General features: G+C 39.1%; 1 protein-coding gene across 1 annotated transcript; it reads left to right on the plus strand.

Annotated features, from left to right (window-relative positions):
• Positions 1-38,712: 38,712 nt before the first annotated feature.
• On the plus strand, positions 38,713-109,420 carry HTR2A (5-hydroxytryptamine receptor 2A). Its single transcript, XM_077155828.1, has 3 exons — positions 38,713-40,251; positions 43,225-43,425; positions 105,682-109,420. The coding sequence occupies exons 1-3, from the start codon at positions 39,858-39,860 to the stop codon at positions 106,479-106,481; spliced, it is 1,395 nt and encodes a 464-aa protein (XP_077011943.1). The 5' UTR covers positions 38,713-39,857; the 3' UTR covers positions 106,482-109,420.
• Positions 109,421-144,179: the final 34,759 nt, after the last annotated feature.

The following is a 144,179-nucleotide window of genomic DNA, read 5'->3' on the forward strand; positions in this document are numbered from 1 at the left end:
CCCAGCAGACATCATCCTGAAATGCTAAGCAAGCCAGAACCTGGAGGAAGCCAAGGGAAGCCAAGAAATGAAGACCAGTCCCAAAGAAGCAAAGTGAGGAACTCCCACAGGAGTTTCCTCCTTTAGAGGATTTCAGTAAATTAATCAAGACCCATTTGGGATGGGTGGAGCCACATTTCCATCTAATCAAAAGGTCACACCTACAGTTGGGCATGCCACATCTCCATGGAGATAATATAATCAAAAGTTTCTACCTACAGTGCTGAATTAGGATTTAAAAAACTGAAAGCAATGCAGCCCAGGAGCAAGGGACCAGCAAATGCCAGCCATGTGACTACCCAGCAGACAGGAGTATTCCTGACTCATTGGCCTTCATTGAATTAAGGTATCTTTCTCTGGTTGCCTTAGTTTGGACATTTTTATAGGCTTGGAATTATAAACTTGTAACTTATTAAATTCCTCTTTTTAAAAGCTGTTCCTGTTCTGGTATATTGCATTCCAGCAGCTTGCAAACTAACACCCATACCTGTGCAAGAATGTTTATAGCAGTTTTAGTTGTAATAGCCAAAAGGTGAAAAAGAAATCCAGCTGTCCTTCAGTAGGTGAATGTTAAGCAGACTGTGCTGCATCCATACCATTGAGTATTATTCAGCAATAAAAAAAGAATGAACTATTTTTGGTACATACAAATACCTGGATGAATATGTACAAAATATATGTCCAAAAGGTTGCATATTTTAAGATTCCATTTACATAACATTCTTGAGATCACAAAATTATAATAATGTAAAACAGATTAGTGGTTACCAAGGGTTAAAGAGGGAGAGAGTAAAAACAGAAGAAAATGGGTGTGGCTATAAAAGGACATGGGAAGTGTTCTTTGTGGTGATGGAAATGTTCTGTATTTTGACAGCATCACTGCCAATAGCTTGGTTGTGATATCGGACTATTGTTTTGCATGTTGATACCACTGGAATAAACTGGGTAAAGGGTATACCAGATCTCTATATTCTTCCTTATAACTTCATGGGAGTGTTCAATTCCCTCAAAATTGAAAAGTTTCATTTAAAAATTTAAAAAAAAAACCTACTTCTCTAATAATTTTTTAAAAATGTAAAAAACAAAACACCAAGTCTTTCTTGGGAGAGGGAGACAAATGATGATATAAGTTGGAGGCTGGGAGGTCACATTAAGCCAGGTAAAGCAGAAAAAGGCTTTTGCAGTGAGTGATTGGAGAATGAAGCAAATGTAGCCAGTGAGGTCAAAATGCACTAAGGAAAAAGAGCCAGCTGAGAAAGGAATTGCTTGATTCCAACACCATCAAGAAGTACAGCAGGACTAGATCTGTGATACACGTGCCTCTGTGTCTTTCCAGTTAATTTTCCTTTGGATTTATGCTAATTTAAATGGGTTCTCCTTCTTGCTACCTAACAATTTCTAGACAAGATGGCAAGGTTCACAATTATCTCAACCTTCAGAACAAAAAAGAATGTAAAAAAGAACCATGTCACATGCATCACAGGTAGATTTCCTTTGACTTTTTTGTTCCATCAGGGCACTAATATTTTAGTATGAGGTTGTACATTTATGGAAAAATTGTTATCACCAATATTTACTATAAATGTAAACAATGTATTTTGTCAAGATTGATTGACCTCTATATTGACCTTTCAGATTGAGATGTCCTATTTTCAGAAGGAAAATCTCTTGATTTAGTTTTCTGGTAGTTGAACCAACCTGTTTTGAGCTTCCCTCACTTTCTCTTTTTAAATTAGCTCATATTCAATCAACAGTTAGAAAACATAAGGCAAGTGGTTATGAGAATGTAGGTCATCTATTGTTCAAGCTGGATACCATGCGTGGAAATCCATTTCTATTACTGGGCTGCGTGGACCATGCGTGAAAACTAATGCCTACATTCTTATGCTTATGCTAATTCATAGGATGATTCTTGATGTCTTCTTAAAAATCAGAGCAATTTTAAAACAATTGGCTCAAACATAATAAAAAAGTAACAAAAAAAGCATTCTCAGGATTGTTTAAAATGACAATTATCCATCCGATGCATAAAATTCAACTTTCCAAAAATTAGACACAAGTGTTTCAGAACCCATTTACTATATACAATGAAGAAGAACACACTTCTACCCATTTATTAATTCATTCATGTATTCACCACAGCTATGGTTCTATTACACACTGGACTAGATCTCTGAGGTACAAAGATCTTTAAAAGAGAGCCATTGCCCTCATGACCCTCACAGACACTGAGGGGACCACATCTCAGAATGTCACACACCATGTGACACCTCCTGATTGTAAAAGAGTAGGCATGGTCTTAGATGTGCAAAGGAAATCAGCAGAAATTAGTGCCCTTGAAATAAACTAGTGAGGTTTTATTTATGCTATTGTGTGTAAATCTAGTCACACTAAGAACTTGAACAACATGGCTTGTGTGAGGACTCAAGATAAGTGGGGCCCTTTAGGAAAGTGTCTGGAACTAGTTCCATGGAGAACAAAAGCCCAAACTAAAAAACCTCACAGTACTTATAGGAATGAGGGACCATGTACCATGACAATAAGAGGTATTTTTGAATAGAGACATACAAAGTAAAATATATCATATCCACACAAGCAAGGAATATAAAGATGGAGTTTGGTTATAGCCATAACAGTGAGAGCTGTCAAGACTCCAGAAAATTTACCTTCAGGCAACTTGACATACACATAACTCAGAAAATGATGAAAACATTATCCCTGACATTTTTCTGTGAATGGGATAAACTTCCAACTTGCTCCTGCTTATGTGAAAATAGGATTAGAATGAAATAGGCATTTCAAAAAGGTGAGCAATTCTCCCTGATGGTATAACACAAGGCATCTTCTTTCTTACCCCATTAAAGTGATCTGTTTTAAATATAGGTTATGCATTGTTTTAGTTTGTTAAAGTTGCCAAAATGCAATATACTGGAAATGGGTTGGCTTTTACAATGGAGGTTTATTAATTTACAAGTTTAAAGCTCTAGGCCATGAAAATGTCCATATCAAGGTATCATCAAGATGACACCTGGATTCTGAAAACAGGCTTCTGGCATCTGGATGTCTCTGCCATATGGCCAGGCACAAGGCAGGTCTGCTGGCCTCTTCCTTCTCTCCCAGGTTTCATAATTTTCAGCCTTTGGCTCCTCTATCTGTGGCTTTGCTTCTGGGTGTCTAGATGTCCTCTCTCAGCTTCTGGCTGTTTCTCTCTTTCATCCTCTTATACAAGACTCCAGTAAGGGGATTAAGACCCACCTAGGGTACACCTCAACTGAAATGACCTATTCAAAAGGTCCTGCCCACAGTAGGTCTATACCCACAAGAATGGATTGGCTTTAAGAATGTGATCTTTCCTGGGGTACTTATAGCTTCAAACCATCACATGATCATAGCAACAGCATTAATTGCTCTATTTTTTTGAGTGCTCAGTACGGTTCTTTCCAGGTGATGTATTTAATCCTCACACCAATCCTATGATTCCCATATTCTAGAAGAGGAAACCAGGCTCAGAATGATTTGACCAGTCTGAGGTCAGACTAGAGTTACCATATTGCTAACAACTGGAGTCAAAACCTTGTGTGTGCTTAGAAAGTGGAAGAGGGTGATGGTGGTTGCCTTTGAGAAGTGAGCCTGAGAGACAATAGATGAATACAAACAACTTTCATTTTCATTATATAGATATAGACATAGATTATTTTTTACAAGGAGAATGGATTACTTTTATAATAAAAATGATTGAATTCCTTGATCTGATAAAACACCTGCTGTATGAAAACATCAAATCCCCTGACAGCTGAACACAGAGCAAGCACTGAGTAAATGCTAGACAAAACTGAATTGGGTTAAGTTACTGTTCTAGTTTGCTAGCTGCCAGAATGCAATATACCAAAAACGGAATGGCTTTTAAAAGGAGTAATTTAATGAGTTGCTAGTTTACAGTTCTAAGGCCAAGAAAATGTCCCAATTACAACAAGTCTATAGTAATGCCCAATCAAAGGCATCCAGGGAAAGATACCTTGGTTCAAGAAGGCCAATGAAGTTCAGAGTTTCTCTCTCAAGTGAGATGGCACATGGCAAACACAGTCAGGGCATCTCTCTCAGCTGGAAGGGCACATGGCAAATACGGCGTCATCTGCTAGCTTTCTCTCCTGGTTTCCTATTTCATGAAGCTCCCCGGGAGGCATTTTCCTTCTTCATCTCCAAAGGTCACTGGCTGGTGGACTCTGCTTCGTGGTGCTGCAGCATTCTCTGCCCTCTCTGAGTCTCTCTCTCCAAAATGTTTCCTCTTTTATAGGACTCCAATAAACCAATCCAGACCCACTCAAATGGGTGGAGACATGTCATCCCCTAATCCAGTTAAACAACCATCTTGACTAAATCACATCACCTAGGGAGATGATCTCATTACAGTTTCAAATATACAATATTGAATAGGGAGTATTCTACCTTTAAGAAATGGGATTTATATCAAAACATGGCTTTTCTTAGGGGGCATACTTCCTTTCAAACCAGCACAGTTACTATTGATTCTTGTTTTTACAATTAAAAGATGAAAACAGAACATAATTAGCAAAAATAAGTAGCAATTATGTATTTGTATCATATTTATAACCTATCATAAGATTTGATATATGAAGACACATGTATGTATGTATGTGCATGTTGGATAAAATGTAAAATTGACATTTAAACATTGTACTTAACATTGATTGGCCATAAAATATATATTTATGTATTGGTGATTCTTAACCTCTGTTGCACAACTGAATTGCCATGGAGAATTTAAAAAAAAAAAATAAAGAAAACTTCGCCCCACTCCAAATGACTTGAATCCAAAACTCTTAAGTAGAAAATAGACATATTAATTCTTTAAAATCTCCACAGATATTCCTTGAATGGTCCAATGAATGGGGATCCCTACTAAGTTGTTCTTTAAAAAAAGTGCAGCAATATCACTCTTAGGTGTATACCCCACAGAAATGAAGATTTATGTTCACCAAAAGACGTGAATTATCTGCAATAGCTTCAAGCTAGAAACTAGCCAAATGCTTATAATGGTAGAATGAATAAATAAGTTGCCGTACAGTCACACAATGTAGTGCTATGAAACAGTCTACAGTACATGCCTTAACTGATGAATCTCACACACACAAAAAAAATGTTGAGCAAAATTAACCAGCCACAGATGAGTAAACACTCTATGCTTCCATTAACATAAAAGTTAATAACTGACTGCGATGGTTAGGTTATGGTGTCAACTTGGTCAAGTGATAATGCCCAGTTGTCAGGCAAGCACTGGCCTGACTGTTGCTCTAAGAATATATTGTGGCCTCTTGATAAATCAGAAGGCTGGTGTATTAAATCATCAGTCAATCAATTGCATCTGTGGCTGATTACATCTGTGATCAACTAAGGCCTGTCTCCCACACATGAGATAATTTAATCAGTTGGGGACTTTCATGGGAGAAGAGAGACTTTTTCACTTCTTCAGCCAGCAAGCCTTTCCTGTGGAGTTCACCACGAAACTTCATCAGAGTCACCAGATTCACAGCCTGCACTACAGATTTTGGACTCTTTCATTCCCATGGTTGTGTGAGACACATTTATAAACACCATATTTACAGATATATCCTGTTGGTTCTATTTCTCTAGAGAACCCTAATACAGCTTGATGCTAGGACTGGTTCTTCAGGAAAAGAATCTTAAAAATGGGTTTTTACAATTGGTTTTCTGCTCTGATTAGACTCAAAGGCACTAATGACTCTGTTTCCAATAATCAAAATGACACTGGTAATCCACAGGGTGAGCTGGTAAGAAAGATACACAAAATATCACCACTAGATTCTTCTATTTATATGTTTTTATGAGGCAAGGCTCTGATGAGAGTGTTTTTGATACCTTTATGGAGTTTTGTGGAATTAAATGGTATAATGATGTTGCCTGATTGTTGGTAGATATGTTGGGTACTGTGATGAGGGAAAGGGATGAGCTGAAGGCTTCAAATTTGCACCTTAACCACTGTATGAATGATGGAAAAGTTTCCGTGTGTTCCCTGAAAGAAAATCTTATTTCCAGTGGTTGCAGACCTGAGATCTCTGAAAACCAGAGGCTCATTGTATGTGTAGTAGATTTACAAGGTAAACTAAAATCTCAACCTTGCAAGTGCCTGCTGTAAAAGTATGGGCTTTCACTGGAAAAGAATGGGATCCTGAAAAGTAGGATGGGGATATATGGTTTGATAATAATGGCAATGGGGAGATAAAATCCCTGGAATCTTCTGAGACTTTGCTAGACAGACCTGTAATAGACTGCCCTGAGGACAGAACTTCTAGCCTACCTTGAGGAAACAGCTTCCCAGCCTACAGTCCATCCAGAGGAATCTGACATCCAACCTCCACCTAAAGAGATTAACTCTGTAGCCACTTCCCTTGGGGAAACAGCCTTCACACTTCTGTTGGGAGCAACTAAGCCTGTTTCACCAGATGAAACTGCAATGGAATGCCCTGAGGTAATTGGCTTAAAAGATATTTCTAATGCTTTTTGTGACCCACTTCAACCACCCCTCTTTTCTTCAAGACTTATAACTAAATTAAAGTCCCAACAAACCCTGAAAGGTGAGGTACAAAGTGTGACCCATGAAGGGGTACACTATACTCCAAAAGAACCGCATGAGTTTTCTAATCTATATAGACAGAAGTCAGGGTAACATGTGTGAGAATGCGTATTAAGGGTGTGGGATGATGATGGAAGGAATACAAAGTTGAATCAAGCTGAATTTATTGATATAGGCCACTAAGCAGAGATTCTGCATTAAATGTTGTAGCTCAAGGTTTAGAAAGGGCATAAACAGTTTGTCTGGTTAGTTGATTGAAAGATGAATCAAAAGGTGGCTGACATTACCTGAGGTTGAAATGCCAGAACTACCCTGGTATGATGTAGATGAGGGGATCCAGAGGCTTATAAAGATCAGAATGCTAGAGTGGATTTATCATAAAGGACCTGCTCACACACCCAGGTATGTCCAGTGGACACATCTTTTACCAGAACCTTCAGAAATAAATGTATGAGACAAGCTCCATCATCCCTGAAGAGCTGTGTAGTCACCCTTCTCTGTAGGTCAGATATGATTGTGGAAACTGCTGTCACTGAGCAAGAATCCTTAAACACAATAGGGATGATCAGATTCCAAATTGGTAGATGTCATGTGGCAACAGTTACTCACCATAGACAAGATGAGTGTGTTCACTATAATGGACAGCAGACTCAAATCAGTGGTCAAAATAATGTGACTCACAGAGACCTGACTAGTAGATTATAGAGTATCTAGAAGTAAAATAAGTGGGCAGTTTACTAATTTCTTGTTTGAGCTGTTAAAGCAGAAGAATTCTAGGTCAAGTGAATGAAGTCTAAGTGGAATTACAAAAACAGAGAGTTAAGGTCCCTTAATCAATTTCCAGACTTGAGACAGGTTACAGATCCAGAGCCCCTTGAATGAGGGGAGGGCTGAGTACAATTGGAGAAGGACCCTTTTACACTGCCCAAAATTTATACTGCTAACTTTCCTTCCAGCCTTCCCCAAGGAGACATATGACCTTTTACCAGACTGACTGTGCATTGGGGAAAAGGAAATGATCAGAATTTGGGAGATTATTAGACACTGGCTCAGAAATGACAGTAATTCCAGCAGACCCAAAACATCACTCTGGTCTGCCAGTCAGAGTAGGGGCTTATGGAGATCAGGTGGTCAATAGAGTTTCAGCTCAGGTCTGTCTCACAGTGGGTCTAGTGGGTACCCAGACCCATTCTGTGGTCATTTCCCCAGTTCCAGAATGCGTAATTAGAATTGACATACTCAGCAACTGGCAGAATCCCCACGTTTGTCCTCTGACTCATGGAGTGAGGGCTATTATGGTAGGAAAGGCCAAGTGGAAGCCACTAGGACTACCTCTACATAGTAAAATATTGAATCAGAAGCAATACTGCATTCCTGGAGGGATTGCAGAGTTTAGTGCCACTCTAAAGGACTTGAGGGATACAGGAGTGGTAATTCCTACCACATTCCCATTCAACTCTCCAATTTAGCCTATGCAGAAAGCAGATGGGACTTGGAGGATGATAGTGTATTACCATAAACTTAACCAGGTGGGGACTCCAATTGCAGCTGTTGTCCCAGATGTGATATTGGTACTTGAGCAAATCAACACATCACCTGGTACCTGGTATGCAGCTATTGATCTGGCAGATGATTCTTTCTCAATAGCTGTCAGTGAGGACCACCAAAAACAATTTTCATTCAACTGGAAAGGCCAGCAGTATCCCTTCTCTGTCCTATTTCAGTCGTATATCAACTCTCCAGCCCTATGTCACAATCTTCTCCACAAGGATCTTGTTCATTTATCTTTCCCACAAGACATCATACTGGTCCATTATATTAATGATATCATATTGATTGGACATAGGGAGCATGAAGTAACAACTACTCTAGACTTATTAGTAAGACATTTGTGTGTCAGAGGATTGGAGAAAAATCCAACAAACCTACAGGGGCCTCCCACTTAGTGAAATTTCTAGGTGTCCATTGGTGTGGAGTATGTTGAGATAGCTCTTCTAAGATGAAGGATAAGCTGTTGAACCTGGTTGCTCCTATGAACAAAAAAAAAGGCACAATGCCTAATTGGCCTCTTTGAATTTTTGAGACTGCGTATTTCTCATCTGGGTGTGCTCCCCCAGCCCATTTACCAAGTGAACAGAAAAGCTGCTAGTTTTGATTGAGGACTAGAGCAAGAGGAGGCTCTGTGACAAGTCCAAGATGCTGTGCAATGTAGGAGCCAAGGGTTAAAACAAGACCTGCAGAATTTGTTGGAAGCAGCTGGCCTCAGGATGGCGGCAGTATACTGTGGAGATTGTTATGTAGAGCAGTCTGGGAGAAAGAGAATGTTTACCCCAAATGGTTATGTTAAGCATGAAGAACACTGAAAGATAAGAACTTTGCTCCCTCAGGAAATGCATGCATGCCTATTGACATCCTGTGGTATATAACCAGGATCTGGTTAAGAATAAAATTGTCTGAAGTCTGTCTGAAGTAAACTCAAGCTTCAGACCCCCTGAGCCCGTCTGTGTCTTTCTTTCTTTCTTTCTTCCTTTCTTTTTTTCTCATCATTCTTTAATATCCTTCGAGCTCCATTTCAATAGGAAGCAACAGTGCAAACTTCTTTGCCACTTGGGCCATATGGTCTCAGCAGATCCACTGGTGCTGGAAGTGTTGGTGGCAAATAGGGATACTGTCTGAAGTCTTTTAGACCCTTAGGATTTTGGAGCAAAGCCTTACCATCTGCTGCAGATAAGTACTCTCCTTTTGAGAACCAGCTTTTGGCCTGCTACTGGGTCTTAGTAGAGACTGAAAATGATAACCATGGGGCCACAAAGTTATCATGAGACCTGAGTTGCCTATAATGAGCTGGGTGCTGTCAGGCCCACCAAGCCACAAAGTTGGGCATGCACAGCAGCATTTCATCATAAAATGGAAATGGCATATTACAGATTGGTCTCTAGGAGGTCCTGAAGGCACAAGTAATTTACATGAGGAAATGGTTCAAATGCCCATGACCCCACTCCTGCCACATTCCCTTCTCTTTCTCAGACCAGAGCTATGGCCTCTTGGGAAATTTTTTAGAGTCAGTTGATTGAGGAAGAGAAAAGTTGGGCCTGGTATACAGATGTTTTTGCAAGATATGTAGGGACCACCTGGAAGTGGACATCTGCAGCACTACAGTCTTTGAGATGTCCTTAAAGGACAATGGTGAGGAGAAATCCTCCAGTCGATTGAACTGGTTGTTCATTTTGCTTGGAAGGAGAACTAGTCAGAGGTGCATCTGTATGCTGTCTCATGGGCTGTTGCTAATGGTTTGGCTGGATAGTCAGGGACTTGGAAGGGGCATGATTGGAAAACTGGTGACAAAGAGGTCTAGGGAAGAGGTATGTGGATAGAGCTTTCTGAGTGGACAAAGAATATGAAGATATTTGTGCCCCATGTGAATACTCACCAGAGGATGAATTCAGCAGAGGAAGGTTTTAATAATCAAGTGGATAAGATGACCCATTGTGCCAGTTTGAATCTGTGGTGAACCCCAGGAAAGCCATGTTCTTTAATCCTCATTCAATATTGCTGGCTGGGAGCATTTTGATTATTCCCGTGGAGATATGACTCACCCAACTGTGGTATTAACTTTTGATTAGGAGGAGATGTGACTCCACCCATTCCATGTGGGTCTTAACTGAAATCCTTTAAAAGAAGAAATATTTTGGAAAGACTCTCATTATGAAAATAATGAGAGCCAGAGCCCATGCCACCAGAGGCTTTTGGAGATGAAGAAGGAATAAGTCCCCAGGAGAGCTTCATGAAACAAGAAGGCTGGAGAGAAAGCTAGACATCACCATGTTCACCATGTGCTTTTCCAGTTGAGAGAGAACCTGAACTTCACCAGCTTTTCTTGAGTGAAAGCATACTCTTTTTGGTGCCATAATTTGGACATTTTTATAGACTTGTTTTAATTGTAACATTTTCTTGCCCTCAGAACTGTAAACCAGAAACTCTTTAAATCCCCTTTTTAAAAATCATTCCATTTCTGGTATATGGCACTCTGGCAGCTAGTAAACTAGAATACCCATCCTGTGGATGCAAGTCATTGTCTTTCCTCAGCCACTCTTGCCTTTGCTCAATGGGCTCATGAATAAAGTGGGCATAGTGTTAGGGATGGAGGTTGTGCATGGGCTCAGCAACATGGACTTCCACTCACCAAGGCTGACCTGGCTATGGCCACTGCTGAGTGCCCAATCAGCCACCAGCAGAGATCCACACTCAGTCCCCGATATGGCATCATTCTCCGAGGTGATCAGCTTGCTACCTAGTGGTAGGTTGATTACATTGGATGACTTCCATCATGGAAAGGGCAGCAATATGTTCTAACTAGAATAGGTACATACTCCAGATATGGATTTGCAGTCCCTGCATGCAATGCTTCTGCAAAAACTACCATCCATGGACTTGTAGAAATCTTATCCACAGTCATGGTACTCCACACATCATTGTTTCTGATAAAGAAACCCACTTCACAGCAAATGAAGTGTGGCAATGCACATGCTCATGGAATTCTGTTGTCTTGTCATCTTACCCATCATCCAGAGGTAGCTGGGTTTATAGAATGGTGGAATGGCCTTTTGAACACCCAATTATGGGCATCTCTTAGTACTACCATGCCCTGTGATTAAAGTCAGTGGAAAACTGTCACAACCCAATTCAGGCAGGACTACCAGTGACCTAGAAACTTCTGGAATGAAGGTTTGGGTTGCCTCACCTGGCAAAAAACCCAAAGCCATCTAAAGTGTTTGCTGAGAGTAAAGGGAACATGGAATGGGTAGTAGAAGAAAGTAGTGATATATATGAACTACGACCATGTAACCAGTTACAAAAATGAGGACTGTGGTTTTGCTAGAGTATGTTTGCATTTATACATAAGCAAGTGTCTTGTTTTACTGTTATCATATGACATAACTTGTATTGTTCATGTTATAGTATTTAAGTCATAGGATAGGAAGCTTAAGAATGAATGTTACCTAAGGACTTGCACCCTATTCTGGAGAAATGTAATATGTTTCTGGTTGTACTCAGGGCAGTTGAGTATTATTAGGTGAAATATATGTCTAGTACTGTATTCTGTTTGGAAATTAAGCATGTTTCAATGTGATGTGTATAGCTGCCAAGTTGATAAGGGGTGGACTGTGATGGCTAGAATCTGTTGTCAACTTGACCAAATGATTATGCCCAATTGTCTGGTCAGGCAAGCACTAGCTTGACTGTTGCTGCAAGCATATTTCATGGCTGGTTGATAAACTGGAAGGCTGGTGTATTAAGTCATCAGTCAACTGATTGCATCTGTGACTGATTACATCTGTGATCAACTAAGGCAATCCCACGAAACATAATGCAATCAGTTAATGACTTTCAAGGGAGAAGAGAGACTCTTTCATTTCTCCTTCAGCCATTGTGCCTCTCCTGTGAAGTTTGTCCAAATCATTCATCAGAGCTGCCAGCTTCACCACCTACCCTACAGATTTTGCATTCTTCCATTCCCATGGTTGCATGAGACACTTTATAAATTTCATATTTATAGACATCTCCTGTTAGTTCTGTTTCTCTAGAGAACCTTAGTTCCTACACTAACCAAACAACTTCAATCTTAGAAGTCAAGAGAGTGCCTACTCTTGGCAGTAATTAGCCTTAGAATAGGGGAAGAGTGACTGAAGGGAGAATAAAGTGGGTTTCTGGGGTGTTTTTCTGTGTCTCAGTCTGGGTGCTGGTCCATGTGGGTGCTCAGTTTAGGAAAATGAATTGAGTTGTGCAATTTGTTGGAATATAATTTACAGTAATATAATATAAAAGCTTAAAATAAATAAATCTAAAAAATGTTCATAACTAAACAAACAGCAATTATTAGGAAGTTTAAATTTTTACAATCAGGAAATAACAAAATTTTAAATATACAGTCGTAGGCTTACAGGTGGTTCGGTGGTAGAATGCCTGACTCTCATGCAAGAGACCTGGGTTCAAGTCCCAGCCCATGCACCAGAAAAATGAAATAAAACATATTGTCAAAGAAACCATGATGCAATTGAAAGAGGAAAGAATAGTGGATTTAAGGGACATAGTCCTGCACAAGCTCTGGACTGTTAGAAGAACTTTGGCACATCTCTTGACTTCTATGAGGCTCATCTTTGTTACAAATTCTTATTTTTCCTCTCTTGCAGAGTTGTTGCCAGGATTACATAAGGTGTGTATGTTAAATATATTACCTGGCACACAGTTACACAGGTATTTATTTGCCACTCTTCCTCCTTGGTGCCTAAAGCAACATATGAATATAAGTTTCATACAAATGCAATTTCTATGTTCCTAGATGTAATAGGTTATATAACCAGACATAAACTCAATATCAGTGCAGAAAGCCGTACTACAACACAATATTTATACCAGTTCAGAATTATTAAGACAATTCCAGAGGAATTATAGTTACTTTCCAATTTTACATGCTTTCTGGGGTGGGAAAGCTAATGTTGGGTGCTGACTAAGCTACCAGAAAGACAGACATCTTGCTCAGCCACCATCTCCACAGGGTGTGTAATGTGTGTCTAGAAGAGCACTGGTGAGTGACACACTGTTTTCAACAACCAAGAACTGTGATACTGACTCATGGGGCTGTCGCCAAAATAAGTGTCATTGAAATAAGAAGTGATGATCAAACTCCAATAGTCAAATTCAAATGCAACAAAAAACATACCTGGTTATGGAAGGGCTTCAAGCTAAATGTGAATCAGCCCTGGTGTGTTTCCATTTAAATGGAAATATTATCAGAGGTAGGGTGAGTACAGTGACTGAATGTCTACTGTGCATGGAATTTCTGCTCTCACAGCCCAGTTCTCACCTGGGCTCTAGAGTAGATGGAATTTGGGCAAGATTGTGAGTAGCAAAGGTTGAGAAAGAAGATAAATAAGCAAAGCTTAAAAACCAACATTATTCGCACAAAGAAGAGAAAAGTCAGGGTAAATTTAATAACAATCTTTAATTGTATATGAATAAAATTATCCAGGATTTGAGGGGAAAAATAACAAAAGTATATTACCAATGAAAGCAAACCTAGTACTCCACCTTACAACATGGCTTTGGTGTCCTGCTTATTGATTTCTTGACTGGTTTCCAAGTAAGAATGATGCCTCCTTCATTGGCTTTATTTTGTTTTTATAATAACACATACAGTCAGAATATAAACATGGTAACAGTCTTTCTTGGTTACAGCAGAGAAAAATACTCCTGGATGCAGAAGCAAAAATTAGAATGAAAGAGAAAGGATTGGTTGGATAACAGAGTTATTTTATATTCCATAATCTTCCATTGTAGTCCTTAGTTAACAGGGTCAGTTATAAATAGCTATAAAAGTCATGGATCATAGCCATGTCCAAAATAGATACTAATGAAATTGGGGGGAAGTTATACAGCCATGAAAGATCAATATATTAATATGACAGACTTCTGAAAATCAAAAAGATGACTAATGACTAATCAAAACTGTGCTCTTTACCTTTAAATCTTTAAAAATTAAATTTTCTACCATCTTCCCTGAAATAAATTGATTGCTTACAAAAATAGGGTCAGGTCAGTGGCTAAGAAACAATTAAACTTGTCTGATACATTCCAAACTTTCACATGCCATCAACTGGAAGGACAGAGATGGGAGACAGAGGTTTCCAATTTATTTGCACAGTGGCTGTAATGGGAAAAAAAAAAAGAAATAAGAGAACTGTGAGATGATAGAGAATTAGTTGTTCTAGAGCAAGGGGTCATCAGATGTTTTCTGTTAAAGGACCAGGCAATAATACTTGAAGCTTTGTAGGCTCTATGGTTTCTGTCACAACTACTCATCTCTGCCATTGTAACATGAAAATAACCATAAACAATATATAAATGAATAGAGGGTGGTTTTGCTCTAATAGAACTTTATTTCAAAAATAGGCAGGAAGCAGTATTTATCCCAGGGGCCATAGTTTGCTACTGTAGAGAGAATCACTAAAATTACCTTCTTATTAAGTGGAATGCATCAACCTTTTTACTAAACCTGGCCCTGAGAAGGCATCAGGGGAGACAAGGTTCTCATTCAGTCTTTGTACACTTAGAAAAAACAAAATACAATCCTCTTCATGGTATTTAAAGATACATCTCATTTATTTTCATACACCTAGTAAACATAATACCAATACCTTAAGTTGAATGAGAGGCAAAGTCTTGACACAAAATAAAACTGGAAGGGGATGAAAACTGAGTCTATATGACTGATTTAAACATGATTCACCTCAATGCAGAGATAAAAAAAGACAGGCTGTTCTAAAATATGGAGTTAAGACAAATTTTTCCTTTTTCCTTTCATTGGCACCAAAAAAAAATTAAGAATTGGAAAAAAATGTGGGATCCATCTTCAGCAAAACTAGGAGAATTAAACTAGCATACATAATAAATGGCTGCCAAATTCTGGTGAAGTCAAACAGTGATATAAGAAGATATCAACAGAGGATGCCTGTGGCTGCAGATCTCAGATAAAGTTGGCAGCATCCTTTCTTTTTTCAAAATATGAGAGGGAAGACCAACAATTGCTTTTTTGTAATAAAGATAAAAGAGTAGCATGCTGATGGTATAAGCTACCCTGATTGCATATGATTGCATACCCTGATTGCAGAAAGGAGGCAGGACTGAATGAGGAATCAAACATTTTGTCTTCAAGAAACATACTGTCAGTGAAGCAAGGTGACAATGAAGAATATGTGCATTAATCACTGTCCTACACTACCAATCTTTGCTGTCTAGGGAGAAACAAAGATTAAAATCACATGCATGAGCCCATACACACACACACACTTACTTGTTTTGTAATGAATTTGACTGAAACAGACAGGAATCCCACAAGATAGCACCATGCCATGGCACTAGAGGACCTATAGAAAAATTCCCTAAGAAAAAAAATGGAACAGAAAAACAACTTGCAGACCAAGAATATTTCCCTCTCCCCCAAAAAAAGTCATATGGAGATTAAAAATATGGGCAAACAAATTGTCTCAAATTTTAAGGTCTTAGTAAAGCAATCTTGTATGGACATGAATTAGAAGCAACGATTCCAGATCTTAAGTAAGATTTGCAGGGACAGAGGCAGGGCAAGATGCCAGCACAGTGAGGTGTGGAATTTAGTTCATCCTCCAGAGCAGCTGGTAAATAGCCAAGGACTGTATGGAACAATCACTGAGGGATATCAGCAATTGCACACACATTTTACACCAGTCTAGAATGGGTGGAATGGTTGAAATCCCATGCAGAATTGTAAGTCTCCCAGGACAGCACCTCTCATCCATAGGCATGGCAGGTTGATTCCCGAAGGGGAAAAGAAATAAGCTTCACCAGTAGCAAAGAAGATAGCTTAAACAATTACAGGATTAACAAGTCTGACTACTGAAAACAGGCCCTGAACACAGACAAATCTGGAGTAAGCACTAAAAGAACCAGGAGCTTTTGATGTGGGGTGGGGGAGTAGGGTTGAAACAAAAAATAAATATAGGCTTTTTGAGTTGGACAGCACAAATTACTGGAAAAGGGCTGGACCCAAGAAAAAGGAGCATATAAAGCCTGGGGACAGATAGAGCTACTTACCAACTCCAGCTCTTGATTGCAAACCCAGGGACTGAAGGTCTTGAACTGAAAAGGATTTTGTTTTAAGCTTTTTTTTAACTTCTTAACTGTGAGGACTTTTAGGCTCCAGCACTGTCTGAGATAAAGGAAGAATTAAGATATAACAGAAAGAAAAATAAACTAGTTAGGTGAATGGTCTAATCACTAAAGGGTGTATCTTCTCTCAAGAGAAAGGGTGGGCATGACCCAGCTCAACTGGAGGCCCTCCTTCAGGGAATTCAGGCCTCAGGGGCTGGAAAACAAAGGCAGCCAGAGTCCACCTACTACTTCAGTATCTGTCTCAACTACCCCACTGGCAGGGAGAGGTTGCTGAAAATAAAGGCACCACATCACTTTACACTGGTGGAAAGCTGCAGGCACACAAGTGCCATATGCTAGGCAGATAGGAAAAGCAAAGAGTCTAGACACTTCATAGGAAAGTTTGACAACCTGCTGGGTCTCACCCACTGGGAAACTTGATATACACTACTCTCTCCTCTTGAGATGTGGGCCTGTCTGATATGGGAAATCTGACTGGGTATGATCATATCTGAGGAGACCTGCCTCAAAAATAGGTTCCATATACACAGGGCAAGAAACAGAAAAACAAGAACTGAAAAATTCTGATCAGGTAAATGGGACCTATGCTAGAGGTCTAGAATAAGTTGAACTAAATGCCAAGGAACAGAGAACAAAACCAACCAACAAGGAAACCCTAGGTAAATGAGTGAAAATGACTTCCAGAATAAACTAATGAAGGAAATCAAATACCTATACACCAGCAAAAAAAATAATGAATCATAGTGAGAAAATCAAAGATATGGCCCAGTCAAAGGAACTAACCAATATTTCAAACAAGATACAAGAGTTGAAACAACAAATTCAGGATGTTTGAGTAAACATGAAAAATCAAATCAATGAGTTGAGAAAGAATATAAAGAAAACAATGGGCTGACACAAAGAAAAACTCAAAAGTGAAAAAACAAATTGCAGATCTTATGGAAATGAAAAGCACAATAGAAGAGATGAAGAAAACAATGGAGATCTACAACAATAGATTTGAAGAGACAGAAGAAAGGATTAGTAAATTAGAGGACAGGTCATCCAAAATCCAACACATAAAAGAAAACATAGGGGAAAGAATGGAAAAATATGAGCAGGGTCTCAGGGAATGACAAAATGAAGTGCATGAATATATGTGTTATGGGTGTCACAGAAGAAGAGAAGAGCAAGGGAACAGAAAAACTAATGGAGGAAATAATCACTGAAAATTTCCCATCTCTTATGAAAGACATAAAATTACAGATCTAAGATGGGCAGCATACTCCAAACAAAATAGATCAAAATAGACCTACTCCAAGACTCCATTACATTCATATTGTGAAATGTTAAAGACAAAGAGAGAATTTTGAAAGGAGCAAAAAAAAGCAATCCATTACATACAAGGGAAGCTCAATACAACTATGTGTGAATTTCTCAGCAGAAACCATGGAGGTGAGAAGGCAGTGGTATGATACATTTAAGATTATGAAAGAGAAAAAATGCCAACTAAGAATTCTATCTACAGGAAAACTGTCATTGAAAAATGAAGGAGAGATTAAAATTTTTTCAGACAGAATCACTGAGAGAAGATGTGACTAAGAGACAGGCTTTACAAGAAATGCTAAAAGGAGCACCACAGGAAGGTAGGAAAATATGGAAGAGACAGGCCTGGAGAAGAGTATAGAAATGAAGACTATCAGAAAAGGTAAAAAGAGAAAAAAATAGATATAACATATAAAATCCAAAAGGCAGAATGTTAGAAGAAAGTACTGCCTTTACAGTAATAACATTAAATGTTAATGGATTAAACTCCATTAATCAAAAGACATATACCAGCAAAAAAGGGTTTAAAAACAGGACTTATCTATAGCTTTCTAGAAGAGACTCACTGTTGACCCAAGGACAAAATAGATTCAAAATGAAAGGTTAGAAAAAGATATATCATGCAAAAACAACCAGAAAAGAGCAAGAGTAGTTATACTAATAGCTGATAAATTAGACTTCAAATGCAAAATAATTTTTAAAAGACAAAGAATGACACTATGTATTAATAAGAGGAACAATTCAACAAGAATACATAACAATCATAAATATTTATGTACCAAGCCAGAGTGCCTCAAAATACATGAGGTAAACACTAACAACACTGAAGGGAGTAGCAGATACTGCTACCATAATAGTTGAAGACATCAACTACCCACCCTTGTCAATAGATAGAACATGTAGAAAGAGGATCAATAAAGAAATAGATTTTGAATAATATGAATAATGAACTAGACTTAACATACATTTACAAAGCATTACACTCCACAACAGCAGAATACAGGCTTTTCTGAAAAGCGCATGCATCATTCTCAAGGACAGATAACACAAAGCAAGTCTCAATAAATTTAAAAACTGAAATTATACAAAACAATTTCTCATATCATAATGGAATGAAGGTGTAAAGCAATAACAGGCAGAGGGTCAGAAAATTCACAAATATATGGAGGCTAAACAACACACTCTTAAACAACCAGTGGAAAAAAAATCAGTAAATATCTCAAGACGAATGAAAATGAAAGCACAACATATCAAAATTTGTGGGATGCAGCAAAGGTGGTGCTGAGAGGGAAATTGATTGCCCTAAATGCCTATATTTTTTAAAAAATGAAGGAATTAATTATCACCTGGAAAAACTAGAGAAATAACAGCAAGCTAACCCCAAAGCTAACAAAAGCAAAGAAATAATGAAGATTAGAATAGAAATAAATGAAATTGAGAAAATGAAAGCAATAAAGAAAGTCAACAAAGCTAGAAGTTGATTCTTTGAGAAAAAAACAATAAAATCAATGGAACTTTAGCTAGGCAGACAAAAAAAGAGAGAGGATGCAAATAAATAAAATCAGAAATGTAAGAGGGGACATAACCACTGACCCTACAGAAATAAGAGAGATAATCAGAGGGTACTGAGGAAATATATGATAATAAACAGACAACATAGATGAAATGAACAACTTCCTAGAAAGACATGAACAACAAACATTGACTCGAGAAGAAATAGATGACCTCAAAAAGTAAATCACAAATAAAGAGATTGAATCAGTCATCAAGAAACTCCTCCAAAATAGAAGTCCAGGACCAGGTGGCTTCACATGTGAATTCAACCAAGAATTCAAAAAAATTAGTACCAAACCTGTTCAAACTCTTCAGAAAAATTGAAGAGAGGAGAGAGCTAACTAATTCAATGAAGCCAACATTACCTTAATACCAAAGCCAGACAAAGATACAAGAAAAGGAAATGACAGACCAATCTCTTCAATGAATATAGAAGCAAAAATCCTCAACAAAATACTTGCAAATCAAATCCAGCAGCACACTGAAAGAATTACACTCTGTAATCAAGTGGGACTTATTCTACTTGTGCAAGACTCATTTAATACAAGAAAATCAATTACTGTAATAAAACATGAATAAGTCAAAGCAGAAAAACCACATGATCATATCAATGGATGCAGAAAGGGCAATTCACAAAATTCAGCATCCTTTCTTGATGAAAACACATCAAAAAGATAAGAATAGAAAGGAACTTTCTGAACATGATCAAAGGAATATATGAAAAAAAAACAGCTAACATCCTTCTCAATGGGGAAAAGATTGAAAGCCTTCCTTCTAAGATCAGGAACAAGAGAAAGATGCCCACTGTCACCATTGTTATTCAACATTGTGCTGGAAGTTTTAGCCAGAGAAATTAGAGAAGAAAAAGAAATGAAAGGCATCCAAATTGGAAAGGAAGAAGTAAAATTCTCATTGTTTGCAGAAGCTATAATACGATATGTCAGAAATCTCAATAAAGCTACAGCAAAGCTTCTAGAGTTAATAAATGAGTACAGCAAAGTGGCAGGGTACAAGATCAACAACCAAAAATCAGTAATGTGTCTATACATTAGTAATGAACAATCTGCGGATGAAATCAGGAAAAAAATTCCATTTACAATAACAACCAAAAGAATCAAGTATTTAAGAATAAATTTAACTAAGGACACAAAAGGCCTAAACACAGAAAACTATAAGAAATTGCTTAAAGAAATCATGGAAGACCTAAATAAATGGAAGGGCATACCATGTTCATGGATTGGAAGAATAAATATAGTTAAGATGTCAATTCTACCCAAATTGATTTATAGATTCATGCAATACCAATTAAAATCCCAACAACTTACTTTGCAGAAATAGAAAAACTAATAACTAAATTTATTTGGAAGAACAGGATGCCCCAAAGAGCTAGAAATTACTTAAGAAGTAAAAATGAAAAGGGGGTAGTAGATGTCTCACACTACTTGACTTTAAAGCATATTGCAAAGCTATAGTGGTCAAAGCAGAACAGTATTGGCATAAACATAGATATACTGAACAATGGAATTGAATTGAGTGTTCATAAATAGACCTTCTCACCTGTAGACAATTTATCTTTGATAAGGCAGTCAAGCCAACCCATACGGGATAGAGCAGCCTCTTCAATAAATGGTGTTTGGAAAACTGGATATCCATATGCAAAAAAAGTGAAAGAGGGTCCGTATCTCTCACCCTATACAAAAATTAACTGAAAATGGATCAAAGATCTTAACATTAGAGTTAAGATCATAAAACTTTTAGAAGAAAATGTAGGGAAATGTTTTATAAATCTTGTGATAAGAAATGGTTTCCTAGACCTTACACCCAAAGCATGAGCAATGAATAAAGAAATAGATAAATGAATCTCTTCAAAATTAAACACTTTTGTGCAACCTATGCAATGAGAGACAGTATTTGGAAACCACATATCAGATAAGGGTTTAATATCCAGAATATATAAAGAGATTCTACAACTCAAGAACAAAAAGACAAACAACCCAATTAAAAGCAGGCAAAAGACATGAACAGACACTTTTCAGAAGAAGAAATACAAATAGCTAAAAGGCACATGAAAAGATGTCCAACTCCATAGACTATTATAGGGAAATGTACATCAAAATCACAATGATGTACCACAAAACCACAATACCATCTCACATCAACTACAACGGTCATTAGCAAAATAAACAAATAGAAAATGACAAATGCTGGAGAGGATGTGGAAAAGGAAGTATACTTATCCTTAAAAATTCAGAAATGTTTAGTACAATATTATCTGATGGCAGCACAATAATATAAGTACACTGAATGAATCTTAATGTAAGTATAGTTGAGGGAGAAGGGCTGGAGGCATGTATGACACCAGAAGGAAAGATAGAGGCTCAAGACTGAGATGGTATAAGTTAGAAATGCCTACAGTGGACAATGATGGTGATTAAATGTACAAATATAAGAATATTTTTGCATGAGGGTGAATAAATGAATGGCATCACTGCAAGTTGTTGAAAATGGGATGGTGTACAGGAAAAAAGACAATCAATGCAAGCTAGGGTCTATAGTCAACAGTAACATTGTAATAAATTTCACTGAATGCAACAAAGGCATTATGCCAAAACTAAATATCAACAAGCAAGGGATATGGGGAGGGGTATGGATTCCTTACATAAGAAAAGGAAATATCTTCATATAGATTCTGGTATCTATTTACTTACATAGGATTGTATGATGTGTGAATAAAACTGTTTAAAAATGAACAGAAGGTGAGCCATGGTGACTCAGTGGCAGAGTTTTCACCTGCCATGCTGAAGACCTGGATTCAATTCCTGGTGCCTGCCCATGCAAAACAAAAACAAACAAACAAACAAACAGAAAAATGAAGAGACAAACAAGTGCTAGAAAAAATGTGGAGAAAGAGAAGAACTTATTCACTATTGGTAAAGAAGCTGAGGGGCACATCCCCTCTGGAGGGCAGTGTGGTGGTTCCACAGGAGGTTAGGGGTGGGGTTGCCATATGACCTGGAACATCTGTTGCTAGGTATATACCTGAAGGAACTGAGAGTGGGAACAGGAATGGACATTTGCATACTGGTATTTATGGTATCAACGTCTACAGTTCACAACGGATGGAGGTGACCTAAGGATACATCAACTGAGCAATGGAAGGTTTCACTGTGGTGTGTACATACAATGGACTACTGAGCAGTTGTGAGGCATGCAGCAAGAACCTTAAAGACACTATGTTGAATGAAATGTCAGAAACAAAAAGACAAATATTATCATGCCTCACATACTGTGGACTAACTATAAAATACAAACTTGGAGAATTGAAGCTGAGAGCATGGGTTATCAGAATGGGGTCCACTGTAAAGAATCCTAGATTGTAAGCTCTTACAGCAATCACATGTTCCAGAGCCATAACTGTTATTTCTAAATTCTGAGATACTGAGCTATTTGTGTACAACATGGTCATTCCCCCCTGAAACTTCGAGTATTTATGTGGCACCTAAGACTCAGAGTTAAACCACTGAAGCTATGAAATTCAGCATTACCCCATATAGCAACAGTTAAAAATTTGAAAAAAAGATCAGACTTTGACTAGAGATACGAATGAAGTTGATCTGGCTAGACTAAGGTAAATCAGAATACAAGGTAAAAGATGACATGGTTCATCTTTTAAAACTTCAACTTCTACGTGAGACCAAAGGAAGAAATATTTATTTGGTATAAATTTATATTTTGAGTAGTGCATTGTCTAATTTAACTGGTATGGTCAATTAGTTTGAACACCATAATTACATGCAATTTTGAATAAGGCATGAGATCTTGTTGGTTTGTACAGGTTAATGTGATGCCAGATATATCCCAGCATAATTGTGGCAGGGAAAAAAAATTATTTGACAGTCCCCTTGGGGGGCTAGGGAGAAAGGAAATATTCAACTTTCCCATCTAGGGAACTCCAGATAGTCTCACAAGCAGTGAGGACAACCAACTTATTAGGCTGAGACCTTAATCTTGGGGTTCACCCCTATGAAACATTTCTGCAAAGAAGAAGCTAAGCCTACTTAAAATTGTGTCTAAGAGTCTCTTTTGTTGCTCAGATGTGGTCTCTCTCTCTAAGTCAATTCAGTAGATGAACTCACTGCCCTTCCCTCTGTGTGTTACTTAACTCCTAGGGATGTAAATCTCCCTGGCAGTGTGGGCCAGAATTCCCAGGTTGAGCCAAGACCCAGAATCATGGAACTGAGAAAGCTTTCTTGACCAAAAGGGGGAAGAGGGAAATGAGACAAAATAAAGTTTCAGTGGCTGAGATATTTAAAACTGTGTTGAGAGATCATCCTGGAGGAAATTCTTATGCATTGTATAGATATCCCTTTTTAGTTTGTGGTGTATTGAAGTGGCTGGAGGGAAGTACCTAAAACTGCTGAACTGCATTCTAGTAGCCTTGATTCTTGAAGACAATTGTATATTGATATAGCTTTTATAACGTGACCACGTGGTTGCAAAAATCTGTGTCTGATGCTGCTTTTATACAGAATATAGACAAACATGAGTAAAAAAAAAATAAGGATACAAAATAAATAATAGGGTGAGCTTAAGGGGTAAGAAAATTAGTAGATTGAAATACTAGGGGTCAATGAGAGGGAGGGGTAAGGGTTATAGGATTTATGAGTTTTTTCTTTTTTCCTTTTATTTCTTTTTCTAGAATGATGCAAATGTTCTAAAAATGATCATGGTGATGAATATACAGTTATGTGATGATTTCGTGAGTCATTGTATACTTTGGATGGACTGCATGTGTGTGAAGATATCTCTATAAAAATATTAAAAGAAAAAAAAGATTTGCAAGGACAATAGAAGATGTAGCAAGAGATGGCTCATGAAAAAAAATAGTAGTCAGAGACAAGTAGACCACACTGGAAGCAGCAAAAAGAATAGACACTGCTGAAACACAATAAAAGAGGATAGTCTTGAGAAAAGTGAACAAAATGAAATACAAATGAACTAAAGTGTTGGAAAGAAAATTGCAGCTACAGAAGACAGTCAAAATATAAGAAGAAAATATGTAAAGACATAATTCAAGAAAATTTTACAGACATTCAAAAAGAATTTAATCCACAGATTAATAGGGCATACCATGTCCCAGGAAACACTGACACAGAAAAACCAACCATAATACATATCCTGGTAAACTTACTAGACTTCAAAACTTAAGACAAATGAATAGAAAACAGAATCTTTTGGGCATCCAGACAAAAAAAATTGGGCCATCCAAAACTGGGGAAAAATCTCTCACTGACCTCATACCCCTCCTGTAGCCACATTCAACTCCAGAAGATGGTTAGTCAACACCGACAATATCTTCAAGGAAAGAAAATGCAACATAGGAATTTTAGAATGACCAAATGCTGTTCATTAGTGATCCAATGGAGAAATGTTTCTGAACTTTCAAGCATCCAATGGAGAAATGTTTCTGAACTTTCAAACACTCAGGAAATACGGCCCTATGGCCCACTTTTGAGGAAACCACTAGAGGACTACCTTCAAACAACTAAGAGCTAACTGGGCAACTTTGGTAGATTAGATGGTGGTGAACATGATGCCATCAAGCTGTACACTAAGACTAGAACGGACGTGGGTAATATGATAACAAAATCATATTTAACATTATAAACCCTAGAAATGTTTACAAATGATATAATTAACAGAATTGGAAGGATAAGTAGGAAAGAAGATGAAAAGTAACATAAATTCTAATGTTTCTCTTTCTTTATGGATATTATTTAAAGCTGGCAAATTACTTAATAATGGTGTATATTTATATATTGAAAAGTCATCAGTTCTGTAAAGACATACCTTGATGACAAGTACAACTTGTCATCTGTAACTCCTGTATATTAAACTTTCACATTACATTAGCAAGTGAACCATTTTCTCTAAGCAGGTTAGCCTTTGAATTGTTTAATGGCAAATGATCTACAGAAAGTCACTTTACCTTTGAGACTTCTTATCTGGAACCATGTTACCAAACCCCAGTTAAAATGAAGATTGATGGAAATGGTAAAAGCGGGGAAACTCAAACTGTGGGGCGATATTAAAGTAAGAATCAGAATTTTTATGAGCTACTAAGGTTGTGGTTTCAAAAATTATTACTGCATTTTTTATACCTTGAAAGTTTATGTATAAATTAAAAGCAAATTTTCATAAATATCCTCATTAGAAAAAGTAATTTTCTAGGAACCCAGTGTTAGTTGTGGAAAAAAATACTAGTAAGTTAGTGGGAATATAAATTGGCATATTATTTTGGATAGATGTTTGGTGACAACCTTTGAAATTCTGCAGTCCTAACACCTTTTCTACTTAATACCTTTATCTGATGAGTCAAGAAAAGACGTGTTAAATGAATTGTGGTATACATATCAGTAGGATTTCACTAGCTTTCCATACATTTTGAAATTATAAATATATGAAAGCACACTTGGACAAAGAAAATGTCTAGAAATACAGGGAGCATGATTGGAAGAGAGATTGTTTCCTAAGATTTGACATTTTTATGATATGCATTTATTATTTATGGTTTAAAGTGAAACAAAGGTCAAATTTAAGACATAGTATTGGCTTTTAGTTTTTAGTTTTTAATTAGATTTGCAGTTGAACAATATCAGGATTGGAAGAGACCTAAAAGGATATCAACACCAACTCACATTCTATAGCTTTATCTCCTTTAAAATTTCCTAAAATGTGGCTGTCTAGTATTTTTCCCAAGGCCTCTGTTCTGAGAATTCACAGTGCCCTGGGATCTAAGTGTTTGTGGTTCTGGCAGGAAGATCCTTAGAACCAAGTCACGCTAAAACAGCCACATGAGTGTGCATGAAGAGCTGTAGCAACTCCTAACTATCACAGAACACCCAGGGGCAAGGTCTCTGCCATGGTTGAGGATAAACATCTTTTGAAAAGAGCTTCAGCAGAGATATTGTAAGGGAGCAAAAAGCAAAAGTAGTAATGGACTAATCAATTCCTATTCTTGTCCCAAATGAGGTGTGAAGCAGGCTTGACCACTTTGGTTTAAGATCTCAGGGTCCTTGATCAATGTAAAGGGAAGTGAAAATAGTAATGGGTTTTTAAAGAAATTGGACTTCCTGGTTTAAGGGCAGATGGGAGCTCAAATGATGTGACTATCTTTAATACTTCAAAAATGTGGTGCAGGTCTTAACAAATATATTGCTATATATGGAGCAAGTTGCTACATGGTGCATCATGGGTACACAGACTCAGGCACAACAGAAACTTTCAGCAAATAACCACGTCATTACTTATACAACACAAGGGGCCCAAAAGAAAAAGGGAAGATATCCCATTGTGGCCAGTCTCCAGGGTTTGGGTCAGGGTCCATGGATGACAGCTCTGCACACCCCACCTCTTGTAGGAAAGAAGAGACAAACCCGTGCTGCCCAAGGGCTGGGTATTATGCAATTCCAGGTGGGGTCCCTAAGAGTTCCTGCCCTGGTAAGCAGCTAGGGCTACTTGTTCCCAGGTTTCTGGGTTAAGGTATGGACAGGCCTTTCATTAGACCTAATTCCTTCCCCAGGGCAAGGAATGGAAACCTGATTGAAACATCTACACAAAAGAAAAGGAGGTGAGGGTAGGCAAGTGCTAGGAAATGGTCACTACATCTGACCCTGACTTCCCTGCAGTCTGCAACATACAACCTTATCTCTGACAATGGCTTTAAGCATAGTTTGAGATGGAAAACAGAATAGGAAGAGGAATTTTATTTGAATGTATAGTGTGGCCTTAGGAGAAATAAGACTGCTGTTCTGATCCATTTCAGCTGTTTCTGGGGTCTCATCAGAGATACTTATATAGGTTCAAGGGGTTTGGCTATCTAAGCCATCAATATCAGCAGATAGAAAATAACAATAGTTTGAATTTTAAAAGGGTCCTTAAGAAGGGGAAAACTTAACTTTTCTGATATACTCATACCTGTTTTAGTCTTCTAAGTTGCTCAAAGCAGATATCACAAAATGTGTTGGCTTTTACTGGGAATTTATTAGTTTACAAGCTTACAATTCTGAGACCAATGTGAAAATGTCCAAATCAAGCCATTTTCAAGATGATGTTTTCTTCCTGAAGACCAGCTGCTGGTGATCCTGGTCTCCTCTGACACATGGTAAGGCACATGGCAGCGTCTGCTGGTCTCTCCTGTCTCTTCCAGGTTTCATGGCTTTCAGCTTCTTGCTTCCTCAGCTTTCTCTCTCTTTGCCTGACTTTTGTTCTTATAAAGTAAGGATGAAGAGGCTCACATCTTAACTTTGTAGCAGGCAGGCCTTCCCTTCTTTCTAGTTCAGCTGTGCTCTCTGTGGAAAATCCCCAAACCCCCTCTCCTTGCAGGCAAGTGAGATAAAGCACATTTCCTGGTATAGAAACCCCCTCCCCTAGCCTTCAGGAACTGGTAAAAATGCACATAGGCCAAAGAAGACATTCCTGGAGTGGGGGCCCCTCAATGGTTCAGCTCTGGGCCATTCTCAACTTAAATCAATTGTTTACCTTGTCTTTACTATGTCAAAGAGTCTATAAAAGCTAAGGTTGCCTTTTGTTCAAGGCTCAGACTTTCAGAGGTTACTGCCTGAGCCTTATGGCCATAGCAAATAAAACCTGCTTCCTGAAACTACGGATCCTTAGTCTCAGCCTGTTCTAACTTCGCGAAACGTTCCTGGAGGCCTGCGGCCTTGTTCTGGTTTTTGTGCTACAACTTGAGATCCTACTCACTGAAAGATCCTACTTACAATAGGTCCATTATAAACATGGAATGGATTAACTTTAGGAACATACTTTTCTTGGATACATGCAGTTTAAAACCATCACAATACCCTTGACTAATCTGTGGCTTTCAAATCTATTGGCCTAAAGAGGAGCCAAGTATATGGTCTGTCCATTTTATCCCATCAAAAGTCAATACTTCCTTTCTCCCACACTGCCATTTACCACAAAGATGGGAGAACTCCAATATGGGTCAAGACAAAGGACAAAATTAGACCATAGTGCCAAAGGATAGAGCCTTCATTTAAAGGAACAAAGAGATTAAAAATCTTTCTTCTGAGCAGTATAGTCTCCTTGGATCCATGCGTGCTTTGTAGATGGGTTTACTTCCTCCCACAGACTGCTGTTCCCATGGTGTTGGTTTGGTAAGATTGGCCCAAAGAGTTCCTCTACCTTGGGAAACACCTCCACCATCAGCTCCCCAACCTCCTCTACCCTCACAGTTTGCTAAGTGGGAAGTAAAGTGAAGCTCAGAGGAAAGAGGTCCAACAAACTATTAGGCATGGCTTTAATCTTTGAACAAAACCTTCACAACTGACAGAGCCCAGTCTATTTCATGGGCTAGTAGACTGCATGCCCTATCCGGAATAAGAAGCACATTTGCCTGGAATATTCCATCTACACCTGCTACAAGCTCCTAATGGTTCCACTGTGCCCACAGTAGGTGCTAGGACAAAATTTGAGATCTTAGACAAATATCTTCCATAAAGAGTCAGCCAAAAAAAATTTTATGAGGATAAATTTTTTGCGCTAACAAAAATACTTTACCATAAATAGTTCTGCATTTTTCTAATGAGAGCAGTTATTGTCTGCTGTAATAGGAATCTAAGTGATAATACATTCATTTCTTCAAAACCTAGATCACACTTGGTAGTAAATTGGATATTTCAGGAAACGCACTTACACTTTTAGGTCACTGAGTGACTGGAGTGCTATTTACCTCCAGAGTAAGAATGTACCAAATGGTCTCCTTGTGACCTGAAATAAATATGATGCCTTTTGAAGCACCTAACTATGACTCAGGTTTCTCAGGCAATCCAGCTGAAAAAGAAATTTAAAAAAAAAAAAAAAATAGATAGGTACTACTCTACTAACAGAGTGGACAGTCATTATCGTACTAGTTGTTGCTGAAATCTTTATTTTGGTAAGGTGTCCATCCCATATAGTCCCAATGAGGTAGCCCTCCATGGGAATGGGCGGGTGACCCAGGCTGGCTGTGTTAGTCAGGGTTTTCTAGAAAAACAGAACCAACAGAGGGGAACTGTAAATAGGAAATTTATTAAGGTGTCTCATGCAACAGTGGGAATGGAAGAGTCCAAAATCCATAGGGCAGGCTGGGAAGCTGGCAGTTCTGATGAAGAGTCTGGACAAACTCCACAGGAAAGGCTTGCTAGCTGTAGAAGCAGTGAAAAGTCTTTCTTTTTCCTTAAAAGACTTTGACTGATTGGATTATCTTGTTGTAGGAGGCATGCCTGAGTTGATCTCAGATGTAATCAACCACAGATGCAATCAACTGACTGATGATATAAATACACCAGCCTTCCAGTTAATCAACTAGCCATGAAATATCCTTGCTGCAATGGTCAGGCCAGTGCTTGCCTGTCCAGACAACTGGGCATAATTACTTGGCCAGGCTGACATCAGAACCTAGCCATCACACTGGCCTAGCCCAGCCCTCCATTCCTTCAACCACCATGATTGGTTCAGAGTTAGGCACGTGATCCAAATGGATCCAACCAAGGTGTTCCTTGCAAGTGATAAATGAATATTACAAAGTTAAATCCTGCTTCACAAGCTGTCAGTATGTGAAGTCAGACCTTCTAAGCCATCTTGCTCAACTACTTGAAGGAAACCTGTAGTAAGAGAAAATCAGGACAACAAGAAGTAGCAGATTCAAGAGATAGAAATAAAGCCTTAAGGGCATCTTTTGAGTCACTAGATCCTTCAGCCATGCCTTAAGTTAATTCCACCTCCAGATTTCTCAATTACATGAGAATTCCTTAATAGGCTTTTTTGACTTAGATGTCTGTCATTTGCAAATCATAATCCTAAATAATACAAATGTTACACCTAAAGAGAACAAGTTGTTTTAAAAAGCTCACCTTGAAGTCAGTATTTCCCAGTGATGATTAGCATAATACCATCCTTGGCAGCTGCCCAAGACCTTTCATTATTTTTAATACCTAAAAAAATAATGATTACTTTTATATGATTATAAACGTAACACACACATGCTTCAGAAAATTAATAAAATCCACAATAAATTTTAAAGGTCACCATACTTCCATTACCCAGAGACATTCACTACCAATGTTTTGAAGCATTTCTTTAGAGTTAGAACAAAATCTATGTTTTCGAAAAATTGAGATCATATTCTATAGAGAATAGAATATAGAGAAAAGCTTTCTATAGAGAGCTTTTATCCTGCTCTTCTTATTTAACATTAGCTTGTGAGTATCTTCTCACAGGACAAAATCATTTTCAAATATATGATTCTTAAAAGCTTTGTGGTATTTCCTTTAGTTTCTCTCCTTCTCTCTTGACTTCCAAGATACCACATTCTCTGAGTTTTGTCCTTCCTCACCACCCTCTCCCCTCCCCCTGTATCCATTGCTGGCTGTTTTTCATTCCCTTGTCCTATAAATGTTGACATGCCTCAAGATTCAGTCTTCAAATTGCCTCTTTCTCTATGCAGATACCCAGGAAATCTCACTGTTTTAAATACCATCTACATAGTGAAAATTTCTAAACGTATATTTAAAGGAGGCTGAACCTCTCCACTCTATTCCAGACCTCTACATTCAACTATCTTATTGACATAACTATTTGTTCATCTTATAGAGATCTCAAATTTAACACATCACGAACTGATCTGGAGCAGGCCACGGTGGCTCAGCAGGCAGAGTTCTCACCTGCCATGCTGGAGACCTGAGTTTGACTACCAGTGCCTGCCCATGGGGGAAAAAAAAGCTGATCTGATATTCATCTAAACCCACTTTCCCTGAAGTCTCCTGCATTTTGTTTAAGAGCAATTCCATCCTTTCAGTTGTTCTAAAGCCTCAGAATCATCCTTGCATCCTCTCTTTTTCTCACATCCCACATCCTGTCTCCATTCATCAGAATTCTCTCAGCACTATCTTCAAAATACATACAAAGTATGACCATCCCTCACAACCTCATTGCCATTACCATAGCCCAATCTCTCTCCTAAGCCGATGTCTTTGCTTTCCTAGCCCCACATACCCACTGCTCATCTCAGTCTATTCTCAACCCAGTAGTCAGAGTGATCCATTTAAACATTCATTAAAGCATGGTACATCTCTGCTTGAATCATCAAATGGCTTCATATCTTACTAAGAATAAAGGTTGGAGTCCTTTCTATGACCTAAGTGAAGCCACACAACTTGGACTCCCAACCCGACTCATTCCACTCCAGCTACACTGGCCTCAATTCTGTCCCTCAAACAGCCCAGTCATGCTTCTACCACAAGGCCTTTGCACTTGCTGTTTTCTTTATCTAGAACATTCTTCTACCCCCACCTCCCCTGATATCAGCACACCAATTCCTTCTACTAGTCCAACTCATTAATCAAATGTTACCTTCTTATGTAGCCAATATGATCCTGCACATCTTCTACAATTGCTATCCCCTCCCAGGCTTTATTTTCTTCCATAATCACTTATCACCTTGCATCATACTATATAAGTAATTTTTATCCTTCTACTTCATTCATTCTGAGACTACCAAGTCAGGGTGTAAACCAAGCCCTTTCCATGTTGCCCTTGTTCATTTCAACATTCTTAGGGAAACTGCTCTTATCAAAGTCACCTACAAACCCATGTTGTGAATCCAATGACCCTTTCTTTGCCTTCATCTTAGAAGATCTCTCAGCATTAGTAGACATTTCTATGGGTCTTTTTTCTTAAACACTTTCCTCTGTTGGACTCTATGACATCAGACTCTCCTGATTCTCTTCACACTTCTCAAAGGTTGTTTTTTGCTGGATAATTTCAGGAAAATCAGAAAAAACAAGCACATCTGGTCATAGAAGTGGGACCACAAAGGAGAGCCAGTGCAGAGGTCTATAGGAAACCATTGCCATTATGTAATTATTGCCTCTGGGGGTTCCCAACCCATCATCTGCCAATGGCCTTTGGGGGGGACCAGTGGTTGAGAGGATGAGCAGGCCAAAGGGCAGAGAAGAGAGGACAAGCTGCAACCCACTGGATGCTTCACTTCTGTTACCATATCTGAAAACATTTAGAAAGTAATAGCTTTGCTTTACCTCCATCTTCCAAATCTTGCCCAAGTTCCTTTTTGGCTACTTCTAATCTGGTAAGAGAGTAAAGGGGATTCTGGAAATGTAGCTCTTCACCTTACAATGTCAACATAGCATAATTTAGCAGTCATGAAGAATTCTACAAGTTCCCATCACCATATCCAAAACCCACCTCCACTTATATCCATGCATTCTACTTGCTTTCTTGTTACTATTGATGAATCCATCCACTCCATTGAATTAGTCTTTATCAAAGCCAAAACAGACTTTTATATTAACAAATACTCAACAAATAAAAAAGAGGTCATTTCTAAGTCCTCTTCTTACTCCATCAACAACATTTTATACAAATGTCACTCTCCCATCTTTGTAAGACATTCCTCATTTAACATGCCACCATATCTACCAAATGTCTGCATCTGTGCCCCACAATTCTCTGTTCTCTTGTTTTGATAATGATACCTCACTACTTGTATATTCGATCCATCTGTTTTCATACACTCAAGGATGTCATGTCAACAGTTGTCTCATGACTCTACTGCATTATCAATTTTCCCTTCTCTGCTGGATCATCCCCATTGGCCCACAAACATATAATTTATCTTATCATGAAAAAATTACCTTTGCCCCTCATCCTCTTTCAACTCCCCCACTCTATTTCTCTGCCATGTTTTCACAAATTCCTCAAAGTAGACTATACTCATTATCATTTTTCCTCTCTTCCCATTTTCTTTTGAAACCATTCATCTTGTTTTTTACCACAGACACTTCACTCGAACAGTTCCTATTAAGGCCACCAAAGCTTCCATATCAACAAGCCTATGGTCATGTCTCAGTCTTTTTTCTTTTTCTCACCTCATCAGGACCATTTGGCACAGCTAATTACTCTTTCCTCCTTGAAAGTTCTTCAGTTCTTCACCCGACTTCTGGGATACACTTCATGTCCCTCCTTATTCACTGGATCTCCTTTTCAATATCCAACCAGTCACAAAATTTTGGAAGAAACCAGGGCTCAGTCCTCTGACCTCTTCTCTTTTTCATCTACACTCACTCTTTAGATGATCTCATCCAATCTCATGACTTTACCATCAATATGCCTTTGACTACCAAGTTTATACTTCTTCTCTAAACCCTATACTCATGTTTGCAATGTTCAGCTCTTTCTTAAGTGAATGAAGTAAGGCAGGAAATTTTTCCATCTTCAAGATTATGCTCAGCACCTAAAATAGTGCTTGGCTCAAAGTAAATACTCAAACTTACAAATATTGCTCAACTAAATAGAACTGTGAGGAAATTGAAGGAACAGATGACCATCATTAGCTATTTCCAAGTAGTTGTTTCTTCTAATGCAAGCCAATGCCATAACAGAAGGCAATTCGAGACGTTTTTCAGGTAGACAATGACCAGGTGGTCTAACGTGTTCCAAATCTGAGAATTAGAGCATCCAAAGGAAGAAATGGATTATATATCACTTGGGAACTCCTCTCTCAATATTTTTTCTCACAAGCATACCATTGGTAAAATTTGTGTAGCAGAAATCTCAGGGACATGTTCTTAGGAAAGAACATGAAATAAAAGAATTCTGTGTTGCCAACTCAAGACAATATCAAATACAATCAATTGAGTGGAGGTTAAAGGGTGGTACTGCTTGAAAGATTAAGAAGCTTAACCAGGGCAGACAGGAAAAGAATCTGGTCCGTATCCTATTGAAGAAAAAAAAAAAAAGTAAGTAATTTGATTCCCCAAAGGTCCCCATTTAACATTTTCTCAGATTAAAGTCCATAAAAAAAAGCAATTTCCTAACAGCATGGATGAATTTCGCAGACATACTATCAAGTGAAAGAAGCCAGACACAAAACTAGTATATACTACATCTTTCCATTTATTTGAAAGTCAAGAAAGAGGCATGATAAAGGGAAGTGCCTGAAACTGTTGAGCTGTGTTCCAGCAGCCCTGATTCTTGAAGATGATTGTATAACTATATTGCTTTTACAAGTGACCATGTGATTGTGAAAACCTTGTGTCTGATGCTCCTTTTATTCAGGGCATGGACAGATGAGTGAAAAATAATAGGGATAAAAATTAAATTAAAAATAGGGGGTAAAGGGAAAAAACTGGTTAGATTGAAATGTTGGTGGTCAATGAGAGAGAGGAGTAAGGGGTATAAGATGTATGAGTTTTTTTCTTTTTTCTTTTTATTTCTTTTTCTGGAGTTATACAAGTGTTCTAAAAATAATCATGGCGATAAGTACACAACTACGTGATGATATTAAGCCATAATATGATTGGACTAATGTGTGTGAAGATTTCTCAATGAAAGTATTTTTTTAAAAAGAGGGAGGGGCATGAAGGAACCTCCAGAAGTGATGGTAATGGTTGATATCTTCATTCGGGTGATAGTTACATGGGTTTACATATTTGTCAAAACTCACTGAACTATATTCTTAAGATCTTTACCAAATGTAAAATATATAACTCAAGTGTGAAAAATAAAATAAAAGTATCCTGCATTAAGAGAGTAGGGAAAGTAAATGTAAACAGATTTCTTTACTGCAGGATTTTACACAGCCTTTAATATGCTAATGTGTACTGCATATCACTAAGAGGAGGCTACAGGATGTAGTGTTCCACATTTAATTGCCCAGGGTACTTTATTTTTTTCTCTACATATATTAAAATCACTAAGTCACTAATATTTTGGAAAACCAATAATTTAAGACTGGAAAAAAATTCAAGCAAGGGCTATGAATATCAAAGCATCCATTTAAAAAAAAAGAAAGAAAGAGATTCAACAACTCATTTTAAGCAATTACTTTCTTCTGAGCCCTCCAGGATAAACTAGTTGCAAAACATATCCCTATAGAAGTTCCAATTATGTACTAAAGGAATTCTTCCCCAAATAATAAATTTCATTTTGGAGTTGTTGACATTATGTTCCTTTTGACAGTAATTAGACAATTAGGCAGCACCAGTTGTCTATTAGAGAACTACAAGTTTATGGCAAAGAAACATTCATCAGTACATTAAAAAATAAAGACATCCAGTTCATCCAGAAGTGATATAAAGGCATTAAAATGCAAGAAGAAAAAGTCTTAGGTTGGGTTCTCCAGGAAGCAGACTGCGACAAGATACTTGTGTGCAGGAAATTTATCAGGGAGTACACTGGACTAAACACCTATAGTGGAAAAGAGAAACAGGATTGGCAAAGGGAGCAGTTTAACTGGGATGCAGTTACAAGGAACACCTCGGCAGCTCCCCTAAGGAGTTCTGGAAATGGATGGTCCTTCAGAGGTGTCCACTTTGAGGCAAGGAGGCCAGACCCTGCAACCTTCAAAGACACTAGTCATCACATGCTGGCTACTGACTATGGGAAAGGCTGCCTCTTCAGCTGAGGGTGACATCCACAGGGACAATAAGCTGGGAGCTACTGGCCACCAGGACTCCCAGCAGCAAGGACAATGCCTGCTTCAGTTATGAAGGAGGTAGCCAATGCACCACAGCCACTACAATGGCTCGTACACACCCCAGCTTCACCAAACTCCAAAGCGATGTCTGACCTGCAAGGAACTATTCCAACTAAATCTAATTCTCATGCCATTTTAATAGGCAAGCTCTGTTTAAGCATCAGTAGCCAAGGGCCTCGATTTAGCCCATGTTGCTTTGTATGTAATAAGTATTAATAAAACTGCAATAAAAATGACAAAGAATCTTGGATGGTTACTAACAAATGTATTTCTACAATATAAATGCTATAATAGGAAATTCATGGACTAGCTTTGCTGTCACTAGAAGCTTAGCAGTTCTTCATGAAGAATAATGGCCTGAAACATCAGAATTTTCTCTAAGGAGAAAGATAATGCAGCAATCAATGAAACAAAATGTAACGGGAAGGCTTTAGAGCAGCTCTCAAACACTGGAGTTGATTTTTAGTTTTCTTGGGTTTCTTTTTGTTTGTTTGTTTTTAATCACATTTCCTCTTGCCTTCTTCAATAAAATTAAATTAGAATCCTGGCCGCGGTGGCTCAGCAGGCAGAATTCTTGCCTGCCATGCCAGAGACCCGGGTTCGATTCCCAGTGCCTGCCCAAGGAAAAAAATAAATAAATTAGAATCCCACTGGACAAAGTTAGAAAAAAAGGCATTATATGGTTTAGGTTTCTTCCTGATTCTGCTTCTTAATATATGCCTGATAATCAGTTCGTTTATTCTTTCGGAATAATTTATTCTCTGCTGAGAGCTCATCCGAACACCAGATTTGGAACTGAAGGTATAGAGATGAATCAAGAGTTCACCATCTAATAGAGAAGACAGACATGGGAACAGGTTGCTATAAATTAGTCATATATTCATTCGGCAAGCATATCTGAGCACCTGCTATGTGCCAGACATAAAGAAGACAGACACCTGCTTTGCCTGCATGGAGCTTACACACAATGTGATAAGTGTTAAAACAGAAAACTGAAGGTGTTACTGCCTTAGCCTATGAGTGGGTAGGAGGGCCACAGAGAGCTTATAATAGTAAATTTAATAAAAATTACAAGAATAATAGCAACTAACCTTTATTGAATACTTAAAATGTGTCAGGCATGTATGTTAATTTATTTAACTCTCAAATCAATACTATGAGGTAAGCATCATTATTATTCTATTGCATCATTATATTTCCTTTTTACAGATGAGGAAACTAAGGCACGGAGAGATCAAGTGGCTTAACCAAGGTTGTCCAGGTGGTAAGTAGCAGCCTGGGATTCACAGAGCCGATAACTTTGGAACTCAGTCTTGAAAACCACCTAGATGGTCGCCAGGTGGACATGTAGAGGGGGAAGGGGTGATAAGAACCTTCCAGACACAGGGAATGGCAAATCCAAGAGCATAAAAATGGTCAAAAACCTGCAAGTCCAACTGACTTGCAGTATGTCTGTGGGAGAGAAATGAGAGTCCAGGTCTGAAAAGCAGGGGCAGTGCAAAGGGGCAGATGAGGAAAGGAGTAGAGGGCCACACAGGGAAGAGACTGAAGGACACTGCCAATTCTGTTCTGCAATAATATTCACTAATAAGAATAAAATGGCAACCACTCACTGCGAGCCTCCAAAAAGCCAGGCATTGGGCTAAATATTTATTATGCTTTACCTCATTTTAGCTTCGTAGCAGTCTTAGGAGAAAGGCATTACTGTTATCCCATTTTACGAATGAGGAAAACGAACTTTTAAGGGGTCAAAGAGAGTGTTCAGGGTTCCACTGCTCATGAGTTCCAAAACTGAGCTTCAAAACAATGCTACAGCCCAGGAGGCGGGTGCTGGGGTCTTTAATAAAGTACTAGCTGTGGACTAGAGGAGAGAAAATTTGAGAAATATATAGAGAAAATGGAACTAGAGACTAATATGATAAAGTAGTGAAAAAGGAGAGTTGTGAATAAGAAACAGCTGTCTGAAGAGGTGGTGGTTCCATTAATGAATAGAGGTGGGCAGGGTAATGGAAGAATGAGAGAAGATGCTGAGGTTAAGGTGTCCTAGATACAGACAGAAATGCTCAGTGAGTACGTGCGACTATGAGTGTGGAACTGAGGAAAATAATCTATTATGAAGGTACAGATTTGTCTGCAAGCAGCATTTGACTGCCTGAGAGTGGTTGAATTTGCTTAGGGAGAATGTAAAGAGAGAGAAGAGATGATAGACTGAAATCTAGAAAACCCAAACTATTCCGGAAAGAATACATTTCCTTATCTGTAAAAATAAAGAATATATATATATATATATATATATATATATATATATATATATATATATATATATACATATGTATGTCTTCTTTAGAAACCTACTTCTTTTTCAAGAAAGAGAGATTGTCCTTAATGTTCTCTCTGAAAACAAACATATTCTCTTCCACATGTAAGGTTTTCAATTATTTTTTTTTAGATGGCAATTTCTGTTGAAGAAAACAGGCTAGTTGAACAACCTGTGTATTTAATGATAAATATACAGAGCACTGGCAATTTCCCAGAATTATAGCCAGAGGTCTGCTTGGCTACTCTGAACCCACATTGCCAATGCCAGGAATTCCACTTAGGGCATAAACGCAGAGCCTCTGGAAGGAAGCACCGCGTGTTTCCGGTGCTCCTAGGACAAACCATTTTCTAGCCTTCTTATGTTATCTCTTCACCCTGCGCCCTACAAAATAGTAAGTGCGGCTTACCTGCCTCATCAGGAATCTGTCAAAAGGTCATCTCTCCAGTTTCTCTTGTTTTAAAGGAAAGCAAAAGTTCCCAATGTTAACATGTGGCCAAAAAAAAAAAAAAAAAAAAAAATTTCTGTTTGGCCCGCCCTCCCTGGCTGTTGCTACTTTGCAGTTTATGACACATAGATAGAGGGAGGTCTGATGAAGTGAACGAGGCGGGGAGCTATTCCATTCCCGTGGAAACCAGGAGTCCCTGGGTGCGGACGGCTCATTCCCGTGCGATTTCTTTTGTGTGACTTGGAGAGGGGCTTTTGCATGATTTCTGAGTGTGTGCTTCGCTGAGGCAGGCGGCTCAGGCAGGGGGAAGGGAGCTGAGGGGCTGGCAGGGGAAATCAGCTCGGACCTCGCCGTGCTGGAACTGGCTGCCTCTCGCATGCAGTTTCGGAAGTCAGCAAAACAGAAATCAAATTACGATAATATTATGCCGGTGGAAGCTTAAGACTACACGGGCGTCGTTACTATGAGATATGCAGCAAGTCACAGAACAGCGAAGTGTGTCTAATGCGTGGACCCTGAGGACAAATGTAAGTTCCCACGCGGCTCTGTTTTGTGGCTGTGTAATTTTCTTTCCGGCTTGAAATCATGCTTGGCCGAAATGTAATGATTTCAATGAGAATTTCTAGTGTGGAAAGTTGTCTGCCCATCTTTGCTTAAGACTTTTTTTTTCCTCTCTCTCTCTTTCTTTTATTAACCAAACAACACAATACCATCTGAAATTCTTGACAGCAGCTGTGGCAATTCAGCTTAACCCAGACTGCGAACTATAACCTAAAGTACATCCGATTACTATGGGATCGATCCTGGTGTATTTTTAATTGACTTTCTTAATGTAGAATGCATCCGTGCCTGCTGCTTTGGATAGCATGCTATTTTGAGACTGCTGTGGTTAAACTAGGGTGATGAGCAGAACCAAGAGAATGAGACAGACCTAAAAGAGACATTCCTGGTAGTTACAAAACTTTTCCTTTTTTTTTTGCCAGACCACTTTTTTTTTTCTCCCCAAATGTTCAAAATTCGGCAGCCTCTATGCCAAAAGTTCATTCCGCTTTTTTGACCTTGCTTTGGAGAAAAAAAATTAAACCAAACGGTGGACTCTACTAAAATTGAGAAGGAAGACATTAAAATATAAGGAGCCATTGCAGTTCTTTAGTTATCATTGTAATAATGGGAGAAAAAAAAGCCAGTCAGAGGAAGCCAGCAGGTACCCCGGCTCCACTGTCGCAGAACGTGGGGACATAAAGATGGATGGTGAGCAGAGGTTATAATTTGTTAATTTTTCCACACTTCATCTGCCAGAAGTTCCGGCTTAGAGATGGATGTTCTTTGGGAAGAAAACACTTCTTTGAGCTCAACTCCGAACTCCTTAATTCAATTAAATGATGACGATTTTAACACTGGGGAAGCTAACACTTCTGATGCATTTAACTGGACCATGGAATCTGAAAATCGAACAAACCTTTCCTGCGAAGGCTGCCTGTCGCCCCCGTGCTACTCCTTACTCCATCTCCAGGAAAAAAACTGGTCTGCTTTACTGACAGCCGTAGTGATTATTCTAACTATTGCTGGAAACATACTCGTCATCATGGCAGTGTCCCTAGAGAAAAAGCTGCAGAACGCCACCAACTATTTCCTGATGTCACTTGCCATCGCTGACATGCTGCTGGGTTTCCTCGTGATGCCCGTGTCCACGCTAACTATCCTGTACGGTGAGTGGCTCGGGGGGCCCCCCACGGTACCCACGCTGCTCGTAAAGAGCATGCGCCTGCCCTCAGCAGACCAGACTCGGCTCCGCGGGCAGACGTAAAAAGCTTTTTCTATGGGATAGGGTCTACCAGGTCCTGCTAGTTACCTGCATCCTACTCTTACAGTAGGATCTCCTGTATTAAAAATGCAAGCAGAGTGTCTGTGAATATTCTCTCACAGGAGAGTTTTTGGCATAAAACACGTGCATTTTAGGTACAGAGATCATTATAAAGTTTTGTGCTTTAAAACATGTACATTTCCCATAGAAGTGTTTATAAATGCCCCCCAACAGAGACACAAAGCCATAACTCACCTGTCAGTCTGGAGCCACTTGATTTTTACTCCTTGATATTCCCAATCAAAGAGTCCAGCCTCCAGGACAGAACAGTTTGGTCTCTATCACCCAGTTTTCAGCACTTCTAATGTGTTAAAACCTTTCCAATTACCTTGGAACATTTGCAGAGTGAACAGTAGCCATGCAGTGAGTTTAACGTTAAAATATGCAGAGTCTCCATTAGAATAAATGAATTGCTCCAGTTTTAATTGTTCCCTGCCCAGAGAAGCTAATTTGGAAATGTGCCTTGGAATTATACCCTGAAGTCTTTAAATTGCATATGCATAAACTGGATGCAGTCTGGTTTGGAGGAGGGTAGAAAACAAACGGAACGAGATTTCTCTTGCTTTCTTCTCAACAGAGTTTCAAACAGCCAAACCTCTCAGCACGTCAGCAAACACTGGAACGGTCTCGGCTGGGAGCAGAACGTGATATTCTTTCCAAATTATGAGTAATATAGCCAGATTTCTCCATTGAGATAGAGAGAGAGAGAGAGGAGAGAGAGATGAGAGAGATGAGAGAGATGAGAGAGATGAGAGAGATGAGAGAGAGAGAGAGAGAGAGAGAGAGAGAGAGAGAGAGGAAATCGGCAGTTGCCCAGAGCTTTCTTTAAGCTGTCTTAAAGAGGGTATTTTCAGGCCAAATCTTAGATGGACGCTAAAAAAATATCAACCCAGGAGGAAGGAGGCGAGCGAGGAGCGAGTTTGCATAGGGCCAGTCACGCTTTGCAAAGGGCAGTCACCCTGACCATGCAAATGATGTCTCGCCGAGGTGTTGTCCCTAATTCCCAGAAGGGTCTTGCTTCCCAGAGCCCCGCCCTCCAGGGAGGGATGCTCTAGGCGTGGGGGTATAGCTCCGCTCCGAGCCAGTCCGAGACCCCAAACCCCGAAGGCAAGGTGGCACCGAGCGGTGCTAGGTAGCTGGAGCCGGGCATCGGTGGTTGGAGATGCGGGAGCCAGACCCTCGCCACCTGCTCAGGGTGTAACGGCGCCCCCTGGCGGCAACAGGGCTCAGCGCGCGCCCTTACCGGCGAGCCTTCTCCCGCCCCACCCCCACCCCCACCCTGCGGACCGCGAGGAAATGCCCGGTCTTTATCCCCTCCGCGGAAACCCAGCCTGGGGCCGGCAACTGTGTCCTTGCAGGCAAGGCTTCTCCAAGGGGAGAGATCATTTCCGAACAGGCGGCGCGTGGCTTCCGCCTCCTCCCGCACCGCCCGGCAAAAGGCTCTCCTTTTATAGCTCAAGCTTTTTGCAAATAATCGAGTGAAAGGCGCTCAGCTGGACTCGGATCTTGCATCCTCTGCGTATCTAAATATCCAAGTAGGCAGTTTTGGTAGAGAAAATGGGTTCGCGTTGGGGAATTTGTTCAGCTTTGTGGATCTGTAATATCACGAATGAAACGTCACCTTTACAGTTTCCCTTCTCAGAGGCACACGTATCTAGCGCCGTTGCTTACCGTTACCAAAAGTAATTAAGGTTTATATAAACGTATGGTCCCTCTCCAAAACAAGTAGGCACGCAAACACAGCCAAGATAATGCATACAATTTTATCTTCTTAATATAGCAAGCGACACACCCCGCCCCACCCCTGCAGTGGTTCTCACGTTGGAATCATTCGGGGAGCTCTAAAGCTCTTTGATGTTTGGGGTCCACCTCCATCACCTTCCAGAGAGTCTGATTTCATTGGTCGAGAAGTTGACCTGAGCACAGAGATGGTCTGAAGTTCTCCAGCTGATCTTAATGTGCCTACAGAGGTGAGACCGGCAGCCCCGAGCTGTGATTGTCAAAGTGTGGTGGCTGGACTATGGGCAGCAGTACCTGGAAGTGATTAGAAACGCAAACTCTCCAGGTTGGCTGAGCCCCGGCTTCCCTGGTGGGGCCAGCAGTCTGTGATTTAAGAAACTCTCCAGGGAGCCTGATGCCCACTACAGTCTGAGAACCACTGTCCTGAAGCAATCCTCAAAGAAAGGATACCTTTGCTTTTTTTTTGCGCTTTCTTCATTTTTTTCCCACACACCTGAAATTTGAGTTTATAATTTATAATTTTTAATATGCAAAAGCATTATCAGGCATTACTTTATTTTGTCTTTTTATTAATAAAAATAGATGCCTAATCTAGATTTTTAATCATTCATTCATACAAATCCCATTTATTGAAAATCTACTCCCTGCTTTTGGTGCACTGTTATAACAATGATTGAGAGAAGGTCCTAGCCTTGGAAGAATCTGGAGAATGCTATGTGAACAAGTGATGAGAGTACCATGCAAGAGGTGCTATAAGAAGGGAGTCCAAAACCCACACAACTTCTAACCTAAGTCACACATGCACAAAAAGGCACTTTTGTTCAATGGGAGAGGTCACTTGAGCTAACCACCCCACACTGACAATTGTGTCCAGCCACTAGAAATTTCCAATCCTTGTATTCGTCAGCCAGTGCAGTCTTATCATAGTTGAGTACATTGTTGTTGTTAGGCTTTTTGAAATATTGAAAATATCTCGTATCATCCACGGCCACCTGGGGCCTTTGCCCAGGTTAGAAATGGTTGTCACAGGGTGTAACCCACACACTGCCGGCTTCCTGAACTAACTTCCTCATTGCAGGGTACAGGTGGCCTCTGCCCAGCAAGCTCTGTGCGGTGTGGATTTACCTCGATGTCCTCTTCTCCACGGCCTCCATCATGCACCTCTGCGCCATCTCGCTGGACCGCTATGTCGCTATCCAGAATCCCATCCATCACAGCCGTTTCAACTCCAGAACTAAGGCATTTCTGAAAATAATTGCCGTCTGGACCATTTCAGTAGGTAGGTAGGAACGACATAGCTCAGAGTTCTCCTTTGAAATGGCAGTTCCTGGCTTTCTGAGGAGACTTAGTCTGTTTGTTGCCCGGAAACCTGGCATCCTGAAACTATTGTTTTGTTTCTTCTGAGATATGTTACAACATAGTAATTATCAGATTTGCTTTAGGAAAGAAAACACTGTTTGTGTCACTGGCTGACAGCATGAATTTGTATTGCTTGGCACAGGTAAGAATGTGTATGTATATATATATATATATATATATATATCAACCGAGACAAAATTGAGAATAACTGTTCTGTATTCATCTCCAAAGACTTCCTCCCTGACTCAATGCTTTCGATTCCGCTACTCCAGACCCTGGGTTTCCAAGAGACCTCAACTTTTTAGAACTGCTAGACATGTGGTCCATATAAGGAACACAAAGCCTCTGGGGTCTAGAAAGAGGAAGCAGTCACCGTGACTCAGAGGGAGAAGGCGAGACTAGGGGAAGGTGGCAGTGCTTGCTTAAGGACAAAGCATTTCAACCAGTCAGGTGCCTCTGCACCCCTTCCTTTTGTTGTGACACCACGCACCAGAGGATTTCCATTCCCTCTGGTCAGGTTGATTACACACTCACAGCTTGTCAGGACTAATCTTCTGTCATAGATCTAACAGTCAAGAAACCCCAGGTAAAGGAAGCTAAAGGAGCAGCTTTCAGACAGCTGAGTCAATTGTATCTGTCACCTCAGCAGGCTCCGGTTGTAACCAAAGATTCCCTAAGATTTGTTTTAAAATCCTGAAGCTTTTCAGGCGGAAATTCTGCACCTGCTTAAGGCCACGAGGGTGCCAGTATCTGCTAGCCTCAAAGAACACGGGGATTGGTGGCAGGCTTGAAATCAAACGCTTGTGTGGGTCTACCCACCTGCTTCATAAAAAGAATAATGTAAATAAATAACGGCACGCACAATAATATAACAACTTGTGTTATTTTAGTTCCTCTTCCTTGCTTTGCTGCTAAACCTGCAATCTGCGGAGTAGGTGGCTTCATTGCTCAGTGGTGGAAGCTGGGTTCCAAAAGTGAAGTGGCTTGTGCCATTCCCATAGCTCGTAAGTGGCACCGCAAGGCGTTTGCTTGGTTACAACCAAGACACTAGCAAATTATACTTCTATGCTTTGCAAATATTGAAATCTGTCCTATTTCTATTTCAAACTTGACATTACAGTTTGACATGGATAAGACAGAAGATCTTCCTTACTTATTTGATAAGATTAGGGAGCTGGAGTAGAGACAGGTTTCAAGGCTTGCTGGGAGGTGTCTCCAGTTATTGGCAGGTCTAGGATTTTTCAGTTTCTGGTGTCAAGTCTCTTTCTGCTCAATGTACCACCTCCTTTAGGAAATGGCTGTTGCTCCAAGAAAATGGTTGTGGTTTCTGGGACTGTGCAACTTGGATTCATTCTGCTGGAGCAAAAGAATGAAGGACAATGGTTCTCAATCCCAGCTGCTCTCTAAGAACCCCTTGGGGAGCTTCTGATTTGATTGGTCCAGGGTGGGGCCAGGTGATTCTAATGTGTAGCCGGGGTTGAGACAGACAGATTACCAGACAGGGAAATGTGATTAGCAAAAGAGGGTAAAGAATAATGCACATGAAGGAAGCAAAGCTGTTGATAGATTTAGCTTCTCCCATACACTGTTCCATCAATGGAAAAGAAGCTGGAAGAATGGTCGTCAGATCTGCAGCCATACATCCACTTCCCCATTTTAGTCAGGCTTCATAATAGCAATAATATTAATGACTAACAGTTTCTGAGTAACTACTACAGGCCAGTCATGTACAAAGCACTTGACAGAAAATAAGCTCCAGAGAAGTAAGTTGCACAGGATGACCTAGCTTATAACCAGAAATCAACCCAGCTCAATTTCACTTCCCAGCCAGTGCCTTTTGGCCAACACACTTTTTTATTGAGCATCTACTATGTGTTTGGCGGTGGACACATTAAGATGAATAAGATATGCATTGAGGGCGGGCCATGGTGGCTCAGCAGGCTGAGTACTTGCCTGCCATGCAGGAGACCTTGGTTTGATCCCCGGAACCTGCCTATGAAAAAAAGAAAAAAAAAAAAAGATATGCATTGAAAGATCTCACAGAATGGTAGGGGCATATGGATAACAAAAGAAATGTTACAGAGGCTGTAAGCTAGAAGTTTGTGAGGTATACGTTAGGGGAGCAGGCAGGTGGGAAATATTAAAAAGAAAAAGTCAGTGTTAACAAAGGCCCTGAAAAGGCTTGGCACAAATATTCTCCTGAATTTCCTTCTAGTGTTTCTATTTCCATTGTTGTTGCTATTTTGTTTACTTTAGGTTTTGAGGGGTTTTTTACATTTAGATCCTAAGTTCAGCTGGAATTTATTTTTGCATGTGGCAAAACTCATTTTCTTTAACCAGTTATAAAGCCTTGTCAGCATCTATTGATGTAATCGCAGTTTTTTCCCTTTGATTTATTGATGTATTTGGTTTTCTTGAAAGATTTCCAAATCTTGAATTGCCCTTGCACTTCGGGAATAGATTCATATATAAAATTCGTTTTGGATGATTTTTTGGAGGGTTGGTTTATTATTCTTATGAGGTTTCCTTCTCTAGCCTCATTAAATGAATTTGGGAGGTTTTCATAATTTTCCTACGGTCTGGAACTACTTGAGTTTTGTAGGAATTTTAGGTATGTAATTGTATGTATTTTACCTATGTACATAGAATTTAGTCCTAAGTCTTTCTCATCCTGCTGTCTTTTTTATTACTTTTCTATTATCTTTAATTGTTATTAATATCTATATATTTGCTCCTCTTCCTGGGTTATTAACTGCATATATATATATATATATATATATATTTTTTTTTTTTTTTTTTTTTTTTTTAACATGGGCAGGCACAGGGAATCGAACCTGGGTCCTCTTGCATGGCAGGCGAGCATTCTTGCCTGCTGAGCCACCGTGGTCCGCCCCATATATATTTTAAAATATCTTTTGTATTAATATTTTTATCACTGTTAGATGTTCTACTTTATCTCTAGTTATACTTCATGCCTTAAAGTCTACTTCTTCTGATACTAGTTTAGATAAACCAGTTTTCTTTTCCTTATTTTTAGGATGTATCTTATTCAATCCTATTAGTTTCAAATTTTATATGTAAAGCATTTTGCTGATAATCAGCATATAAAATGTTGTTTGGGGCGGTGCACAGTGGCTCAGTTGCAGAATCCTTACCTGCCATGCCGGAGACCCAGATTCAATTCCCAGAGCCTGTCCATGCCAACAAAACAAAAAAAGAGTGTTGTTTTGTTTTTTATGTACTCAGTCAAACTTTGTTTTTTAATCTTAATATTTAATCTATTTACTAGTAATACAATTGCAGTTATATTTGTTGTTAAGTGTACCCTCTTACAGTTTGCTTACTGTGGTCCCACTTGTTCTACATTCTATTTTCTATTTTTGCCTTCTTTTGAACGAATCAATAATTAATTATTAACATATTATTCTCCTCCAGTTAGTTATACATTCTTTTACATTCTTTTGGTGATTATAGCATTCATCTTTCACATAATAGATTCTAATATAAGTTATTACTTTTACCACTTCTAGGATAATGCAAAAATATTAGAACACTTTAATTCCATTTACAGTTCTGTTGTCTTTTGTGTAATTTTTTCTGCTTTCTAGTTCTATGTCTCCTTTTAAAACCCATACACATCATTATAACTGTTCTATCCATTCAATATTTATTTCCCACATAATGATTCTTTCTATTGCTCTTTCTTGCTTTCTTCATCTCCATGATTCTCCCTGGATTCACATTCCTTACTCCTGAAGATCTTCATTCTTTGTTATTCTAGACATCTTTATTTTTACTTAATTTTTGACGTATATTTTTGCTCAGTGTAGAATTCAAAGTTGGCGGTCATCTGTTTCAGCACTTTGCAAGTGGCATTCCAAAGTTTCTGGTTTATACTGTCCTGTTTATTTCTCTAATGTTTGTTTTTTAGAACTCAGCTGTCAGTCTAATTGTTGCTTCTTAAAAAGGAATGACATTCCTCCCTCTACTGGCTTCCCCACGCTGCTTTTAGGATTTTTTCTTTGTCTTGTTATTTTGCAATCTAACTGTGATGCACCTAGGTGTGGTATTAGTTGAGTTTATCCTGCCTGAGATCTGTATTGATTCTTAAATTTACGCTTCGTATCTTTTAGCCATTATCTTTTCAAATATTGCTTCTGCCCTATTCTCCCTCTTCCCCACTCCTAGAACTCCAGTGTCACGTATGGTAGACCTTTTACCTTTGTGTCTTTGGACTTTAAAACATTTTTCTACATCGTCCATCCTTTCTCTTCCAGCCTTATTCTGGATAGTTTCTACTGATTTTTCTTCTTCTATGTCACTGATGCACTCACTGGCTACTTTTAATCTTCTATCTGAACCATCTATAGCCTTCTTCATTTCGGTTATTATATTTTGGGTTCTAGAATTTCCGTTTGATTTTTTTTTATGGATACCAGTTTTCTGGAAGGATTCTCCATATTGTCATCTATTTTATTAAACATAAATCACATGCATCTCGATATCTAGATTACTTGGGAATTTCTTATTTCCTGCGTGTTTTTGTCCACTTGGCAGTTTTTCACCAAGTGCTGGACATGGCGTGCGAAAATCTGTGGATGATCTGTAGATGCTATCTTTCTCCAGAGAGGATAGCCATTAGCTTTAGCAGGTATTTCCAGTAGACACAGTTTCTCTTCATCCAATCAGGGGTGGGGCTGATTTTAGGCTGGGATTTATAAGGACTGGTCTATTCCTAGTTTACCCTTATACCTACTGTGCATTCCTTCATGATCCCGATGAAAGCCTAACGTGTTTGCCAGAGTCTTTCCATTTTTAAGAGTCCTGAACTCCAGTTTTTCTCTCCCCAGCACTGTAAGTCTCTTGCCAGCTCTGCTTGACAACTCAGACTGGCAGTCTGCTCCCCTAATAAATTGGCGAACACCTTGAGGGGAAACGTGGCTTATACTATTGGCCTAAACTTTCCGCTATCCCCTTCACTCCAGATTCTTAGTCCCTCATATCCTGCCTGCTGGGGGAGACGTAATTCTAATTTTTCACCTCCTCAGCCTCCTGAGGTGGGATCTTTGGCGTGAATTCTGCTTTATCTGATGCAAATATTGCCATGACTCTCTCTTTTTTTTATGCATTTCCTCAGTAGACCTTTTTTCACCTTTTCTTTTTAAAGATTTCTTTTTTCCTTTCACTTTACATATATATATATATGTGTGTGTGTGTGTGTGTATATATATATATATATTTTTTTTTTTTTGGTATGGGCAGGCATCAGGAATTGAACCCAGGTCTCTGGCATGGTAGGCGAGAACTCTGCCTGCTGAGCCACTGTGGTCCACCCAGCTTTACATGTATTTTTGCAAGTAATTTGTAAATGGATTCTATTTTTTAACAAAATCTACCTTTGCCACTGCCTTTCAATATTGAAATTTAGCCTGTCCACATTTACTGAGACAGTTGAAAAAAAAATTAGTTTTATTCCTTCCATTTTATTTTATGTTTAACATACGTTGTTCTTTATAATAGTTTTGTCGTATATTCCTATTTCACATATTTACTGACTTGCACAATTTCTTCTTCATTCTCTTTAGCCCAGCCTAGTCACTTTGAGGTCCTACTTGGCTTTTCCATTCCTCTCGCAATTACAGTTCTGTCCCAAGTAATTATTATTACACCAGTGTTTTTATTAATATATCTAAAATGCATAATAATCCCACTAACTAATATTTTTATTTCCTCACTCTACCTGTGTCTGAATTTTTAAGTTTTTTTTGTGATTTTTAAATACCTTAGTGGTGGGGTAGATCTTTTTAAGCAAGACACAAAAATGCAGAAGCCATAAAGAAAAATATAAACATAGCTGATTACATGAAAAAAATAGGTTTTATAATGGCAAAACTCAACATATTCAAAGTAAAAAAAAAATTGCAATGTAAGTGAATGACAGGCCAAATATACAAAAAGCACCCACATTTTGAAAAGAAAAGCAAAAAGGCAAACAACCCAATAGGAAAAAAAATAGAGGATTAAGCAGGCAATTCATAGAAACAGAAATTCTGATGGACCAAAAACTCCTGAAAAAAAAATGCTCAACCTCTTCAATAGTCAGGGAAATGTAATAACATTTTTCACCCATCCATTTAATTGGAACAAATAAAATGGGTGAAAACACCCAGTGCTGATTTGTATATGATGCCCCAGTGCTCTTATATACTGCTTATGAAAATGTGAAGTTTATTGTTGGGCAATCTAAAAAAAGCTATTACAATTTAACCTACTAATCTATTTGTTAGAAACTGTTCTACAGGGGGAAAAAAGCACATATAAGTCTCTTTAATGTCTTCAATGCAGCAATTTTTGGGAATAGCAAGAAAGTGAAATGGTTGGGTAATGGCTTGATTTTACTTTTTTTAAAATCTAAACTACAGTGTTTTTTACAGCTGTTAAAAATAATGAGTTAAGGCTATTTGGTATTCAACCAGACAAGGGTGTAAGATAAGAGCAAAAATCAAGTTTCAGGGTGGTATGTGCGGTATGATCCCACTCTGGTAACATAATAGTAATCATCATATTAGTATTCATATATGAAGATATTTACGTATTAGCACTGAGAAAATTGTTGGAAGACTTCACACTTATCAAGAAGCTGGGATTGGAAAGCATGGCAGGATTGTTATTGTTTCCCTTAAATATTTTTGTATAGTTTTATTTGTTGCCACAATATTGGATTATCTTTAGGTCGATTCCTAAAAGACGAGTGTGTGTTCTCCAGACAGACCCTGGTGATAAGGATTTTTCAGATGGAGAGAGCAAAAAAAGCAAGATTGCCCCCTGAGCAGGGCAGTCCATTTAATGACTGCAGCCCAGGAAGGAAAGGAGTGTGAGAAATAAAGCTGGAGAGCAGGACAAGCCTCCCATGCCGGGCTAACTTGCATGTACTTCATCCTTTGGCTTATGGCTGGCCATTGGCAGGTTTTATACTGGAAGAAGACAAGAAAACATTTACAGTTTAGAAAGAGCTTTCTGGCAGCCGTGTGGAGTATGGATTAGAGAAGAGAGAGAATGAAAGCAGTGAAAAGAGCCAAAAGACAATTGGAGTGGTCAACACAAGAAATGGTGAGGACCCAAACTAAGGAAGTGTCTGGGAATGGAGAGGAAGGGAAGGGTATGGGAGATGCAAAGGAGCCAGAAGATTTTTTCCATGGACTTTCATTTCAGCCTCAGCAGAAATATCATGATTATCTTCACAGCTACTTTGGACTTAGAATTTGTGTATTCCTCAGAGAAACCAAGTAACTTGACAATGTCTATGTAGCTATTACTTTGAGTCAGGAAGACAAACAGATCTGCTGGCTCCAAAGCCATTCTTTCAAATTACCCTTTCTATAGCCATCTGAGATGAAGAATATCATGGGAAATGAGAGGTGTGTAAGGAGAGTCCCCGCTCTCTCACCCGTGGTTTCTACATCAGCTAGAACTGCTTATCTGCTTTGCATACTGGCTTCAGCATAAGCTCTCATTTGAATGAAAGACTGTGCCCCCAAATTTTTAAAAACAATTTTACTGCTACACTCTATCTCTCTAATTTCAATAACAGCTCTACAAATATTGACTGATTTAATAAAATAACGAATACATTTTGTGTACCCACAAGGGCAGGAATTGCAGACGGTGCAGTAAGGGGATATCCAAAATGACTGCTGTCAAATAAAAAATGTAGTTACAGAGATAAGACAGCACATATATTCAAGGTGAGAATATGTGTGTATTTGGGGTGATCAAGAGTGAAACAGTTGCATCTGCACTGTGAATCAGAGAAGGCTTCTTGGAGGAAGTGGCCAACCTTCAAGGTTTGCCAGGATCTCTACAAATGGCACCTTTGTAACCACATCACAGGTTACTTAAGTTTTCTTACACTAGATATCCCTGGGCTTTGCTTATTCTTTTATCCCTGCTTACAGCTATCTGCTCATCAATTGTGTTTTCTGGTTGTGGGCTTCTCTGAGTAAAGGAGTGGATACAGAAAAAAAAAATTGAAACATTAGATTAAGAGTGATCCTGGGAGTCTCTGGAGATTTCATTTTCCCTTCATAAACCTAATTTCCAAGATTGCAACCGTGAGGTCACTGTAATACACAAAGTAAGCAAATCCTTTCTTCATGATGATTGCCTTGCTAATGCTGCATGAGAAAAGAAAATAGATGCTACTTTACTTCCTGATTGTCTTCAGCAGGTAAAGGTATCTATCAAAAGAAAAAGTGAATATGACATTTCACAGTTGTCATATTGGCAGGCAAACAAAAACACAATTTTTTTTCTGAAATAACGTTTGCAACACAAGGGGTAATTTTGAAGTACTGTGGATATTACTGGAAAGATATTTTTTTCCTCAAGACTGAGCATGACCAGGTACTTTACACATTCTACTTCTTTTTTAGGAGAAAATTCAAGCTGTGTCACATCTTCTGGAGACTTTGCCCTCACAAGCTGTGACACCAGACATGGAATCCTAAACTGATGCTTAGAGCACTGGGTCCAACTACCTTTCTTCAGGCAGGTCAAAAATATATCTTCCTAGACAGTGCAGTTGTACAAGGAAGCTCTGAGGAACCGTGTACCAGTTCAGCCCCAAATTCCCCAACCACCATGACTCACGGAGCCTGAGATGAAACAGAGAGCACACTGCCTGCTCAGGTACACCGTCCCAAAGAGACTCCCACTATCCCCAGTGTGCTGGAACAATCCCAGTTTACATGTGTTGTTCCAGAATAATTTTTAATAGCCCTTCCTTCGACTCTCAGAATTGTCCTGGTTTGGGCAATGAATGACTAGCCATCCTATGCTTGGAGAGCAGTCAGGCTGTGAATTAGAACCCATAGGGCCCTACCCTTCCCTGGACTCTCCTCTGAGGCTGCCCCTTTCTTGGAAGCGGGTTTCAGCCAGCTCTTATTCTCCCAGCAGTAGGTCCTAGCTTTCACATAAAGGGAACAATATGGAAGGTCATCTTGGTGTGCGTGTGTTTGTTTGTAGAGTGCTGTTTTCTGGGCATGTGGACCACTAGGCTTTAATTAGTAAGGAAGAGAACGCCTCCTTTACAATCTCTTCTGAGTCTCTGCTAATTTTCAGTGCCTTTAGGAATTAGAACAAATTTCTCTGACCAAAATATTCTGAACATTCTCACTCACCTTTTCCCGCCTCCGTGTTGAGCCTGTTTCTTTCTTGGCTTCTAGCATTCCTATAGCTGTTGACTTACAGATAAAGCAGTATCCCCTACTTTAAATATCCTCCACATATTAAACAGCTCCAGTCTGTTTATCAGCACATGGAGAAGGGGCCATCACCAAAGTAAAACTGATAGTCTTAATCAGGTATTGGTGAAACTTCTTACGCAGGGATTAGAACCAGAACACAGTAATGGAAAGAAATGTTGCATGGAAAGAAACATTGCTTAAAGGAGAGTTAGACGCTCCATTTAAAACAAAAAGATGAAAATACGTGTGGATGAGGACAAAAAACATGACATAGGATGTTTGAGAAAAGATGAAAGGATAAAGCCAGAAAGGATATTATTGTGGGAATTAGAAGAGTGATCACCCGGGATGAGGTTTTCCTAACGTAAATCACAGCACTAACAGAAACATTACAGGAAGACTTCAAATTCTCCTTTAGAAACGAAAATTCTACTGAAAACTTTACTCTTGACAAATTCTCTGTATGCTTAGTTAAAAAGTACATCTCTCAAAAGATTGAGAAATAAAGACGAAGAATTCTGTAGAGCCTGTAATTCATTTTCACCAACAAGGAAGAAATAGGGAGAGGGAGGTGGGTGTGAGTTTTGACAAATGTGATCATGCCTCCCAGGCTTCTTACCAAATGTGAGAGTCTCAGCCAGGGCAGATGCGTGTGTCCTAGGCTGTGGGAAAGCCAACTCAGAAAGTACAGCAAAGACGGCTTTCAGGACTGATCCTGGTAAAGACTCTGTCATGTAAAAATGGCTCAGGAGGGCTGACAGGTCCTGAAATTCTGAGAACACAAATATTTCCCAAAAAAGAAAGGAAAAGGGGACAGTTTCAAAAGTTATTTGATTGTGCAAGTGACTGCCCTGTTTTGTCCAGTTTTGAAAAGACATGACCAAAAACTGGACAATGGGGAAAAGAATCAACTGCAAGTGCCAAAAAAAAAAGTTGGGGGCAGGGGGCATGGAAACCATGAAATTGAAATGCAGAAGAAGCAGAAGTGTGCAGAATTCTAAGCACTAGAAAGGGGCATTTTGGGTGTACACAGGCCAGAGAGCAAGAAGGGCTTATTATTGGGGTAGGATGGTGTGCTGTTAGCAAGATGAGTGAGAGCTTGTGGTGCTTTTGTTTGTTTGTTTGTTTTAACTTTTGAATAAGTAATACATTCACCTGTTTAAAAAGAAAAAATATATAAAAAGATATATAGCATAATGATTACACACAAAGGCTGAGGAAAAGCCATTTTATACATGAGTTTGGATATATCTATGGAATGAATTCCTAGAAGTGAAATTATTGGATCAAAGGAAATATGCATTTGTGATTGGGAGACTGCCAAATGACCTTGCAAAGGGGCTCTACCAATTGACACTCCAAACAGTGATAGGACTGTGATGTGCCAACAGACTTTTTATCAAACTTTTGGATTTTTGAGGATCTGATATGTGAAAAAAATCTATCTCACTGTTCTTTTAATTTTTATTTTTATTTCATTTTGTGAGATTTTAAATATCTTTTAATATTTAAGAGGGAAGTATTCCTTGCCTATGATTGGTTGCTCTTGGTTTTTGCTGTAAGGCTTGGCGGTTATAAGCAAAGAGTCTGGAGCCAGATTTATAAGCTGTCACTTATAAGCTGTGTGACCTTGCATGATTCTTAACCTCTCTGAACCTCAAATTCCTGACAAATGAAATGGAGATAATAATGGCTGGGTTACTTTAGGGATTGAATTCATATTACAGCATTTGTCACATAATAAGTGTTATGTATGTCTGCAATATTATTTGAACAATTTCTATAAGGTTCTGGATTCTTTTCTAAGTTACAAATTGGGGAAATTAGCTCTTTTTGTGATCCCAGTTTTATCTGTATATTCCCAATTTATTTCTTCACACGTGGCATTGTCTACATGGATTTTTTTTATTTTATTTAATCTCATTTATGAATGTTTATTTTCTTTATGACTTTGGAATTTCGAATCATAACTTAAAATGCTTTTCCTAATCATAAGGTTAAAAAAGAATTTTCCCACTTCTATGATTTTGTTTTAGATATTTAAGTTGTGGAACCACTTAGAATTTAACCTGCAATCTACTTTTATTTATTTTTTCTAGATGGCTATCTATTGTCCAAATAGCATTTATTTCCCCACCCATTTGGTATGCCACCTTTATTGTCTGCTAAGTTCTCATATATATTTGGGTTTATTTCTGGACTTTCTTTTTGTTCTATTGATCAGTCTGTTCATGTGCCTATGGAACACTTTTAATTATCAAGGTTATATTATATTTTTTCTTATATCCTAGAGCTAATCCTCCCTTATTGCTCTTTTTTCAAATTTTTCCTGGCCATTTCTATTTGCTTATTTATTTATATGAGTTGTAGAAATCAGCTTGTAATTAATTTCAGAGAAAAAGCTTACTATTTTAATGGAATTGCATGTAACTTTGTAAGTCAACTTTCTAGAGCTTTTGGCTGGCACACTCGTGTACTTTTTACGGTCCTGGTTTTATGTTTTTATTTCCTTTTTTTTTTTTTTTCACTTCATCTGTTGGTATTTTCGGCATGGAATGGAGTGAATGCATATAAACAGACATAATTATGTATCACGTTAGCACTTAGGCTGAAAATAGTCACATGCTCATTTAGATCCAAGAGGAATGACAGTGGTTAATTTTCCTATCCTATCGTATCGTCTGAAAACGTGCTTGGAAAAATAAACAATAAATCAGCTGAATAAAATAGACTCACCATCAGATGGTGTCCTGTTTGGCTTTATACTAAGGAATATTCCCAGCTCCTCTGCCTGAAACAAGATATCCGAAAAGCCCGCTTACAATTCTGTCTTCTGGGACCCTTTGGGATTTATGCCCCGACTTCTCTAATGGCAATGAGTCAGCCTAAAGAGTGATTTTAGAGGCGCTTCAAGCGATTGCAACACATGGCCATGAGAAAAGAAAACTTGTGAAGAATTAGCCTAACACTCCTTTCCTTCACTTTCCCCACCTCTGCAGAGCCTCTCCTGGGTGAAGGTGTGAAATTGCCTCCATTTTTCTGTCTTTGTTTTGCCCCATGTTAGCTTACCCAGATGTCCAGGAGAGGACTCTGAGCCCTGGGCCAGCCTGCAGATGGGTGAGTCAGCACCTGGGATAGGGCTGTGAAGAGAGGGCGCCGCCCTTCCCAGAGTGCTGCCCTGCTGGACAGCTGCTGCCAGAAGCTCAGTCAGCTCTCACTGCCCTGAACAAAGTCTCCACGTGTCCACCACGACTCCTGTCCCCTTCCTTTGTCCCTTAACTGCAGCCATCCTCCCCTCTGCTCTGCCCAATGGGGCAGAAGAATTCAAGGAAATCTCCTTGCCTAGTCAACCACTCTCACTCTTGGGAACATAATAGGGTAGAAGACATCACAGAAAGGCTATGCTCTTGGAAGACGTGACCTTTGTGGTCCTTCAACATGGGTAAGAGGCCAGTTAATGGTCCAGACAGTTTGTAGTCTGCTGGAGTAGCAGCTGACTTCTCTTTGTACACCAGTCACAAGCCACAGAGATGGGACCACATTCTCAATAAAATAGCACGATTTTGAGTGTCAACACAATGTGGCATCCTCTCTATGGCCACTAAAAATGGGTGAGAAAGGGCAGGCCATGGTGGCTCAGCAGGCAGAATTCTTGCCTGCCATGCTGGACACCTGGGTTTGATTCCCAATGCCTGCCCATGCAAAAAAAAAAAAAAAATGGGTGAGAGAGGATGATTCAGTGGTAGAATGCTTGCCTTCCATGCGGGAGACCCGGGTTTGATTCCTGGACCAAAAAAAAATTTTAATGGATGAGAGAAATTTAGAAATGGTCAGCCAATAAAAAAGGAATGCTTTATCCTTTATCAGTCTGTTGGTTTGGACTGTCTCATGGACTAGGGATTCCTTTGCACTTTTGCTCATCATTAGAGCAGGAGGGACCAGACCTGGACTTGTGTTACTTCTGGCCATTGAAAGCAGAAGGAATCACATCCACGTGCTGCCCCCTCATGCCCACCACCTGCCCTTGGGCTGTGTCAGGAACTCTCACATTCCAAATCTAGAAGTCCCTTCCTGGCTATAAGGTAGATATCTTCACCAAGCCATAATCCGTGATGGCAGATCAGCTGGTCAATTTGTTAGCACCAACACCGTTCATGTCTTTATGCCCTGCTCCTGTATCAGCCTAATAAAACCCCAATCCTGAATAACTCCCCTAAGCAGTCTTTATGGCTGCTACACTCATGTTGCTAAGAACCACTGGATTGAATTGCACAGCTGTGGTTTCCAACCTCATCCGGACCCTTTGCCTTATCATTGCTATCAATCCTTCGATGTGTCATTAGTGATTTTTTTCAGATATTTTCCCTACTTTAAGTCCTCTTCTCAACCTAGGGTTGCAAAGCAGATAACCTGGTCTCCTTATTCTCTAAAAAAAGGCCATGATTCATCTTTATTTTCCACTTTCCAATTATACCCATGCTTTCCCTTACTTTGTGGTCTCTACCTCTCATCCTTCCCAAAAGAACCTTCCTTGACTCCTCTCCAGCCATCTCACTTCAATTTATATTGTCTCCAAAGATTTTACCCTTGTGCTCTCCATTTTCTCACCTGTCATTCACTCTTCAAAGCAGACTTCCCTTTGATCTCCTCCCCTTTGCCCTACTTGTCAAAGCCACCAGTGCCTCCCAATTTCCAATGGAATCCAAACACCTTATTTCTATTTTTATAATGTACTCAGGTAATACATGAATATATTCACAATGTGAAAAAGGCAAATACTTCAGAACTATAGAGATGACAAAGGAAAGTTGTCCTTCATCCTTCCCTTTCTCTCCTGAGCAACTCCCATAGTCCTTGTGTTAACCTTGAACCGTGTGGCTATTGTTTTAATGCAGAACATAAATGAGAGTTGAGGGGAGGGGTGAGAAGAGTATTCCCAAGTAAGTTTTCTACAGATCACAGCCCTCTAGAATGTCCCATAGTTCCTTTTCTTTGACTCCACATCACTTTTCAAGTAGTTCCCTACGCGACTGCTGCAGTCTCTTACAATTGTGGGGGGTTGCCCTTTCTTCAATTTCTGTTTCTCTCTAAACTGGATGTTTTCTCCTGTCTGTCTTCCAGAGATTCCTCCATTGTTTGTGAAGCACAGTGAAAGGACACTCATTTTCTTTTCATGGATTATTACTATTTATTTTGATTGATTCTTTTCATCCTTTTTTAGCATTAAGTGGAATTTTAGGAGTAAGGTAGTAGAGGCACATGTGCTCAGGATACTATTTTGGTCCATAAAATATCTATTTTACTCCTTATCCACTATCTCTCTTTTCCACATTTATATAATTCTGTGGATTGATTTCTCCTCTTCAAAATTGTCTCTGTCCTTGGTTCCTACTTCTCCCTCTCATCTTCTTTCTCTGTGGCTTTTGTAGATTCCCTTTTTTTCCCCCTCTTACTCCTTAAATGGTGGTATCTGCCAGAGATATCCACCTTCTCACCAGTTTTAGGCATTAACTTTGCAAGTTCAGATTACTATTTTTTTCTCTTTATCTGGGCATAATCACATCTGAGAGGTTGATTTATATGAGTCAAAATCCAAGGAGCTGACTTATTTAACATGTAGCCAACTTACTTAACATTAACACGCAAAGCTACTAAGGGTCCACAATGGACTAGGTGCTGTGTAAGGACATGGGGACACAGCAAGGACTGAATGAATGGAAATGCACCTAGCCGAGTGTTTGACACATACGTTCTCATAATTTTTCAATATGAATCAAAATACAAGTCCACCGTAAAGAGCTTATAATGTAATGGGAAAACAGCTGGCTGCAACAGAAAGCACAATTTGTCATTATAATAAAAATGCAAACAACTTTGGACTGAGTTGGGGATCAGGCATGGTTATGAAGAAAGAGATGTTTGAACTGAGCCTTATAGGTCAGTAACATGTCAGCAATGGAAATGAAAAATGAGAATAGATTTTTCCAGAAAAAAAGAGCATAATATGGGAGAAAAGAATTATGCTACAGCTTGACAAGCAAAGATGGAGATATTTGAGCTTAAATGTTCTTTAAAGGATATTTTTGTAACTATAATACAGCTACAAATTGCCTTTTTCTCCTCCAGGGATATTTCTGTCTAAATAATCATGACCAGTTGTCTAAAATCAGAACATCTTTCCCCTGGACAGGACTGAAAAAGGGCTGACGAATTTTTAGCTATCAGATTCTTCTTTTTCAATATTTCTTCTCAGTCGTCAAAACAGTCCGTTATGTATAAATATTACACTTGCAAAATTAGTACTTGCTTAGATTGTCATGTTATGGGTTAGTGTTGATTTGATGACTTTTAGAAAGGCAACTTTGAATTCTGGGTGGACAAAGAGATACATTTTCATCAGAATCAATTTCAAATGCCTTCTTCTGGATTTCCTGGAGGATTTCTGCAGATGAACAGTTTCATCCAGTTTATGGCGAACCTTCTTGGTTTTCATTTCAGTAGGGGGCGTTTTCTGACCTTCTCCCACATTCTGGGCCCCAGCCTAGAAGTCTTTAATGGTTTAATTTTGGTGAAACTCCTTCTGTTTACAGGGAATTGGGAAATGTGAAGAACACTGACACTTAAAAACAAAATGGTAGTCTTCCTAAAGTTGATTTCTCAATCTGTCATTATATGTCTCTTTAGTTTTTCTGAATTAATTAAGGCCTGATTTCACAATCGTTGGCCATGGTGGACTGTGGTGGTAGACAGAGCCTTCTTGTTCAGTTTCTATTGAAGTGTACCCATAAGGATCTTTATGATAATAATCATTCATGCTTGCCATTCTTTTTGCTTTTTAGAAGACTTTATAAATGTGAATTAATTGCTGAATTTCCCTGTTTTCCATGGGATCAATTCATCATGATTCCTTTCATATTCCTATTCATTTTTAAATACCAAATATTTATAGAAATGACCATGTTGATAGACTAAACTCATAGGATTAATATATTGCCAGTGATTCCCATCATGCATTCAATTCAAGGAAACCATCTAATTGGTACATTTAATATAAAACCTTTGGAAACCACACAGTTGATATAGAAATCATAGGTCTACCTATTCAAGGGTACTCCTTATTTCTCTGCTAGACTAATTAATCCATCTGTCTTTGGTAAGTGCTGTTGCTTATTAAAATATTGTTTCATCTGATGAAAGATATTCAAGCCTGTCTGAAAGAAAGAGAGTTAATATTAATTTATTGGCAATGTTCAACTGTGTTCATTGTGTCAAGTACTATTTTAGGCACTTCTATCTAAAATCCGGGTGCATTCCCTTATTGCACCACACCCCATAAACCTGTGGATTCTCTCTACTTAATAAGAGAGGAGAGATTCCTTTTTTGCTTCTCAGCTACTCTACCTCTCTAACACATTCTTACTCAATTCCACTCATGTTCTATGGTGGCTCCAATCATTTTGTTCAGTCATCCTCATTCTTAAATGTATATCTAGCATGATGTATTGGATGCTAGTGGTGCAAACATGCCAACCCTGTCCTTCCACAATTCTACCTGTCCTAGTGACTTCCTTCCCTGATATACTTGAAGGCAGTATCCTTGTTCATTGGTTGCTTTCCTAAGGCCATCTAGAAAAGATATCTGATTCGCATAGAAGAGAAATGAATCTATCTATTTATATGTACATATATATATACATACACATGTATATATGGACACATATGTATATATGTACACTTATGTACATATGACCATATATAGGAGCTCAATATACATTGGCTGATTAAATGAATAAATAAATGAAAGAGAAAGGAAGAGAGGGAAGAAAGACAGAAAGACAGAAGGACACAGAACAAAGGGAGGAAGAAGGACATGGTTTCCTGAGAGCCCCTTATGGTTTTTCTGCTGATAGCAAGTCATTGTGAAAGTAATATGTCTACCCATGCCCACTTTTTTGCATTTGGGACGTTACACAGCAAAGTACAGCAAATGAAAGTTTGGATGAACACCTCTGTAGTAGTTTTTCCAGTATTTTCTTAAATTTAATGTCTGTTTCCATAGAAACAGATTTGGCAAGTCTAGCTGTAGACAGAAGCTAACAATGAGAGACATATACCATGAGAATTTCAGTTTCCAACTGTCAGGCAAAAACTAAAAGCTTTTCAATAACCATGTGCTTTAAACTCAGCAGGAAAGAGCCTTATTAATTCAAGCAAGAAATATTTTCATTAAATTAATGAGTTTCATTTGTAAATGTTTACATTTCTCATAAAAGTGAAAACAATTACACAGAAAGTGTTGCTACTGAAGAGCTCTCAGGAGAATGGAGAACATTTAGATTCTAACTATGGTCTTCAAAACTTCCAACTCCCAGGCCTTAGCCAGCACTTGCTCACCTGCTTATTTTAAGGCAATTTTTTTTCACCATATTTGGACAGACCATTTTTGTAAATATTGAAGAAAACTGAACTAAAAACTCAATGGAAAAAAAACTCAATGAAAAGATACATATCCTTCTACATTTCCATAATAACCATTCTTGGGCCAGTTTCTAAAAGAATGTGGAAGAGACACAAAACAAGTAGTCCATAACTGAAGACCATCTTGCCTTTGTAGGAGAACCTACTTTGTATCCACAAAGGATTTTTCCTTATACCGTTGTTTGAGAAACAATGGGAATACATAAGAATTACTGAGAAATGCATATTCTTAGGGATTCCAGAGATTCCAATTCAGAAGGAACTGAGGGAAGCCCAGGAATTTGTACACTCTGAGAAAAACTACCTAAACTACCAATTTAGGACTAGTTGGGTTTGTTAATGTACTCTCTCATTAATTGCATCAACACTTGCTTTTAAAATTTCAGAGTGAGAGACTGCACAAGAAGTCCACTAGTAGTGCATGGCATGGTCAAATAAACCTCCTTGAATTTTAAATATCTCAAAGGCATGTCTTATTTGTCATTGAATTTCTCTTCTAGCACAGTAGCTACTCAATAAATTCTTGCAAAACTGACCACTGAGAAGCCAATTCTGATCTCCTTGATTCTTTATTATCTCCTCCTACATTGCTATTTTGGATTTGAAGTCTAAATTTAAGAGTAGTTTTCATTCCAAATTAGTCAGGGTAAAAATGTGCCTCCTCGCATCTCAAAGATCACTATGATATTCTAAAGTTATCACTGTCCATTAACAACCTAATACCAGAATTTAAGAGGAAAAATAAAAAAGAACTAAAGTAATTTTCCTGGTGCTCTTTTGAAATGGTTTAGAAAATTATGAAGTCTTAAGTGGGATTTGTCTGGAATTAAATTACATTTGATAATTCTTTCCAGCCCTGTAATTCCATTTTCTACTGTAGGGTTTCAACACCTAAAATTGTCAGCAAGCCTCTGAACCAAGATGCTTTTGTTCTAATGGCAATGGATTCTATTTCCAAGTCTCCATGTGACCTTCTGAGACATGCTCAAGACAAGTAGGGTGTCAAGGTTGCAGGGAAGAACCCTGAAACCTTTGACTGCTCTAATCAACACATGGTATCATCTAGAAGTCCTGTCTCTGTTTGCCTACCTGAAGAGTTTACTAACACCTTATCATTATTTTGAAATAAGATTTGTTCTTGGTTGGATAAATTGAACCATAGGCTCTGTCTAAAGATTGATGCTAAATAATCTATTTTCAGAATGATTTGCTTGGTTTTTTATCTTTTTCATAATGGTTGAGTGCACAGCAGACAATTGATTATTTAGCCACCTGATCATAGCTCGGCAGCTTGAAATAATAAGATAACAATAGAATTGGACAAGGGAAAACCCAATGGACCAGAAGGGACTCTCTTTTCAATCCAGCCTCCTGCTTCAAATAGAATTGAGTATATGGCAATCATAAAAGAAGGCAGAGTTTTCGTGATTGATTTCTCTGCTTCTCAAGTCGAAATTGATTTATTTCATTTATTGGATTTGAACAGTGATTTTTCACAAGGATGGAATAAGGAATTCAAATTGGGTGACTCTATACCTTTTTTAGGAAACATTTCCCACATTCTTATGCTTCTAGCATATGCCAGAGTCCAGTTGCTGATGAATTGAAATAATTCTTTACTTTTTTTTTTTTTTACTTGGGCAGGATCGAACCCAGGTCCTCGGGCATGGCAGGAAAGCATTCTTGCCTGCTGAGCCACCGTGGCCTGCCCAATTGAAATAATTCTTGCAATGTAAAAGATTCTAAAAGTCAGGAGAGAATGGGAAAAGAAGAAGGAATGATGGGTGTGGTTAATTTGTGCAAGTTAATAGCAATAAACTAGCAGCATTGTAAAGTGAGATGTCTTCCAGCAGCAAGCTCATCCAAAGGGCATGTCTATAATACATTGTGATAGAGTTTGACACTGGGTAAGGAGTGCACTGGTATAATGGAATGAGCAAAGTATGAACATCAGCTTTGATCTGAGCTTGAGTCCAACTGGAAGTCAGATGGATCTCCATTTCCTCATCCTTAAAATCAAGGGTGTGGATCACCAATTCCGAAGCTAACTTTCAACTCTATAATTCTGTGCTTTTACAAAGGAAATTCTGAATTCCTGGAGTTGCATGGGAGCATTTAGTGAGATCCGAAACAAAATTGAAGATAGATTTGCTTTAACTTATAACTTCTCCTACACACCACCGACTTAGCTCTAACCATCACTAATTTTAGCCCAATTAGGCACAACATAGTCTTCAGAATAAAACTGTAGAGAACTGATACAGCTCCAGGACAAAAAGAATTTAGCCCAGAACTCCAACCCTATTTATTTTGCACAGTAGGTAAGGCATTAGGAAAAGGTGTTGAGGCAACCAACTTTATTTTTATTTTTCCTTTTGCAAAAACAGAATTGAATTAATAAAAAACCAACTTCGTGAGAAATATTTTAATGCTAGAGCAACTGTTCACATTTTTACATTTTTGTCTCCCACTGTGCGAGTTCAAAACTAGCCCCAGAAAAGCGATATTCTTTTAATCCTGATCCAATATTGTAGGACAGATCTTTGATTAGGTTGTTTCCATGGAGATGTGACACACCTAGTTGTGGTTATGACCTTTTAATGAGATGGAGATGTGACTCTGCCCATTCAAGGTGGGTTTATTTATTTTACTGGAGTCTTTAAGACAGCTCATGGAGAGAAACAGTTCAGAGCTGACACAGACACTTGGAGATGAGACAGAAAAATCCCAGGTGCTAAGCAAGGACTCACAGAAATAGCCAGAACCTGAAGAAAAGAACTCTCCTTCCCAGGGAGATGCTAGGCTCCGAGATGAAATCCAGAGTTTTGCCCCAGAGCAGCTAAGTGAAGGCCCATAGATGCTTAGAGAGAAAGCCACTGGAATAGAAGCTGGAAGCAACAGAACCAGGAGCAAAGGACCAGGAGATGCCAGCCATGTGCCTTCTCATGTGACAGACATTGGCCTTTCTTCTGAGTCAAGGTAAGTTTCTCTGGATGCCTTAGGTTGGACATTTGTATGGCCTTAGAACTATAAACTTATAACTTAATAAATCCCCTTTACAAAAGCCATTCAATTTCTAGTATATTGCCTTCTGGCAGCTTTAGCAAATCCGAACACCCACATACAACCTATTTTAGCAAAGTTACAATAATGCCATATATTCTATTCAATATTCTGATACTTTCACATAACCTTGTTTTTAGGTTGTTAGGATATTTCCATTTATATTATTGTATTATCAGGATATTTCCATTTTCCCATATTGGCTTCAAAGTTATTAATTTAATGCTTGCAAAATATTCCTTCATGTTTTTATACTGTGACTATTAACTGTAGTCCTAATTCCATTTCTAGTCCGGACTATTAAAAATAAAGTAGCATATTCAAGACACAAATTTGGCATCTGGACTTGATATATTGTATTCTACCCCTTGAGTAGTCTATATTTGTCCTTTCAATTTCACTTTCCTATAATCTTCTCAGGTACATTTACTTAGAACCCAATAATTTCTTAAATCATCTTTTATTCTTATAATCTAATTTCCATTTTACACTCTTAAGATTCTTCAAAGCAACTTTATCACTATAGATTCTGTTGTTGTTGGATTGAGCATCATTTGCCAATAATATATCTAGGAATTTTAAAAGTAAAGACTTTAGAAAAGTTCTATTTTCTTACAGGTTCTTAGTTGAAAATAGTATCATTTGAATAAGAAATATAGAAATTGGAGGGGCCAATATTACTAGCTGTAAATAACTTTTGTTTCCTCTTTAGAAAGGCAGTATTTCAATAGCTAATGAATGTTGATGTCGTTTAGACAGCACTTTTAGTATTTCAAGTATGAAACGTGCCCTAGATTTCCTTAGAGAAGTACCTGAAGATAAATTATAGGAGTACTGTATAGAGGATAAAATAGCAACTCAGAGAAATATAAGGAATCTCAAATATATTCCATATGCATAGATTTTCAAAAGAGCAGACTAAAATAAATACACAAATCTTTGAGGGTGCTAACTAGTTCCCTAATTTTTAAGATGGGAAAATTAACCTCATCAATGATATTTTGTGGAAATATCAGATAGGTGGCATGTAATTCTATAAACTGGGTTTGCTTTTGGTCTCATGAATGACTTCTCCAAATCCAGGATCTTCTGAATAGTTTTATTTGTTCTTGACAATGCCTTCACCCACAAAGACCTTGTACAAATGTTAAATCTCAAAACCAGGCTGTCAGAGCTTTGCCTTCTATTTCATCTTCAGGTTGTATTTCCAAGCCTTCAGTAATTCCATTCAACTTGACTCTCTGACCCAGCACTGGCAGCTTTGCCTGCCCAAGGATGCTGAGCTTTCAGATTATTCAAATGTTATGTGCTTTCTGAAGTTTGACCTCTGTAGGGAAGCGACATTCCCCATAGGCTTAGAGAGATGGAAAGACCAAAAAAAAAAATTTGAAAATGGAAACAGAACTTCCATTAGCGGTCTGTTAAATAGACCATTATAAAATTCACATAATTGTATTCCAATTGCCTAAGGAAACTCACTACTAAAAAATTGACTGTCTCTTTGCAGCAGTGCTGGGACAATTATTTTCTGTTCTGTAATCTGGATATTTTGTACTTCAACCAGGACAAATACAAGAAAAATTAAGATTGCCAGGCAATTCTCAATAGCTTATGTTTATTAGGTTTATTATCATTTCTTTAGATTCATTAAATAGTCTCCTGTTTTATGAAAATCTCTAACTCTATATGTCAAGACTTTGAAAGGTGAGTCTGAGATTTTACCTTACTTGCAAGCTCACCTGGCAGCCTGCCAGTTTCGTGGATCGTGACAGGAAACAAAAGATATGTGGGTCAGAGACAAAGGACTTCTACTCACAGCAATGAGGAGCCATAATGTCATCATTTTCTTGCATTGGTTGCCTGATCCCCAATTCCTATCAGGTGATGCAAAGAGGGCCAGGTAATACCTGCACGTGTATGGATTGCATTCCAGGAAAGAAACCCGAACTTAGTGAACCCAAATCTCTTATAATGAGTAGTAATCAAAGTGGCCCTTTGCCCCAAATGAAGACACGGTCTCTGTCTTCCAAGCCTGTTCACCAAATTTAAAAATATTTTTATTAAGCTATCTTCCCACGCCATACAGTCCAACCAAAGTATATAATCAATGGTTCAAATGCCTGAAAAGATAATCCTGAGGAATGGCAACTCAGAGACCCATGGAAAATTGTCTCCCAATAGTTTTGTACTATCAATGTGTATGCAAGTTATATCATAATATTGGTATAAATTCCTAAATAATAAGCCATAGAGCAAGGCAGATATTGGAGTTGAAATGGCCCCTTTGTGAAACTCTAATTTCTCAAGGTATTAGAGCTAGCTTTCATTTTCCAGGATGAAGAAAGTCAGTTGGCATCAGCTTTCAGAGATAAGTATATGGCATAGTATTTAGCACCTAGTAGGCTTTTTAAGACTGGCTTTTATTGTTATCTCCAGGTTATTATTATTGTCAATTTTTATTTTCCTGTTTCTCTCCCTATTTGGGGACAAAACTTGATATTATTTGGAAAGCTGTTCCCCTGATACATTCATGGCTTATTTCTTGTTTCCTCATTTTCCTTTAAGCAACTCCTCAAATCTCTATTTCTCAGAGAGACCTGTCCTGATCCCCACACAGAAATCAAATATTCTCTCCCCTGTTACTCTTCATCCATTTTACCCTGCTATTATTTTTCACCATTACTCATTTCATTTATGACCTTCTAATATAAGGTGTAATGTATTTATTTATTATGTTTTATTTTCTGTTTCCCCTATAGAATATAAGTTGCATGAGGTCAGGGGATTTTAGTCTAGATCACTGTTGAATTCCCCAGCCCCCTAGCACAATGCCTAACCCCTAATAGGTGCTCAATAAAGGTTTCTTAAATGAATGCAGGAACTAAGGCTTAAGTAGGTAAAAGTCTCTAGTCAGAGTTTCATAGCTCATGAGGCAGAATTGGCACCTTAAGTCCATGGCTCTTTCTACTATGCCATGCTTTTCTTCAGCCTCTCCTTACCCAAAGGGTTGAACCAATAGTAATGGCCTCCAGGAAGTTCTAAGCCAACTGGAGCTGGGAGACCCCAGAGAAAGACTTAGGCAGGGTAAAGAGGAACTGTGAGGCCAGGCTGAGACTGAAGAGCAAGTCAACTTAACAGGCAAGTGTATCAGAAAGCAACTCTGCCAATCTAACTGTATCTGGGTGAGCCTAGGGTTAACAGCATGGATGCATTTCTTGGAACCCTATAAATATGAACTTTCAGAAGTCTAATCTCTCCAAGTCAGGACTGTCTGTAGTAGTAGATACTTTATACAGAATTTTAATCTATAAAGCAATTTATAAAACACTCACAAAGGAATACTCCTAGGATTCCCAGGATGTGGGCAAAATAAAGATAGCAGAGCTTGAAAATAATGCAACGTGTGAAAGAAAGTCAGCAACCGTGAGGTGGCTGGAGGAAGCCACAAAAAAGCTGACCTCATTCTGAGCAGCCAAATATCCCCATCACCACTAACAGTCTAACTCCAACCTTTCTGTATCCTTTAATCCGTGATAATGCTGATTTGTACCCCACATGATATTTATATTTTACCCCAACAACATGAGGGAGTTTTGCCCAACATCTGTAAAACAATCCCTAAGTAAATGATACAAAAATCTTTTTTTCTTGAAACATAGAGATCTGTGTTGTCCGATAGCCACTAGCCAGAGGTATTGCAATTTTAGTTTTAATTTTAATCAAAATTAAATGAAGTTAAAAATTAATTTCTAGTGCTCAGTAGCCAGATGTGGTTAGGAGCTCCCTCACTGGACAGTGTGGATATAGGATGCTTCCATCATTTCAGGACGTTCACTGGTCAGTGTTGACCACATGCTGTCATTGGTCAGTGTTGACCTACCTAAGGTCCACATGCCGTGTATCACCAGGGTGGTGCAGGACTGGTTTTGGTGTCTCTTCCTGCTGGCACCTGAATCATTCTGCATGGCAGTCTGTTGCAGCCCTGATGCGAGAACTTCAGTTTGTTACCTGATGTTTCCTCTCATTTTTTTTTCCCTTGCTAAGCTTTGTGCCATTGCTTCAATGGGTCCTGTTTTTTGAGGTCACAGAATGTTTTATTTACCTTCGTGCACTCATTGACCTTGCCAGGGTGAGCTTCCTCTGTGCTCCCCACCATTTGCAGTCATGTTTCTCAGCGAGCTGACAGTTCCCTGGCCCGGGAAGCTTAGAACAACGCTCTTTCGTTTTCATCTCACTCTCTGAGCTATCATAAAGTTAATCCTCTCCATCTGAATTAAAGTTATATAGCCATATTTGATATAATCCCAGGAAGTGGATGGGGAGGGGCAGCAGAATATGTTCTGGTAGAGATCAGCCAGATTTGGAGGCAGGAGGACCAGAGTTTGGTCCTGCTGTTTACTTGTAGCCCAATCATATAACTCCTTGTTTTTTTTTAAATTTTAAAAATATTTTTATTAAGCTGTCTTCCCACGCCATACAGTCCAACCAAAGTATATAATCAATGGTTCAAACATCATCACGAAGTTGTGTATTCATCACCACGATCATTTTTTAGAATATTTGCATCACTCCAGAAAGAGAAATAAAAAGACAAAAGAAAGGGTGGGCCACAGTAGTTCAGCAGGCAGAGTTCTCACCTGCCATGCCAGGTACCCGGGTTCAATTCCCGGTGCCTGCTCCTGCAAAAAAAAAAAAAAACATACATCCCATTCCCCTTACCTCTCATTGACCACTGGTAGTACAATTTACTGAATTTTTTTTTTACCCCTATCCCCCCCTATTATTTTTTCCTTTAATTTATTTTGTATTATCAAACTAAAACAACATACAAACAATGAAAATTCTTAACATACAAACATTCCATGTATGGTGTCCAGCATGGGTGCAGTCGTCTTTTCTCAGCGAGCTGACAGTTTCCTGGCACAGGAAACTTAGGACGATGCTCCTTCCCATTATCTCACACTCTGAGCTATCATAAAGTTAATCCTCTCTCTCCTAACTTCTATATACTTCTCCCTCATCACTGGTAAAACTAAATATCGGCTGGAGATTTGAGGGAATATATATATATATATTTTTAACATGGGTAGGCACCGGGAATCGAACCCGGGTCCTCTGGCATGGCAGGCAAGCATTCTTGCCTACTGACCCACTGTGGCCTGCCCAATTTGGGGGAATGTTTTGAGAGCATGTGAAATACATCCATATAATCATTTTTTAGGTCTTCAGAAGAGATACATGGATTCAAACTTGCATAGCCTCACTTGTATGACCTTACTAATTGACTAACTTTTGGAAAAAGGAGTCTGAGTTAGTGAAGAATCTAAATGGTAAATTTTTTAAAAGATCCTTTTTCTCTCAAATACACAAAGTAACCATAGGTGTACCAAAGAAAATGTCATGAGACAAGTCCAAGATATCTTCTTTGAGGATCAAATTGGGAAGTTTTATAATCACTGATGTCAGTCATTTGTGTGTTTAGGACTTCAAAGTACTTGAAAACATCATATCCATAGCCCCAACATTTATTTTACACTGTACAGCAAATGCCATTTTACAGGTGGTACAAATGTAATATATTTCTTCATATTCTAAGTTAATGACATCCAATCAAGCAAAGAATTTAGTTTATCTCAGATTCATTACCTTAGTAGCATCTCATCTGTTGTGCTATTGTATAACAATCATATTGTCTGTCCACTTCCAGTATAATTTAGGAAAACTGTAACTCCCCACATTGCTTCATTAAAACAAGTTGATTCCAGCACCTGATAAAATTCTCACTCAAGAAAAGAATGAATCATACCATCATTCACTTCAAGGAATATACTCTTTGTACCTCTCATTCCCTTACAAAGTACCTTAAAAATGCTAACCAAGTGATCAAAAGAGCCTTGAGACCGTTACATACTCATTAGAAATATATCACTATTATCCCAGTTAATTTCATTTAAAGACTTGGCTGTTTAGATAACCAAAATATTTAATTCATTAGTGTAGGTATTCAGCAGACTTCAAAGAGGTGAGTCACACAAGTAAAGATCTCGTAATAAAGTGGTTTTCCATTGCCCTTAGGATGACTTTGAAAGGCTTTACCTAGGCTGCAATCAATGTTAAATGATTGTTGTAGTTTGCTAGCTGCCTGAATGCAACACACCAGAGACAGACTGGTTTTCAATAAAAGGGGATTTATTTAGTTAATGTATAGTTCTTCAGAGGAAAGGGAGCTAACTTTCAACTGAGGCTCTTTCTTATGTGGGAAGGCTCAGGATAATCTCTGCTGGCCTTCTCCCCAGGCCTCTGGGTTCCAACAACTTTCCTGGGGTGATTCCTTTCTGCATCTCCAAAGGCCTGGGCTGAGCTGTGAGTGCTGAGATGAGGTATGCTGAGCTGCTTTGGCTGTACTACCTTGAGCGCTCTCATTTAAGCTTCCAGCCAATTAAATCAAACATCATTCATTGCAGCAGGCACGCCTCCTAGCTGAGTGCAGATGTAATGAGCAACCAATGAGGTTCACATGCCATTGGCTTATGATCACAGCAACAGAACTAGGCCTAGGCACCTTCACCTGGCCAAGTTGACACCTGAACCTAACCACCACAATGATCTTTCTGCCCTGAGGCCCCTTTCTATTTCTCTGCCCTCCCTTTACCCATTTGTCCTTCTTTTTTTCATTATGGCCAGCCTAGATTTTCCCCCACTACCTAGAAATCTACTAGCCTAGATTTTCCCCACTAAGGCCCTCTCTTGCTGCAGGGCTGAAACATGATTTCCTAACTGTATTCTCCAGTTTCAAGGGTCTCTTCCTAGGGAGCTTCATGTCTCCCAAAGCCACCTTGCATCATCCCAAAGTGGATTACACAGTACTTTTTTCCACCTAATTTTACCTAAGTTTATATTTTATTAACTGGAGTGGTAAAATATAGTTTATCCTCCCTAATAATAAAATATTCTTTTGCATACTACAGGGTCATAGCTTAACCCTTTGTACGCTGGGATTGTGACACCTATCACAAAGAAGGCCTTTAGAGATTGAAGGGAAGAATTAGAAAGGAAAAATGTTAAGGAGCTGTTTGCAAGTGGTGTTTGTGTGTGTTTGTGTATCTCCTGTAATGGGCAACGTGGTTACATTGATTTGTTCAAAACGCTATAAATGGTTGCTGGGTGCTGTGCACACACTTACAGAAGGAGCAGTATTTTGTTTCATTGCAGTAGAGTCAGATCTGGCAAGGAAATTATGGGTCATCTGGTTCTCTAATTTGCATACTTGAACTGAGGTCATTTTGAGATCTGCAGCAAACCGTACATAAGAAATTAGCTGGACCCTGGGACTACTGACCCAGAAACTGCATAAAGGTCCGGTGGCAGCAAGGCAGAATCTATTTTTACCATATAGCCAAATAAGGAGGTTTTCCCGTAAAGGATTCAATAATTCTCTTTGTCTTGAGCTGTTTTGCAACATACAGATGCACGAGAAAATTGAAACTGATTTCACTAGGAAATTAATAATCCAGGGAGTTTTGAATATAGGACTCAATTAAGTCAGAGAAGAGCTCTCATCTTCAGAATTGTGAAACAGGCAAAAATGGGCTCTTCCAACACTTATGAGGGCTCTTTTCCCTCTTCCAAATGTCAATTTCTCCAACATAATCCTCTTCACGTGCTCCAGTCCCCACAGGATTTCTTTTGGACTAAGGTTTTAGTTGATAAAAGCTAATGGATTCTAAGTTATTAAAATGTTTGCATTTTAAACAGATGTCGGGAAGATCAAAATGCTTGGTAGAGCCAAAGAAATGAATCCGTAACAGGAAAACTTCAAGAAAGTGAGGAAAATAATTTGAGACAGAACAATGTCTTCCAAATGTCTCCCAAACTGTATCACAGAAGCAGCTTACTCCTCTGTCCACAGCTGGTCTGTCCAGAATAAAAGGAGCTAGGTTGGTGTTTCTTGTTGCCAGGTCTTGTGTCTAGAGGTGCTGGGAGTTTAATGGTTTTGAGAATAATGAGAGGAAAATAATTTTTACAATTTCTAAGTGTGTCATTGAGAAAGAAGCTGATGCCCAATGAATCCTTAGGATAAAAATATAATAATAAATCACTTCTTTTGTGCATTGGCCTGAGCTTCTAAATTTTAGAAGTGCTGACAGTCAGTAGGATTTTATCTTATTTATTCTCCTTTTCTTGCTGTTAGGATTTTCTCTACATTTCCCACTGAACCTGGGTAGCTTTCTTCATTTTATAATTTCAGTTCCATTTCTTACCAGCTATAATGAAATAACTAGAATGTTCTAAGAGGATAAATTCATATTTTCCCCACTTAGTCAGCTTTCCATTTTCTGCCCAGAACAAAAACATCCGGTGAGTCTAATTTAAGTCATCAACCTCCCCAATAAAGATAGATATTTGAATTTGCATTTAATTTGTAGAAATTCTGCCTGGGAGTCATTTATCAGTGGTTATACTGCAGTGCTTTCCATTCCTCTCTCTCACCTTCTCTCTGTGGTCAACCTGCCTGGGTAGGCAGCTCCATTTCACTCTAGCATAAGGCGGGGCAAATATGAAATAATTAGCATACGTTAATAATAGTAACCCATCATCCTTTATCATTTCATTAATGGAATCCATCAAGGTCAGCCTCTGATGGTGGGTAATGACCACTTTATGGATAAATAGGAGGTAACTGCAAAAATATTCATTTTAAGCAAATAAAATATGTTCTGATTACGAATTCATTCTGCCCAGTTGGAGTCCAATTAAGCGACATCTGGAGGAAGAGAATTGTCAGGTTCTCTCCACTTACGAATATATTCACAGAATCAGCAGAGTGTAAGTTTGACTTCTCCTTCCAATACATCGCCTTATCTCTGTTTGGAAGCAGTAAGACTTTCTTTCATCCAAACAAAAATAAAGCTGCTTGTTCTGCCATCTTCCCTTGTTGCACACTTACCTCCTGACCCCAACACGGACACACATGGGTAAGCACACGCAATCACACACAGGCACACACTTGCCTTATCTGACACTATGGTTTTGCTTTACTGGAACCACCTAACATGTTTAGCATTAGTAATCTCTTCTTATATGAATCATCTATTTCATCATTATGGAAGTTTTGATGTATTATACAGTAACAAAAAGTAGAGTCTGGCCTTGGGTTAGAAGGAAGATAATCCAAATGTATAACAACCAGTCCGACACAGATACCAACCAAATCAACAAACACAGGCCGCCCTTACTTAGCTCCAGATGGAGACCCTGCTGGGCCAGGCATCGTGCCTGAGTTTGTGGGTTGTGGGGAATTCTGAAGAGTTCCAGAAGAGGACACACGGGAAGAGGGCGAGCAGGAGTTTCTAGTGCTCAGAGGAGTGGCTGGTCATCAATGAGTCTGAAACTGAAGTTGAAATTTTAACGCTCAATATGGACACCCGAGTGCTGCTGGCTGAAAAGAGCCTGAGAAAGACAACCTTGACTATTTTCACATATAGTTACTTGTGAACTTAACCAGTATATGTAAATACAATGTTGATTATGTGCCAGACTCTATGCCACCATTAGTTACACCCAAGATAAATTATCTTCACCCTCACGGATCTTATAGTACTGTGGCAGAAAAGGACGATAATATGTAAACAAACAAAAATTTTATTTTACGCTGATAGACATGTTATGAATGAACAGGATGGAGCACCACGCCCGGGCACTGTCCTAATGTAATAATGGGACCTAATCCTGGGATGTATATAGAAGGTTTTTCTGATCATTTTATTTTTATTGAAACTTGAAGAATGAAAAGAAATCAGCCATGTGATAGAAACTTGAGGCCCTGGAAAAGTTGTTTAAAAGCTTTGGTTGAAGCTATACCTATAACTGCTTATTTGAGAAGGAAGTATGTCCAGCAAATTAGTATATTTTGTGGAATTTTTTTTAACATGGTGCTTTAGTTTCCTTAGGCTGCTTAAGCAAATACCATGCAATTGGTTGGCTTAAACAATGGGAATGTGTTTATTTGCAATTTTAAGTCAAGAGAAAATTCAAATCAAGGCATCATTAAAGTGATGCTTTCTTTCCAAAGACTGGCATTCTGGGGCTGGCTGCCAGCAATCCTTGGTCCTTAGTTTGTCACATAGCAAAGCACATGGCAGCATCTCTGGACCCCTCCCTTTCCTTCTAGGATCTGTTGATACTAAGGACCCTGTATACAGGATTAAGACCCCTGAATGAGGTAGGCCACACTTAAACTAAAGTAACCTCATCAAAAAGTCCTGCTTACAATGGGTTTACACCCACAGGGGTGGACTGTTTAAGAACATGTTTTTCTGGGGTACATACAGTTCCAAACTACCACACACGATGAGTATTGCTGTCTCCTAAGTAAACAGAGAAAGTAATTTGGCAAAGAGTGAACCAATTCCTGAGCCTTGGTATTAAGAAAGGGGTAAAGCAATGTCACTGCAAATTCCTTACTGCAGATGAAAATTTAAATTGCTGGGTTTTGTAGTGAGCTCAAATTCTAATCTTCCAGTGACTCATGACTTTTTAGTAAAATGAAAAATTTGGCTTTATGGCCTATCTATCCTGGTCTTCCCAGACCTGCACCTTGCCTTCCCCATCTGGCTTGCCCATCTTGTCAAGTAGCCTACCATCAGCTGAGCAGTAACTCTGAGCGTCATCTGGCCATCTTCCTCTTTGTCATGCCCTATATTTGGTTCATGATTCTATCATTTCTGTATCCTAAATATCCCTTGAGTCCATCCCTTCCTCTCCATACTGTCTGCCTCAGCCTTAATTTGGGGCTTTCTTTCATTGGCAAGACTTGTGCTATAATCTAACTAGTGTTTTGGATTATTTCCATTTCCTGTTCACACTCACGTATGCTCGTACCCAGTCTAATTTCTAAAATATGCTAAGGTTTCTCCCTTGCCTAAAAGTGTTTATCAGCCCCTTCCTAATTCCTCATGGATAATTTTTAAATCTTATTCTAGCTATCATACAAAGGATTGAGTTGTGTGCCCCAGTTGAGATATCTTCTTGGTCTTAATCCACATCCTGGTGGGTGTGGGCCCATTGTAAATAAGATCCCTCAAGATGTTACTTCGGTTAAGGTGTCACCTTGCTGAATCTGATGGACTCTGCACTGGATTACTGGAGCCTTTATTAGCAAAGTAAAAGTCAAATGGAAAAAAGCCCCAGAGGACAGCCAAAGGTTGGGTGCCTAGGGAGCCCAGAATGCTGCCATGTCATGGAAAAGCCAAGAAACCCCATAGATGGCTGGCCAGCCAGAAAATACTGACCCAGCCTCTGGAACCGTGAGCCAATAAATTCTTGTTAACAGGCCTACCCATTGTACAGGATTTGTTTTAGCAGCCAGAAGACTCAAATTCTGAGTAAGGGGCTCCTCCTAGCAGAATCCCTAGTATCTTCCTTCTCCAAATTCAAGTATCTGTTTGCCAGGCAGCTCCACTTGCCTATACCTCCAAACCAGGATGTTCAAAGATGAATCATCTTCTCCAAAAAAACTTTCTCCTCCTTTCCCTGCTTTCTGAAGCCCCATAAGAGGCAACACTCAACAAAGCTAAACACCTGAGAGTCTTCCTTTTCTCCTTGGTACCCACAACCAATTAATCAGAAGGCTCCTCCAATTCAATCTCTTAAACACCTGGCAAATCCACCTCCTTCTCTGCCCCAGCCATCTGTCCCATCTCCCCTGTTCTCTGTGGCAGCCGCTTTGCTGGTCTAGTTCCCTTCTAATCCATGCTCCATGCTGCCAGGCCACTCATGGGATATTTTCCATTCTTTGCCCATTGCCCTCTGAATGAAGTTAAAACTCCAAATGGCTTGATTGAACTGAGTATTCATATTGAATTACCTTCAGTTCTCATTACACACTGGGCTTTCTTGCCTGGGGAATTTTTCCAGTTCGCCTGGATAAACCCTTCTTATTTTTGAGTACTTGGATTAAGTATCGTTTCCTACAGAAAACCTTCCTGGTAAGTCCGCAAGTGTCCCTTCCTGGTCACTGACCTAGCTCCCTGAACTCCCCTTGTCATCATATGTGTCCACTATGCTATAAATGCCCCCTACTAAATTGTAAGTTCCGTGTTGGGACTGTTTTGGTTGAAGACTTAGCGGCCATTCAAATATTGGTTGATTGAATGAGCAAATTAAGAAACTATTCAATGATACCTCTTTCAACCTAAGTTAAAAGCCTGTTAATAAGATAAACCATAACCTGAGAATGAAAGTGCTTTGGAAAGTCTATAGATGGGAATCACCTACCAGATTATGCTAATGGCCCAGCCAGCCTAGGATTTTGTCACTAACAGAAAGCTGAAGAGCATACCAGGAAGAACATGCCACAGATTTACACTGCACATATGACCAAGCCTCATACCCACTGTCAAGATTCATATCCTGTAGAGAACAGGGTTCACCAAGCCTCGTGTTCCTTTAAAAGTTTCATATCCTTTCGCAAATCCCTGCTGCATGTTCTCCCTCTTGAATACTGAGTTTCATAAATAGGATATGAAGAAACACCTCCTTACATTTTCCCCCCACCTCTCTTTATTGAGAAGAATAAAGGTTAAGTAATCAGGCTTATTGGAATTTCACTGAAAAGATGGCAAGCTGTACCTAGGTTATGCATTTATTCCAAGTCTTTTCTTAAATCGTGTATTAGTTTGATTATAAGACCATTAAGGATTACTGTTTTGCCTTTTATTTTCATGAATTTATTTTTGTAGGCAGGGCAGATTTAAATTCACGGTGTATTCTTAGAAAAGGGGTGAGATCGTATTGGCCGGGACTTGGAAAAGCCTGGATCTTGTTCTCAGCCCACTGTCTATGACACTATGAGTTTTCTAAGAGAAATGTGTAACCAGAAGATGAATCTGAACCAAGGATGGCTTTATTCCAGATCCTTTTCCTTAAACCCACCCAAGTCACTAAGCTTATCATTTTGGATGTCAAGGAAAACAGTAGTCAGGAAGAAACTATGAGTACAGGATAACAGTAGCCAGAAGGAAAGCCCATTTGTCCCCAATGCCCAGGACTCTTTAAGAGCTTTGGGCTCTCCCACTTTTGGAGACCCACCTACATCAGATCAAGTATATTAACATGCCACATTAGATACATTTTACATACTCCACTGACAGAGCTGATATAGCTGGTTTTGTAGTCATTTAAGTTAATATTTATTAATTTTATGGTTGCAGATTTTGTATTTTGGAACAATACTGCTTTTGAAGTCTTTGTCCAGGGCCCTGAAGGTCTCACTGGCATGTGTAATGGATAATTCAACCCTCTGGAGTGCCTCATGGCACACAATTATCCCACCACCAGCCTTAATAGGGAAGGACAGATGTGGGGTTCTGCCCCCCAGTTACATCTGACATGGCTACAAGAAATAAAGAAGGGCATCCCAAAAGCACAAAGGAAAGTCAAAGAAAATGGTGACCATATTTTCTCCCAACTGGAAACACCTTCCCTATTTTTCCTGCATCAGACCAGGGAGAAAGTGGGAAGTGATGACAGGAGGCAGCCCTCAACTCCCCACTTCCACCCCAGGGAGATTTATTTATACAACTCACATGAGGCTGTGCCTACTAGAAAATAAAGTTAAATTTGGATTATGAGAAACTGCTGTTTCAGAATGTCAGAAATGGCTAAATATGAACCTTTGCATATATTTCAATCTAATTGTTCATTGAGTGCCCTTGATTTTGACCAAACCATGCTGTCTCTTCTTCTCCTGGGAGGCAAAGAGGGGAAATCTGTGATCTCCTGGCCAAAGGTGCTTATCTGTTGCTACTTTGGATGCTATGAAAATGTTAATTATATTATTATATCTCTGTGCCTAGGACTCTCTGCTGAGTTCTGTTATTGGACTTGTAGTTCTTAAAACCCCATGGCTAATTTCAGCCTGGAAACTGATGGAAGTCAGAGAGGGCCAGACTTGGAATAATGTAACTTTATCCTGATGAAGTCTCAAAAACCACTATTGGGAGCCCTGGCACTAAAATTAGTTCTACCAGCTCCAACCTCAAGCCAGTCCAAGCCTGAAATGAACTAAATTGCACAAACTCTATAATGTGCCCCATGTGTAGCATAACAGAAAAGAAGTCTAATAAACTAAATTCTAACAAAGTCTAATAAACAATCCTAACAGAGAAGCAAGACTAAATGTGGCTCAAGATCACTGAGGAGCATCTAAGCCTGTGGCATTGCCTGTTAGATGGCTCCATATTCTTTATATAGTTGACCCCGCTGTCCACACCATTTAATATTTAGTTTCTGTCCTACTCAAACTGGAAGGGTTTAAATTCATCTAACATATCTGGGCATTTCTTGAAAGTCAGTCGCTGCTGGCTCTTTTTGTTTTACCCCTTTTAATCTTCACAACACTTCTGTGAGCAAGGAAACTTTGTTTTGTTAATTAAGAATCAAAGCCCAAACTTAGGACTTAAGGGCCATCCAGTGCCCTCTCCAACTCCCCCCACCGTTTGATGGTGTTCTGAGAAACATTTAAAGTACCCATGACATTGATGGCCAAGAGGCCCCTGACTCAGTCACTCAGGCCAGTTTTCCCTTTAGTCTTTCAGGTTTAAGTGTAAAGAGAGGCTCCTAGGGCCTGTATCTTGGACTGCCGACTCCATGCTCAAACACAGAAGTAAAAGTTAGAATAGTGAATCTGAAAGCTCGCATAAAAACTAGGTCAGACCTCTGGGAAAACAGAAGTTGGCCAGGTCCATGCACGGTAGTGAAATAAACCTCCAAAGGGAGAGAGCTGAGAGCCATGCATGGGTTGGGTGGAGCCCTTTACACTCACCACGCTGGCCTGGGAAGGAGACTGCCCACCTAGTGGCCAAGGCAAAGTGGAGAAACAGCAGCCTCAGCCCAGCCCCATCCCATCCAGTCCCCAGACAGTGAAACAGCATCAGGACAGTGGGGTGGGATTGCAAACTTAGCAGCATGTTAGGATCACCTGGGGAGGTTTAAAACATGCTGATGTCCCAGGCCTCAGTCAAGACCAAATAAAATTTTTACAGGTGCAACCTAGATCTGAGTATTTTTAAAGCTCTCGGGTGGTTCCAGTGTGCTGCCAAGATTGAGAACTAACTACCGTGTAGCTGGACAGAGCGCAAACAGCTTGCCTCTGAGCTTTCACTCCAAGCTTTCTCTTCTACTACTAATCCCAACCCAAGTGTATTCGTTTCCTGCACTGCTGTAACGATTGGTCACACATTTAGTGGCTAATGGTGATACGAATTTATTGTCTTATACTTCTGGAGGCTGTGAGTCCATAGGGCTGTATTGCTTAGTTTTTTTTTTTCTTCTGGAGGCTCCAGGGGAGAATTCATTTTCTTCCCCTTTCCAGCTTCCAGAGGCCACCCACATTCTTTGACTTATGGCCCTCTCCTTGCATATTCAAAAGCAATGCATAGCATCTTCAAATGTCTTTCTCTCATCTGCTACTTCTGCCCCCACCTTGCCTTTCGTCTACTTTGATCTTCTTACCTCCCTCTAGGATGACACTGGGCCTACCTGGTTAATCCAGGATAACCTCCTCATCTCCATATCCTTCATCACATCTGCAAAGTCCTTTTTGCCTGGTAAGGAGACCCATTCCCAGGTCTGGGGATTAGGGTCCCGACGTCTTCAGAGGACCATTTTTCTGCCCACCAAGCATTATTATAAGGTAGAGTAGCAGCCCAGGCAGATGTTCAAGGGGTCTTCCTGGCAGGATGTGGGTCAATGGGAGATCTTCATGCAAACATTTAATACTGGGAATTCTCAGCCCTGAAAAACATTGTCCTTCCCAACCAAAATCACCAGGAGGGGTACTAGCTGTCACCCCCTTCTCCCGCTGCACATTCCCATCAGTGGCAACTTATATCCCCAGGAGAATATAAACTCACACTGAGAAATACAGCAGCTTATGAGAAGCACAGTCTCTGCAAGAGAAAGGCAACAAGCAAACCAACCTTTTCCTGGCAATTCTGAAGTGATGTACCATACAAAGGAGCAAAAAATCAGATTGGCATAGATGGCCACACTTGGATGCCAAATGATAAATTAACAAAATAAGAATTCTCAAGACTTTTATGGGAAGAAAAACTTAAAACTATTATAAGACCTAAAGAAATAAAAAAGATATACCATTTTCATTTTGTGATGCTCTGAAACTAAATTGTAGAAGTAAGATGTCCGTTTTCCCCAAATTAAGCTATAGTTTCAATACTGTTTTAATTCCAAGTGCCAAAAGGATTTTTGAGGCCATCTTGAATAACTCATTTTAGAATGTTTATGGACAGACAAAAGTCTACCACATCCATAGTTTGTATGCAGAAGGGGCAAGGAAAGAAGTCATGGCTTCCATGCTGGTTTGAGTTATCATGTACCCCCAGACAATCCATGTCCTTTAAGCCTCATTCAATATTGTTGGGTGAGATCTTTATGATTGTTTCCATATAGATGTGACCCACCCAACTGTGAGTGGTAGCTTTTGATTAGATGGTTTCTATGAAGATGTGTCTCCACCCATTCAAGGAGGGGTTGTTTACTGGAGCACTTTAAAGGGAGCCAGCCATTTGGGGAAAAGCTTTAGAGCCACAAGAATTACCAGAACTGACAAAGCCAGCAGAGTGGACAGAGCCACAGGGAAGCCATTGAAGAAGCCTAGAGAGAAAGCTAGCAGACGTTGCCATGTGCTCTTCCAGCGGAGAGAGAAACCCTGACCATCATAGGTGTTCTTGAACCAAGGTATCTTTACCTGAATGCCTTAATTTGGACATTTTTATAGCCTTCTTTTAATTTGGACATTTTCATGGCATTAGAACTGTAAACTTGCAACTTAACAAAGTCCCCCTTTCTAAAAGCCATTCAGTTTCAAGTATATTGCATCCCCGCAGCTTTTGCAAACTAACACAGCATCTATCTCCCAGTTCAGTGCTTATTTCACCCTATTTTGCTAAAGCTGAGAATTACACTGAGTTGCAGAAATAAAAAGAATATCCTGCATGCATTTTTGCATTACCTGGTATAAAGCAGTGATCTTGGTCACAGAAAGGTTTAAATTTAACACAGGCCTCTAGATGGCATTAAAATTCATCAAATTTGTCCCTTTGAAGAATTTTTCCTGGGGCAAATGCCAGTCCAAAAGCCCCAGGACTAAGATACTGTTATGAAAACAGCAGGGGCAGGGGAGCATGCTGTGTGAGTGAAAACTAAATCCCCACCTGGAGTTTTGCCCTTTACTGAATATCCTCATTAGTACACCTGCCCGTGGTGGTGCCAGAATATCAGAGGAAGAACATATCCAGGTGATGTGAATTTGTTTACTGTGCTGCCATAACAGAGTGTCCCAAGCTGAGTGCTTAAAACAATACACATTTACCATCTTATGTCTCTGGAGGTCAGAAGTCCTAAATGGGGCCCACTGAGCTAAAATCATGATGTCAGCAGGACTGAGTCCCTTTTGAAGAATCCATTTCTGTTGCCTTTCCAGCATCTAGAGTCTGCCCACATTTCTCGGCTCTTGGCCCCTTCCTCCATCTTCCAAGCCAGCAAGGGCAGGTTGTGTCCTTCTCAATGTTGACTCATGCTGACCTAGCTCTCTACCTTCCTCTTCCACATATAAGGACCCTGGAGAGGACAATTGGACCCACCCGGATCATTCAGCATCATCCCCTATTTAAGGTTAGCTGAGTATCATCTGTGACCATAATTCCCCTTTGCCATGTAACCCATCCAGGTTCCAGGGAGCAGGATGTGGACATCTTTGGGGACCCCTATTGTGCCTACCACAAAATATATGAGCTTCAAACACTTAGTGGGCTGGAGTTAATTAAGCAGCTCCTTCGTCACTGTCACAAAATTTAGGAAAGTGGTGCATGTATTACAGGGAAACTCACTGCTTATTTCACTGGATCCACAGCCGCCCCATATGCCCTGAGTATTTTTCAAAGGAGAGTCTCTCTTCCAGTTACTCTAAACTCATTCTACTCTTTTAAGTGAAGTGGAGAATTGAAGAAATTTTCCAAATATTCTGTTTCCATTATCTAAATATTCCATGTAAATGTGTCCTTTTAGCCTGATTTATTCAAATAACTGCTTCAATTTTAATGTATGTGTATGTAACCCAACGGAGTAACATCCCCCGGCATATTGAAATTAATAGATTTTGTTGAGGTGTGTGTGTGTATGTGTGTGTTTTAACCTGAATACATAATTCAACAAGAAGCATGTTCTTTACCATGTTCCTGTATTTCATGATAAACCATCTGGCTCATTAGATTTGGCTCTGACTTTTGTTCATTAATGTCTTTTAAAATTAAAATTTGCTTCCATAATCTCAGAAAAGTACTATCCAGGAGAAATGGAACTATGAAGCTAGGAAGCTGTGATTTCACTAGGACACACACACACAGACACACACACAGACACACAAGACTGGACCTAGTCTTTCTACATCCAAGTTCAGTCGTCCTGAGTCTATTTTTGGGTAACAAAGTATTTAGGGAATTACCAATCTCCTAGAAAATGTATGTATTCACGTGAACATAAGCTTTCATTTAATTTCAGAGGGTTTCTGACCACCCCCTGAAGTCTTCTTTGGGCTAAGTTGGAAGAAAACAGTCCAACATGAGCACAAGTATGAAACGCCCTCACCAGCCAAGCCCATGGAAAGAAAATAAGCATCGTAATAAATAGTGGAGGCAATTGTAATTTCAAAAACATTATTGAATTGGGAAATGTGGTTGAAGACTTACAGCATCAAGTAATTACTCCTTAACTTTAAATTCCTGAAAGACAGGTTCCACAGCTCATTCATTTTAAATTGTTTTATTCTATTCTTATTCTCATTCATTTTTTAATGAAATGAAGCAATTTTTATTACTATTTTAAAAAGCATAGTATTTTTCTAAAAGGAAAAAATCAGTTTATACACAGTAAAGTTATAAGATAGTTATAGATAATATAGCCGGGGGGGATGGGAACGCAGAGCTAAATAATATGAAAACAAAAGCAGTAAGCAGCAATAAAATTAATACCTACATAAAACCAGCAGTGCAGTAAGATAAACAGAAAGCAGCTTCACATAACAAAGCTATTTAAATACAGAGATAGCCCCTTACAAATAAGGAATTGAGAAATGTAAACTTAGTAGGTAGATTCAAGTAAAAAAATTATGCCCCAACTCTTGTACCAGAATGCACAAACCCTGGACAGCGAAGGGCACCCACACTTTCCTCAGTGCCGACGCAAAGCTGCATTTCCTTCGCAGGATCATCAACATTTTTTTTTTTCACTAAATTATACAATGATAGACTCAAGATTTTCATTGCTTCTTCCTTTACCCCCAAATACCCATGTTCCTTGCCCATTTATTAGTGTAGGGTAATCTTTCCTATGCAGCTGTTGTTTAGAACCATGTTTCTATCTGCTTAACTTTGGAGAAGATTGCTTTTTTAAAAAGGTACAAAAATACTGTCTTGTAAACCTTAAAAGTGTAGTGTTGATAAATTTGATATGCATAGCAAATTTATTTCATCTGGCTACCTACCTCAAGTTTTCAAAAATTTTATGGGGGGGAGTAAAAACCTAACATTGTAGAATTGTAACCCATGTCAAACTCTGAAATATGTTCTACAACTAATCATAGTGCTGTGTGCTTTGAAATTTATAGCTTTTTTGTATATATGTTATTTTTCACAAAAAGAAAGAAAGAAAAAAGTCGATTGTGATGATAAAAAAAAATATTTAAGCCTTCTAGCCTCCTGTATTCTGGAGCAGCTAGAAGGAAAAATATGAGAGGGTCAAATGGTGGCCCATGAGAAACTCTGGGATCTGTCCTGTAATAACTTGTTGAAGAATGGGGTTTGAAAACTATTGCTTTTTTATTTCTTTGCTTTGTAAATATGTTATACTATACAATAAAAAGTTTAACATCAAAAAAAGAAGAAAATCTTATGGGGGTATCAAGTGTAATATTATCCTGTAATTAATATAAAACTACATTATTCAGATTCACAGGCTCAAATTAATATTATTCTTTCATATAACATTTTATTGAGTCCAAAAATAAAAATAACATAAAACCCTACACCAAGGGTGTAAATCTAAGACAGAGGCTTAAAAAAAATTAAAGGAAGGGAGAGAGGAGTGAGGGAGCCATTTACTCTGAAGAGACATATTGGGGTAAATTATCAGTAAATTTAGGAATACAGCGAGCTGATCTGGCTACTTAATGAGCTCCTACAGTAATGCAGTTTAACAAGGGATGTTGTATAACAGCTTCCAGAATTGCATTCATGCTAGAACACCGAACGCCTGCACCCACTGTTATTTGTCAGAAGAACTATATAACTGGTTTGAGTATTCTTGCATACTGAACATAATGTGTCCATTCTCCCTCTTACCCTTCCAAAGATGAAGAAATCAAGTAGAAGAAAACAAGTAGAATCCCCTATTGTCCTCTGTCAATTTCTACATTGTTTCTCTTCTTTAAAATTCTAGGACAAGGTCTCATTCATTTCTGCATCTCTGCTACAGGTGCTGTACCCTTCCCAAAGGTAGCATCTAAATGCCAGCACTCGTGAGCTATATAGCCTCTGCCACCCAAGCCCCAAGGAAGGAGGTCTGTGCTCATAAAAATATTTCATAACTAGGATAATAACAGGAATTTCAGGATCCAGAACCTGGTGATCCAGGATCCAGGAACCAGGCTTGCTAAGCAGCAAATTTTCTGAAATTTGCATCTTCAGCAAATTTCAGAAAATGCCTCATGTCTAAACTGCCAGAAGGCACAGAGCCACGGAAGGATGCAGGTGGCAGAGTCAAACCTGACTGTAAAAATCTACCGCTCTCTGTATGACCTTAGGCAAGTTACTTGCCTCTCTGTGCTTCCGTTTTCTCATCCATAAATGTTATCTCACAGATTGTTGCAAGGACTAAGAGAGTTAATTTATGTAAAGCATTTTGAGCAGTTCCTGGAAGGCAGTTAACATCACATAAATGTTTGCTGCTATCATTATTTCATTATCATTTTTATTCCTTCTGCTACCACTATTATTACCTAGTGTTCCCTGAAACAGAGTTAGGTTATAAACATAAAGGATGGGTTTTAGCTGCAGGATATTAGGGGAAAGACACTGTCAAGGAAGGGTCCTCAAATTAAATAGCCTTATTTCCGTCTTCTACAAAGCGCTTATTTGTCAGAGTTCCCAAATGCCTTCTACCTGGGCAAACTCTTACCCTGATACCTATAACTCAAGTAATGAGAAAGTCTATTATCTAGTCACAATAGTTTTCTTCTCTTCATGTGGCATGTGGGCTCAAAGGCTTCTGCACATGCTTGTTCATTCAGTCTACTAAATCTTGATTTAGTATTTAAGATTTGAATACCATATGCTAGCTCCGTCTTAGAAGTCCCTGCTTTGGTGGAACTCCAAGCGTGCAAAGAGACAGGCAGGCAGCAAGCAAATAAATAGACGAGCAAAATAATTTCAAAAAGTGACAAATGCTATGGAGGAAACAATTCAGGGTAATGTGATATGGAAGGTCTCTGGCAGGGGTAGGGGTAAGGGCTATGTTAGGGGGAGTGGTCTCCAGGAGGGGACCCCAGTGCGGATCATAAGGAACCAGCCATAAAAATATCAGTGGAGAGTGTTTTTGACCAGGGGAGCAGCAAGTGTGGAAACCAGCTTAGAAGGAGCCAAAAGCAGCCAGGGTAGCTCAAGCATCATTAAAAAGGAATGAGCCTGCTTTCCAAGCAGGAGACCAGAGTTCGATTCCTGGACCAGGTGCCTCAAAAAAGAAAAGAGTAATAGAGAAGTAGGCAGGACTGGATTGCCAGCCTACTCTCCCAGGGAAGGAGTTGGGGTGTGACTCCCAGGGCAATGGGGAGTCTCTGGAGGGTTCTAAAGAAGGGGTGTACACAGGAAAGGGGAAGCAAGGAGAACCACTGGAAAGCACTTGCAGTCATGGACACTTGAGTCTAATAGCTTAGAGGAGAGTGGTGGTAGTGGAGCCAGAGAGAGGTAAACAGTTTGGACACAAAACACATTTTGAAGGAAGAGCTCCTAGGATGTTGGTGAATTTTTTGCGAGAGAAGAGTGATGTAAAGGATGACTTTTTAGTGTCTGAGCAGAGATGGAAGGTAGTGTCACTTACTGGTGTGGAAAGAGTGGGGAAACTTGGAGGTGGATGGTGAGAGCAACTAAGGATTCTCTTTTTTGGCCATGGATATTTGGGATCCCTATTAGAGCATCAAATTAAAATGCCAAGAAGGCAGCTAGCTATTTTGTTCATTACTTATTAAAGAGAAACCCAAACGCTTGAATAAGATGTTTTTATTGAACAGCTCTGTAAGACGAGTCCAGTTAAATCAACTCTGCTGGGGTGAAAGTTTTTGTTTTCTGTCTCCCATATCCTGTTTCTATTCATTCTCCCATGTATAAATAATGTGAGATTCCACATAATTTTTGTATATGTCTTATAGTTCTTTACAAGTAAACACTATTAATCCTTAGCAATCCTTATAAAATGAAAACAATGAAAAAGCTAACTAAACATCCTTGGTATAGGGAAAGAAATATGAGACAAGGGTGCATGAGACCTAAGTCCTAAAAAAAAGAGTGAAGTACAAAAGGAAAACAACTCAGACCTAGATTGGAATCCAAGTTCCATAATTTGTTAGCAAGTAACAGAATGTCTTAGAACTTCAGTTTTCTTCGTCTGTAAAATGGGGATAATAACCCCTGCCTCACTTACTCCTTGTAAGAATGAAATGTGCTAAAATCTGTAAATACCTGTGAGTGTTTCCATTCCCTTTTATCTAGCAATATAACTTTGCGCAAAGATCTTCCTTGATTTCATCAATTATAAGAGGAATATGTTCTACTAGATGTCACGAAGTTCTGTTTTAGCTCTTTGAAGAGATTCTATAAGTGTGTCTCTTGGTAACATCCAGATTAACTTCTTGGTTAAAGCTGCTTTTTAACTTGGATTCTGTGCATCCTTCTGCATTACAAAGGCATACTTAGATTGGACAAGAAGTGGTACTCTGAAGTGAAGATTACACTAGAGAAATGTTTTTCCTATGTCTCAGAAATTTTCTCCCCCAGATCACTGGAGTTTCAGGGTATTTACAACTTTGTAGAAGATGGAGTAGCCATTTTACCATTGCTTGCTGCAAATATGGTGTGAGAAATCAAACCCAAAGCTCTTCGTGTCAGGCTACCCTGAGCTGGATGGGAAGTTTGGAGGGCTGGGCCACTCAGATTGACAAGTGATGAAAGAAATGGCATGTGGAATGAAAGGAGAGACTTCTGGGGTCTAGAACTCAAAGAGGGCATGGCTAAAGCAGAAAAGAATTGGCCTCAGACATTTGGCTGAGGTTAGAAAAAGGAAGAGCTCACTGGGGACTTTCCATGTCCCCTTTCCAGGAGCTATCAGAATGAGAGCTCATTGGTCTTTGACAACATATTGATCTGAGTCCAGGGGGAGATCATCTGAATCCCAAGCAGAAAAAGACCCTGCCTAATCACAGGACTTGGGAAGCAAAATAATTTGGGCCTTATGGTACTGATAGTGTTGGTTTTTGGGTACAGAGAGAAAGTCAAGATCAAGGCTAAGATGAAAAGCCCATAAAAGAGGTGAATAAAGAAAACCCAAAGGAAACTTTTTAAGCCTCTAAATCTGTACCAGCTAATTGAATAACAAATTACAGATATGTTTTGCTATCTTACAGATATGTTTTGCTTGGCTTGCACAGTGTGGTTTTTGGCTTTTTTTATTTTTTTAATTAAACCTAATTGACCTTCAACACCCTTCAGTTTACCAAGCTCCACTCTCACTACCATTTTGTGCCCCTCCACATATTACTAGACTGTTATGTTATTATAACAGCCCCATAAGCATTTGAGTTCACAGATATTAGTATGAAATTTATATTTCCAAATTTATTCATTTTTTAAGTATAAAATACTTGAAAATATGCTGATTGCAGGGATCATAGAGAAATAAAGCACAATCACACAGGGGGGGAAAAAGGGAAAATCAGAAAAACCCAGAAATTCTAGCTTCACCATCTTAGGAGGCTCAATTCACAGCAGTTCCAGATTATATCATAACTCAAATGAAATGGGTGTCTGCCATATTCGTGACTGCCCATCTCTTTCACGGCCTTTCCATATTTGAGGAGACTCTCACATTATGACTCAGTTCCTCCTCCCCAAGAGACAGAACTCAAATTCCTAGCCTGCCTTATGTAAGGCATAAGCTTATAGCCTAGTTTCCACCAAAGAGCCGCACTCTAGCCAAACTTCAATTTGGAAAAGAGCAAAGTGAGCAAACAGAATTGTTAAGCCGGTTCTACTTTTGCCAATATGGCAGTGGCTGAGGCATCAGGTTTCCAGCAGTAGAATAACCGAGTTCCTGGGTCAGAAGAGGCATTGATGGGGCCATACCAAGGCTTCTGCTGTTCCCTCTAGTGCTCATTGGCTTTATCGCCAATGATAAACCCTTTATCAATCAGGGTTCTCCAGAGAAACAGAACCAATAAAAGATTAGATAGATAGATAGATAGATAGATAGATAGATAGATAGATAGATAGATAGATATTTAAAGCAATTGGCTCACATGTTTGGGAGACATGGCAAGTCCAAGTTCCGTTAGCCAGACTGTAGGCTGGAAATTCTGATGAGAGTGATTTCGAAGTCTTTAATTCTGATTCTTTAAGCTGGAAACTCAGGAAGGAGTGGGGGTATAGTACCAAGACAAAATTCCTTCTGATCCCTGAAACCCTCAGTTCTCGTTCTTAAGACCTCCAAATGATTGGATGAGGCTCACCCATGTTAACAAGGATCATCCCCTTTACTTAAAGTTGGCCAATGGTAGACATTAATCTCATTGATGAAATGCCTCCACAGCAACTCCTAGCCAGCATTTGACCAAGACACCAGACACAATAGTCTGGTCAAGTTGACCCAGAAAATTCACCATCACAGTGGGCAAAGAGGACAGCAGAAGTTTCCTCATCAGGCCAGGTCTGCTGGACAGTTTTCCTCCTGCAAATTTTGCCTGGAGCTTGTCCCTCTCAAGAATTCTTTGAACCACACATTGTATGTATTGAACTCATTTTCTGCTTACTCAACCAGAAACAACTCCTACTACTTGAAACCAATAACCTTGACTGATGTAGCAAGCAATGTTAGGCACTGTCTTTGAGAAACTTGCACCAGGACTACCTTTGGAGAGATAACCATGAACCCCAATACCTTGGAAAGAAACCCCAAGTCTCCTAAAGCCAGCTTTGTTCCCATCGAGAAGTACACTGTGGAAATCCCTCTTTTTGTCCTTGCTTTGTGAATCCTAATGCATAGCTCCTAAAGCAAAATCACATCACACACCCATTCCTCAATACTATTGGCCAATGACTTACTTCACGCCTGTCTACAGAAGAGGTCATTAATTTTCACCATTTGCCATTTAGTCAGTTATGGAAAATGACAGAGCTGAAGGGTTCATTATCAGCCACTCTAGGAGACATTCTTGCTGCACCAGGCACCCATCATGGGTGATAACTGGTTCTGTATTAACATAGAACTCTGCTCCAAGGTGGCCAGCAATGCACAGATTTTAAACCAAGCACTAAGGATGACAGCAGGCAGGTGGTTATTTCTGTTAGGGCCAAATGAGGAGGTTAGTGGGTTTCAGCTACAGCAGGGATTTTTAGACAGCATGACTATTGCTGAGTGTTATGGAACAGCCTTCACTACGATTTCCCTCTGTTAGAGAATATGATATTCACTACCAATGGTTTAGCAATTCTCATTTATATTCCTCATGATAACCCTTTAAAGAGGATACTATCAAATTATCACTCTTTTAACAGCAGAAAAAGTTCAGAGAGATGAAATAACCAGCTTAAGACTGTCATGGAAACAAACTTACATTTTCTGATTCCAGGCCCATGTCTTTTTCTCTTCTCTCAGGGGCTTATTTACATGGCAGGCACCGGAAACCGAACCCAGGTCTCTGCAATGGCAGCCAAGAACTCTGCCTGCTGAGCCACCATGGCCCACCCTTCCCTCAGTGGCTTTTGAAATGTATTCCAGGGATATCTGGGGGCCCCTGCAACCCTTTCAGGAAGTATGGGAGGTCAATACTATTTTCATAATAATAATATGTTATTTGCCTTTTCCCTCTAATCCTTTTATGAGGGTACAGTGAGTTTTCCAGAGAACACATGGTATGTGATAGCAAAACAGCCCAAAGGAGAAGCAGAGATGAGACTCCAGCTGTCTTCTACTAAGCCAGGCATAAAGGAGGTTTCCAGAATTGTAGAAAAGTACCACCTTTCCCACTGATTTGTTTTGTTCTGGAAAATAGAGCTTTTTTTTTTCAAAAAAAAATGTTAATATGTAATGAATTTATTATTATCTTTAAATGAGCTGGCAATTATTTTCAAATTCTCTAAGTTTTAATTTCTAACAGTAAATATTGACATATACAAACCACAGAAACAAAAAAACTCTTTGGCATCCTCAAACGTTTTGAAAGTGTAAATGAGACCAAAACATCTGCAATATGCTATCTTCCATTATAGTTGCCTTAAAAAAAAGAGTCCAGGGTAAATACAGACCTACCTCAATTGCATTTTGTTTTTAACAAGTAGATATCAGAGCAAAACCTAGCTTTCCTGTTTATATGTCAGTACCCTTTCCCTGTCTACTCCTGCTTTGGATTAATTATTTAATGAGCGACGATGAAAGGTCTTAGGTTGTAAAGTAACTGTTATTCATTCATGTTCCTTCTTCTTCTCTGATTTCTAAAGTACCTAGTCACATATGCTCAATTAATTTTTTTTCATTTTGTTGGAGGAACATATAAATGGCGTGATGTTTCCTAGTCTAACCAATTTTAGGTGGACAGTCCAGTGGTATTAATTACATTCACATTGCCCAATTAATATTTGATTGATGGGCACATGACTAAAGCTGATTGCTATCATAGACGGTGGGTCTACTGAATGTTTCTGATGAACAATACACAACACATTTGCTTGCTCCTGGGTCCACAGTGACCTGCCCAACTCAGCAGAGGGCCTTTGCCCCAGCTGGGCCAGGTGGACCACACCCCAGATTCGCAGTGATTACTCCTGCTTCTGTGACTTTGTCCTACTTTGTCTCTGTTCAGAAAGCATTTCTCGGTCACCATCTGGATTTTTTTCACCCACAGCTCAGCAGCCATCTCCTGCGTGACTCTTCTGCAGAGATGCTAACCGAAGGCGAGCCTCTCATTCTCTGACATCATGTAGGGCTTTTTAATCCACACCATTCATTCTGCCTCATGTTCTCATTCTGTCCTACACTGCTGCCTTATTCTATATTATATATATACATCTTTTTTACTACAAAAACCTTATTAAGCTTCATGAAGCACTCAAAGGTCTTTTGCATTACATTATAATGGCTAACATTATAATCTCTTTCATCCTAATAAATCTGAAAAGTTTCCAAAATAATTCAGATGCATGACCTCACCATTAGTTCTCCCTAAAACCCTGTCAATTCATCCGGCTTTCCTTTTATTATCTCCACCTTGTAGGTGCAAGCTTGAAAACTAAGCAGCTTAAGGTAACCCCGGCCAGTGAGTGACAGAGTCAGGACACAAACTTGAGTCTTGTGATTCCAAATTTTCCCACTATCTCATGCTCTAGATGCTTAATGAATATTTGCTTAGTATACTTGGGAAAAGAGCTTGGAGAAAAGTTGCAGCCCTAGATCCAGGTCATTTTTCAGAAGGAGACAGGAATAGCCTCAGGTCTCCTGACTCCCACCCTCGCACAAGGTTCTTCAGTCTTCCCCCTTGTGATTTTAGCTGTTAGGGCGTTCCGATCCTGTGCTAATCCATCTTACATGTGTTTCCTGCAAAAGGAGATACAAATTAAATATCATGTATTTCCACCGTAGGTGGCTGGCTACTTGGCAGCCTCGTTTTCGCATTCTCCCAGGAAAAATGCAGAGATGCTACTTTGAGTAGTGCCTATAAAATTTAGTATAATCCACTATCTTTTCTTTATTCTGGCCTCTCATTCAATTACTCATCAATCCCATGAGCATTTACTAAGCCCCTAATGTGAGCAGAACTGCAGCAGATGTTGCAGTGGTTTGCAATCTGTAAAAGATGAGATATCCTTGCCATTAATGAGATTCTCATCTCATGGGTGTAATGACATTTCTAGAGAAAAATTCTAAGGTATTGGAAGTGTGAACTAGCACAGTATAAATTATTTAGGTAGGTGGTGAAGGAATATAGAGTCAAAAAAGAGTTCTTACAGAGAGAACTAATTTAGGAAGTCATCATACAAGAGATGAAACTTGATAAATGACTTGAAAAAATATATAGGATACATGGTTTGGGAACAAAATCTCCATCCCCCAAACAACCCTTAACTCTCCATATGGTCAAAGTAAACAGAGTGGGTTTCCTCTGCAAATGTAGCCACAGGACAGGCACCTCATTCCCCAATTCCCAACCAGATACCACCCCTAAACCCCTGCTACTTAGAAATTCTGGAGCCCCTACTGGTTGGCAGAGCCTTTCAGGGAATGGGATGGCATCAGAGTCTGTTCAGGGCAAAACTAAGGAGTGAGTCTTTGTATATCCCAGCACCTCGTGGTACTCTGGGCTTTTAGGAACCTCCCAGCACACCATGGCCACCACAGCCCACTCACATTTGCGCCATTGGGCAATTCTCTGACTCTTCTGTCCTATGAGAGACTTTCTTTCCAAGGTCCCATGACCGCAGGAGTCTCCCCTGCTGTGCATCTGTGGATGCTGACACTTGAACTTGGATTAATAGTTTTCCCTCTAGGGTATTCCAAGTACACCCAAGGGGGCCTCTAGCACATCTAACTACAGGACATCAAAGTGAACCAAGCAAGCCCTTGGGAGGAGATACTTATAGATCACGTAGGGCTCGGGGGCTCCTCAGATCACACTGTGGCTAGTTAAAATCTCAAACTCCACTCGATCCTCATTACTCACAGATTCCAGGCTTGCAAATCTGCCTACTTGCTAAAATTTCTCTGCAGCCCCCAAATTAATATTCTTAGCACTTTTGTGGTCATTCACAGACATGCGCAGAGCTGTGAAAGTTTTGAGTTGCCCGCTGCACACATTCCTAGCAGAAGTCAAAAACAGTGACATTCAACTTTATTGTTCCAGCTCTCATACTATAAATGAGTTTTTCTTTCATGGTATATTTAGTGCGACTTTTTTTTTTCATTTCTGTGCCCTTTTTTGGTGATCTCACTGTTTAAAATGACCTCCAAGCGTAGTGCCAAAGTGCTGTCTAGTGTTCTTAAGCACAGACAGCTGTGGTGTGCCTTACGAAGAAAAAACGTGTTAGATGAACTTCATTCAGACATGGGTTATAGTACCATGAGTTCACCGTTAAAAAAAAATTGACAATATATATTAAATAAGGTCTCTCTAAACAGAAACAAACGTAAGACAAAATTTGACACAACCAGTTAACAAAATGTTGTGAACAGAGGTCCTCAAGAACCTAATGCTGTATTTCCTCCAGGGGCAATGGCTCTGTATCCACGAACTCAGTGTTTATGCCAACTTTTTTTTAACTTAAATACCATGAATAATGAGAATCATCCATATACATAATATCCTCCCTGAATGGTTCAAGATATAAGGTGAAGGAGAAAGAGGGAAAACACCACATGACAATGTAAGAATTGGAAAAGTTGGCTAATTACAGGGTGGCCACTTTACAAAGAGCTTGGACTAGGCAGTTGTATTAGGAGATGGTGCGGGTTCTTCATAATCAAAATTGTGCATAATGTGGTGTTTTAGGAAGCCATATATAAGAGGGGCTGGAGAAAGGAGAACTGCCTGGACTGAATTCGGTGGGCGCTTGCTCCAACTTAACTTTCCACCCACCATGAATGTCTCTATACACACCTTCACACCAGCATCTCTGAAATGAGGTGTCTCCTGTAAGACCCATTCTCCAAGCTTTCAGAGAGAATCACTCCAAAATTTGCCCCCTTAAAACAAGATGAAGAAAGCATCTAACACTTAAAAATGCATTTCAACAATGCAGGGCAGAGATGAACATTTTTCTAAATAAACCTTTGCTCATGAGCATGTCGCTAAGCATGCATTCTAGAAAAGAAAACTTTTCTGTGGTTGACGGATAATGTAATATCTGTTTCTTAAAAAGAAAGAGGCAGTGGGTGCAAGTTAAAGTGAAGAGTTTTAAAAGTCGCCCCAATCTTGCGATTCCAACAGCAAAAACAAGACTAGGACAGTATATTCAAATTGCAATACATGGTTCAGATTCTATTGTGGTTTTGTAACACTGTGCCAGGGGATAAAGAGGGTGGATAGAGATAAATCTGCCCATGAACAAGAAACATGGATGGGCTTCTAGGTGTCGCAGTGACAATGACAATCAATGCTCTGTAAGCCAGAATCCAGCCCCTCCCCTTCCAGGGCAAGATTGCCATTAGAAAAGTACAACCTTTCAACTATGAAATAGAGAGGAAGAAGAGTGAAAGTCAGAAGAGCAAGAAATGCCATCTAGAACTCTTTGGAAAGATAATTAAGCTTCCAACAGCTGAGGCTGTCCACCTCATGCTTACACTACAGGAGATTTTGAGCATTTCTTCCAAGTTTTGAATATTGATTGGGGCAGAACACAAGGCTTAAAACCTTTTAAAGATTGTAATAATGGCCAAAGAGTTGAAACAATGATTTAAAGGGCTTAACACGAAAACATCATTCAAAACAGTTCTTTTTCCAGATAAATCATGCCCACATTGGAGGAGGGATAGAGGGAAGGCTCCTTTCGCTCTCAATCAGTCCTCACTTTGATTGGCTGTGTAAAGTTAGCCCAAGCCTATGGGAAACTCAGTAGATTTATTTAAGGAAGGCAAAGGGCAAAGCTGTAAAACTTTACTTGTTTTAGTTTTATTACAAAATAAACACATTTCTACAATGCTTTTCATATTATATATTTAGGTTTCTCAACACAGGTTGTATACCAAGACCATCTGAGTGGGATTTTTTATGTTCGGTTGTCTTTTTTAATAATGTGGTGCCTAGGCAATATATATTTTTAAAGTTCTAATCAACTTTAATCTCTGGGAATAGGGCCAAAGCAGTTTAATTATAAAGGCTTCCAAAGTGATTCTCGTGTATAGTCAATAACGGTTATATATGTAAGAATCTAAGTGTTGAGTATAAGGATTTTATTCTTAAAATATTAGTCTGACCTCAAAGGATGGCATCTCACTAGAGGAAATTTTCAGTTTGATATTAAAGAATGGAAAGAAGAAAGAAGGTAAACAGAATAATGGGGGAGTGTGTGTGTGTGTGTGTGTGTGTGTGTGTGCGCTCATGAATGTGAGTGTATACATGAGTGACTGAGTGTGTGGGGGTAAGTGTATATGAGTGAGTGCATGAGTGAATAAGTGAGTGTAAGTGTGTGTGTGAGTGACTGCGTGTGTGTTCTCTACATGGGATGTTGATGTAAGTCAAAAGTTATTTACCACCTTGGGGTCTGAACTCTTGATTATCTGATGCAAGCTCAAGGTTGTCTTTCCAAAGACATTTATGTACACACTATCTTGCATAAGATTTTAGGATGATCACAAACTTCCTGAAACCAATGCTAAAGACCTTTGATGGAATCATAGATATTTGTAGCTAAGATAGCAGGAATAAATTGGCTGGCCAAAAAAAAATCAACCGTAAGAATTGAGAAAAGTGTGTGTCCTGATTTTGCCTGTGCATTGCCGTGTGATTCTAGGTAAATCACTTTAACTTGCTAGGCCTCAGTTCTCATATCTATAAAGTGAAATTTTAATCTGTCCATAGTGAAAATATAGGTAACATTTTTCACAGTTTTGTAAAAAAACCAATTGCAAATGATTGAATATATGTGAAAGTATTTTTTTAAAGCACTGTTAAAGTCACAGCTTATTATAGCTATTCAGAAATACAGAAATGAGCTAAGAAAAAAACATATAACATCTTAAATAACTGACATTTATATCTAGCTCTTATTTTTAAATACCTCTGTCTTGTCAACAGGCCATAGATTATAATGAGTTTAGAAATTCTTGAGCCTTGTGCTCTTTCTTAAAAGGGTGGTAAGTCCCAATTACAGGTGCCCTATAAATTCAATCTTTAGCTTCCATGACACTCCTGTAGTATTCACTTGCCAAACCAACAATAAATCTGTTCTTATAAATTGAAAGAATTCATTTTCTGTCATCAAACATGTTGAAATGCAAAGAAAAATAGATAGTATTTCCAACATGTTTCAATTTCCCAGCTGCTAAAACAAACTCCATACACTGGGCTGGCTTAAACATGGAAATTAATTGACCTGAAGTTTTGAGGCTAAGAGAAGTCCAAAACTGGTTTGTCAGCAAGGTGATGCTTTCTTCCCAAAGACTGTGGCATTCTGGAGCTGGCTGCTGGTGATCCTTGGACCTGGCTTTTTTGTCACATGACAATGTGCATGGTGGGCTCTCCCTGCTTCTCTCACTATCAAATTTTCACTCTACTTATAAAGGACTCCAGTAATTGTATTAAAACCCAACCTAATTCAGTGGGGCCACATCCTAGCTGAAGTCACATCTTGAAGATTTACTTTCAGTGGGTTCACACCCACCAGAACACAGACCAAAAACTTGTCCAAACCGGTACAGAAGCCAATCCACCACACAAGGGAACCAAAACCTATGAACCAAAGTAAGTTCTTTTTCTCAAGTGCCCTGAAATGTTTGTTTCTGTCCCTTCTACCTCTAACCATCCCCACCAAGGTTTCTGGAGCTCCTCTTCCACATGACTCTTCCCCATAGAGGGTTGCTGCCTAGTAAGGCAAACCTTCTTCTTTCGCAAGGAAAGTGGATTGTCTTAAAAGAATCTTCAGTCCTAAGATATGAAAGTGTAAAAATCTAGGAATAAGAATAAGCTTGGCTTTCACAGCCAGTGGTTCAGAGTTAATGTGAATTACCCAAGCAGTGGTAAGACGTTAGTGATGGGATCAAACTTTATGTGCAAAGAGTTAGCAGAGCTTTAATAAAAGAAAGACACCAACCAAAGCCTTCATGTTCTTGGATATCAATGTTTCACGTTCATTTCATTGGCTGAGTTTTCATAGGAAGAAATTAAAATGTGCATGCAGTATCCAATACTGGTATTGAATTTTAATTGCTGTTTTTCACTTCTCTAAAGAAATATATTAAACCAAATGCGTAGTCACGTAGTTGAAGCTACTGTCTATTCATAAAGGAAAATGCTTTATATGCAGAAATTTCAAGTGAGAGGAGATGTCAGGTCTCCAAAAGCAGCTATTATCAAACAAAGCAGCCAGAAAATTATGCCTGGCGATGGCTGAGACTGCCATCTTGGATATCAGCCAGCATCTTTTTGGTAGGACTATGTCGTTGAACTGTTTATGTACCCACAAAGTCTAGCTAAGTGTGCTTTTCTTTGAAATACTATTTCTCCCACTGTTTTGGAGAATATTGCTTTAACTTATCTAGTTATTCCTTCTACAAATCCTCGCTGTGAGGGAGACACTGAAAAAGAATGGTCTGTGATAATTTTCAGGATACTTTTCTTATATGTACAGAGGAATGGGCCATTTGAAAACCTAATTGATTTCTCTCCTCACAAATCAAAAACCCCCTTCTAGGCACAGAACAAACCTCATCTGCCCTCCTGCCACATCTTTTTTTTTAACTTTTTTATTTTTAGTAGAACATATATACAAGCAAATAAATTTAAAAAACAAGAGTTTTCAAAACACTCTTAAACAAGTGGCTACAGGACAGATCCCAGGGTTTGTCGTGGGCTACCATACAATCCTCTCATATTTTTCCTTCTAGTTGCTCCAGAATATAAGCGTAAATACTTTTTTATCATCAAAATCAACTTTTTTCCCTCTTTTTTGTGAAAAAAAGCATATGCAAAAAAAGCTGTAAATTTCAAAGTACAGCACCACAATTAGTTGTAAGACATCTTTCAGACTTTAACATGGGATACAATTTCATAATTTTAGGTTTTTACTTCTAGCTACTCTAAAACACTGGAGACTCAAAGAGATATCAATTTAATGATTCAGCATTCATATTTCATTTGTTAAATCCTATCTTCTATGTATAATTTCAGTGTCACCTTTGATCTTTCCATACTTCACATTAGGATTGTTTGGGTTATGGCAATTCTATATTTTTGATATTGGGAGGGTCTGTCACTAGTGTGAGGTAAGGAGATGGAACTATCTGATGTTCTGAAGAAGCAGGGCTAGGTCTCAGGACTTATCTGGACTAGGGACCTATCTGGAGGTTGTAGGTTTCTGGAAAGTTATTCTAGTGCCTGGAACCCTTGTGGAATCTTATATTGCCTTAAGTGTTCTTTAGGCTTGGCTGGAATGGTCCTGGTTGGGGGTTGGCAGGTTATGATAGGTAGCAAGGTCTACCTGAAGCTTGCATAAGAGCAACCTCCAGAGTAGCCTCTGGACTCTATTTGAACTCTCTCTGCCACTGATATTTTATTAATTACACCTCTTTTTCCCCTTTTGGTAATTGTTGATCCCACAATGCCAGGTCTGGATTCATCTCTGGGAGTCATCTCCCACATCGCCAGGGAGACTTTTAACCCTGGATGTCATGTCCCACATAGGGGGAAGGGCAATGATTTCACTTGCAGAGTTGGGCTTAGAGGGACTGTGGCCACATCTGAGCAACAGCAGAGGTCCTCCAGAAGTAACTCTTAGGCATGCCTATAGGTCATCTAAGCTTCTCCGCTACCTACATAAACTTCACAAGAGTAAGCCTCATGATCAAGGGCATGGCCTATTGATTTGGATATCCCTAATGTTTGATGCAATATCAGGGGATTCTTTGATGGTAAGGTTTAAACCTCCCTCAGGGGACTTTGCCAATACTTTCTAATTATCTGCTTAATATACTGTAGGATGTTACCAGGCATTGTAATAATCTATACAGAATTAAAGGACCTCTTTCTTATTCTGTGCTTCCTGTTTTTCAATTGTTCAAATGAGCTATTCAGATAGGTTGAATTAGATTATGCACTACAGAAAATTTCAGTTCCAGATCAAATAAACCTTTCTTCCATTGGTCTCAAAGAGTATGTGTGGTTCTAAAATATAGACCCTGTCTTCCTTACCCCTATATGCTCTGAATTACTTTAACCCCAACCTATTTGGCTTAGTTCTTATCTCTAAATATTAGGTTATATATATATATATAAAACAGCATCTCAGAATCCAGAAATAATAATCACCATTCCACACTTAATGTATCTGCTCTTAAAGCTTACAATCTGGGCCGCTGTTTTCTTATAAGCATTTTCTAAAGGTGACCATGCCATTGTTGTTTTTTTGTTTCTGGCTTATTTTGTCTCACCAAATGTACCACATATTCATTCACATCATTGCATGCCTCATGACAACATTCTTTTTTGTAGCAGCACAACCTTCATTCGTAAGTATACACCATCGTTCACCAATCTATTTGTCTCTCAGTGCATCCTGCAGCCTCCTGCATTCATTGAGCATCATGTAGAGGGCCCAAAGTCCACAGTCCATCAACATTCTCAATTTTAGATAATTTCATTGTTCACAAGAGACAGAAAACAAGTAAACACATCTTCATCAAATAGGAAATCCAAACCTTCTCTTAATTCTTGTTCCTTAACCCATTATTTTCCTCTGCTGTGGCTGTGGTAGTGATGATGGTTTCCTTTTGAACGTATCTCACAGCATGCAATAGCAGTTTTCCCTCCATACCCTGGGTTTAAACACTCTTTATACAAAAATTATATCTTTGAAGTAATTCTTACCAGAACTCATTCATATTTCTAGTGAGTCAGTGGGACATGTAGGTCTATACAACCCCTTTCAATCTTGTTCATCTTCAATATGGTAATATAGTTCTAGGCCCACTAGAGAATCACTTTCACTCCTATCTATTCCCTTACATTGGAATTCGACCTCATTAGCTAATGGTTCACCCACCTCTAGCTTCTATGTATCTCTAAGTCCCCTATACTCTGTATTATAAGCCTCTGATTATACCTTTATGCTGGTCATAAAAGTGGAATAATACAGTATCTATCCTTTTGTGTCTGGCTAATTTCACTCAGCATTATGTCCTCAAGGCTCATCCATCTTGTCATGTGCTTCAGGACATCATTTTATCTTACTGCTGCATAATATTCCACTGTATGTATACACCACATTTTGTTGATCCACTTGTCTGTTGGTGGTCATTTGATTTGTTTCCATCTTTTGGCGATTGTGAATAATGCTTCTATGAACATCAGTGTGCAAATGCCTGTTTGTGTCGTTGCTTGCAGCTTTTTTGGGTATATACCAAATAGTGCTATTGCTGGGTCATAGGAAAACTTGATGCTTAGATCCTAAGGAACCACCAAACAGTCTTCCATAGTGGCTGCACCATTGTACATTCCCACCAGCAGTGCATAAGTGTCCCAGTTCTCCACATCCTCTCCAACATTTATAGCTTCCTGTTTGTTTAATAGCAGCCATTCTTCTAGATGTGAGGTGGAATCTCATTGTAGTCTTGATCTGCATCTCCCTTATAGCCAGTGAAATGAGCATCTCTTCATGTGCTTTTGAGCCATCTGTATTTGCTCTTCAGAAAAATGCCTACTCATATCTTTAGCCCATTTTATAATTGAGTTGTTTGTTTTGTTGTTCAGTTGTGTGATTTCTTCATATATACAGGAAATAAAACCTTTGTCTGTTACATGATTTCCAAATATTTTCTCCCATTGAGTTAGCTGCCTCTTCACCTTTGTGACAAAGTCTTTTGAGGTGCAGAAGCATTTGATTTTTAAGGGTTTCCAATTGTCTTGTTTTTTCCTTTTGTTGCTTTGAGTGTAAAGTTTAGGAAGCTGCTTTCTATTACTAAATCTTGAAGATGTTTCCCTACATTTTCTTCTAGAAGCTTTATGGTGCTAGTTCTTCTATTTAAGTGGTTGATGCACTTTGAATTAATTTTTGTGTGGGGTGTAAGATAGGGGTCCTCTTTCATTCTCTTGACTACTGATATCCAGTTCTTCCATGCCCAATTATTGAAAAGACTATTTTGTCCCAGTTCAGAGATGCCATATCTTTTTAAACCCACAGAGTGGCTCTTTATCTCAGGAAGCTAGGAAAGGGAATTTCAACATCAGTGTGATGTCTCTAAAACCCCTGCCACTCTGTGGCCACGGAAGTAGAGCTGTTCACTCTGGAGGGAAGAGAAGGTTAAGGGTGTGTCTTTATGTCTGAGTCAGTGTGTGTGTGTGTGTGTGTGTGTGTGTGTGTGTGTGTGTGTGTCTTCTCCCCAGTCATAAAGCACCCTTTTCAATTCCAAATGATTGAGGAATTTGATACTGGTTAATTGAGAATTGCCATTTATATGAATTACCAGATCATAAGCACATATGACAAGAAGCTGTCAGGTTAGTGATTTCCTTTCTATTAATCAGGAAAATGAACACCCAAGAGTTTAATAACACAACCAATTTTTTTGACAGTCAGTATTTTGTTTATGTGTACCCCACCTAATAGGGTTGTAATTCACCACATTTAAAAAGCAATCAACAGTTCTAGCTGCACAAAATTAACATCAACTGAGACCCTAAGTCACCTTGGCAGAAGTCAATAAGTACCTCACTAGTAATTGTACAGCAGCTGGCCAAAAGGCTTTTGAACTTACTTGGTTTAAGAAGATCTGTTCTCTATTTAAGTCTAATAAATACAACCAGAGCAAAGTAGATTAGAACAAAATAATGCTAAAGTATTTACTCTGAATAATTTTGTAGAGAAAACCACTCTCATGATATCTTCCACTGATAGAACCTGCAGTTTCTACTAGACTCTGTCCTAGGTGCTCTGCATACTTGAGTTCATTTTTAACTCAGCACATCCATGGGGGCATGTTGGGTTTACCCTCCTATTATAGATGAGGAACGGAGGCTACGGGAATGAAGGCACCAGTCCGGGAACACAGAGCCACAGACAAGACTCCAATCCATGTCTGTCTCAGTCCAAAGCAGCTGCTCCTATCGGCAAGCACCCTCCCTGACTATTAAAGACATGGACGTGAATACAGAAAACTTCTTTCCCAGAATAATGTTCAGACGCTTGGAAAACCAAACACTCTTCTTGGAAATCATGTCTTGATGTTCACTATCAAGAGTTTTCTGAAGACTAAACAAAACTGGGGGCATCCAGGGTCTTACAGTATATTTCCCTTGGAGCCACAGCATCTTCGGTCTCTTCTTGGCCCACAGAATGTTCCCAACAGTGGGCCAGGGACAGAGAAGGAACAAAAAGTCATTAACTACACTAACTGTTCTTGAGAACAGCTCTGATGTCATTTTTCTCCACCTTCCAAGAATTCGGGGACAGCCTTGCATAGACAAGTGAAAAATATTGTCAATTAAGCCTTTGAACATAATGGTAAAAGTCACTAAGAAAGATTTGTGTTGAATATTACATTAACTCAAGCTAATGCCCCCTCTTTGCCAGGAAGGCCAGTTGTGCGGGTTTAAGACAATCTCATCTGAGGTGTGAGTTTGCAGAAGTTAGATCACAGATCTTCAAGGAACTTTTCCAGAGGGATGGCAAGAGTCAAACAGCCCTGTAATGAAACCATTGTTCTTGGTTGGGTTAAGACCACTTATTTGATTCCAAAGTGTGGTCAGAAGCAGTAACATGAACACTCCCCAGTATACAGCACTGAGCAAGCTGAAAATATGGGCAGGGTTGGAAGAAAACTTTCTTCTTACTCTTTCTCCCAGGTGCCCCTGTAGTGTCTACCCTTTCAAGAAAGAAACAACCTTAAGCTAAAGGATAGAGAGTATTTCATCCACGTGTCCTCTCCTTTCTCAATTCTTCTTTCATGGATGACAGAACAAGCTGCCACACGACTGTCTTGGTCTGAATATCCCAGGCCAGGAGTGGAAAACATCTCCAGGCCCAAAGGAACAGAGAGGTGGTGACTGTGGCCGGCATGGCAAGTGCCACCCTGCTGGCTTCTGCTGAGCTTCAGAAACTGGGGCAAAACTGCAATACAGTGGCAACCTGAAGCTCCATTTAATAAGGTCCAATTATCATGGGGGAGAAATTAGCAGTGATTAGAGACCAAGTATTGCCTTTACCCACTTCTGCTAAGTTGTGTATCTCAAGGAGCTTTATGGGGCCCCCAAACTTGAGTGGCACAGAGCAAGTGACCCGGGACTCAAGTTTGCATATAGTATCTCAATCTGAAGTTAATTTTTCTATTTACCAATAAAGTCTATGTCTGCCTTGATTCTAGTAATCCACCCTTATGAATGCTCTACCACCAAAAAAATATATAATGACCTTTATTGGGCATTTGGACATTTAAACACCGACTATATTCAATGATATTAAGGAAATATTACATTTCTATATAGGAGAGAGGATGGTATTATGATAAATATTGATTTTCTTAAGAATACATATCTCTTAAAGATATATAACAAAATATTTCAAGATTAAATGGTGTTATGGGTGGGGTTTCAAAATTACAAGGGAAGAGTGACAGTGGGTGGGGGAAAGATAAAACAAGGCTGTCTTTAAGTCAATTGTTGAAGCTGGGTGATAGACTCATTATGCTGCTTTTCTTTTATATGTGTTTAAATTTTTCCAAAGTAAAGTTTTTAAAAACTAATCAAAATTGGTTAAAGTGACTTTAAATTTACAATAGAAAATCATATTTTCAAAAAATACTTTAAAATATGTACAATTTAACATCTATGGTCAGTTTAGTTGAACACCATGAGTGTATGGAATCTTGAATAGGGTTTGAGATTTTGTTGGTTTGTCCATGTTAGTGTGATGCCCCAATAAATCCCCCCAGTGGTTTGGACAAACAAAGAAGTATTTGCAAAGTCCCTTTGGGGGGCTAGGGAAAAAGGAAGAAATATTCAACTTCTCCACTTGGGGAATTTCTGATATTCTTGCAAGCAGTGGGGACAACCAAATCAATAGGCCAGGCTCGCGATCTTAGGGTTCACCCCTATGAAACTTATTCCTGCAAAGGATAGGCTAAGTCTACTTAAAATTAAGCCTATGAGTCACCCACAGAGAACCTCTTTTGTTGCTCAGATGTGGCCTCTTTCTCCCTACGCTGACACAGCAAGTGAACTCACTGTCCTCCCCCACTACATGGGACATGACTCCCAGGGGTGCAAATCTCTCTGGCAACATAGGACAGAAATTCCAGGATGAGCCAGGACCTGGCATCAAGGTATCAAGAAAAACTTCTTGACCAAAAGGGCTAAGAGAGAAATGAGACAGAATAAAGTTTCAGTGGCTGAGAGATTTCAAAAAGAATCAAGAGGTTATCCTGGAGGTTATTCTTATGCATTATATAGCTATCCCTTTTTAGTTAATGGGATATTGAAGTGTCTAGAGGGAAGTGCTTGAAACTGTAGAGCTGTGCTTCAGTAGCCATGTTTCTTGAAGATGATTGTATAATGATATACTTTTTACAGTGTGACTGTGTGATTGTGAAAACCTTGTGTCTGATGCTCCTTATATCTAAGATATGGACAGATGAGTAAAATAATATGGATAAAAAATGTATAGTTTTATTATTTTGTTTTAAATGGAATGGCAGGATCTAAAACTATACATACAATACTGCATACATATATATATTTACATACACATGTACATGGAAAGAAGAAAATATACAAAATGTGAATTACAGTTGCCCCTAGATGGTGAAGGATACATATTATTTTTATTTATTCATTGTTTTATTTTCTGTATTTTCCAAATATTCTAGAAAGAATTTTATTATGTTTATAATTTAATGAAGCCACTTTTATAAGCCATTCTCACAGTACAATGTTATGTGGAAAATGTTACAGAAGTCTATGTGAAATCTCATCCCAATTCTGTTTAAAAACGTGTGTACGTGGTGTATATGCATGTGTAGTTATCCAAAGCAAACCACATCAAAGTGCTGCTAGTGATTACTTCTAGGTGGTGGATTTGCTTTTGATTTTTTTTAACCTGCATGTATTTTCATTAATGAGTAGAATAAGTGTAGAACTATATAGGGCAATTTGACATAAAGGTATAAGAAACTCCTATGTACTTATAGAACAGATAAGTAAGCCGAAAGGAATATTACATTCTCATTGAAAGTGTATGCTAAGCTTTTAAACTAAGTTGGTATAAAATGCTCTGAATAACCAATATGATGTAGCAATACTCCTGCTCTGTGCACTCAAATCCCTTAATAAGCATATTGATTTTCTGTCTGATTTCCAGGTATATCGATGCCAATCCCCGTCTTTGGGCTACAGGATGACTCCAAAGTCTTCAAGGAAGGGAGTTGCTTACTTGCCGATGATAACTTTGTCCTGATCGGCTCTTTTGTGTCCTTTTTCATCCCCTTAACCATCATGGTGATCACCTACTTTCTAACCATCAAGTCGCTCCAGAAGGAAGCCACACTGTGCGTGAGCGATCTCGGTACCCGGGCCAAGCTCTCTTCCTTCAGCTTCCTCCCGCAGAGCTCCCTGTCTTCGGAGAAGCTCTTCCAGCGGTCCATCCACAGGGAGGCAGGGACCTACGGCCGGAGGACTATGCAGTCCATCAGCAACGAGCAGAAAGCGTGCAAGGTGCTGGGCATCGTCTTCTTCCTCTTTGTGGTGATGTGGTGCCCTTTCTTCATCACGAACATCATGGCCGTCATCTGCAAGCAGTCCTGCAACGAGGACGTCATCGGAGCCCTGCTCAACGTCTTCGTGTGGATCGGTTACCTGTCCTCGGCGGTCAACCCGCTCGTGTACACGCTCTTCAACAAGACTTACAGGTCGGCTTTTTCCCGCTACATCCAGTGCCAGTACAAGGAGAATAAGAAACCCTTGCAGTTAATTCTAGTGAACACCATACCGGCGCTGGCCTACAAGTCTAGTCAGCTCCAAACGGGACAGCTAAAGAACTCCAAAAAAGACGCCAAGGCGACAGAGAATGACTGCTCCATGGTTGCTCTGGGGAAAGGACGTCTGGAAGATGCTTCCACGGACAAGAGGCACGCGGTGAACGAAAAGGTTAGCTGCGTGTGATGGGCTGGTTGCCGGGGCGACGGTGGAAGGCACACAAGGAGCAAGTTTTCAATGATCTGAAGAAGAAAAAAAAAATTGGGAGACTGGAAAAAAATGAGAGCAGTCTCGTGGAGCCAACGATTCTATGGATATATGCCTCCTTTTATTCTGTCTATGAAAAGCAGGGTAAAAGGCCACAAAATGTGCACTTCAAAAATGTTCTGACAGCATTTCAGCTGTGAGCTTTCGGATACTTCTTTTTAATGTTGTAAATGAGATGTACCTGAAAATAATTAGCTTTTATTGTATCATTATAATGAGGCCATAAGTAAATCTAAATTATTTTCTGTTTTCAAAGGGAAGCCTTACTGCCGTGTTATTAAGCAATGGCATTGGACTGGGTTGGTAACCTCTTACTGTAGGTGTAAATATCTATAAATAGTGGGAAAAAATTGTTAGTAATAATGACCTCTTAAATAAAGGAAAACTCTCATTAAAACTTACCGTGATATATATTTTGAAAGAAAAGGAAAACACTAAGGACGGTGTTATGAACTCTGTATTGCTCAAACAATTCAACGAATGACATTTTCCATTCCTGCTTTTTTCATAGATACCATTTTGAAATATTCATAAGGTTACTGACATTTGCTGCATTTCCAATTAATTCTTCTCAGCAGTGAAAAAAAGATTTTAAATGTTATCTAATAACTGCTGCTGCTTTCTCTTCTACTTCACATGAGTTTATGCTGAATTTTACTCTGAATTTCCAGTGGGGTCTTGTTTAGTGTTTGTTCTACTAGGTAAACTATCAAAAGGAAAACTCAACTTTGCCAAATCTGTTTTAGACATTGCTTCTCTGAAACAGCACCCTGGAGGCATCTGGTTACTTGTTCTGGTGGTGACTGCCTCTAACATGCACACCTTAGAGTAGCAAGCAGTGGGCAGACTGTCCCAGGAGCTGCAAAAAGCAGGTGTCTTTCCCATTATCACCCATCAGGTAAACTGATGCTTTTGGATCAGGCAATCTATATCATTTACTGAAACTCTTCAGCTTGGTTCTACACCCATCTACTGGTTCTACACCCATCTATTGAGCATATACTATATTTTACGTAATCTGCTAGGTTCTAGGCATGTAAAAATAATGACATCAAGATCCTTGCCTTTAAAGGAAATGACTAAACCGAAATGGTCCTCATCAAAAATGTAAACATACATTTTGAAAGTCAGTTCAGTTGATTTCCTTTATATCTGACTCAAAAACAAGTTTGCTTCAACGCTGATGGTATATTCAATACTCTCAAAAAAGTTTTTCTGATTGATTGCCACCGAATATGAGCCAAATAAAGGAGAGAAAAAGAATCACTCCAGTTAAAAAAAAATTGCAATTAATTTAGAAATATGCACCTCAACCTGGACTCAACCTATGACAACCGTGATTACAAACAAAATTTTTGTTCCCTCTCTCGAAACTAAATCATGAGAGTAACTAATTCCTTTACTTATAGAAACTGGGCTCCCCAATTTAAAAAAAAAAAAGCAGATAACAATATCTTGTAGAAAAGTTCTCTATAAAGAGAAAGATGAACAGCAGTTAATCCACTTGATGTATTACTCTAGGTTAAATTGCATACGTTCGTGGAATAGGTGTAAGATATTTGATGACAAAACTGAAGCGTTTCTTATTGAATGAGAAATCATAAGGCCTTTGAAAAATTATAGATCTGAAACCTAAAAAATGTGGGAGATGCCACTGTGTAATTTAGAAATGTATTACGTCTGTCCTAAGTATGTCCTTACAGAGACATTTCTGGCAGAAAGAGATCATTTACTATTTCAAAGCTAGAATTCATAGGAAGCTGCTAGTACTGAGCCTGCATTTGAACTTAACTACTCTTTAATGATTATACTATGCTATCTGATAAAAATACAAATGTTAGAAAATCTCTGCTCTAATGTATTTTGCCTTAGTTTATGACTCTGTACACCTCTTTATATATAGAGAAAAGGTTCTACCCCATATACTCAATCTTGACCTGAATGAAAGGTGTCTTTTGACTACACAGATATTACAAATGTGTATCTGTTTTATTTTCTCTCCATTGTTATCTATTCAAGTGTATATAGTCTAACGTATATCTGTATATATGTATAGACATGTTCCCATGCACTTTATCCAATATTTATATATTTATATGGAGGAAAAGCAGAAGTTATTAATGAAAACACTCAGTATATACACGTGTGCATGTTTGTATCATGTCAATTTAAATGTGAATTCATGTTATAATGTTTCTATGACCTTCCATTTCTGTCAAAGCATATTAAAGTGTAACAGGGGTATCAGCTTTTTAAATAAATTGGAAGTTTGTCTAATTTTGTGGGAAAGCTTTAACACAATTCTATGAGAATGATGAAAGCAATGGTCCGTATATATATATAGTTTACTGATATTAAATAAAATGGTGTCATTGGGCTTTTTATTTAGTCTGGGGACTTTATGACTACTACACTTTAGAGGCCCCTTGCCACTCTCCCATCCCCCAACCTCCCAGTGAGACACAGTCTTTAAATGATTAAAGGATTCACTCCTGGTCAAAACCACACAATACAATACGATTGCCATATGATATGATACAATGTGATACAATAATAAACGTTCCTCTAATTTAAGTCCAATGGTAGATTCTTCTATATTAAGAGAAAGGAATTAAATGCCGTAAATAGGGAATACTCAGTGTTAAAGCCTACTTAATGTACTTGACTGCAGCGCCATCTCATGGTCATTTCTTAAAGTGCTGCTGCAGCCACATCGAACTGTTAACTGTATCGCTTTTAGCAAAGGGTGCTTCTCCCATTTGTGCATTGATGAAACATACTTATTTACAAAGTGTTAAATTATTCTGTGCCATATGTAACAAATGATACATTGGACATTATTTTTTGTGCCGATTTTAATCAAGCAAATTCTAAAAGATTTTGAGTAAAAGAATGAATAATTGTCAATAAAGTCTATTCAAAAAAGAATGGAATTTTGTGAATCCATAGCTGTCTACCAAAGGAAATGGCCCTAAACCTCTCAGGTTGGCAAGGTGAGATGTCCAGATATAATCCCAAAGTTGTGAGAGTACAAAGCCTGTGCTTTTGGAGCCCAGTCATGTCAAAGAGCCAGAACCCACCCAGGTGAGTTCGTTTCATGGTTGTGATCCCATTTCCAGTTACCTGCAAATGCTCCACCTTTGATTGTTTCGTCTGATTTCACAGTCTAGAGAACATAGGTTCCAGTTTCCTGGTCCTGTGTGACCCTGGACAGGTCAAAGCTTCTGTGACTTCAAGGTCAAAGGCCTCTACGGGGAATCTCTTCTAGCTCTTTAATTATCTTCATGCTAAAGAGACCAGTCAAGTCTTTGAGGAACCAAGTCACAGCTTCATACGCAAAGAATACTCGGGAATTTGCGACTCTCATGTTTTCTTTAGTTCTCCAGATGAATTTCAAATAAATGACAACTTTAAATTTTATATGGGAAACTTATGAGAAAAATCAAATTGTTAGGGATCTAAGGAGTTTCTGAAATATGAGTCCAAAAGTCAGATTGTCAACATAGCATTTCTTACTGTGGCATTTTACTTAACAGTCGGCCTCTTCCCCAGTTTCACAGGTAATACATCATAACTGCTTGCTGTTTGAATAGCCCCAAGGCTTCCTGAAGCATAAGTGTCCCCAGTATTTGAGCTCAATTTCCTTGAAAGATTAAATGAAAAAGATCGAATAGGAGACAAAGAAATGAATAGGCTGAGCCCTCAATCTTGGGGTCCACCTTTATGAAACTTATTCTTACAAAGGATAGGCTAAGCTACTTAAAATTAGACCTAAGAGTCACACCCAGAGAACCTCTTTTGTTGCTCAGATGTGGCTTCACTTTCTAAACCAATTAGGCCGGTGAATTTACAACCCTCCCCCGACACATGTGGGACATGACTCCCAGGGGTGTAAATCTCCCTGGAAACGTGGGAAAAAAATTCCGGGATGAGCTGGGATCCAGCATCAAAGGATTGAGAAAAACTTCTTGACCAAAAGGGGGAAGAGAGAAATGAAACTAAATAAAGTGTCAGTGGCTGAGAGATATAAAAAAGAGTCAAGAGATTATGCTGGGAGTTATTCTTACACATTATATAGATATTCTCTTTTAAGTTTATGGTGTATTGGAGTGGCTAGAGGGAAGTACCTGAAACTGAAGAGCTGTGTCCCAGTAGCCTTGTTTCTTGAGGATGATTGTATGATGATATATCTTTTACAATGTGACTACATGATTGTGAGAACCTTGTGTTTGATGCTCTTTTCATCTAGGGTGTGGACAGATGAGTGAAAAATATGGATAAAAAATAAACAAATAATAGGGGGGATGTTCTAGTTTGCTGGCTGCTGGAGTGCAATATACCAGAAATGAAATGGCTTTTAAAAGGGGAATTTAATAAGTTGCTAGTTTACAGTTCTAAGGCCAAGATAATATCCCAATTACAACAAGTCTATAGAAATGTCCAATCAAAGATATCCAGGGAAAGACACCTTGGTTCAAGAAGGCCGATGAAGTTCAGGGTTTCTCTCTCAAGTGAGAAGGCACATGGCAAACACAGTCACAGTTTCTCTCTCAGCTGGAAGGGCACATGGCAAGCAAGGCATCATCTGCTAGCTTTCTCTCCTGGCTTCCTCTTTCATGAAGCAACCCGGGAGGCATTTTCCTTCTTCATCTCCAAAGGTCGCTGGCTGGTTTGCTCTGCTTCTCGTGGCTATGTTGTTCTTCTCTGCTCTCTCTGAATCTCTTTTCTCCAACATGTTTCCTCTTTTATAGAACTTCAGAAACTAATCAAGACCCACCCAAATGGGTGGAGACATGTCATCACCTAATCCAGTTTAACAACCACTCTTGATTAAATCACATCTCCAGGGAGATGATCTGATTACAGTTTCAAACATACAATGCTGAATAGGGATTAGAAGAAACAGCTGCCTTTACAAAATGGGATTAGGATTAAAGCGTGGCTTTTCTAGGGGACATACATCCTTTCGAAACAGCACTGGGGACAAAGGTTAAAATAAATTGGGTAAATGGCAATACTAGTCGTCAATGAGAGGGAGAGATAAGGACTTTGGGTATATGAGTTTTTTTCTTTTTTCTTTTTATTTCTTTTTTGGGGTGATGCAAATTTTCTAAAAATGATCATTTGGTGATAAATACACAACTATGCGATGATTCTGTGAGCCATTGATTGTACATACACCATGTATGGAATGTTTGTACGTTAAGAATGTTTGTAAGCTTGTGTGTTGTTTTATTGATTAAAAATATTCTTTTAAAAAGACCAAATAAATTTAGAAACCTTGGTGCAGATATCTCACTTTTAAATGCCAGATTTTTGATACTAGGTTATATATGTAATGGCTCAGGGGACCTTGTCTTAATTGGGGTGACTCCAAGAGCAGAGCCTGGACTTGCGGGGAAGATGGTAGAGTGAGGAACTGCAGTGCTCACTCCTCCAAAAACAGCTAGTGGGCTCTCAGTCGACCAGGGGACAGGTAGAAACTGTCTGAAACAATTGTTCTGAGGCACCAGGGGATTGAGAAAAACTTGAAAAGGGTGTAATGTCTAGAAAATATAAAGAAATCCTACAACTCAACAATAAAAAGACAAACAACTCAATTAAAAATGGAGAAAGGTCTTGAAGAGCCATTTTTCCAAAGAGAAAAAAATAACTAAAAAACACATGGAAAAAACTCAACATCCCTAGCTACTAGAGAAATGCAAATCAAAACCACAACGAGATATCATTTCACACCTACTAGAATAGCCACAATTTAAAAAAAAAAAGAAAGAAAGAAAGAAACTACAAGTGTTGAAGAGGATATAGAGAAATAGGAACACTCATTCACTGTTGGTGAGAATGTAAAACAGTACAGCTGCCGTGGAAGACGATTTATCAGTTCCACAAGAAGCTAAGTATCGAATTACCATATGTATTAGTCAGGGTTCTCTAGAAAAACAGAGCCAACAGGAGATATCTTTAAATACGAGATTTATAAAAGTGTCTCACGCAACTGTGAGTTCACAAGAGTCCAAAATCTGTAGGGCAGGCTGTCAGGCTGGCAACTCCAATGAAGAGTCTCAATGAATTCCACAGGAGAGACTTGGCAGCTGAATAAGCTGTGAAAATTCTCCATGCCCTTAAAAGTTTTCAGCTGATTGGATAAAATCCAACTGATTGGATTCTCTCATTTGTGGAAGACACACCCTTAGTTGGTCATAGATGTAATTAGTCACAGATGCAATCAACTGATTGATGATCTAATAAACCAGCTTTCGGCTTTATCAACCAACCAAGAAATATCCTTCTAGTAACGGTTAGGGCAGTGCTTGACTGTCCAGACAACTGGGCACCATCACCTGGCCAAGTTGATGCCTGAACCCAACCATCATACCATATGATCTGGCAATCCTATTGCTAGGTATATATATCCAGAAGACCCGAAAGCAGGGACTAGAACATTTATTTCCTGACTGATGTTCATAGCAGCTTTATTCACAATTGCCAAAAGATGGACGCAACCCAAGTGTCCATCAATGGGCAAATGGATAAACAAAATGTGGCACATACATACAATGCGTTCTTTCCCAGATGTAAGAAGGAACGAAATCCTGATGCATGTGACAACATGAATGAACCATGAAGACAAGATGTTGAATGAAATAAGCCAGACACAAAAGGACAAATATTATATGATCTCACTGATTTTAACTAAAAATAAGCAAGGTCAGAGAGACAGAAAGCAGATTACAGAGTTAGAATACAGGTTACGAGGGAATAGAATGGAGGTAGAGAAAGAGAAGCTCATGCTTAATTTGCGCAGCATTTCTACTTAGATTGACTATAAATACTTGGTAATGGATAGTGGTGATAGTAGCACACTATTGTGAGTATAATTAACAGCACTGAATATGTTAGTGAAAGTGGTGGAAAGGGGAGGTTTGGGGGCATATATGCTACTAAAAGGAAAGTCAAAAGATAAAACATGAGACTGTATAACACAGTGAACCCTGTGATAGATGATAGACTGGTTAATAGTACAAATAAAAGAATGTCCTTTCATGAATTGTAACAAACACACAACACTGTTACAAGGCGTTAATAATGAAGTGGTATGTAGGAAAAACATACTTAGTGTAAACTATGGACTATAGTTAACAGTAATATTGTAATACTCTTTCATCAATTGTAGCAAAGGTACCACTCTAATGGAGAGCATCAACAATAAGAGAGTATATTGGAGTGTTATACATTTTTACATAACTTTTCTGTAAACCTATCGCCTTTCTAAAAAAACAAGAATTAGGGATAGGGAGACATTCTTTGATCTTTTCCTTAATTTCTGGACATTAAATACTATCTGAACCACAATTAATTTACTACACAAAATTATAGATAGATTCTACTTGAAGAATGGGGTTGAATAAGAATTTGTGAAGTCGTTTTCTGTATGTAAACCTAAATGACCAAAATTGGCATTTGTTAATGTACCACTGGACTCTCAGTCATTCTTGTCCTTCACCCTGGGAAATGTTTTTTCTTAACCCATCTTTTGATAGCCGGGCTAAAGCTTTGTTGTTTATTTTCCTGTTTTTAATTAAATACTTTTTTAAAAAATAAAAGAGAGAGCAGAGCCTGCAGGAAGTACTTGGGTGCAGGCTATTTACCTGGGAGGTGATCATGGGAAGCAAATAGAATCAGAAAGGAAAGAAGAAAGAAAGATATGATATTAAAGTCACTACTACAGACAACAAAGACTCAGTCCTACCGGGGGTGGGTGGTGAGTTTGACTCTTCACCACATCCACTACTAAAAACAAAGGGCAAAAGCACCAGGTAGAGTCCTTTTTATATATATATATTTTTACCATAAACAACAAACAAACATGCAAACATTCTCGGCATACAAGCATTCTATGCATAATATACAATTACAGGCTCACAGTAATTCTGATAGAGTTCTTAAATGAAATTTTTACCCAGTGTATGATGTCATGGTCTCAAAATTGATATACCTCCTTACCAGAAAGTGGCATTATTATGCATTACTAACAACTGTTAAATAAACATACATTTGTATTATATGATCATGTCTAAACATATTATTCCTGAGGTCCCATGATCAGCACACACATTTCAACACATTTCAATTTCAGATAGAATCAAACACAGAAGCGTGCCATAGATAACCCCTGGCTTGGCTTGTCTAGGACAGTTATGGTTAGCCATTACCATTTCCATGGGATCCACAGAAGACCTAGGTAGGCAATCTACAGCCCTATTATGTAAATGATAACTTCTCTGCATGAGTTCTATTCATTCAGCTTCAGTGGTACATTTAAACTGTTGAAATTAAGTGAATGAAAATTAGCACAAACAAGGCAGGCTATGGTGGCTCAGTGGTAGAGTTCTCGCCTGCCATTCCAGAGACCCAGGTTCAATTCCTGGCACCTGCCCATGTTAAAAGAAAAAAAAAAAAGAATAAGAAAAAAATGTAATACAAACAATAAATGTAATAGCTAGAGTTGCTTAGACACAATCCAGTCCATGTGCTTCATTTAGCAGAAGTGGCAATGAAGGGCCAAGAAGGTGAGAGAAACTGTTCAATGTAGCCTGACTGTGAGCCTAAGAGCCAACTCTGGGATCCTGGTGTCACCCCTCCCCATCTTTATGTACTTTCCTCCTTTTATTCAAAAAATGGGTCTAAGAAGGTCATTGGTTCATAGAGCCAAAAATATATTTCGGCTGGTTGGGAGGCCACTGCTACAAACTCATGTATTCTTTCAACAGCACTGTTAATGAGGGTTTACTATGCGTGTTATGCATAAGACATTGTCAAGCATGGGAGGTACGGGGATGAAATTCTTCTGAAAAAAATTAATGAGAGTCTTGGTGTTCCTTAAAAAAAAAAATTTAATGTGTTGATCCCACCAACTTCTGTCACAAATTAACTTAATTAATATTTGGATATATTAACACACCTGCCAATGATGTCATTTAAGAGAGTGCATGTGTCAGATGGCCTAAGCTGGTGCCACCATCCTGACGCTTATTTTGCAGCCACTTTAAATGCTGGTGAAAAGTAGACTCATGTGAGTACAGTGACTGTGAGGTTAAGAATATAGAATTTTAAAAATGAACTTTAAAAGTAAAAATGAAAATTAGATAGAATGTTCAATATTACTATCTTCTAGCTCCATTATTAAAATTCTGCAATCTAAGATGCATGTAAGGAATATGCAAAAAGGTGGAATTTAAGTCAACATAGACAAGCAGATCAAGATTTTAAAAAAATTTAAAAAGAAGGAGAAGTAAGGCTATGCAAAGAAACACACAACGGTAAAATTCAAACCAATTTGTTCAGCATGTGCATGTCTGAACATTTGTGTCTCTGATGCTCTGAAAATGGGATATATCTATAAGTATTTCATTTCAAATACTGTGATGGTAGGTTTTTCTTGAATTAGCAGTTAAACAGGAAATGACATTTATTCAGGAATGATTGTGAGCATGACAAGATTAGGACAACTATGCATTCTGAAGACTAGAAAGCCAGAAGAGTGAATTGCATGAAAACGTCATGCTCTACTCAGCCTTCTAATATAATCACAAGAGAATCTGGCAATGATTAATTCATCCCTGTACTTCTCTACAGTACAGCATGAAAACTATGACTCATGTTTGATCACATTCCCTTCTGATCACATGCAGAAACACACTAGGTCTGCTCAGAATGAACCTGTGAAAATTAGAACCACAATCATGATGTAAATACTAAGTTACTCTGATGTGTATTAAGTATAGTTAATAAGACATTGAAGTTATAGATGCACTTATATAATTTTCTGCTTTAAGAACTTTGTTTTAATGTCTCCAAAAGACAAATTTTCTATTTAATTTGAATTCATTGACAGCTTATGTTGCTAATGGCTTAGGGCGGTGCTAAATGGGTCTAAGAATTTGGAAAAAGTACTGTTAGCCACTTGTAGGTAGATACTGCATATAAAAAGCACAAATTAAAAATGTTTTTAAATTTTGTGAAACAACCACAAAACTATCCAATCTACCTTCACCACTACAGGAAAGGAAGCAAAAAAAAAAAAAGAAATCTAGAAGGAAGGTCCTGAAGTTAACATTTATTAAGTATCCAACTGTTCTTTGCTAAGGACTTTCACATATGTTGTAATACATAATTACAACAATATGGATAGTCATATCTCATGGCAAACAATGAAGACACTGAGCCCAATTCACCAAGCAAAGGAGGAGAATCAGAATTCAAGCTCAGATTTGTATGAAGCTTTTATTCAAGCCTATTGTTTGCTCTGCACCATGGATGGACAAATGCTTTCAGTATATATTTTAGGCTTTGTGGATCACATGTCACAACCATCCAACTCTGTTGCTGTAGTACAAAATCAGCCATAAAAAAAAAGCAAATTAATGGGCATGCTGTGCTTCAAGAAAACTTATTTACAAAAACAGGCTATGGGCCAGATTTGGACCAAAGGGCCATAGTTTGCTAACCCCTGTGTTATATCATCCAACAACCACCACAATAATTGTCAGCAATTTTGACAATTCCAACATATTCTACTACTACTGCCATCACAGCTATTTATTTGAGCACTCAGTAAGTGTTAAGTATTGTGTTAGGTATCTGTTTTAGTTTGCTAAAGCAATATACCAGAAATAGAATGGCTTTCATAAAGGGAATTTATTATATTACAAGTTTACAGCTCTAAGGTTATGAAAATGTCCAATTGAAGGCACCGACAAGAGCTTACCTTCACTTAAGAAATGCTGATGCCATTCAGAAAACCTCTGTCAGTTGAGAAGGCCTGTGGCTGGTGTCTGCTGAAGTCTTTGGGTCCTGGACACTCTGTCAGCTGGGAAGGTACTTGGTGACATATACTAGCTTTCTCTCCCAGCTTCTCAGGCTTCCAGAGGGGTATTTTCCTTCTGCATCTCCAAAGGTTTCTAGCTGTGGGGGCGCTGAAGTTTTTTCCAATATGATTCCCTATTAAAGGACTCCAGCAAGGACCCACCTTGAATAGACAAAGACACATCTCCATGGAAACCACCTAATCAACAGGTGCTATCCACAATGGGGTGGGTTGCATCTCCATGGAAACAATAAAAAAGATATCGCAAACAGTATTGAATTAGGATTAAAGAACATGGCTTTCCTGAGGGACACACAGCTTCAAATCAGCACATTCCACCCCTAGACCCCTAAAAAACACATAATTACAAAATGCAAAATGTATTCATCCCACCACAATATCACAAATTCTTAAACCATTTCAGTAACAATACAATTATGATACAAAGTCAGAAACAGTCAAAATCTCATCAAAGTCAGTTACAAGCATGGTCTGTTCTAAAGCAAAATATTTCTCCTCTGGTTCTGGACCTGTGAAACTCAGAACAAGTTATCTTTGCATATCCTTGTATATCCCTGTAATATACAAGAAGGGACAATCATAGGATAAATGTTTCCATTTCCATAGGGAGAAATTGGAAGGAACATAGGACTTACAGGACCCAAACAGTTCCGAAAACCAGCAAGACAAACTCCATTAGATTTCAAAGTCTTAGTCATTTCTCCTTGGGCTTTAGAAAGCACCAGTCTAATCCTTTTCAAGAGTTTATGCAACAGCCTTGTTCTCTCCAAATGCAACCTTGAGGGACATTGGGAAGACCACTTTTTTCTCAGCTCCGCCCTCTCCAAACATCAAGGCAGGGGCCCGGGATATCTACCATCTCTGAGGCACACACTCAATCCCTCCAGAACAATGGAGTGGCAGCAAGGTTCTCCCAATCTTCAAGGAATGTGCTCCACCATCTCTGGGACCTCGTTCTCCACAACTCTTCCAGAACATCAAGGTGGAAGGCCTGCTCTCTGCTTCTGGGGCAAATGCACCCTCTTCAAGTGCACAGGTGTGTCTGCTCTCTTACCCTGAGATTTCTTGGCTTTAGACCTTAGCTTCCGTGGTTCTGCCTTTGAAGTCATTTTTCTTTCAATCTGTCCTTTTTCTATCATTTTAGTCCAGATTGGCAGAGGTTCGGTATATGCAGATCCCACAGCACTCTTGTAGGTTTTCTATGCAGTATACTGGGATCATACCCATCAGACAATAGGACTTTTCACACGTCCTTTCTGGACACTCCATTTCCAATCCTGGCTTGTCCTGTAATGGCTGACTGGTTTCATGTTAGGTTCAATCTTCACATGGGGCACTATTCTCTGGGGCCTCCCTTTCCGGAAGCCCAGAATTTTTCAGACCATCAATTTTTGGTTTCTTTGTACCCAAGAGTTCAGTTCTCAGCCTATCTCTTTGCTGTCACATCGCATTATAAGCTGAAGGAGAAACCAGGCCTCACTTTCCACAATTAATTTATAAATCTCTTCATCTAAGTATCCCAGCTTGTGGCTTTTAAAACCTGCTTTCCATCCAAAACCAGTAGTCAGTTTTGCCAGATTCTTTGCCACTTTAAAACAAGGATCACCTTCCTTCCAGTTTACAATAACACATGCAACATTTCTGTCAAAAGTCTCATCAGAGGTAATTTTAGAGTCCACACTTCTACCCACTATCTCTTCAAAGTATTCTCTGCCTTCTCTATCAAGATCCTCACAGCTCTTCCAGAATCTTCCTTTTATCCAGTTAAAAAGCCATTCAAACATGTTTGGTATTTTCAAACCACAGCACCTCACTTCTCTGGTACAAAATGTATTTTGGTATGCTAAAACTGTCAGAATGCAATATGCCAGAAATGGAATGGCTTTCATAAAGGAAATTTATTATGTTATAAGTTTACAGTTCTAAGGCCATGAAAATGTCCAAATGAAGGCACCAACAAAAGGTTATTGTCTAGTTTGCTAGCTGCCAGAATGCAACACACCAGACATGGATTGGCTTTTAATAAAAAGGGATTTATTTCATTAGCTCTTCAGAGGAAAGGCACTTAACTTTCAAACAAGGTTCTTGCTTATGTGGGAAGGCACAGGGTGATCTCTGCTGGCCTTCTGTATGGGCTTCTGGGGTCCAACAACTTTCCCCAGGATGTTTTCTTTCTGCATCTCCAAAAGGCTTGGGCTGAGCTGCAAGTGCTGAGATGAGGTATGCTGAGCTTCTTTGGCTGTGCTACATTGAGCTCTCTCATTTAAGCACCATCCAATTAAATCAAACATCATTCATTGCAGCAGGCACACCTCCTAACCAACCACAGATGTAATGGGCAACAGATGAGGTTCACATGCCATTGGCTCATGTCCACAGCAATAGAACTAAGCACCTTCATTTAGCCAAATTGACACCTGAATCTAACTTCCGCAGTTACTGTTCTAGTTTGCTAGCTGCCAGAATGCAATATACCAGAAATGGAATGGCTTTTAAAGAGGGTGTGCTGTTTTGAAAGGAAGTACGCCCCCTAAGAAAAGCCATGTTTTAATATAAATCCCATTTCTTAAAGGTAGAATAATCCCTATTCAATACTGTATATTTGAAACTGTAATGAGATCATCTCCCTGGTTGATATGATTTAGTTAAGAATGGTTGTTAAACTGAATTAGGGGATGACATGTCTCCACCCATTTGAGTGGGTCTTGATTAGTTTCTGAAGTCCTATAAAAGAGATTCAGAGAGATTCAGAGAGAGCAACACTACAAAGCAGAGAGTCCACCAGCCAGCAACCTTTGGAGATGAAGAAGGAAGATGCCTCCCGGGGAGCTTCATGAAATAGGAAGCCAGGAGAGAAAGTTAGCAGATGATGCTGTGTTCGCCATGTGCCCTTCCAGCTGAGAGAGAAGCCCTGACTGAGTTCGCCATGTGCCTTCTCACTTGAGAGAGAAACCCTGAACTCCATCAGCCTCCTTGAACCAAGGTATCTTTCCCTAGATGCCTTTGATTGGACATTTCTTTAGACTTGTTTTAATTAGGACATTTTCTTGGCCTTAGAACTGTAAACTAGCAACTCATTAAATTCCCCATTTTAAAAGCCATTCCGTTTCCGGTATATTGCATTCCAGCAGCTAGCAAACTAGAACAGATTTTGGTACCAGGAGTGGGGTGCTGCTGTTGCAGTTTGCAAATGCCAAACATGTTGGAATGGCTTTTTAAATGGATAAAGGGAAGATTCTGGAAGAGTTGTGAAAAGCTTGATAGAGAAGGCCTAGAATGCTTTGGAGAGACTTTTGGTAGAAATGTGGCCTCTAAAGATACCTCTGATGAGGCCTTAGACAGAAATGAGGCATGTGTTATTGCAAACTGGAAGGAAGGCAATCCTTGTTTTAAAATAGCAGATAATCTGGCAAAATTGACTAGTCACTTTTCCTGGAAGGCAGATTTAAAAAGCCATGAACTTGATATTTAGCAGAAGAGATCTCCAAATTAAATGTCAAAAGTGCAGCCTGGTTTCTCCTCGCAGCTTATAGTGAAATGTGACAGGAGAGAGATAAACTGAAAACTGAACTCTTGAGTAAAAAGAAACCAGAAATTGAGGTCCTGGAGAGTTCTGGGCCTTCAGAAAAGGAGACCCCAGAGAATAGAGCCCTGTGTGAGGATTTAACCAAATGTGGATCCAGTCAGCCATTCCAGAGAAAGTCAAGATTGGACATGGTGTTATCCAGGAAAGATTTGTGGAAACTCCTTATGTCTGATGGACATGATCCAACACTACTGCATAGAAAGCCTATGAGAGTGTTGTGGGACCTGTATAAACAAAGCTGCTAAGGTGCTGCGGTTTGCAAATAGCAGATATGTTGGAACAGTTTTTGGATGGCTAAAGGGAAGATTTTGGAGGAACCGTGAAGAGAATGATGGAGAAGTCCTGGAGGGCTTGAAGAGACTGTTGGTGTAAATGGAACCACTGCCAATCTTGGCAAAGGAGGACACAAAAGGGAAAAATTGGAGTTTGCAGAGAGAGAACTATGGAAGCTCGGGTCTGAAGCCAAGAAACCTCGACCAGGAGAGTGGACCCACCCATATACATGGAGAGGGTGAGTTTACCCTGAAGGGCAATGATGAGTCTCCCCTATCATTGCAGTGGAAGAGTTGTGCAGCCTCAGGCCTTGGAAAAGGCGTAGCATGCTCCTTGGGGGACTGGGAGAGCCTGGCTGCCACCATGTGGAGGGGCTGAGCATGTGCCCCAGAAGTGGCAGAGAGCCCAGGGGTGGCCCTGACACCTGGAGAGAGTGGAGCCCAGAGGTGGTCTCCTCGATGTTCCCCGAGGTTGATTGGGAAAGAGGCCAGCCACTTCATAGGCCCTTGGAAGGGGTGGGACTGCCACTTTCTATAGCCGAAGGATAAATGACTTTCAGACTTTGAGATCCCACGGTGCTTGCCCTGCAGGTTTTACATCGTGTTTCTTCCAATTTCTCCCTATGGAAATGACAATCTATATCCTGTGAATATCCTCCTTTGCATCTTGGCACCAGACAACTTGTTTTGAGATTCACAGGTCCACAGCAAGAACAGAATTATTTTTTGCATCTGTTTAAGGTGATGCTTGAAGTTGCTAAGTTGACAAGGGGTGGACATGTGTTAGTTAGATTCAGTTGTCAACTTGGCCAGGTGAGCGTACCTAGTTCTGTTGCTGCGGACACAAGCCAATGGTACATGAACCTCATCTGTTGCTAATTACATCTGCAGTCGGCTAGGAGGCATGTCTGCTGCAATGAGTGATGTTTGACTTAATTGGCTGGTGCTTAAATGAGAGAACGCAATGTAGCACAGCCAAACAGCTCGGCATTCCTCATCTCAGCACTCGCAGCTCAGCCCAGGCCTTTGGAGATGCAGAAAGAAGTCACCCCGGGGAAAGTTGTTGGAACCCAGGGGCCTGGAGAAAAGACCAGCAGAGACCATCCTGTGCTTTCCACGTAAGAAAGTACCTCAGTGGAAAGTTAGCTGCCTTTCCTCTGAAGAACCAGCAAAATAAATCCCCTTTTATTAAAAGCCAATCTGTCTCTGGTGTGTTGCATTCTGGCAGCTAGCAAACTAGAACAGAGGGGAATTTAATAAGTTGCTAGTTTATAGTTCTAAGGTTGTGAAAGTGTCCAAATTAAAACAAGTCTACAGAAATGTCCAATCTAGGGCACCCAGGGAAAGATACCTTGGTTCAAGAAGGCTGATGATGTTCAGCATTTCTCTCTCACCTGGAAGGGCACATGGTGAACATGGCATCATCTGTTAGCTTTCTCTCTAGGCCTCTTTTTTCATGAAGCTCCCCAGGAGGCGTTTTCCTTCTTCGTCTCCAAAGGCTGTTGGTTGGTGTGTAGTTCTCTTATCTTTCTGTCCTAGTTCTGCAGTTTTCTCCTCGTTCTCAAAAGGAACTCTCTCTGAAATGTCTTTTCTTTTATAGGATTCCAGTGGAGACCTATGTAGAATGAGTGAAGACACGGCTCCATCTAATCAAGTTTAATACCCACAATTTATTGAGTCACATCTCCATAGAAATAAGCTAATCAAGTTTCCAACCTATAGTACTGAATAGGGATTAGAAGAAACCATTGCTCTCACAAAATTTATTAGAATTAAAACATGGCTTTTCTAGGGTGCATATATCCTTTCAACCCAGCACAGTCACCTTCACGAAAGAAAGGTTGATGCCTTTCAGAAAACTCTGTTGGCTGGAAAGGCATGTAGATGGCATCTGCTGGGGTCTTTGGTTCCTGGACATCTCTGTCAGTTGGGAATGCACATGGTGGCATCTACTAGCTTTCTTTCCTGACTTCTCAGGCTTCCCCAGGGGCATTTTCCTTCTGCATCTCCAAAGGTCTTTGGCTGTGTGGTCTCTGAAGCTTTTTCCAAAATGGTTCCCTCTTAAAGGACTCCAGTAAGTGATTCCAACTTGAATGGGTGTAGACACATCTCCATGGAAACCACCTAATCTCAGGTCCCATCCATAATTGAGAGGGACACATCTCTGCAGACACAATCAAATAGATCCTGCAAACAATTTTGAATTAAGATTAAAGAACATGGCTTTTCTGGGGTACACAACAGTTTCAAACCAGCACAGTATCTTACATATATCCTTTCATGTCATCCTTACAACAACCTCACTACAAGCTTAATATTATTATCATCCCTATTTTTTATATCATCTCCAGATTGAGGAACTTGCCCAGGCTCACACATCATAAGTGGTAGAGCTGGGCTTTGAATTAACATCCATATTCTCAGCCACTAGCTCTATTTCCTCCCTACCTTCAGAAATTAAAGAGCACACATCAAGAGTGCCTGACTCATTGCTCATTTAGACTCTGAAGAAGTTCAGCAGAGCTGAGGTAGAAGATATAGTTCTTCCTAACATCCCTAACTTCCTAGGCAGTGTAAATTATGCTCTACTGAATATACAAAAATTCTACTAATAAGTATAAGCAATCATCAGCATGAGTAATTTTTGTTATGTAAAGGCTCATTCCTGATTTGAAAAGACAGAATCAGGATATATCAATTCCTATCTCTTCCCTTGACGCATCTTCATGCTGAGAGAATGTAGCTAACATTAAGTTCCTCCTAAATGAAGAGGAAATTGCATAACCCTCTGACCTTCATGCCCATGGACCATGCTTCCTGATATGTCCTTTCCACTTTCTGCAAATGATCAATAAAAAAATCAATTTGGACTGGGAAAAAATTAAAATGAGTGTTAAATAAGTGATTAGTTGAAATATTTCCCTCAAATTACTCCTGTAATATGGAGTAGATTGCCAGGATATGCATGGGAATTCAGTAAACAGGGATCGCAGAGGCCAAAAAACTCTTCACAGAAGCACAGAAAGAGACACACAGGCAGATTCATTTTGAATCTAAGTCTGCCTGAGGGACAAAGGCACAAGTTCTCTGTTTTCACTGGAGGGCTTAGTCACGTATTTCACTACTCTCTCTCATCCTGTTCCTCCCTGTGTATCTTCCATTCAGCCTCCACCTACCAATTGGCTTCCTCCTTAGCTTGTACTTAGATATAACATGTGTGCACTAATGGTCCACCATGACTCCTCTCTATCTCATAAACTTTCAATTTTCTATACCTATCACTAATTACTTGATCCTCTCTACATTCCCCCAGTACGTATTTCTAAGAGAAAGCCGAACAGCCTAGCTGGGTTCTCCGTTTGGTGAAATTTTGTTCTGAGCCCCCTTAAAGGCTACTGACCAGATTATGGCCAGATGCACTTCCCAATCCAATCAGCTGTGGGCGGGTTGGGCAGAGTGTTCCCTCAGCTAGATCCTCGAACAGAAGAGTTTTCCACACAAGGAGGCAGGGTGCATTTGGCACTGAGTCTGAATGCTAAAACCTATCTGAGTGGTTCAGTGGTAGACCAGGTTCAATTCCTGGGCAATGTACTCAAAACAAAACAAAAAAAAAAAAGAAAGAAAATGATTTTGAAAATGATGGATAGATAGATAGATAGATAGATAGATAGATAGATAGATAGATAGATAGATAGATAATGTGGTGGTTTGAAGCTGCATGTACCCTAGAAAAAAACACGTTCTTAAATGTAATCCATTCCTGTGGGTGTGAGCCCACTTCAATCACAATGAATATTAATCCTATTACTGGAGTCCTTTAAAAACAGAATGAATTCAGACACGAGAGAGAGAGAGCAAAAGGAAGCAAGAAGCTGTTACACAATATGGAAGAGAAGGAAGAGACCAGGAGACACCACCATGTGCCTTGCCATGTAACAGAAGAACCAAGGATTGCCAAGTCCAGAATGCCAAGATTTTCGGACAGAAAGTATCACCTTGATGATACTTTGGTTTGGACATTTTTTCCAGCCTCAAAACCATGAATGAATAAATTTCAACAGCTTAAGCCAACCCATTTCATGGTATTTCCTTGAGTAGCTTAGGAAATTAAAACAGATTGATGAATAGATAGATTGATAGACAGAAAGATAAATGTTAAATAGGTAGGTAGGTAGATAGTAGGTAGAACAAATGTGGCAAATATTAAAAGTTGATAAATTCATGTAGAAGCTATGTTGGACTTCTCTGTATTATTTTTTAACTGTCCTGTAAGTTTGAAACTATTTCAAATAAAAAGATAAAACAAAAAAAGTACCTGAAAAGAAAGATTATCTGTTGACTTATTGGTAAAGGTAGCCATCTCTCTGAAAACCACCACACCCTCATTTTTCACTTCATATTTTTCCCTTCTAATACAACTATTTACAATTTCCTATCCATTACCTAGTCTACAAAACAGAACCTTCACAGTAGCTGTCATTTTAAAGAGCATTGCCAAGAAGCGAACTAGCCAATTTTCTTTTATGGAGCAATCTGCAAAATAGTCATGGCTGAAAAATACAGAACTTTAAATATAAAATCCTGAATATATAATGGACAGGAAATGAACCAAACTCAATGATTCTTTTTCATGCTTGACCTGGGATTTGTGGTTTTATAAACAACGCAAACTGCAGTGCACTGTGATTAAAACAGCCATGATGTGATCCAAACAAAATTAGATTATTTCAGAGCAAAAATGCTCCAACCCCTCCAGAGTGGTGATTATTATTTCTGGATTTTGAGAAGCTGTTTTATATAAATAACCTGATATTTAGAGAACAGAATGAAGTCTAACAGGTTGGGGTTAAATTAATTCAGAATATAGGGTAAGGAACACAATGTCTATATTTTAGAACCACACATACTCTTTGAGACCAATGCAAGAAAGGTTTATTTGATTGGGAACTGAAATTTTCTGTAGTGTATAATTTAAAACAACCTATCAGTATAGCTCATTTGAACAATTGAAACACAGGAAACACAGAATAATAAAGAGGTTCTTTAATCCTGTATAGATTATTGTAATGCCTGGAAACATCCTAGAGTATATTCAGCAGATAATCAAAAAGTATTGGCAAAGTCCCCTGAGGGAGGGGAGAAAGAATATGGAAAAATTAAACCTTACCATCAGGGAATCCCCTGACACTGTGTCAAACTTTAGGGACACCCAAATCAATACACCATGCCCTCAATCATGAGGTTTACTCTTGTGACGCTCATACAGGTAGCAGAGAAGCTTAGACTACCTATAGGCATGCCTAAGAGTTACTTTTGGAGGACCTCTGTTGTTACTCACATGTGGCCTTAGTCTCTCCAAGCCCAACTCTGCAAGTGAAATTGTTGCCTTCCCCCCTACATGGGACATGACACCCAGGGGTGAAAGTCTCCCTGGCGACTTGGGTAATGACTCCCAGGGATGAATTCAGACCTGGTACCTTGGGATCAATAATCACATCCTGACCAAAAGGGGGAAAAGAAGTGTAATTAATAAAATATCAGTGGCAGAGAGGGCTCAAATAGAATCAAGAAGCTACTCTGGAGGTCGTTATTATGCAAGCTTCAGGTAGACCTGGCTACCTATCACAACCTGCCAACTCCCAACTAGGACCATTCCAGCCAATTCTAAAGAACACCTAGGGCAACATATAAGATTCCACAAGGGTTCCAGGCACTAGAATAACTTTCCGGAAACCTACAACCTCCAGATGGGTCCCTTGTCCAGGTAAGTCCTGAAACCATAGCCCAACCTCTCCAGAACATCAGATAGTTCCATCTCCCTACCCCATATTAGTGACAGACCCTTCCAATATAATATAGAATTGTCATAGCCCAAACAACCCCAAAGAGAGGTATGAAAAGATCAAAGGTGATGGTGGAATTATACATAGAAGATAAGACTTAATAAATGAATATGAATGTTGAATCATTAAATTGATATCTCTTTTAGTCTCCAGTATTTTAGAGTAGTTAGGAGTAAAAACCTAAAATTGCAACCCATGTCAAATTCTGGGATATGTTCTACAACTAATTGTGGTGCTGTGCTGTGAAACTTACAGCTTTTTTGTATATACGTCATCATCCACAAAAAAAAACAGGAGGAAAAAAATGTCCATTGTGATGATAAAAAAGTATTTAAGGGCGGGCCACGGTGGCTCAGCAGGCAAGAATGCTTGCCTGCCATGCCAGAGGACCCGGGTTCGTTTCCGGGTGCCTGCCCATGTAAAAAGAAAAAAAAGTATTTTTAAGCCCTCTAGCTTCCTATATTCTGGGGCAGCTAGAAGGAAAATCTTATTATAGCCCATGACAAACTCTGGGATCTGTCCTGTAACCACTTGTTGAAGAGTTCTTTGAAACCTCTTGCTTTTTTAATTCATTGCTTGTATATATGTTATACTATACAATAAAAAAAAGTTAAAAAGAAAATGTTCCAACCCTCAGTAGAGGAGAAAACCATTTAGTAACTGATTTAGAAACATTTATGATATTGCATTGATATAATCGTACAACCGTCAAATTTGCCGATGTTACGAAGATACACCTGCTAGAGGAAAGTGAAAGGCACAGATCAGTTCTCGTTCCCACAGCCCCCAGGGGATGACTAGTTTACACCTATGAGCAGAGAAGAGCGTTGATTTCATTAAATACAAACCACAACTCTGCTAAGAGGAAATGAGGGAATTGACTATAAGACTAATAAAAATAAGGTAATAAGATATTTCACTCTGCAGAGTCCCAAGAATTCCTTGAATTACGCCATTTTCTTTAGGTTCACACTAATAAGAAAAAGTTATATAGTAAAGCTTGGGTCCTTTACTCTAGAGAATATTGCAACAAATTGAGAGTTCACAGGAAGGCCATTGTGGGGAGGTTGTATTTGAAAACAAAAGCTAAAAGATTTAGAAAGATATTAGGAAGAAGCATGGGCTAAGGTGGTACCTAAATGCTGCCTCTACTATTTACTGGCTATGTGAGATTACTTTTTATAATAGTAAATTATTTCTTTGGTGTGGATAATAATATCTCATGAAGTTGTAAGAATTAGAGGTAATTTACGAAATGCTAACAGGATCTGACCTGAGATAGAATTTGATACGTGGTGGCTATTCACATCACTAACTAGAGAGCAAAGAAGCAGCTCTGGGCCTGTTAGGAGGCTCTATCACAGAAAGGGGAGAAGTGAGGGCAAAAGGACCACTAAAGCAAAGAAGCCTTACGCAAAAACTACACATGAGAGCCAGCAAGGAATCAAACTGTATTCCCACCTTGTTTTTTCCTTGGTGCTTATATAATAAGGAGAAACATTAAGGGAAAAAATATCCAGCCATTGTTTCAGGCTCTTTTGCAGGTATGGACTTAAAAGGGAGGGATGCTCACATTACCTGACTTTAATGTGTATTATGAAGTTACAGTGGTCAAAACAGCATGGTATTGGCATAAAGATAGATATACTGACCAATGGAATTGAACAGAGTGTTCAGATATAGACTCTCTCATCTATGAACAATTGATCTTTGATAAGGCAGTCAAGCCAACTCACCTGGGACAGAACAGTCTCTTCAATAAATGGTGCCTAGAGAACCGTATACCCACATGCAAAAGAATGAAAAAGGATCCATATCTCACATCCTATACAAAAATTAACTCAAAATGGATCAAAGACCTAAACATTAGATCTAAGGCCATAAAACTTTTAGAAGAAAATGCAGGGAAATATCTTATCAATCTTATAATAGGAGGCAGTTTCCTAGACCTTACACCCAAAGCATGAGCATTGAAGAAAGAAAGAAAGAAATGAGCACTCCTCAAAATTGAACACTTTGGGGCATAAAAAACTTTGCCAAGAAATTAAAAAGACAGCCTACACAATGAAAGAAAATATTTGGAAATGATATATCAGATAAAGGTCTAGTATCCAGAATATATAAAGAGATTGTTCAACTCAACAACAAAAAGACAGACAACCCAATTACAAAATGTACAAAAGACTTGAACAGACACTTCTCAGAAGAGGAAATACAAATGGCCAAAAGTCACATGGAAAGACACTCAACTTCCCTGGCTATTAGGGAAATGCAAATCAAAACCACAATGAGATATCATCTCACACCCACCAGAATGGTCATTATAATAAAACAGAAAACGACAAGTGCTGGAGAGGATGTGGAGAAAGTGGTACATTTATCCACTTTTGGTGGGAATGTCAAATGATACAACTGCTGTGGAAGGCAGTTTGGTGGTTCCTCAGGAAGCTAAGTATAGAATTGTCATATGACCCAGCAATACCATTGCTAAGTATCTACGCAGAAGACAGGAAGGTAAGGACACAAATGGACATTTGCACACCAATGTTTATAGCAGCATTATTTACAATTGCCAAGAGATGGAAACAGCCTAAATATGCATCAACAGACAAGTGGCTGAACAAACTGTGGGATATACATATGATGGAATATTATGCAACTGTAAGACAGAATAAAGTTATGAAGTACGTAACAACTGGGATGGACCTTAAGGACATTATGCTGAGTGAGATTAATCAGAAACAAAAGGACAATACTGTGTGGTCTTACTGATATGAACTGACATTAGTGAATGAACTTGGAAAACTTCAGTTGGTAAAAGAGACCATCAGAAGATAGAAATAGGGTAGATATTAGATAATTGGAGCTGAAGGGATACAGATTGTGCAACAGGACTGATTGTAAAAATTCAGAAATGGATAGCACAATACTGCCTAAACATAATACAATAATGTTAGAACACTGAATGAAGCTGAATGTAAGAATGATAGAGGGAGGAGGCCTGGGGCACAAATGAAATCAGAAGGAAAGATAGACAATAAAGACTGAGATGGTATAATCTAGGGATGCCTAGAGTGTAAAATAATAGTGACTAAAGGTACAAATTTTAAAAAGTTTTTGCATGAGGAAGAACAAAGGAATGTCAATACTGAAGGGTGTTGAAAATAAATGGTAATTAATATCTAAAAATTTTAACTTATGTGTGAGACTAAAGCAAAAATGTTTATTTGGTACAAAATTTATATTTTGACTAGTGTACTTCCTAATATAACTTATGTGGACAGCTTAATTGAACACCATAAGTACATGGAAACTTGAGTAGGGCATAAGACTTTGTAGGTTTGCTCAGAGTGATACCCCATTAAATCCCAGAGTGATTTGAACAATGAATAAAAAAGTATTTGCAAAGTCCCCTTGGGGGAATGGTGAGAAAGGGGTAAAATTCAACTTCCCAAAGTGGAGAATTCTTGATATTCTCACAAGCAGTGGGGACAATCAAAGAAATAGGCTTAGTCCCCAATCTTTGGGTTTATTCATATGAAACTTAACCCCACAGAAGATAGGTCAAGCCTACTTAAAATTAGGCTTAAGAGTCACCCCCAAGAGAACCTCTTTTGTTGCTCAGATGTGGCCTCTCTCCAGCCAACACAACAAGCAAACTCACCACCCTCCCCCTGTCTATGTGGGACCTGACTCCCAGGGGTGTGAGCTGGGACTCAGCATCGAGGGATTGAGAAAACCTTCTCGACCAAAAGGGGGAAGAGCGAAATGAGACAAAATAAAGTGTCGATGACTGAGAGATTCCAAACAGAGTCGAGAGGTTATCCTGGAGGTTATTCTTACGCATTAAATAGATATCACCTTGTTAGTCAAGATGTAATGGAGAGGCTGGAGGGAACTGCTTAAAAATATACAACTGTGTTCCAGTAACCATGTTTCTTGAAGATGATTATATAATGATACAGCTTTCACAATGTGACTGTGATTGTGAAAACCTTGCCTCTGATGCTCCTTTTATCTACCTTATCAAAAAACGAGTAAAACATATGGCATAAAAATAAATAATAGGGGGAACAAATATTAAAATAAGTTTAGTAGCTTGAAATGCTAGTGATCAATGAAAAGGAGGGGTAAGGGGTATGGTATGCGTGAATTTTTTTCTGTTTTCTTTTTATTTCTTTTTCTGAATTGATGCAAATGTACTAAGAAATGATCGTGATGGTGAATATACAACTATGTAATGATATTATGAATTACTGATTATATATGTAGAATGAAATGATCATATGGTAAGAAGGTTTGTGTTTGTATGCTGGTATGTTTAATATATTTTTAAAAAATAGAGGAGAAGAGGGAATATAGGATGGTTTAGTGTTTTTTCTCACTTTTTAATTTTTTACTTTTATTCTTATTTTTATTTTTTTGGAGTAATAAATATGTTCAAAAATCTAAATAAAAAAAGAAAGGAGGGATGGGCTTGCAAGGGAAGTTCATTGGTAAAATTCTTGCCAGTTCAATTCCCAGTTCCCTCACTTCTCCCCCAAAAAACACAAAGCAAAAAACAAACCAAAAAAAGAATTCAACAAATGGTGCTGCAGTAACAGAATGCTCACTCACATGGAAAAATAGTGAAATGTGACCCCACCATAGAGCATACAAAAAAAAAAAAATGGGGAGGGGTGCCTCCTGAGGTCCCCTCCCCACTATGGGGGCTGGTAGACAGTTCTGTTCCAGGCCTATTGAGGCTTTCAAACCAACACATTCCACCCTCTGGACCCTAAAAAAAGACATGTTTTCCCCGTATAAAAATAGATTCATTCCATAACAATATCAGAGGACCTTAAACCATTCCAGTAACATTACAAATATAATACAAAGTTAAAACCAGTACAAAGTCTCATCAAAGTCAGCTACAAGCATGGTCTGTTCTAAAGCAAAATTATCCTCTGCCTTTGGACCTTTGAAAACTCATAAGTTATTTGCTGCCAACATACAAAGGAGGAACATTCATAAGATACATATACTCATTTCCATAGGGAGGAAGGAACACAGGGGTCACTGGACCCAAGCAGTTTTGAAAACCCACAGGACAAAGTCCATTAGATTTCAAAGTCTGAGAGTCATTTATCCTCAGGGCTTTAGAAAGCATCAGTCCCACCCTTTCCAAGGGCCTATGCAGTTGCCTGCCTCTCTCTGAATACAACCTTGGGGGACATTGGGGAGACCACATGTCTCTTTGCTCCACCCTCTCCAAGCATCAGGGCTGCACCTGGGCTCTCTGCCATCTTTGGGGCACATGCACAACCCCTCCATGTGGTGGCAGCCAGGTTCTCCCCAAACCCCAAGGAATGTGCATCACCTCCAAGGCCTGAGGCAGCATAACTCTTCTACTGCAACAAGGTGGAAGGCCCATCCTCTGCCTTCGGGGCAAACTCACCCTCTCCACTGGCTTGGGTGGGTCCACTCTTCTGGCCCGAGGCTTCTTGACTTCAGACCTCATGGTTTTGCCTCTGAGCTTATTTTTCCTCCAATGTGTCCCTTCTCTGTCCCTCTCAGTCCAGACTGGCAGCGGCTCCGTTTATACAGGTCCCACAGCACTCTCATTGGTTTTCTATGCAATAGCCTTGGATCACGCCCATCAGACATAGGAAGTTTCCACAAATCCTTCCTGGATAACTTCATGTCCAATCCTGGCTTTCTCTGAAATGGTTAACTGGTTCCACATTTGACCAAATCCTCACATGGAGCACTATTCTCTGGGGGTCTCCAAGACATCAATTTCTGGTTTCTTTGTACTCAAGAGTTCAGTTTTCAGCTTATCTTTCTCGTGTCGCATTTCACTATAAGCTGTGAGGAGAACCAGGCTGCGTTTTTGACATTTAATTTGGAGATCTCTTCTGCTAAATAGCCGAGTTCATGGCTTTTAAAATCTGCCTTCCAGCCAGGTTATCTGCCATTTTAAAACAAGGCTCATCTTCCTTCCAGTCTATAATAACACACGCTTCATTTCTGGCTAAGGCTTTATCAGAAGTGTCTTTAAAGTCCACATTTCTATCAACAGTTTCTTCAAAGTACTCTAGGCCTTCTCTATCAAGCTTCTTACAACTCTTCCAGAATCTTCCCCTTATCCATTTAAAAAGCTGTTCCAACATGCTTGGTATTTGCAAACCACAGCAGCACTCCACTCCTCGGGTACCAAAATCTGTTCCAATCTGCTAGCTGCCAGAATGCAAAACACCAGAAACAGAATGGCTTTTAAAAAGGAGAATTTAATGAGTTGCTAGTTTACAGTTCTAAGGCTGAGAAAATGTCCCAATTAAAATGAGTCTATAGAAATGTCCAATCAAAGGCATCCAGGGAAAGATACCTTGGTTCAAGAAGGCCAATGAAGTTTAGGGTTTCTCTCTCATCCAAGAAGACACATGGCGAACACAGTCATGGTTTCAACCTCGGCTGGAAGAGCATATGGCAAGCACAGCGTCATCTGCTATTTTTCTTTCCTGGTTTCCTGTTTCATGAAGCTCCCCAGGGGGCATTTTCCTTCTTCATCTCCAAAGAGCTAGCTGATGGACTCTCTGCTTCATGGTGCTGCAGCATTCTCTGGTCTCTCTGAATCTCCTTCATTCTCCAAAATGTTTCCTCTTTTATAGACTCCAGAAACTTATCAAGACCCAAAATGGATGGAGACATGTCGTCACCTAATCCAGTTTAACAACCACTCTTGATAAAATCACATCTCCAGGGAGATGATCTGATTACAGTTTCAAACACACAGTATTGAATAGGGATTATTCTGCCTTTATGAAATGGGATTTTTATTAAAACATGGCTTTTCTAGGGTCCATACATCCTTTCAAACCAATGCAAGGCTGTATCACATCAGAGGCAGAGGGGACAGGGGCAAATGATTTATACTGAATTGGAATATATGGCCTGGCCCTGGTCTCCCGGGGAAAAGGAAAAATATAGGGTGATACTTCCACAAATGAGAGAGCTCCATGCCCTGCCCCAACCAGCACGCAGGGGTCAGCAAGGCCTCTGTCAGGCCACCCATGGACACCAGAGAACTGAGAAGTCAAAGCCTTTGCAAAAATATGCCAGGCCTAAGCGTGGCATGGAGGGAGGTAACTACCCAACCTCCAACCGCCCCACAGCCATAGACATGACCCTCTCCAGTGGTGACATGTGAAGGCCAGAGGTTCTGCTCCAAGGTTTCTGGACCTTGGGACTTTTTTTTTTAATATATATTTTTATTGAGAAATATCCACACACATGCAATCCAACCATATTATACAATCAAAGGCTCACAATATCATCACATCATTGTGTATTCTCTACCACGATCATTTTTAAAACATTTGCATCACTCCAAGAAAAAAGAAATAAAGAGGAAAAAATAACTGATTCATCCCATACCCCTTACCCTCCCTCTCATTGACCCACAGTATTTCAATCTACCCAATTTTTACCCTTTTCTCCCCTTTTATTTATTTACTTTTTATCCTTTTTTTTTTTTTTCACTCATCTTGGACCTTGAGATTCTTACAACACCCCAGGTGAGGGAAGGGCCCCCAGCAATAGTGACTGAAACTGGACTTTACACCAACACTCAGGGAAGGGGGATCAGACCCAGATTTATTTTTATTTAGAAAAATAAGGTGGGTTTTTTGTTTGCTTGTTTACTGTCGGTCAAGTATCACTGTATAGAGCACTGCTAAGAAGAAAAGATGAGGGAAGATTATGTTTTCATTTCAAATCGGTGCTTTTATGAGACAACAATGAGTCCTGCCTTCCCTGTACAGGGAGAGAACTCGTCCCCCTTCCAGGCGAGCCGTCCCTTGGCAAAATGACTGGTTCTAGCAGAGGAAATTTAATATCGCCGACTGACACATCCTTAACATCAGCTATTAAGCAACCTCAGAACAGAGCTCTGAAGAGAAATACATGAGAAGAGCTTCTAAGTAGCCAAAATAACTTTCATCGAGACCGTGGATTCAAGCCTGACTTTATTCCATACAGAGTGTCCTCAACCCAACACAGACTCCATCATGCAACACACAGCTGTGTGACCCAAAACTCCAAGTACCCCAGACTCAGGATTGTTGTAGGAACCGGGAAATGAGGAGCTATTAACTACTGTTCTCTGATCTCCCATTACAGATTAGATTAGAAACAGAAGATTGGAAAATAGGGAGCAGGTAAGAACTAATGGACGGCTGCAGAAAGCAACCACCAGTTTTCAAGGGATAGGCAGAAAATCTACAAAGTGAGTAACGGAAGAAAATCCTCTTAGGTGTAACAGTTTCATTCTGGGCCACAGACCCCACGTGTTTCAAGGGTCCCCAAAGCAAAGGTTCTCAGCCTTCAGAATACCTAGATGGTTTATTTAAAATGCAGATTTCAGGGCCCCCTCCCCAAAGATTCTGTCTGGGGCTATCTAGGATTAGGTCCCAGAATGTGATGCTTTCTATTAGACCCTGGCGTTTCTACAATAGCTAGTCCTTGGACCGCTCTTCAGGAAGCATTCTTGTGAAAGTATGAGCACACCTCAATTATTCATTCCTTCACATAATGTCTGTTAAACACACATCATGGCCCAGGTACTGAGCCAGATGTTGGGAATACAGAGATGCTGAAGGCATGCTCTCTACCCGCAGGAAGCCCACAGTCTAATTGGAAGTACTGAACGTGAAACAGAATTTGCAAGTGTGACCAGGGCTATAGGAGGTGTTTATTTATATACATATACCAGTCACACTGGCGGCACAAAGGAGAAAACAAAAAAACTGCCTCAGTAGGTCTGGGAGGCTTTCACAGATGAGATGTTTGAGTTGCATCATGAAGATCAAGTGTGAATTCCTCCAGCCGTTGTGAAGGAAAGGGTGTTTAAACAACAGGCACCAGCCCAGAAGTGGAAAAACAAGGATGTTCAAGGAGCTGTCAGTCTCACACTAATAGTGAAAAAGAGGGGAGAGAGGAGCAGCAAATATGGAGGTAGAACTATGCAGGGAGTGGCCAGATCAAAGAGAATCCTAAATTGCAAACATTCAGGTTAGGACGCTCTCCTATGGACAGCAAGAGTCAATGAAGGATTAGTGAAGGAGCAGGTACCCCCATACGGGCATCTACTGAGCAACTATGCACTGTGGATGTGGGCATACTGTGGGTCTCGGTGGTCCCCTGGTCACACAGACAGCCCCTTCCCATCCAAAGCCATTGATGAGAGCTCCTCTGGAATTGGTTGACCCAATTAAAAGGCAAAACCAAGGGTCCGAGACCACATCCATCAAGAACGCATTTTTCTTTTCTGTAGGAAAAATCGATGTTGTTGTTTTTAACCAGCACCACCTCATGCTCCCAAAGACCAAGTTTCATCTTTCCCAGATCACAACACTGAAATATTACAGTTGTGCAACCCCTGGTCTAGCCTCAGCTTGCTCAGACGAAACTTTGCATGTACTTTTGGTTTGTAAGGCATAGATTCTATACTGTAATGATGTCCTATGCAAAAAAAAAAAGAATGATTAATTGAAATTGTAAATTTTATTGTTTTAACATGTATGCATGTTTAGTGGTACTTACATTTTGAAATAAAATTTATGATTCATTAAAAAAAAATAAGCAGGTAATTAGATCACAGCTCTCAGCACTCCTGTGTGGGGAACACACTGTTGAGAGTGAAAGTATCAAAATCGATGTAGCAATTGCAACAATAAGTAACGGTAAAGCAACGGTAGTGGAGGTGAAGTGTAAAACGTGGAAATCATTCACTAATCTAAATGATGAATTGAAGATGAGAGAACTGTAGCATGAAGCCCTCAGGAAAATTTTACATGATGGGCCCACAATCTTTTCATCTCTGTTCCAAAATCCTTCATCCTCAATTCCAAATCCCAAAAGTGCTGAATACTAATTTTTTTTTAATAACCGGTTTGATAGCAAAACCAGGCCTGAGCTAAACTCATTTGGGGTAAAAACCTGTCCTGAATTGATATGAGACTATGCCTAATTTTTGTTTATTCAATTTGGTGTGAATATTACTAAGTTTCAGTTAAAAAATATTAAAATACAGACAGTTCTCATTATTCCTAGATTCTGTGATTATAAATTCAATGACTCGCTAAAATTTATTTGCAATCACAAAATCAATCTTTGTGGCACTTTCCCAGTCTTTCACAGACATGTGGAGAACAGCAAAAAAAATTGAGTCACCTGAAGTGCATGTCTCAGCTGAGGCTGGACAAGGCAACATTCTGTCTTCTTGTTTCAGATCTCACAATGTATGCAAGGGTCCTTTGCACAGTGTAGTTAGTGTCACGCTTTTTGCATTTTTGTGCTTTTTTTGCTGGTGGTGACCTCACTGTTTAAAATCGCCCCAAGCATGGTGCTGAAATGCTATCTAGTGTTTCTAAGTGCAAGAAGGCTGTGAAGAAACTACCCGCATTGGATAAACTCCATTCAGGCTTGAGTTACAATGCAGCTAGCTGTGAGTTCAGTGTTTATGCATCATTAACCTTTTTAATGAGCTCCCGTTACCTGCCCCTAATACCGTGTATGATGAGACTTACCTAAATCTATGCCCAGAGGCATTTTTTTAATGTGGCTCTGAAGGCAATGACACTTTTCTAGATGGGCTTAAATGCAGGCAGTTTCTAAAAAGGCTGGTGAACCTTCCCAGGGAATCACTGAATATAACTTCCAAAGGAATCACAGTATACAAATTTAAGGAGGAAGTAAAGATATAAGCTACCTTAAAAAAAAAAAAAAACAGAAATACATAAAACAAAGTTATGATGAAATGACCAGAGGTTCACAACCTAGCTAGCCCTGTTTATCTCCTAAGGGTGGTGTTCAGTATTTGCTAATTCAGGGTTCAAGATAACATTATAGAGCATAGCTACGGGGTGAATAATAAGAATCAACCCCTCTGGCTCCTGGGAGCTGCCTCAGATCCCATTGGGGATGTTATGGAACATTTGTTTAAAGGGCCAGATTAACTTTCCAAAATCAGAAAAATCTGAATTCAGATCTGGTTGCAAGGGTTTTAGATAAGGAATTGTGGTTCCACGAAAAATGGAGTGAGTAGGCTGTCCTAAACTAACGCAACTGCAGCTGTGCAGAGGGAAGGAGCATCAGTAAGACTCAGAAACCCCAGGGACCAGAGCATAAGAAGAGGGAAGAATCTCATTTCTGGCTTGGGTTTATGCAAACACTATCACTATTAAGAATGAGGAAAAAGAAGAAGGAGAAGAAGCCAAAAGATTTAAGAGCATTCTATGAGATATTAAAGAGTAAGAATTTTTCATTTCAAATTACTAATTTTAAAAATTAGTGTTTAATACCCATATCTAGGAAGCCCACTTATATGAAATATCTAGAACCTCTTCAAAACTAGATAACTGAGAACAGAAACAACAATGCCTTCTTTTGATGTAATCTTTTAGCATTTACAAAACTCTTCTGTACAATTACTGCAATGAGTCCTCTGAACAACCCTAAAGCATTTTTGTTTGCATGTTTTCATAGATACATAGGTTAAATTCCAAAAAACATATTCAGAATTAGAAAAGCCTCTCTGTGTAGAGAAAGGTTTGATATTTTGAGAAATATGTCTGTAGAACTATATGTGGTCTAATTAGTTGTACTTCAACATCAATGTGAAAAATTTTAAAGTGCATGCTGAATTCACCAAACAAACAGCGTTATGAAACTGCTGTAAAAAAAAAAGAGGCTACTTCTTTCTAGCATTAAACACTAAATCAGCTATGTTGCTTCTGGAAATCACTATTATCATACGTAATTGGTATTTTAAATTTGAATCTCATCAGTCAAATATTTTTATACTTGTACAAATTGTACACATTTTTTCTGTTTTCTGTTTACCAAAGAATCATAAGCATATTTACCAAAGAATCATAAGCATTTTTATGTTTATACTTAGATGACATGGAAAAGTTTAAGTTAATGTTCGAATTCTGTGAATACTTTTTTTCCCTTTAATAAGGATTAACACATTGGTAATTGGAGAAATACAAGAGTAAAAAAAAAAGAGAGAAAACAACATCTTCGACCATTCTCTTCCTTCAAGCATTCTAACCATATAGATCACTATTTTCTTTTCAGTAAATGTTTCTCCCTTCTAATAAATGCACAGCGATCCATAATTGTACATCTATTAGCCTCAATTGCATTTATATATCAATCTCCTGAATAAATAATGAATTTAATTGTTCCATTCTTGATTGCATTTTTCTTAATGATCCTATATTTATCAGATGGTTCCATGGCACTTTGCAGTGTCCTTGCCAACCGTAGATGCTAAAGCTTTTTCAGAATTAACCTGTATCTCTGTCAAAGCTCATGTCATAATTGCATATGTGTTGCCTAAATGAAGAAAACTAGGTCTTTGACAAAAGCTCTCATTTTTACTTATACCTTTTTAAAACATCATGAGCAGTATAAGAATACACTGCCATTGTAAAAGACTCAAACTGACAGTGGCACTCAGCAAAATAGGATGCTCCCCTGTGCAGCCTTTTAGGAACTCCCACTTCATGCTGGTATAACAGTTTGGTATAAATCCTAACAGCCTCCACACTCTTTCCTAAGCACCATGAGGCAAAAAGGAGAATTAGGTACTTTCTCTATCTCTCTGAATACATTCAATATCTTCCCTGTCAGGAGGTCCTGTTGACTCAGTCATTGAAATACATTAATCTCTCTTCACTGCTCCCTGCCTGTTACAAAACCCGTCTGTCTCTCACCTGGGCAAGGCAGTAGTCTCCTAGCTGGTCTCTTGGCTCCCTTTTGCACTGCACCTTGACAATCTATTTGCAAAGCAAACACTATTTGAAACCAGTCTTCTGCTCCAAAGCTTCCCATAGCTCCCCTCTCACACAATGTAAAAGTCAAATCCCTTTGGAGCCTACAAATTCTTATACAATCTGGGCTACACCTCATTCCTCAGAGCTCATCTTCTGGAACTCTTCTGGCTCCATCCACCCATCCTGGCTTCCCTACTGTTCCAAGAATATGCCAGGTATCTACCCACTTCGGGGTCTTTGCACTTGTTGGTCTTTCTAACTGGAACATATTTCCCAGGTGTCTGCCTGGCTCTGTCCCTCACCCTTTCAGGCCGTTGCCCAAATGTCACCTTCTCAGGGCATCTTCCCTGATCACCCTGTTTGAAGTTGCAAACCCGTCGATCCACAGTTCCTATTCCCTTCTCTGTTTTATTCTCCATAGCATGTATCACCATCTGATGTGCTATATATACTTGATGTATTTGCTTAAAAAGCATCTCCTTGCACAAGAAGTAAGCTCCATGGGAACAGGAGTTTTATGACATTTGTTCTTAACCCTCAGTGCCTGCAATGGTGCCTTGCTCATACCAGCTGCTTAAGAACTGTTTGTTGACTGAATAAATAGCCTTTGTTGATGCTTTCTACCTAAAATACTCTGACATCTTCTGCATGACAACTGGCTCCTTCTGATCCTTCAGCTCTGTCTTAAATCATTACAACCTCAGAGTTTTACCCTAACTATGCTATTAGTCGCTATGACTGTTGAGAAGTTGCTCACTCTTTTCATCTCATCACCAATTATGATTTGTAATAATCTATTGATTGATTCACTTGTTCATTTTCATTCTCACCTACTAACCTGAAAGCTCTGTGAGGGCAGAGGCCATGACTGTTTTATTCACCAACATATACTCAGTACCTAGCCCAGAGTTTGGCACCAAGAAGATTCCTAAAAGCTTATTTTTTGAATGAATTAATAAAGAAAACTTCAGTTTATCAAGGCAGGTGGTAATTCCAAAGTTACATATACATTAATAATATGGTGAATACAACTCACAGCTGTTGACAATGACTCTTAGGGATGTTGGGGAAAAAATTTACATCACATCATATTGCCTAAAAGGTTTCGGGATGAGTAACCTCAGTATATATGAGCTCAATGTATTGGAATGTTTAAATTGATCACTTGAAAAGTGACTCAAGAGATTATATCACTATTAAGCTTCTTACTCTATAAAACAAGGTGTTCAAACTCTCAAAAGGCACTTAACGCTTAAAACGTTGTATTTTTCTAAAGTTTTATAGGAAATTTTAAAAGTGAGTAGGAGAGAGTATATATAGCCAAATTCAAAATCACGTGGTATGTTTAAGAACTAGTTAAAAAGAGGATAAAACTCAGTGTGAACAAGGGAACTGGGCAGGCATAAAGAGCAGACAGCAAAGACCAGTGAGGAGCAAGCAGAAACATATTTGCTCTAGGATGGCAGAACAGCCACTGCTTTCATTGATATGCAAACTGCAGGTTCTGCTTTTTTATTCACATGTCTTCACAGAATGAGACATTCTAAAAATGTTCCATGGAAGAAAAAATTTTAATTATTCTAGGCAACATTAATTGAAAAAACAAAAAGAAATGTAGATTTTTAATCCTTATACAGCTGTTAAAGGTGTTTTATAAAATAAAGGGCTTGGGATTTCTTGCCCCAAAATTCCTAGTTCAAGACCAGGAATTATCTTGTATCAGGTGTGATAATTTGAAGCTGTATGTACCCCAGAAAAGATCATGTTCAGAAAAGATCAGCTAATCCACTCTGGTGTATGTAGAACTTTTTTTTTTTTTAATTTTTTTTTATTAATCAAAAAAAAGAAAAGAAATTAACACAACATTTAGAAATCATTCCATTCTACACATGCACTCAGTAATTCTTAGTATCATCACATAGATGTATGATCATCATTTCTTAGTACATTTGCATCGATTTAGGAAAAGAACTAGCAAAACAGCAGAAAAAGATATAGAATGTTAATATAGAGAAGAGAATTAAAATAATAATACTAATAAAAAAAAATATATATATAAAGGAAAAAGAAAAAAAACAAAAACAAAAGATACAAACAAACAAACAAAAAAACTATATTTCAGGTGCAGCTTCATTCAGTGTTCCAACATAGTTACATTACACTTAGGTATTATTGTGCTGTCCATTTTTGAGTTTTTGTATCTAGTCCTGTTGCACAGTCTGTATCCCTTCAGCTCCAATTACCCATTATCTTACCCTGTTTCTAACTCCTGCTGGTCTCTGTTACCAATGATATATTCCAAGCTGATTCTCGAATGTCGGTTCACATCAGTGGGACCATACAGTATTTGTCCTTTAGTTTTTGGCTAGACTCACTCAGCATAATGTTCTCTAGGTCCATCCATGTTATTACATGCTTCATAAATTTAGTCTGTCTTAAAGCTGCATAATATTCCATCGTAGGTATACACCACAGTTTGTTTAGCCACTCGTCTGTTGATGGACATTTTGGCTGTTTCCATCTCTTTGCAATTGTAGATAATGCTGCTATAAACACTGGTGTGCAAATGTCCGTCTGTGTCTTTGACCTTAACTCCTTTGAGTAGATACCTAGCAGTGGTATTACTGGGTTGTAATCCATTCTGCCAGTCTATGTCTTTTGATTGGGAAATTCAGTCCATTAACTTTTAGTGTTATTACTGTTTGGATAATATTTTCCTCTACCATTTTGCCTTTTGTATTATATATATCATATCTGATTTTCCTTCTTTCTACACTTTACTCCATACCTCTCTCCTCTGTCTTTTCATATCTGAATCTAGTGCTCCCTTTAGTATTTCTTGCAGAGCTGGTCTCTTGGTCACAAATTCTCTCAGTGACCTTTTGTCTATAAATGTTTTAATTTCTCCTTCATTTTTTTTTTTTTTTTTTTTTTAAAGGAAAGACAGAGAGAAGGAAGGAAGGATAGAAGGAAGGAAGAGAGGAAGAAAGGGAAACATCTTTTAAACATTTTTCTTGTTTTATTGTATTTTGTTTCTCCGTTTTCGTTACATGGGCTGGGGCCGGGAATCGAACCGAGGTCCTCCGGCATAGCAGGCAAGCACTTTGCCCGCTGAGCCACCGCGGCCCGCCCCTCCTTCATTTTTGAAGGACAATTTTGCTGGATATAGAAGTCTTGGTTGGCAGTTTTTCTCTTTTAGTAATTTAAATATATCATCCCACTGTCTTCTAGCTTCCATGGTTTCTGCTGAGAAATCTACACATAGTCTTATTGGGTTTCCCTTGTATGTGATGGATTGTTTTTCTCTTGCTGCTTTCAAGATCCTCTCTTTCTCTTTGACCTCTGACATTCTAACTAGTAAGTGTCTTGGAGAACGCCTATTTGGGTCTATTCTCTTTGGGGTGCGCTGCACTTCTTGGATCTGTATATTTAGGTCTTTCATAAGAGTTGGGAAATTTTCAGTGATAATTTCTTCCATTAGTTTTTCTCCTCCTTTTCCCTTCTCTTCTCCTTCTGGGACACCCACAACACGTATATTTGTGCGCTTCATATTGTCATTCAGTTCCCTGATCCCCTGCTCAAGTTTTTCCATTCTTTTCCCTATAGTTTCTGTTTCTTTTTGGAATTCAGATGTTCCATCCTCCAGTTCACTAATTGTAGCTTCTGTCTCTTTAGATCTACCATTGTAGGTATCCATTGTTTTTTCCATTTTTTCTTCTTTGTCCTTCACTCCCATAAGTTCTGTGATTTGTTTTTTCAGATTTTCTATTTCTTCTTTTTGTTCAGTCCATGTCTTCTTCATGTCCTCCCTCAATTTATTGATTTGGTTTTTGAAGAGTTTTTCCATTTCTGTTCGTATATTCAGCATTAGTTGTCTCAGCTCCTGTATCTCATTTGAACTATTGGTTTGTTCCTTTGACTGGGCCATATCTTCAATTTTCCGAGCGTCACCCATTATTTTCTGCTGGTGTCTGGGCATTTGATCAGATTTCCCTGGGTGTGGGACCCGGCTGGTTGAAAGGTTTTTCTGTGAAATCTCTGGGCTCTGTTTTTCTTTTCCTGCCCAGTAGGTGGCGCTCGTGGCGCTCGTCTGTCTGCGGGTCCCACCAGTAAAAGATGCTGTGGCTCCTTTAACTTGCCAATTCGAATCTCGCAGTCGGCCCGGGAAACCGCAAGTGGAGGGGGGGTTGCCGGCCACCGCGGC

Source organism: Tamandua tetradactyla, chromosome 4 (genome assembly GCF_023851605.1).
Source record: "Tamandua tetradactyla isolate mTamTet1 chromosome 4, mTamTet1.pri, whole genome shotgun sequence".
Taxonomy (NCBI): Eukaryota; Metazoa; Chordata; class Mammalia; order Pilosa; family Myrmecophagidae; genus Tamandua; species Tamandua tetradactyla.

Coding starts and splice junctions, on each gene's coding strand:
- HTR2A (XM_077155828.1), top strand. CDS start 39,858: ATGGATGTTCTTTGGGAAGAAAACACTTCTTTGAGCTCAACTCCGAAC. Junction 40,252..43,224: donor CACGCTAACTATCCTGTACG/GTGAGTGGCTCG, acceptor TCCTCATTGCAG/GGTACAGGTGGCCTCTGCCC. Junction 43,426..105,681: donor CGTCTGGACCATTTCAGTAG/GTAGGTAGGAAC, acceptor TCTGATTTCCAG/GTATATCGATGCCAATCCCC.